At 51.7% G+C, this 104,647-nt stretch overlaps 4 protein-coding genes, 1 long non-coding RNA gene and 2 other non-coding genes across 13 annotated transcripts; 5 read left to right on the top strand and 2 right to left on the bottom strand.

Moving 5' to 3' along the window:
• The first annotated feature begins 11,579 nt into the window (after nucleotides 1–11,579).
• EEF2 (eukaryotic translation elongation factor 2) lies at nucleotides 11,580–20,475 on the top strand. Its single transcript, XM_043466200.1, has 15 exons — nucleotides 11,580–11,688; nucleotides 12,717–12,931; nucleotides 13,766–13,947; nucleotides 14,039–14,250; nucleotides 14,701–14,879; nucleotides 14,980–15,085; nucleotides 15,599–15,712; nucleotides 15,818–15,956; nucleotides 16,076–16,271; nucleotides 16,901–17,159; nucleotides 17,502–17,609; nucleotides 18,364–18,717; nucleotides 18,868–19,050; nucleotides 19,139–19,271; nucleotides 19,750–20,475. Exons 1-15 carry the CDS (start codon nucleotides 11,686–11,688, stop codon nucleotides 19,941–19,943), a joined length of 2,577 nt encoding a protein of 858 aa, XP_043322135.1. The 5' UTR covers nucleotides 11,580–11,685; the 3' UTR covers nucleotides 19,944–20,475.
• LOC122441133 lies at nucleotides 14,561–14,625 on the top strand. Its single transcript, XR_006269267.1, has one exon. It is a non-coding gene; the product is annotated as a small nucleolar RNA SNORD37 (small nucleolar RNA).
• Nucleotides 20,476–22,473: 1,998 nt separating the features above from the next.
• On the top strand, nucleotides 22,474–35,770 carry DAPK3 (death associated protein kinase 3). 3 transcript variants are annotated; one of them, XM_043466210.1, is made up of 9 exons: nucleotides 22,474–22,548; nucleotides 23,708–23,862; nucleotides 29,681–30,041; nucleotides 30,287–30,416; nucleotides 30,670–30,718; nucleotides 31,306–31,332; nucleotides 32,422–32,574; nucleotides 33,287–33,332; nucleotides 33,801–35,770. In XM_043466210.1, the coding sequence occupies exons 2-9, from the start codon at nucleotides 23,801–23,803 to the stop codon at nucleotides 34,335–34,337; spliced, it is 1,365 nt and encodes a 454-aa protein (XP_043322145.1). In that variant the 5' UTR covers nucleotides 22,474–22,548; nucleotides 23,708–23,800; the 3' UTR covers nucleotides 34,338–35,770. The 3 variants fall into 3 exon arrangements, with proteins under 3 accessions (XP_043322145.1, XP_043322143.1, XP_043322144.1); XM_043466208.1 differs by having other exon boundaries at nucleotides 22,539–22,695; XM_043466209.1 differs by lacking the exon at nucleotides 22,474–22,548 and adding an exon at nucleotides 22,586–22,716.
• A 10,697-nt stretch (nucleotides 35,771–46,467) lies between these two features.
• NMRK2 (nicotinamide riboside kinase 2) lies at nucleotides 46,468–50,933 on the bottom strand. Its single transcript, XM_043466199.1, has 7 exons — nucleotides 50,752–50,933; nucleotides 48,867–48,957; nucleotides 48,347–48,395; nucleotides 48,103–48,259; nucleotides 47,516–47,587; nucleotides 47,056–47,162; nucleotides 46,468–46,788 (listed from the first exon to the last, which is right to left on the bottom strand). The coding sequence occupies exons 1-7, from the start codon at nucleotides 50,775–50,777 to the stop codon at nucleotides 46,703–46,705; spliced, it is 588 nt and encodes a 195-aa protein (XP_043322134.1). The 5' UTR covers nucleotides 50,778–50,933; the 3' UTR covers nucleotides 46,468–46,702.
• Nucleotides 50,934–59,438: 8,505 nt separating this feature from the next.
• Nucleotides 59,439–99,833, bottom strand: ATCAY (ATCAY kinesin light chain interacting caytaxin). Of its 5 annotated transcripts, XM_043466194.1 has the most exons (14): nucleotides 85,887–86,115; nucleotides 85,533–85,769; nucleotides 85,024–85,178; nucleotides 82,211–82,269; nucleotides 77,494–77,715; nucleotides 75,789–75,974; nucleotides 75,285–75,387; nucleotides 73,364–73,495; nucleotides 72,374–72,460; nucleotides 70,478–70,576; nucleotides 69,753–69,788; nucleotides 66,107–66,178; nucleotides 64,741–64,773; nucleotides 59,439–62,425 (listed from the first exon to the last, which is right to left on the bottom strand). In XM_043466194.1, exons 4-14 carry the CDS (start codon nucleotides 82,245–82,247, stop codon nucleotides 62,416–62,418), a joined length of 1,017 nt encoding a protein of 338 aa, XP_043322129.1. In that variant the 5' UTR covers nucleotides 82,248–82,269; nucleotides 85,024–85,178; nucleotides 85,533–85,769; nucleotides 85,887–86,115; the 3' UTR covers nucleotides 59,439–62,415. The 5 variants fall into 5 exon arrangements, with proteins under 5 accessions (XP_043322129.1, XP_043322127.1, XP_043322128.1 ...); XM_043466192.1 differs by lacking the exons at nucleotides 85,024–85,178; nucleotides 85,533–85,769; nucleotides 85,887–86,115 and adding exons at nucleotides 96,750–96,867; nucleotides 99,173–99,833; XM_043466193.1 differs by lacking the exon at nucleotides 85,533–85,769.
• LOC122440226 lies at nucleotides 73,971–79,880 on the top strand. The gene is made up of 3 exons (XR_006269069.1): nucleotides 73,971–74,029; nucleotides 77,796–78,029; nucleotides 78,845–79,880. It is a non-coding gene; the product is annotated as an uncharacterized LOC122440226 (long non-coding RNA).
• Nucleotides 99,834–101,748: 1,915 nt separating the features above from the next.
• On the top strand, nucleotides 101,749–101,966 carry LOC122441126. The gene has a single exon (XR_006269261.1).
• The last annotated feature ends 2,681 nt before the right edge of the window (nucleotides 101,967–104,647 follow it).

Genomic DNA, 104,647 nt, shown 5'->3' with positions numbered 1-104,647 from the left:
TTGATATTTCTCCCAGCAATCTTGATTCCAGCCTGTGCTTCATCAAGCCCAGCGTTTCTCATGATATACTCTGCATATAAGTTAAATAAGCAGAGTGACAATATGCAGCCTTAAAGTGAAGTGAAGTCGCTTAGTCATGTCCAACTCGCAACCCCATGGATTGTAGCCTACCAGGCTGCTCTGTCCATGGGATTCTCCAGGCAAGAATACTGGAGTGGGTTGCCATTTCCTTCTCCATGGGATCTTCCCGACCCAGGGATTGAACCCAGGTCTCCTGCATTGCAGGCAGACCCTTTACCCTCTGAGCCACCAGGGAAGCCCTTGACCTTTTCCTATTTGGAACCAGTCTGTTGTTCCATGTCCAGTTCTAACTGTTGCCTCCTGACATGCATACAGATTACTCAAGATGCAGGTCAGGTGGTCTGGTATTCCCATCTTACACATTATACAGAATATTTGCTACCATCTGCCCCCAAAACTTCAACAGTGTTCCCTAATCCTATTTCACTTCCCTCCACAGCACTTCTCACTATTTGACATATCACATAGGAAAAGGGGGCGACAGAGGATGAGATGATTGGATGACATCAGCGACTCAATGGACATGAGTTTGAGCAAACTCCAGGAGACAGTGAAGGACAGGGAAGCCTGGCCTGTTTCAGTCCATGGGGTCACAAAGAGTCGGACACAACTTAGTGACTGAACAACAACAATATTTATTTACTGACCTCCCTGCCATCTCTTACTAAAATATAAGCCCCACTTAGACAAGGATGCTTATTCTTTGTCCCCAGCACCTCACTCAATGCCTGGAAGGCAGGAGGTGCTCATTAAGTGTGTGTTGGATGAATGAATACCATCTGCATTCTAAAAATTTAGACTGTGTTTATTGTTTAAATATATTGGGACTTTCCTGGTGGTCCAGTGGTTAAGATTCCGTGCACCCAATACAGGGGAACTAGGTTTGATCCCTGGTCAGGACTGCAAGGAGATCAAAACAGTCAGTCCTAAAGGAAATCAACCCTGAATATTCATTGGAAGGACTGATGCTGAAGCTGAAGCTCTAGTACTTTGGGCACCTGATGTGAAGAGCCAACTCACTGGAAAAGACCTTGATGCTGGGAAAGATTGAGGGCAGGAGAAGGGGGTGGCTGAGGATGAGATGGTTAGATAGTATCACCAATATTCAGTAGATATGAATTTGAGCAAGCACTGGGAGATAGTGGAGGACAGGGGAGCTTGGCATGCAGCAGTCCATGGGGTCGCAAAGAGTCAGACATGGCTTAGCGACTGAAGAACAACAGGGAACTAGATCCCACGTGCCTCAACTAGGACCCAGTGCAGCTAAATAAATAAACATTTAAAAAATCAAATATATAGTTTTTCTCAATCTCGACACTGTGGACACTGGAGCAAGATCATTGTCTGTGGGGCCGTCCTGGGCATTGTGGCCTGTGGAGCAGCCTCCTCAGCCCCCACCTACTTGATGCCAAGAGCCCCACCAGTTGTGACAACTACAAATGTCCCCAGACATGGCCTAGTATCCCCTGGGGGAAAAATTGCTCCAAGGTTTGATCCTGTGGTGTAGGGATCCTGTGCAAGGATTGTTACTATTGTTGTTCAGTCACTAAATCGCGTCAGACTTGGCTCTTTGCAACCCCATGGACTGCAGCATGCCAGGCTCCTCTGTCCTCCACTATCTTCCAGAGTTTGCTCAGATTCATGTCCACTGAGTTGGTGATACCATCCAACAATCTCATCCTCTGCCTCCCCCTTCTCCTTTTGTCTTCAATCTTTCCCAGCATCAGGGTCTTTTCCAGTGAGCTGGCTCTTGGAAGGCCAAGAGGGTGATGATTACACGTTCCATCTTACAAATGAGGCTTACATCAGACATGGGAAGTATCAGGGTTCTGCTCACTGGGGTCTTCACTCAGATGCTCCCTTACACCCTGGGGTAACCACACATCCCAGGGGTCTGGGATAAGTCTGATTTACAACCCTCCTGTAAACCAGGCGTTATCATTTTTATCCTGGTGTAAATAAATGAGTATCCCTTTTGCTTTCAAAACTGTCCTGGTTTGCACTTTGGTGAATGGATATATCCACTCAAACTGCAATCAGGCACCATGCATGACTCAGCAATCCCACTCCTAGGTGTGTACCCAGCAGAAACGCTGTCGGGACATGTGCTAGAATGTTCCATAACTGAGTTAGTCATAACCACCCCAAGCTGGAAACGACCCAAATCCCAACAGTGAAACAGATAAGGAAATTATGCTGGGGTCTCAGAAAGAGAACAGGTTAGGCAAAGTCCAGCCCTCCAAAACGTGGACAAAGCTTCATATGAATTTCAAGTGCAAGAAGCCAGATTCCAAAGAGGCCATGCTGCATGATTCAACATGTATGAAATTCAAAAATTTCCCCCCTCTCCAGATCTGACAGCATCTTAAAAAGCAGAGACATCACTTTGCTGACAAAGGCCCATATAGACAAAGCTATGGTTTTTCCAGTAGTCATGTATGGATGTGAGAATTGGACCATAAAGAGTTTGATCGCCAAAGAACTGATGCTTTGTAACTGCAGTGCTGGAGAAGACTCTTGAGAGTTCCTTGGACAGCAAGATCAAACCAGTCAATCCTAAAGGAAATCAACCCTGAATACTCACTAGAAGGACTGATGCTGAAGCTGAAACTCCAATACTTTGGCCACCTGATGTGATACATTCCATATCATTAGATCACTTCACCCCCCCATTTTATGCCACATTTCCATCAAAGATATTTTCCCAAATCAAAATCTGCCTGATTGTGTGTTTGTTGTTATTGTTGAAGTTGTGTCTGACTCCTTGAGACCCCATGGATGGTAGCCCGCCAGGCTCCTCTGTCCATGGGATTTCCCAGTCAAGAATATTGGAGTGGATTGCCATTTCCCTCTCTATGATTTTGGTATTTAAGTTAGTGGATTATTAAGGAAAGCAGATTCCCCTCCCTAATATGGGTGGGCCTCATCCAATCAGTTGCAGGCTAGACTTTGGCCACCTGATGGGAAGAACTGACTCATTGGCAAAGACCCTGATGCTGGGAAAGGTTGAGGGCAGGAGGAGAAGGGGGTGACAGAGGATGAGATGGTTGGATGGCATCACCAACTCGATGGACATAAGTTTGAGCAAACTCTGGGAGATAGTGAAGGACAGGGAAGCCTGACGTGCTACAGTCCATGGTGTCACAAAGAGAAGGACATGACTTAGCAACTCAGGAACAATCCCAGATCTGTGTGACTGGAGGACGTGATGGTGGGAATCTTTGGACAGCAGTGACCAGAAGAGATACAAGGGAATTTCTTGGGTTTCTGAGGGCTGGTCATTGTGTCCTTGATTTTCATATTGGGTTACTAGTGTGTGTTTTACTTTGTGAAGGGCATTGGATTTCATATATTTGATTTATGCCATGTATGTATATTGGTTAAACTTCAATCATAACTTCAGACAGAAAACAAATTTATGGGGACTTCCCTGGTGGTCCAGTCGCTAAGGCTCCGTGCTTCCAATGCAGAGGGCCTGGTTTCCGTCCCTGGTCAGGGAACTGGATCCCACATGAAGCAACTAAGGATCCCTCATGCCAGTGCAGCCAAATAAATAAATAAAAAGAAAGCAAACTTACAGTTATGAAAGGGGCAGGGAAGGGATAAATCGGGAATTTGGCGTTAACAGATCCACACGAGTATGTACAACATAGATGAACAACAAGGACCTACTGTAGAACACAGGGAACTCTATTCAGTATTTTTAATAACCTGGAGTGGAAGACAACCTTTAAAAGAACTCATATATACAATATATATATATACACATATATAACACATATATATATACTATGTATAAGGCTTCCCTAGAAGCTCAGCGGTCAAGGATTCACCTGCCAATTTAGGAGACGAGAGTTCAATCCCTGTGTCTGGAAGATCCTCTGGAGAAGGAAATGGCAACCCACTCCAGTATCCTTGCCTGGGAATTACAATGGACAGAGGAGCCTGGTGGGCTATAGTCCATGTGTGTTAGTTACTTGGTTGTATCTGACTCTTTGTGACCCTATGGACTCTAGCCCACCAGGGTCCTCTGTCCATTGGAATTCCCAGGCAAGGATACTGGAGTGGGTTGCCATTTCCTTCTGCAGGGGATCTTCTTGACCCAGGAATTGATCCCAGGTCTCCTGCATTGCAGGCAGACTCTAGTGACTGAGCCACCAGAGAAGACAGTCCATGGGGGTTGCAAAAGAATCAGTCACAACTTAGAGGCTAAACAACAACATAGTATCATATTTTATACTATATATATATATATATATATATATACACACACATAAATATGTATAACAGAGTCTAACACAACATTGTAAATCAACTATAATTTAAAAATTCAGTCACAACTTGGCAAATGTAAAGTGTTCTTATTTAGATGATAAATGATAGGGACATCCTTATCCTGTGGGGGCAGGAGAAGGTCTCAAACTGTGGTCCAGGGGCCATATCCCCCTCAGTGCCTGTGTTTGTATACCTCATGAGCTAAGAATGGTTTTTACATTTTTAAATGGTTAAGGAGGGGAATCAAAAGAAGAATCATAGTTCATGTCATGTGAAAGTGATATGAAATTGAAATTTTAGAACCCATAAATAAAGTTTTATTGGACCACAACCATGCCTATTTGAGTATGTGTCACCTGTTGATGCTTATGTACAGAGCTGAGTGGCTGTGACCAAAAAACCGTGTGGCTGGAAAGGCCAGACTGTTTTCTATTTGGTCCTTTTAGAAAAAGTTAGCCAACCTTTGTCTCAGAGTCATGTTTTGACTGGTCCTTCTAAAGCAGGACCGTCTGCTCTGTTCCCTCTCCCTAGAATGCCCTCTATACTATTTTTCTTTTCTTTTTTTTTTTTTAAAGTCTTATTTTTGTTCACTCTATTTTTAAGTTTTGTTTTTTTTTTTTTTTTTTTTTTAATTTTTGGCCACTCTGGGAAGCATGCAGGATCTTAGTCCCCACCCCCATCAAACCTTGCCACCCTTCCCCTTCCCTCCCTCAGAGTCCTAACCCCTAGACCACCAGAGCCCTGCCCGCTCCACTTTAGTTCAGTAGAGCTTTCTCATCTTTCAGAAGTCACCTCCACCAGGCAGCCCTCTGAGATTCCCCCAGGCTAGATCACCACCCTCTGTTCGATCCCCATTTCTCATTCTCCCTCCTTCCTGGCACAATTTGAAAATTTCCATTTGTGCAAATATCTGATTGGCTATTTCCTTCTCCAGAGGCTCAGCTCCCCAGAGGGCAGGGACATTTTTTCCCCCAACCGCAGGCTCCCAGGGCTTCCCTGGTGGCTCAGTTGGTAAGGTCCGCCTACAATGTGTGAGGCCTGGGGTCAGATCCCTGGGTTGGGAAGATCCCCTGGAGAAGGTAAAGGTCACCCACTCCAGTATTCCATGGGGGAGAATTCCATGGACTGTATAGTCCATGGGGTCGCAAAGAGTGGGACACTACTGAGCGACTTTCACTTTACTTCACTTCTTCGCAGGCTCCCAGGAAAATATCTGCTTAGATCCAAGAGCGCGAGCCTAGAGGGATGTCAGCGATTCCCGGCAAAAAGGTTGAGCCTGACTGCAAGCTGATGGGTGTGTTTGCAGGCTGAGAAGGGCGGGGCGGGTGGAAAGTCCCGCAGCCCCGGAGGTCCCAGGGGCCAGTTTACGAACAAAGAAATGCAAAACAGTTCAAGCAGGTCTCTAATTAAGTCCCTAAGGGCCCTCTGGAACCCTCAGGAAAGGCAGAGTCCAGAACAGACCCACCTTCGCTTACCCTCCAGGAGTCTCAGTTTTAACTTCTGTAAACTGGATCTGAACAGAACCTCCAGAAGGGGCCAAGCTCCTCCCTGAGACCTAGACACAGTTCAGTGATCCTAGGCACCAGCGCTGGCCCGCCCATTCCCACCATGCAGCCTGCCAGACCTCCGTATACTCAGCTGTCCAATCATTCCGAGAAGCGAGAAGCGATACACCCCTTCCTAAAGCTATTCCAGAAAATTCCATGCAACAGAATATCCCTGCTGCGTGTAGCTGAACTACCTAACCCTCAGCTGTTTGCAGTAATCCTGGACTCTGAGACAAAAGGAGAAATCGACAATAACTGGTCCTATCTTTAAAAAGTCGGATGCTGGGACTTCCCTGGTGGTGCAGTGTCTAAGATTGCTGCTGCTGCTGCTGCTAAGTCGCTTCAGTCATGTCCAACTGTGCGACCCCATAGACGGCAGCCCACCAGGCTCTGCCGTCCCTGGGATTCTCCAGGCGAGAGCACTGGAGTGGGTTGCCATTTCCTTCTCCAATGTGTGAAAGTAAAAAGTGAAAGTGAAGTCTCTCAGTCGTGTCCGACTCTTAGGGACCCCATGGACTGCAGCCTACCAGGCCCCTCCATCCATGGGGTTTTCCAGGCAAGAGTACTGGAGTGGGGTGCCATTGCCTTCTCCAACATACTCCCAATGTAGGGTGGTCAGGGAATTAGATCCCACATGCCCCAACTAAGAGTTTGTGTGTGCAACTAAAGAACCCTCATGCCACAACTAAAAAGACCCTACATACTGCAACAAAGATTGAAGATCCCGTGTGTGGCAACTCAGACCTGGTGCAGTCAAATACATAAATATTAAAAAATAAAAAGAAGAAGTTGGATACTTTCCTCATCATCATGGTCTGTTTTTGCATTTATTTGAATTTTTAAAAGTGATATTAAAATATAATCATCAGGGGGCTTCCCTGATGGTCCTGTGATTAAGATTCCATGCTTCTAATGCAGGGGACACAGGTTCGATCCTGGTTGGGGAACTGAGATCCCACCTGCTACACAGTATGGCCAAAAAAATTTTTTTTTTCTTAATTTAATCATCAGGGCCATTTCCTGGTGGCCCAGTAGTAAAGAATCCGCCTGCAAATGCAGGAGACGTCCATTCGATCCCTGGATCAGGAGGATCCCCTGGAGGAGGAAATGGCTACCCACTCCAGTATTCTTGTCTGGAGAATCTCACGGATAGGGGAGTCTGGTGGGCTATAGTCCATGGGGTCACAAAGAGTCGGACATGACCTAGAGACTAAACAACAATAACATCATCAGGGAGATTCCCTGGCAGGCCAGTTGGTTAAGACTCTGTACTTCAAATGTGGAGGAGCATGGGTTCAATCCCTGGTTGGGGAACAATAAGACCCCCACATGCAACATGGTGCAGTCAAAAATAATAATAATGACCATTGGGACTGAGTTTTTTGGAGCACCCACCTCCCGTTTAAATTTTGTGCCTCAAAATTTAAGAGAGTTCCTTGCTCTCTTCAATACAGCATGTAGTAAGTGTTAATAAGTGCTCCTAGAAGGAATGGTTGCAATATATAAAATCTAGTGTTTATTCCACAACGAGGGCTGTTTCAGTTTGCTGGGGCAGTCACAACAAAATGCCACAGACTGGGTGGCTTACACAGCAGAAATTTATCATCTCACAGTTGTGGAGGTCAGAAGTCCCAGATCGAGGTATGTTGGCAAGGTTGGTTTCTCCCAAGGCCTCCGTCCTTGGCTAGCAGACGGCTGCCTTCCTTCTGTGCCTCCACACAGTCTCCCTCTGGGCCTGTCTTTCCACAATCTCACCAATATGACTGCTGTCACATTAAGTTAGGACCTAAAGACCTCATTTTAACTTAATTGGCTCTTCCAAACCCTGTCTCCAAATAAAGTCACATTCTGAGATCTTGGGGTGTTAGGTCTTTAATATGTGAGTTGAGGAGCAGACACACTTTAGCCCATAAGAGGAGCAAACTCTTCAATGGGGCTTAATGTGCTAGGAGCTTTTTTTTGTTTTTTAATTTATTTATTTGGCTGTGTCCCATCTTAGTTGTAGTGTGTGGGATCTTTAGTTGTGGCACGTGAAATCTAGTTCCCTGACCAGGGGTGGAACCCATGTCCCTGCATTGGGAGCACAGAGTCTTAGCCACTGGACCACCAGGGAAGTCCCTAGGTGCTTTATTTATATTAACTTCTTTAAGGTTCACAAGATCCCCAAAATTCAACAGATTCTGTTATTATTCAACATTTTACATGAAGAAGAATTTGAGGCTCAGAGAAGTTATGTAACTTGCCCAAGATCACACAGACAGTGAGGGCTGAATCTAAATTCACAATATCTGTCTTAATGTCAGCCAAATCTGAAATCCGTCTAGAAAGTAGTAGTGGGGCAGAGTTGCTTCCTGACTAAACCATGCCTTTTTTACTGTGGCAAAATAGACATGACGTAAAATTGACCTTTTTAATCATTTTTGAGTGTGCAGTTTAGTGTGTTCAGTACATTCACATTGTTGTGCAGCCGCCTGCATCATCCATCTCCATGACTTTTCCATTTTTCCAAACTGAAACTCTGTCCCCTTTAAACACTGACTCCCGTCCCCCTCCCTCAGCTCCTGGCACCCACTACTTTGCTTTGTCTTTTTCATTTGACTCCTTTAAGGAGTATAGGTACAATTAAGGCTTCACAGGTGGCACAGTGGTAAAGAATCCACCTGGCAACTAGGCAGATAAGGGTTTGAACCCTGGGTGGGGAAGATCTCTGGAGAAGGAAATGGCAACCCACTCCAGTATTCTTGCCTGGAAAATCGCATAGACAGAGGAGCCTGGTGGGCTACAGTTCATGGGGTCGTGGACAAGACTTAGTGACTAAACAGTGACAATAGGTAGAATTATACAATATTTGTCCTTTTGCTTCCAGCTTATTTCACTGGACATAATGTTGTCTTATCTATGTTGTAGCCTGGGTCAGAATTTCCTTCCTTTTTAAGGTTGAGTAATATTCCATTTGGAGAAGGAAGTGGCAACCCACTCCAGTATTCTTGCCTGGAGAATCCCAGGGACGGAGGAGCCTGGTGGGCTGCCGTCTATGGGGCCGCACAGAGTCGGACACGACTGATGCGACTTAGCAGCAGCAGCAGCAATATTCCATTAAACTGTACATTTTTAAGTCACTTGGTTCCGCCCTTATTAGCTGTGTGACCTTGGGGAAGTTAATTCTCTGAGTCTCAGTTTGCTCCTGCATAAAATAGCCCACACAAAACCCGGGGTGTGGGGAAGCTTACATGAATGAATGAATTTAAAAGGTGGTGATGGGCATCAAATAAGCCCCTCAACAGCATCAAAGGCAGATGCAAGGGGCGTGCAGTGGCGGCCTTTGGTCAGCAGGGGCCGCTGCCAGGGCCTCCGGGGGGCCTTCCTGTCTTCCCCGCGCCGCAGCATGCGCATGCGCAGCAGAGCCTCCCTGCAGAGGTTATTTTTTTCTCTCGGTTCCTCCCCGCCCTTTACCCCCGCAGGTATTTATTACTGCAGACCCGGAGCCTGGCTGTGGCTGCTTTTTCTCTGTGCTGAAGCTCTGCTTCTCCCCCAGGCTTATGGGTCTGGTGAGGAGTTGTCTTCTGCCAACACCTGGCTCCATCCCTACAGCTTCGAGATGGAACTCCTCCCCAAGGGGGTTAGAGTGTAGAAAGAGCAGTCGCTCAGTCGTGTCCGACTCTTTGCGACCCCACGGACTGTAGCTGACCAGGCTCCTGCGTCCATGGGATTTTCCAGACAAGAATACTGGAGTGGGTTGCCATTTCCTTCGCCAGGGAATCTTCTGATCCAGGGATTGAACCCAGATCTCCCGCACTGCAGGCAGGCTCTTTACCATCTGAGCCACCAGGGAAGCCCTGTATGAGGAGGGATGTCTTAAATTTCGCCATCCTCCTCTCCCCAGCTTCTTTAACTTAGACTAAGTTAAAATTTCTCAATAAACGATTTATTCACTTAAGAGCAAATTCAACCCTATTAATGAAAACCTTTGCTTTTCATCTCTGAAATGTTCTATTTTGCAAGGAAGTGGTGGTCAAGTGCCTAAGACGGAGCCTAGCACACGTTGTATGCTGAGAGCACTTTAAACATTAAAAAAATTAAGATAAAACATTTATTAAGAATGGGAAGCTGGATACCCATCTGCTGAAAACGCGTCCCCCGAAGGGCGCATGCGCTTGCCTTGCAAGATTAATATAAAACGTTTCTGACACGAACACAGGCGCACGTGTTTGAACACCCGGAATTGAGCTAGGGCATTGACTTTAGCTGCCTGCAGCTCTGCGTCTCGGTCGTTCAATAGATATTTAGGGAGCAGCGCCTTACTGCCTCAGTTTCCTCCTGGGTTAAACGTGGGATAGTGATAGTAATCTTTGATTAAATGAAATCAGGGCTGTGACCAGGCTTTACAAAGCAAAATGCGTAAACCCTTTGTAGGGATAGGAGAAGACAATCTTATTTTAGACTCCATATCCGAACTTGCATAGTTTTTTACAGAGGCACAACTGTCTCTTCTCTTCCCAGCGCAGGGAAATCACTGCAGGCTCCCTTCTTTTGACAGAGTGAATTTAGAGGAAGATTTGTTGAAGGGGATTTATTTACGCTAATGAGATATGATTACCTGATGCAAGATATACTTATGAGCGCCTACTGTGTACCAGGCATTGAGCTGGGTTCTTTATAAAGAATAAAGATCCTGAATTAAATGCCAATTCTCTCGAGTCGAAGATCTGATATACAACGGTTTCTTAGGGTCATATCAGGACACGAATACAAAATAGTGTTCCTGCGCCTCCCCCTGGAGAGAAAATGAAGTAGAAAATGAGATTGCGCATGTAGAAAAGTGCCTAGCTCCCACGCTTGCGACGCAGCAAACCAGTCCCTGAAATGTGTTCTAATGTAACTAATTAGAAATAACTGAGGTGTATTGAGGACTGTGTCAGACTCGGTGCTAATCCCTCTACATGTATTTAGTGAATTTTACTCTCCCTCAAAGAAACAGTATTGATCATCCCATTGCGCAGATAAAGAAACTGAAGCATAGAAAAACCTGCATATCTAGTGTAAGAACACTTAAAGTGATGGAGCTGATAAGGTGTTTTATTTACTGTTTTATCCACAAAGCCTATAGCAATGCCTGGCGTAGTAGACGCTGAATTTGTGGGAAAAGTGGGCGATTAACATCTGCTTTTGAAAAAGTTTTTTTTTTTTTTTTTTTAAGAAATAATTATAAACAGGTGATTGCAGAAATAGTACAGAGGGCCCAAGTACTCTACTCCCAGTCCCGGACCTAGTACTGTCACTGTCATCTTACATCATATCAAACCTTAATCTTAGTACAATCCACAGAACCCATTCACATCATAATATCCTTTTCATAGAAGTGCTTGGCACTTTGCAAAATGACATAGTTGCTAAGATATGGTTAATAGTTTCAGCTAAAATGCCACCCTTCGCTTTTTGCACCTAAGTATTGCATCCTGGAGGCGTGCACCCAGCTCAAGGCAACCACGCCCCCGGGAAAATCCAAGCTTGGAATGCAGACCCTTGGTATTAAAGCAGCCGCGCCGCCGCCTAAGGGGTTACCCGGGTCGGGTGGTGGTGGTGGGGAGGGTGTTCCTGCGCTTGCGCGCGGCGTCGCTTCGCTCCGCCCCCGAAGCGCGGTCAGATGACCCGCCCAACCGGCGTCGGCCTATAAAGTCTCGGGTGTTGACGTCAGCGTTCTCTTCCGCCGTCGTCGCCGCCATCCTCGGCGCGACCTAGCTTCCTCGGATCTGCCTGGGAGAATCCACCGCCATCCGCCACCATGGTGAGCAACGCTGTTCAACCGGGGGCCTGAAACGGCAGCGAGGCCTCGGCAGGGCTGGCGCTGCCAAGCCTGGAAACCTGTGGCTTCCCTGACTGGGAGGAGACATGGCGCCGGCGGGGCCGGCGGGGCCGGGGCAGGTGAAGGGGCTGCCGCCATGTCTGCGCGCCGCACTGCTCGCCGACCTCCGCTTCCGGGGGCGCCGCCGCCTCGCGGGGTCTCGGGCCCGGCTGAAGCTGGGGCGGAGGCGGGGCGGGGGGGGCGGTATGATGATGTGGCAGACGCTGTAATGGCGGGCGCCGCAGCGCGAGCCGGGAGAGGGGAGCCGCCTTATGTAACTCGCGGGCCGGTAGTTTCAGTCCGATTTTCTGTCGGGAGCCGTGGGCGTCTTGGAAATGGCTGAAGGAGAGAAGAGTAAGACTTTTAGAAGCGTCCGCTCTTCTCCCGCTGTGTAATTTTGGCCTGGTCTCTTGTCTTTCGTGAACCTCCCAATTGTGAACACCTGATCCTAGAGCCACGAGGTGGAGGCTCGTGCCTGTTAGGGCTGCGCAACCCCTCCCCCCCACCGGGGGTGGCATATTTACGAATCAAAGGTGGGGTGGGTGGCTCTAACTGACCCCCACAACTCCAGAGAGGGGTGACCTTGGAGTTCGGAGAGTCCCTTTGGTTGGGAAGCCTCGGGGTATACCAGTGGCCACACAGCGGGACACTTGCGGTTCAGCCGAGAAACCCCAGTTTCTACGTAGTATAAAGGAAAATCTGTTGTCACTCTTTGGGACTTAGTCCCCAATTTCCGTTCTGAGTTGTCACTTTGGTGTGACAGCCAGGATCAGGCTTTTCAGGGACAGGATGAGTTGGACGTCTTTAAAGGGGTGTTAACAAAAAAGGGGGGATTTAGGTCGGAGTTGGCAGCACTGGGGACCAGCCCCTTTTGGCTAGGGCATTGCAACCTCTATTGATCAAAGTCTCTGCCAAGGGTCTTTCCTGGAGTGCTGGCCTGTCATGACCCTCCCCTCCCCCACCCTGCCCAGGTGAACTTCACAGTAGACCAGATCCGGGCCATCATGGACAAGAAGGCCAACATCCGGAACATGTCTGTCATTGCCCACGTGGACCATGGCAAGTCCACTCTGACGGACTCCCTGGTGTGCAAGGCGGGTATCATCGCCTCTGCCCGGGCTGGGGAGACCCGCTTCACTGACACCCGGAAGGACGAGCAGGAGCGTTGCATCACCATCAAGTCAACGTGAGCAAGTCCCCTGGTGTCATCTCCAAAGGGAAAGGGGTTGCTGCTTGCTCTGAGTCCTTGGTAGTGGGCAGGAAGGATAGACAGGCTTTTTCCCACAGGATTCTGGGGAGAGGAGCACTTTGGAGCTGGGCTTCTGAACTCGGAGGGATGATAGAGCTTCATCTAGTGGGATGGGCACCTTTGCCTCCAGGGGAAGAGGCACAGTGATGGGTGGTAGAGTTAAGGAGGTTGGAGGGGAAGGGAGCTGGGGGCTCTTGGCAATGTCTGGAAAAGTCTGAGGATGCTATTGGCATTCGGGGTCAATGCCAAAGTCCTGCTGTGCCTACGGCAGCCCCCTGTGAGTTTTCTGACCCCAGATGTCAGGGTGAGAACCTCCCCCACCCCAAAGAAAAAACAGTTGTCTTCATTTAGTTGTTTGTCCTTGGTCGTTGCTCTGAGACTCACTTCCCTGCAGGGCAGGGAAGGGTGAAAAGTAGCCTCTGGGATGTCTAGCTCCTGTGTAGTAGCTGCTTTTTGACAACAGATGTGTCGAGCCTGGGAGGACCCAGGTGGACTCTGGTGCCAGGGAAGTGGCTGTCCCTGGCAGAGGGTGCTGCAAAGGTAAATGTCCCCAGATGCGGTGGCTCTTGTGTGGAAAGTCTTTAAGTTCATCTCTAGGGATGAGTAATGCAGGGGGAGGGGACAGGTTGCAGCATCTGCCTGGCTTTTTATTGGATCCCAGCCTCAGGAATGAAGGGTGTCCATGTGACTCCCCCTTGGTGGGAACCTGATTGACCACAGGCCAGGCTAAGGTGTGGCTTCCACCTGGCTCACTTGTCCCTATCTTTTCAGGGCCATCTCCCTTTTCTATGAGCTTTCAGAGAACGACTTGAATTTCATCAAGCAGAGCAAGGATGGCTCTGGCTTCCTCATCAACCTCATTGACTCCCCTGGGCACGTCGACTTTTCTTCAGAGGTGACAGCCGCGCTCCGTGTCACTGATGGTGCCTTGGTGGTGGTCGACTGCGTGTCGGGTAAGCAGTGGGCACCCCTTAGGATGATTTGGAATCTGGGGCTGTCCCCTCTCTGGCTGCAAGAGCCGCCTCATCCCTTGCTGGTCTGCAGGTGTGTGTGTGCAGACAGAGACGGTGCTGCGCCAGGCCATCGCTGAGCGCATCAAGCCGGTGCTGATGATGAACAAGATGGACCGGGCCCTGCTTGAGCTGCAGCTGGAGCCTGAGGAGCTCTACCAAACCTTCCAGCGCATCGTGGAGAACGTCAATGTCATCATCTCCACCTATGGCGAGGGCGAGAGCGGCCCCATGGGCAACATCATGGTAGGACAGCCTGACTGCTGGGTTTAGGGGTACCTCCCTCTGCTGTGTTCCTAGTACCCCCTTCCACTTTTCCTGCGGGACAGACTGGAAGGGCTGTGGTCTTGGGCTGCCCCTGGGGAACTGCTTCTGAATCAGTGACTTCCTGGGGATTCTTGGGAGGTGGAGCTGGGGTTCCAAGGAACCTTAGAGTGACAGGAAAGCGGGACTTCTGTGGAGGTGAAGTAGTGGCTCCCCCTGCTTGCTGACAGGTGCATGGGGCAGTCCCTGTGGGATCTTTACACATACACCCCCTCTGGGGGTTGGGCACCTTGTACATGATGACTAAAATTTCTTCACTTTGACCTGATGGCTATTGAAGAAATCTAAGGTCTGAGGCGGGGGGTGCCCGGGGATTTTGTAACTGTGGTTTCTGTCCAACTATTCCAGCTAAACTGTCTCCTGTTCTTGCAGATCGACCCTGTCCTTGGTACTGTTGGCTTCGGGTCTGGTCTCCACGGTTGGGCCTTTACCCTGAAGCAGTTTGCAGAGATGTATGTGGCCAAGTTTGCCGCCAAGGGCGAGGGGCAACTGGGGCCTGCTGAGCGGGCCAAGAAGGTGGAGGACATGATGAAAAAGCTGTGGGGAGACCGGTGAGTGTTAGAGACACAGCTCAAGTGTCTAGGGGGGTCTTTCCCCCCCCTTCCCCACCACTGATTTCTCTAACTCTTGGGTTGGGTGTTCTCTGAACAGATACTTTGATCCAGCCACCGGCAAGTTCAGCAAGTCAGCCAACAGCCCTGATGGCAAGAAGCTGCCACGGACGTTCTGTCAGCTCATCCTGGACCCAATCTTCAAGGTGAGCCAGTGTAAGCTTGGTAGATACCCATTCCCAGAGTTGTCCTTGGGCTCCCCAGACAGTCTGGTACCCAGCCTGCTGCAACCAATGGCAAGATGCCACAAGGCAAGGCAGGGCCAGGCTGCATGGTCAGCTCCTGGAACAAGGATGAGACCACATGAGGTCAAAAGGCCCTCAGTTCAACCCTGGCTAGCAGGTCTCCGACACTCTTGGGCTGCATCTTGGGGTCAGTCAGCCTCCCTGACTGGACAGCAGGTGAGGTGTGGCAGAAAGGGCTGACTATTGTAAGCCAGTGAGTTTTCAGTGTGTGTGTGCCCACTTACATGGGGTGGGTTTTAAGTCTGTTGAGAGATTTCCTTGTTATTTGCTAGATTAACTCAGGCATTTGATGGTGAGTGAGGACTTTTTTTGCAGCTTTGGCCCTGCTCCATCCATGCCCTTCAGGCTCTAGGACGTAATTGCAGACTTCAAGTATGTTCTCAAACCCACTTTGCCATCTTTCTTGCATGTTAGGTGTTTGATGCAATCATGAACTTCAAGAAAGAGGAGACGGCAAAACTAATTGAAAAACTGGACATCAAGTTGGACAGTGAAGATAAGGACAAAGAGGGCAAACCACTTCTGAAGGTGAGCGGAGAGACTCTCCCGGGAGTCCCACTTTCTTGGAGCTGCTGGTGTCGGTTTTCTTTCTGGTCTCTTGCTGACGTTTCCCTCTCACATCCTCTACTCTAGGCTGTGATGCGCCGCTGGCTGCCTGCTGGGGACGCCCTGCTGCAGATGATCACCATCCACCTGCCTTCCCCTGTGACGGCCCAGAAGTACCGCTGTGAGCTCCTGTACGAGGGGCCCCCAGACGATGAGGCAGCCATGGGTATGTGGGGCCTGCCTGCAGTCTGGGGGCCTGATGGTGGACAGAGCCTCAGGAGTCTGGAAAGCTGAGCTGCCATGGAATCACGTTTTCCCCTTTGGGGGTTTCATTTCTCTTCTCAGGCATTAAAAGCTGTGATCCCAAAGGCCCTCTCATGATGTACATTTCCAAAATGGTGCCGACCTCTGACAAAGGTCGGTTCTATGCTTTCGGCCGGGTCTTCTCAGGGCTGGTGTCCACTGGACTGAAGGTCCGCATCATGGGACCCAACTATACTCCTGGGAAGAAGGAGGACCTGTACCTGAAGCCAATCCAGAGGTGAGGTACTCAGGGAGTTAGAGGGGGCCCCAACAGCCTCCTCCTCCTCCTCCATCCAGTGAAAGGGGAAGGGTGGGGTCATCTGAATGTAAGAGACCTGCCGGGGGGAGGGAAGCACCAGGAACTAGTACCCTTCCTCTAACTGAGGATTCTCAGTGTGACGCAGTCCTCAGCTGGGAAGCAGGTAGGAAATTAGAGTGATAGGATAGTTAAGGTACCTCGAGAGCAGGCCCTGATCCCAAAGACCTCAGCTGAGGGTGGTGCCCCCCAGTCACTGCTGCAGGTGTGGGACTCTCTGAGGCCCTGACTGCACTAGGATGCAGAGGCTTGCACAGGCACAGCAGCACGTTGCCTGGTCTTGGGGTGATAAGAGCCAGAACCCTCACTGAGATGTCACTGGGTTACTGGCCCCTGGTGAGCTGGCTCTGTCCCTCTAGACATGAAGATAGCCATAGGCTCAAAGGAGGGAACTTTGTGCTTCCACTGCAGGGGGCTTGGGTTCAATCGCTGGTACATGCAGTGTGGTACTACCAAAAAAACAAGGGAGGCTTGTCTGGTGACTTGGCGATGTGGCACACAAGTGCTAGTGTGTTGACACCATTTGTGTCGTTCCCCCCGCTCCCCCCCAGGACAATCCTGATGATGGGCCGTTATGTGGAGCCCATCGAGGATGTGCCTTGTGGCAACATTGTGGGCCTGGTGGGTGTGGACCAGTTCCTGGTGAAGACTGGCACCATCACCACCTTCGAGCATGCCCACAACATGCGAGTGATGAAGTTCAGTGTGAGCCCTGTTGTCAGGGTTGCTGTGGAGGCCAAGAACCCAGCCGACCTGCCCAAGCTGGTGGAAGGTCTGAAGCGGCTGGCCAAGTCGGACCCCATGGTGCAGGTGGGTGGCCCTTGGCCAGAGGTGACACCTGCCACGGTGGCTTGTTGACTTGTTGATGTGGTGTGACTGGGCTGACCTGGCAGAACTCCTTCCCATTTAAATGGTGGTTTTCCACCCAGGAATCCAACTTTGATACATTACCAGACAGGTTGGACCCTGAGGCCCTTTTTAGAAGGTTAATGTTGAAAACTAGTAAAATGGGCCCTGATACCTTCCCCCTAAACCCTGTGTTGGGAGTCCACCTTGTCCAGCTGGAGCTGGCTTTCCACGTGCCCCCTGGAATCCCTTGGGTTACTACATGGTCCTGGGGTCAGTGTTGGGCTGACGCTTTGCCTTCTGCAGTGCATCATCGAGGAGTCTGGGGAGCACATCATCGCAGGGGCTGGGGAGCTGCACTTGGAGATCTGCCTCAAGGATCTGGAGGAGGATCACGCCTGCATCCCCATCAAGGTGAGGCTGGCGCTGCCATGCAGTGACAGCTGGAGGCCTGCATCCCCTATACCAAGAGGGCTGATGGAGAGCACGACCTGGGTGGGCTCTGAGGGGCCCGCTGGTGGGGGTCGCTCGGTTCTGCTGCTTTCTGCCCCTTCTTACCAGATAATATGTGCTGTTGTGATATCAGCTGTTGAGATGCACAGGCAGGGTTGGAGTGTGAGGGGTCTCCTAACTTCTGCTAACATAAGTTTACAAAAAAAAAAAAACTTGTGAAAAGGGCAGACTCTTAAGTTTCTGTAGGTGGCCCACCACCCCCAGCTGGTGCACTCTGGTTTCCATTTTCTGCTTTTTCACAGAAATGAGCTCAGGTCTGTGTCTGCTTAGCCGAGGTTTTGGGTTTCTTTACATGCTGTTTTTCCTTGTTAAACCTCTCTAGTTATGGGAATGAGAGTTTCCATTCTTCAGGGAATTGACAGTTTTTTCATATTCTTTTTTGAATGAGGAAACTATACTGAAACGGGATCTTGCACTTGTATGTTTACCCTTTTCAATTAATACTGCACATACAGTTTTACCACAAGTGTTTGTTTAGCCAGCCCTGTTGGCAGTGGGCGTTTAGGGAGTAGCTGCACATTTGTTTACACGAAGTCAGGTGAAGCCTGCTCTGCTCTCTACCCTCTGCCAGTGTGAAGTGGGCATCATTAGGAAGATGCTTCTCTGGGGTGTCTGCCTCCTGGGGCAGACCTGACCCTGCACGTTCCTCTTCCAGAAATCTGACCCAGTTGTCTCATACCGGGAGACTGTCAGTGAGGAGTCGAACGTGCTCTGCCTGTCCAAGTCCCCCAACAAGCACAATAGGCTTTACATGAAGGCGCGGCCCTTCCCTGACGGCCTGGCTGAGGACATCGACAAGGGCGAGGTGTCCGCCCGCCAGGAGCTCAAGCAGCGGGCCCGCTACCTGGCTGAGAAGTACGAGTGGGACGTGGCCGAGGCCCGTAAGATCTGGTGCTTCGGCCCTGATGGCACAGGCCCCAACATCCTCACGGACATCACCAAGGGTGTGCAGTACCTCAATGAGATCAAGGACAGTGTGGTGGCTGGCTTCCAGTGGGCCACCAAGGAGGTGAGGGGGTGCTCAGGTACAGCACTGCAGGGCCAGGGAGCGGGTGAGGTGGGATTGTGTGTGGTCTTGGGAACAGACAGCTGTGGCCAGCCTGTCCCTCAGCTGCTGTGGAGGTGGGTTCTTAAGACGGTGGTCCTCCTTCTTCTTTAGGGGGCGCTGTGCGAGGAGAACATGCGGGGCGTGCGCTTTGATGTCCATGATGTGACGCTGCACGCTGATGCCATCCACCGTGGGGGTGGCCAGATCATCCCCACGGCTCGGCGCTGCCTGTATGCCAGTGTGCTGACTGCTCAGCCCCGGCTCATGGAGCCCATCTATCTTGTGGAGATCCAGGTAAGGGGGCTGGGCCGGGAACCTCCAGCTGCTGTTCTGGGTTCCATCCTGCCCAGCAGCCACTCAAGAGCTCTTTTTTGCCCGACAGTGTCCGGAACAAGTGGTTGGTGGCATCTACGGTGTCTTGAACAGGAAGCGGGGTCATGTCTTTGAGGAGACCCAGGTGGCCGGCACGCCTATGTTTGTTGTGAAGGCCTACCTTCCTGTCAATGAGTCCTTCGGTGAGTACCAGTCTGGTGTGGTCCTCAGATGTCCACTGCCTGCAGGATGGAGCCCAGCAGACATACAGCCGTGGCCCATCCTTTCTTATCATGATGGGAGCTGCCTGCTGCAGTTTTCTGCAGCACACTTGAGGAGGGGGTGACCTATTTCTCTCACATGTGGGTCTCAGGACTGTTGATTTAGTGGAGAGGCCTCAGCCTGTGGATCTCAGCACAGCCACAGAGCAGCTGTGTTGGAGATCTGGCTCATCCTCAGAAGGTGCAGATAGAGGCATGGGGCTCAGGAACGGCCAGCCCTGCCTCCCTCTTTAATCAGTAGCCCTTGAGGGAACCTTTGGGTGAGGCGTAGGGTAATGGGGTTAACATCTAACATGACTCTGGGACCCTCTGGTGTGAGTCTGTGTTTCTGGTCTCGGCCAGGGGACCGTGAGGCACATACCTGAGCTTCCCAGTGAGTACTTGTTTGCCCCTTCTGCAGGCTTCACTGCTGACCTGAGGTCCAACACAGGCGGCCAGGCCTTCCCCCAGTGTGTGTTTGACCACTGGCAGATCCTGCCCGGTGACCCCTTTGACAACACCAGCCGCCCCAGTCAAGTGGTGGCGGAGACGCGCAAGCGCAAAGGCCTGAAAGAAGGCATCCCAGCCCTGGACAACTTCCTGGACAAGTTGTAGGCGGCCTCTGCTCAGCCCGCCATCGGGTGGGACTTGGTGCGGCCCTCGCGCCCAGGGACAGTGACCACAGCAACAAGCCCCCACATTCTCCACGACACCTCGAGGCTGTCCAGACCCAGTAATGCTCTGCCTGACAGGTTTCTGGGGCCCACTTCGTGCCATCGCTCAACATGAACACTTGATGCCGTTTCTTTCGATATTTATTTCCAGATTTCAGGGGCAGCAGAAGTGCCCTTGCAGCAGGGACTTATCTGGCCGGTGGGGATGGGGGAGGGGATGGGACAACCAATACTTTTTTGTTGAGAGGGAAACATAATGTCAAAAAAAAGTTAAAAATAAACGCATTAAGAGGTTTATTTGGGTAAATGGCCCATAGAGGATTTTCCTCCAGAAAGGGGGAAGAAACAAGCGGGTAGATGTTCTCTTTGGACAGAAGCTAGAAGGCAGGAAACCCCTCCCACACAGTGTCACTGAGCACCTCCAGCTGTATTAGTGCCATTGGAATAATAAACTTGACATGGTGGAGACTGTGTGTGTGTGTGTGTGTGGTCTTTCTCCATCTGCTCAGGCTCCAGTGGACTCCCTGGGCCAGTGAGCAAGGCCACTGGTGATATTCCAGTACAGTGTCACCTCCACGTGACAGTCCAGGAGTCCATCTGTCACACAGCCAGCCAGTCAGACATCTGTGCCCCAGAAAGGGGCAGCCACTTTGCCCATGGGTCCTATAAGCATTAGAAATGAGAGCAGTGTGCCTCAAGAACTGAGTGTTTAAATATTGGGTTGGCAAGAAAGCTTATTTGGATTTTTCTGTAACATGTCAGGGAAAAAACCTGAAGGAACTTTTTGGCAAATCCAATGTTTACACAGTTGACACTGGTGGTGCAGTAGCAGGCAGTGCAGGCTTGGAAGATTGCCTGTGTGTTCACTTGACCCATCCAAACCATCCCTTGTGGTTACTTTTATGCTGTTTGTTGCTAAGTTGTGTGTCTGACTCTTGCAACCACATGGACTGTAGCCCCCCAGGCTCTTTGGTCCATGGGATTTCCCAGGCAAGAATACTGGAGTAGGTAGCCGTTTCCTTCTCCAGGGGGTCTTTTTGACCCAGGGATGGAACCTTAGTCTCCTGTGTAGCAGGCGGATTCCTTACCATTGAGCCTCCTGGTGTTAAGTATGAAGAGGGAGGAAGAGTAGAAACCTGGTGAATATTGCCTAGGATCAGGTGACCAAGGTCAACATCAGTGGTAGGTCCCCATGATGGTATGGGCACTACATGGTCTTAAAACTCATCCCTTCAGTTTAACTGAGAAAAACATCAAGACAAGTTCACATTGAGGGAACAGATCAATCTTCAAAACCCAGTCATCAAAACCCCTGTAAATGAGACTCAAAAAGCACAGAGGAATCTAAGGAGACAAATGTGACGTGATACTGGGACAAGAAAAGATGGGAGAGTCTAGTAGGGAGTGGTTAACAATGTGTCACTGTTGGTTCTTTAGTGGGGACAAATGTACCAGATTAATGAGAAAATAATAGGGAAAAGTGAATGAATGTGAGAGAAAGTGCTGCTTTAGCTGTGAAGTGTGCTTTGGGTTTAGTGGAGGAAGGTGGTCCCCAGGCAGGAGGAAAAGTTTTAGTGTCAGCGCTTAAGCGAGGATGAGGTGTGAGGCGAAGAAGGGAAGTCGTGAAGTGAAGTGGAATTGCATGAGGTTGGGACTATCACGACCAGAGGATGGCCTGTGTCAGACGGTATCTGAAGTGGTTCAGTGTGGGCTTTGGGTTCAGGCCTCTGTAGGAAGGAATCTCAGTTAATGCCTTTACTGGCTGTGTGACTCTGGGTGGGTTACTTTAATCTCTCTGGGTCTGTTTCCCTAAGTATAGAACTAGTAAAATATTTTACTTCACGTTGTTGATTGGTATGCAGATGGCTCAATCAATGCTAGTTCTTATGTATCTTAAGCCTAAAAGGAGTCAAAACAATCCTCAAGCATTTAATGGCAACACCTATCCTAGTTTGCATCTTTATGTATTTGCAATATGGCTAACAGCTTCCCAGGTAGCGCTGGTGGTAAAGAACCCACCTGCCAATGGAAGGTGACTTGAGGTTTGATCCTTGGGTCGGGAAGGTCCCCCGGAGAAGAAAATGGCAACCCACTCCAGTATTCTTGCCTGGAGTATCCCATGGACAGTGGGGACTGGCGAGCTATGCAGAATCGAACACAACTGAAGCAACTTAGCACCCCTAACATTTTACAGAGGAGAAAACTTCTGGGACTGAAGCAGCCCCAGGGTCCGCCTCAGGAGCTGTCATGAGAGAACTTGGGCATAGGATTCGCGTATTTCACGCCCAAGGAAGGCAGGAATAGGGATGCAGGACTTCAGCATCCTACTTCCCAGCTTCAGGACCCCGGTCAGAGGAGAAGGGGCGGGGCGGTTCAGGGACCGGAAGTCGGGAGGCCGACTTCCGTAAATTTGACCGACGTTCTTTACAGCCAATCAGCTGTGGGAGGCGAGCCTGTACTAAACGTGAGGCCTCATTTTGGTGAGGAGGGCCGGACGCCCGTGTGCGGGGGCCTGAAAGGAGGCGGTGGGCGGAAATTCACGAGCGGTGTGTGTGCTGACCAATGGGCAGTGGGATCCACCTCTCGGGGGCGGGCTCTGGCGGGCGCGGTGACGACGCAAAGGTCTGCGCGTCGCGGCGGCCGAGGCGGCGGTGCCTGAGGACGCGGCGCCCGCCAGCGCGGCTGAGGGACAGGTCCGCGGTGCGGGGCCGAGGGTGCGGAGCGGACTTGGTCCGAGGATGCCGGGGGAGGGGATCCTGGGGGACTTAGTAGGGGGGACGTTTGGGGACCCGTGGGATGACTGGACGGGAGAAGGATCTGGGCCGGGGCCTGTGAGGGGCGTGGCGGCCTCTGGGACGCTGGAGCCGGGACGTTAGTGGTTGGGGGAATCTTGGCGGCGTCTCTGAAGGAAGCCGTAGGGGTCTGCCTTGGAGCTTGTGAGAAGGTTGGGGGCGAAGGATGGAGGAGACTCAGATGTGACCCTTTGCGGGGTTCCGTTGAGGGTGTGGAGCTTGGGGCGGGGGCCTTTGAAACTTGAAAGTGGTGTCTTCGAGGAAGGGGGAGGAGGAAGTTAACTTTGCTAGGACGGCGGAGGTCAGAGGGAGCAAGAATGGGTTAGGGCCTTGGAGGAGCTTGGAAGCCATTGTCCAGTTCCTGGGAAATTCAGGAAGGCGGGGGTAAGAGATGGGGTAAGCCCAGCGCCACAGAGGGTCTTAGAGACCAGCCGAGGAGGGGAGGGCATGTGGGGGCAGTGGGTAAGAGGAGGAGGGGTTAAGCTTGCTGAGGGACAGGGAGATGGGAGTGTGTTGGGAATCTGGCAATCAGGGTGTCCTAGGGTTTGGGGTGTGAAGAGTGTGGGAGAACTTATAGGAATTTGGGGGCTGTGGATGAGATTGGGAGAAGCCTAGAAGGAAGAGGCAGAAAAAGACTGGGGTGTTGTGTGCAGAACCGCAGATCTATGGCTCCTGGGAGTTACGGGGGTGTAAGTGGCACAAGCTGGGCTAACACTGACCCTTGGGGCAGTGTGGTATCTAAATGAGATGACACATGAAAGTGCCCCGCCCACCAAATGCAAGTGCCTTCCACTGGGAAGGTGGAATTTCAGCATGGTGGATCTGAAACCTATTTGGGGGATGCTGATCGATCCTTTGACCCAGAAGTAATGACTGGCATCTCAGTCCTTTGCTATTTCTCTGTCTCCTCCAGAGTCACTGCGAGAGGACTCCGTGAGATACTATTCCCGGACCACTGACCAGGTTTGTACTGGAGTGGAAGACGCTGGAAGGCAGACCGACCACCATGTCAACATTCAGGCAGGAGGATGTGGAAGACCACTATGAGATGGGAGAGGAGCTGGGAAGGTGAGCAGTCACCTCTGATGGGGCCCCGAGGAGGGGAGACCCGATTCACTGTGAGGTCTTCTTGGGTATGTCCTCTCCTCCTGTCCTTTCTCCTGCTCTCCCCAAGCAGGGATTCGTCAGTATGCACTGTGGGATGAGTTTGGGCTTTGGAGGCAGCCAGTCTGGGCCTGGAATTCTTGTTCCGACATCCCCTGTGCACTTCCTTTGGGAATAAAAACATGATCAAGTCCAAACAGCACCTAATATAGTGCCTGGCCTATGGCATGAGAGCAGTAGATGTTGGTAAAGGTCTGTCTGTGTCTTTAAACCTCTCTTGTGGGAGGCGGTGGAGCCTCCCGGGCCTCCTGTCCCGGCCCACACCCTGGCCCATTGTTAGCATTCTTGTGGGAAAGAGCAGAGGTTTCCCAATCCAGCCGGGCAGCTGATTTCCTGCCAGGCCAGGCCTGGGAGCGTCCTCTGGGAGCTCTCCAGCCTCAGACCTGCCAGCCACCATCCTTTTTTCTGTCGAGCCTCAACCCTTATTTGGTGAGTTTGTTGCTGGCTGGCCTTCCCGGAGCCGCCTTGGCCGGCCCGATGATATCACCAGAAGGGAATGTAAATAACTGAGCTGTTCATCAGGCCTTTGCTGAGAGAGCCTGTGGGGCTCATTTGGGATTCTGAAGTCCCTCCTTTAGGAATTTCCTCTGGTAGAGCGGCAGGGAATGCAGACCATCTCCTCCACCCCCACAGAAATCTCAGACTCTATTATTGAAAATGTTAGGGCCTTCTGCTGAGAGTAGCTGGGCAATAGTCAGTAAAACTATCATATATGTTCTGTTTAACCCATTGATTTCACTCATAGGAGTTAATTCTGTGGGTATAGCATATACGTAGACCTAAGATCTAGGGATGGGGAGAGTCACTGTAAGGACTTTATGTGAGCAGAAGATGGGGTCTTTTCAGTGACCATCACAGCACCACTACCTTGTCAACAGTATATTATGCAGCCATTAAAAAGAGCATGGCAACTTATATAAAGACATTTTATTGAAATTCTCTAGTAGCTGTCAACTTTAATAATTTTATTATAATGTGTTTTATTTAACCTGTTAGGTCAAACTATTATCATTTTGGTTGTCATTCATTATAAAAATTATTATTATTTAAAAAACATTTATTTATTTGGCTGCTCCAGGTCTTAGTTGCAGCACTCGGGATTTTTTTTAGTTGTGGCATGCGAGATCTAGTTCCCTGACCAGGGATGGAATCCAGACCCCCTGGATTGGGAGCATGGAGTCTTGGCCACTGGACCACCAGGGAAGTTCCTATAAAAATTTTCAATGAAATAGTTTACCACCTGTTTTTGATGTGAAGCCTTTGAATTCGGGTGTGTCTTGTATGCTCACAGCACACTTCAGTTTGAATGGGCTGGACAGCTTCCGTGTGGCCAGTGGCTGTCATCATGGACAGTGCTGCTCTATGTAATGATCCAGAACATTCTTAGAGACACACGAGGTAAAGGATTAATGCCCCGGAACACAGTGCATACTGTACTGCAACTGTAGAACTTGTAGATGTTGTTTGGCCATCTGAGTCCTGGGCTGTTTTTTGTTACACTCCCATTCATCTGTGAAAGGCTCTACCAGGCAGGACCCTTATCATCCCCATTTTGTGGATGAAGAAACTGAGGCTCAGAGCAGGAAATCAGCTTGCCCAAGGCCATGTAGACTGAAGGTGGCCAGGCAGGACTCAGGCCTTGAGACTAAGCCCTGCTGATCGCAAAGCACAGGTGTGTTGGAGCCAGAGGTGGACATCTGGCTTCTGCTTTGAGTTAAGCCCAGCCTAGTTTCCTTGTCCTGGGAGTCATGGGCTGAATAAAATGGGAGTGAGTATTTTTGTGTGGATGTGTATGGAGGGTTCTCCCAAGTCAACTCACCTGGGCAATCTTGGGAGATGAATTAGTCTGCGGTTGGTCAGTGTGGACGTCAGCCTGGTTTCTGTGTCATGGAGTGTGTCTGCATTTGTCTCCTTGGGCTGCTGGAGGCTGGACGTCAAAGATCAAGGTGTCGCAGGCTTGGTTCCCTCTGAGGCCTTTCTCACTGGTGTGTAGATGCCCACTTTTCTCCCTGTGTCCTCACATGGTCTCCCTCTGTGCGCATTTGTGTCCTAACCTCCTCCTCTTATACGGACACCTAACCCTGTTGGTTTAGGATCCACCCCAGTGACCTCTGGCTTCGTTGGTGGCTCAGTGGTAAAGAATCTGCCTGCCAGGGCCGAAGATGCAGGTTTCATCCCTGGGTTGGGAAGATTCCCTGGAGGAGGAAATGGCGACCTGCTCCAGTATTGCCTGGAGAATCTCATGGACAAGAGGAGCCTGGCAGGCTACAGTTTATGGGGTTGCAGAGAGTCAGACACAACTGAGCAACTGAGCGCCAGTGACCTCATTTTTACTAAATTACCTCTTCAAAGGCCCTAAATCACAATAGTCAGATTTGGGGGTCATAGGGATTAGGATTTTGGGGGACACAGTTTAGCACTAATAGTGTCTTTGTTTCCTTTCCCATGAACTTTTTATTTTTAAAGAGAATATATTATTTATTTGGCTCTGCCAGGTCTTAGTTACAGTTGCAGCACGTGGGATCCTCGAACCTCATTGCAGCATGTGGGATCTAATTCTTAGACCAGGGCTCCCTGCGTTGGGAGTGCAGAGTCTTAGCCACTAGACGACCAGGAAGGTTTCACCTCCCCCCTGCCATGAACTCTTTGTTAGTTTTTTGGTTCATCTTAGAATAAAACTAGAGGGGAAGAAATCCTTGTATTTGAGAATTAGGACACACATTCAGGCCTAGAGTGTTCCTAATAGGCAGCAAACACTCGGCATTCGATGTCATTACTGTCAGAGTGTCATTGTGGGATGGGAGGTGGACCTGGAAGAATTTGCTTGGTTGATGTAGGCAGAGGGGAGAAGGAAAGACATTTCAGGAGTGAGGAGTGTTAGCTAAGATGTTGATGGGGGCAGGAGCACAACGTACCCAGGGGACTGTTGTGGTGGATTTAAGGGATTGGGGGGAGGCCTGATCAGGGACACTTGACATTTCTCATCTGACTGTGCTCTTGGCTTTTAAACTAGTGTACGAGTTTCCTGTTGCTGCTATAACAAATTACCACAATTGAGTGGCTGAGAAGAATACCCATGTTTTACGTCAAGGTCTGGGAGTCAGGAGTCTAAAATGAATCTGTTAGGCTGGTCCCTCCGGAGGCTCCTGCCTCTTCCAGCTTCTAGAGGCGCCGCATCCCTGGCTCGCGGCCCCTCCTTCCATCCTCACAGCCAACAGCGCAGCATCTCCCGTCTCTCTCTGCCTCTGACCCTCCTGCCTCCCTCTTATGAGGACCCTGTGATGACACTGGGACCACTGGGGAGTCCAGGGTCGTCCCCATCTCAGGGGCCTTAATTCTGTCTTCAGAGCCCCTCTGCCCCATGAGGTGACATGCCCATAGGTCCCGGGGATTCAGATGTGGACCATTATTTAGCTCACCTTGATTGGTGATAATTTGCACTTCCCACCTGCCTACGTTGACCTTACCTGCCTGAGTGGGCACAGAGCATGTCTGCAGCAGCCTGCTGTGGTGCCTTTGTGCCTTGATGCTCACGTGTAGAGCGGCTTTAGATGCTTGCCAGCTGCACCTGGTACTGAGTGTCCTAGTAAGGTCCGCTTACTGGGTTCCTTGGGTTTTCTGAAGACCCAACTGGCTGGGCAAAGAAACCCTCACTCATCTGTCTCTTGTTCTGCCTGTCCTGTCTGTGCTATCACCAGCTGAGGAGACCCCCCTGTCCCCAGGGCCCATCTCTGCTGCTCCTTCCTCTACACACTTGGTCCCATTTCTGTGAGTTGTCACATAGTCACCTTGTCTCCTTTCTCTTGACCCCTGGGGGTACCTGGTTGAGGTCTCTTGTGTGCCTTCTGTCTTAGACTTAGTCTTTACTTTCACGTGACCCAGTGACCCATAGCCAGTGGGCCACATCCAGCCCTCGCCTAGTTCAGTATGGTCCACTCATGAACGTAGGATGGTTTTTTACTTTTTTAAAGGGTTGTAAAAACACACACAAATTGTGACAGAGACCATATGGCCTGTAAAGCTTAAAATAATTATCCTCTGGCCTTTTTCACTCAACTCCTGAGTGAAAGCAAGTTAACATAGCTAAGTTCCTAGACAGCAAAAGAATTTGGACATTGGACAGCTCCCTGGAGGACAGTAAATAGTTTCTCTCTTTCTCTTCAAATAACGGCTGTCTTGAGATATAATTCACACACCATACTGTTTACTCTATTAAACTGTACAACTTTACGATCTTCCATATATTCGCAGTTTTACAACCATCACCATTAAATAATCTCAGAATGTTTTCATCATCCCAAAAGGAGCCCAGTCCCCATGGTCAGTCACCCTCATCACCTCCTCAGCCCCTGACAACCAGAAACCCACTCTCTGGGATGTATACACTGATTATACACTGAGTGTCCTTCGGCATCTGTTTCTCTCACTGAGCATCATACTCTCAGGGTCCATCCACATTGTAGCAAGTGTCAGGGCTTCACCCCTTTTCAGGACTGAGTGATGCTCCTGTGTGTGGAGGGACCACATTTTGTGTATGCTCTATCCCCTGATCGGCATTTATCTCTACCTTATGACTGCTGTGAATGATGGTGCTGTGAACATTTGTGTACAAGTTTTTGTAGAGTGGAATTCCTGGGTCTGAAGGTAATTCCATGTTTTGCCTTTTAAGGAACCTGCAGACAGTTTTCACCACAGCCTCCCCATCTGGCTTTCCCCCTAACCGTGCACCAGGCTTCCAGTTTCTCCATAGCCTCCCTCCTCTCTTGTTGTGAAAACGTGTGTGCTTCTTTCACTCTGAAGCTGTTTTGAACTCAGTGGCTTTTTATCTTTTCTTAGATTTTAAACTGTGATGAAATGTGCTGTGAGGAGTTGAATCATATAGAATCGTATCAAATATTAATAAAAAGAAAAAACCCCTCTTCACTGCCCTCAGTCCGGCTCTTCATAGATATCTGCTGCTCACAGCCGGGCATGTGTCCTTCAGACCTCTTACCCGTGGCAACCTCTTACATGTCAGCATACCTCTATATGTGGGATAACATGTACCTTTCTTTTTTTTGATTAATTAATTAATTTTTGTCTGAGCTGGGTCTTCGTTGCTGTTCAGGCTTTCTTTAGTTGTAGTGAGTTGGGGCTACTCTCTAATTGTGGTGCATAGGCTTTTCATTGCAGTGGCTTCTTTTGTTGAGGAGCACTGGCTCTAGGGCACCTGGGCTCAGTAGTTGTGGCACTTGAGCTTAGTTGCCCCATGGCACGTGAGATCTTCCCGGACCAGTAATTGAACCTCTGACCCCTGTATTGACAGGCGGATTCTCAACCACTGGACCATCAGGGAAATCCTGTACCTTTCTGTTTTACCCAGGATAACCTCATTCCTTGTGTTCCTCTGCTGCTGTCTTCACTGAGCAGGTCTTCATGGGGGTCTGTCCTCTCAGCGCCTAAAGAATCGTCTTTCAAGACTGCATAAAATTCCACCTGACTTGCCATGATAGGGTCCAGCTTCATTTTGGTAAACATGGAACCATTTTGGTTCTCTCACTGCTGCACACACTCTGGGCAGCCCCTGTGTTCAGTGCCAGTTTGTGCTCACGTGGAGCACTGCTGCCAGGGGTGCATTCTTGAGGTGGTTGGGACGCACTGTCCTGGGAAGTGGCCCAGGTCCCCAGAGTCCTGCGTCTCTCTCAGTGCCTGCTCCCTCCTCCCGTCCCTCCCGTCCCTGCAGTGGACAGTTTGCGATTGTGCGGAAATGCCGGCAGAAGGGCACCGGGAAGGAGTATGCAGCCAAGTTCATCAAGAAGCGCCGCCTGTCATCTAGCCGCCGGGGAGTGAGCCGAGAGGAGATCGAGCGGGAGGTGAACATCCTGCGGGAGATCCGGCACCCCAACATCATCACACTTCACGACATCTTTGAGAACAGGACGGATGTGGTGCTCATCCTTGAGCTGGTCTCAGGCGGCGAGCTCTTCGACTTCCTGGCCGAGAAGGAGTCGCTGACCGAGGACGAGGCCACCCAGTTCCTCAAGCAGATCCTGGACGGTGTCCACTATCTGCACTCTAAGCGCATTGCCCACTTTGACCTCAAGGTAGCCCACTGGGCCCGCAGCACAGAGTCAGGGAGGGGCCTGGCCAGCGTGGGTGAGGACGGGGCTGAGAGGGTCCACTTCCCTTCTCCCAGGGTGTCCCTGCTGGGGGCGTTGAGGAGATGGATGGCTCTGGGCTGTGTGGAGGGGTCAGCCTGCATACACCCCACATGCTGGGCCGGGCCAGTGCTGTTCCCTGAGACATGGGGCCAGCAGCAGCAGAGCCCCCTGCCTTCTCCCCCCACTAGCCAGAAAACATCATGCTCCTGGACAAGAATGTGCCCAATCCACGGATCAAGCTCATTGACTTCGGCATTGCCCACAAGATCGAGGCAGGGAACGAGTTCAAGAACATCTTTGGGACCCCAGAGTTTGTGGGTGAGGATCGGGTGGGCCTGGGGGCACTGGAGCATTTCCAGCTGGCTTAGGGGGAGGCAGGCCCCCCAGACCTCAGGTTTCCCATTGTGCCCTAGCGCTGAGCATCGAGGACTCAAGGCCTGGGGCAGTCACCACCTTGGCTTTCCCTGCCAAGAGCCGGCCCTGTCTGCGGGCTCTGCTACTCCTCTGGGCCGTGTCCAGGGTGCCCCCTTGGGCACATCCGGCACCTGACCCTGTCTCCCTGTCTCTGCAGCTCCTGAAATCGTCAACTATGAGCCCCTGGGTCTGGAGGCAGACATGTGGTGAGTGAGGGTGGTGGGTCCAGGGCCGCCTTTGTTGCTTCTCCTCAGGGAAACCTTCTGGTCTTGGAGCCATGGGGCAGGGGCAGCACAGACTGTTGTCTTAGGACAGGGGTTGCTGACCTCTCCAGGCCTGTGAGCTAGGAAGGGTTCTCAGATCTTTGAAGGGTTGTTAAAAACAGATGAATGTGTGACGGAGACTGTTTGTAGCCTGAAAAGCCTGAAACACTCACTGTCTCACCCATTACATTAATAGAAAGAGTTTGCCAGGTCTGCCCTCAGCCACGGAGGCCTCAAGAGGCTCCACATCTGCGTGGTCTGTGGTGCCTTTGTGCTGTGTCTACCCTGCCCACACCCCGGCCACTTTGAGTCTGGACAGGCAGCCATGGCCAGAGGTGCCTGTGTTCAGTCCTGAGACCCTTGGAGCAGAAGGCGGGACTTGGTGGAGGCTGTTCAGACCCTGGAGGGAGAGGGTCCCTGGGGCTGGACAGGCCTGCCCCCCACCTGGCTAGACAGTCTTGGACTCTGGGGGTTGGGATGCTGAGCCTGCGGCTGAGCTGACCCCATCTCTTCTATGTGTTCTCCTCCAGGAGCATTGGCGTCATCACCTATATCCTGTGAGTACTTGCCCTCCCAGGGCTTTGCTGGGTCAGGAGGAGGGTCGGGAGGCTTCTGTGCAGGGGTCACAAGTGGAATGCAGGACCCTCAGTGCGCTGACCTGTTGCAGTGCTCAGAGACTCAGGATGGATGGACAACTGCGTGAGAGTGTGCAGGAGAGAGTGTGTTCAGGAGACTTCCAAAGACAGGGCCTCACCGTGTGAAGTAACCACGCGAGGCTCTGGGCCGGGACTGTTGTCCCCTCGTCCTTGGGCTGGCAGCTCCTCGGTGTGGTGGAGTTAATCACAGGCCTTCGGAGATGGACTCAGCCTCCAGCCTCTCCACGGAGGTTGGAGGCAGGATGAAAGTTTATCCCTCTGACCCCACTGCTCTGCCCCAACTGGCAGCCCTCTCCTTAGGGCCTTTCCACAGTCACCTCATTGGTATCAACTCAAGTGTGGCTGGAAGGGGCTTGTCATGAGCAAGAAAAGACACTTCTTTTATCTCTATTCTCTGGAGTTGTTTTAGGAAATGAAACAAAGACCAAATATAGCAATAGATGCTCCTGCCTTGGGTTTTAGGAAGTTACAAGGGTTTTGTGTGCCTGCAGTTGGGAGTGAAAACCAGCTATACATATTTCTCACCTAAAAAGTCACAGCATCACACGCCCAGATCCGTGCAGGTTGGTGGTGTGGCTTCAGCGCAGCACGCTGGAAAGACACCTGACGTCTGCGGTGTCGGCCAGGACCCCCCAGCAACCCCCCCACCCCACCCCCAGTTAACCATTTTGCCTCTAACTGCTAAGGGCTTCAGGGAAGGGGCTTTGAGACCAAGCCCCTAAGACTAAGTTTATGGGGATACTTTGAGGTTTTGCAGAGATTTTGCTGACTCATTTCAGCACCCGTCACTGGCTGGGCAATGGATTTTCACTGCCTCTGGTTGGCGGCTGGGTGCATTTGTGCAGGGCGGCTGGGGGCCTAGCATCAGCCTTCCTTCCCATCTGCCCCCTCCATGGGCATAGCGGAGCTGGGTGCTGGCCTGGGCAGCAACCTGGTCATGGAGTGACCGCAGGCCCGTCTGCCCCCCTGAGCCTGGTGTCTGTCTCCTAGCCTGAGTGGCGCGTCCCCGTTCCTGGGTGAAACCAAGCAGGAGACCTTGACCAACATCTCGGCTGTGAACTACGACTTTGACGAGGAGTACTTCAGCAACACCAGCGAGCTGGCCAAAGACTTCATCCGCCGGCTACTTGTTAAAGACCCCAAGTAGGAGCACTGGGCCGGGCAGGGTGGGCCAGGCAAGTCCCCCAGAATGGGCACTGTGGCCGAGGACAAGTAACGTGTCTGTCTGAGATGCCACTCCTGTACCTGGGAGTCGGCCATGGCTCCTGTTCTGGGCGGAGATAGCACAGGGAGGCCTAGGCTGGCCCTCTTTCGAAGCTGCTGCTTACAAAGCTTTTCATTTGTTGCCAGTGTTTAGGATAGGAGGTTTCATATAAAATTCTAAATTAATGTTTGGTTTTTTCTCTAGAAAAAGCTAAATATGCTGGCAGCACAGAGCTTTCATTCACCCAGAGGTGCTTCCATGGGCTAGTCTTCCCCAGGCTCCTCCTCTGGGTGTCTCAGTTATGAGACCCCAACATTAGGTGTCAATGCTGTTAGCGGAAAACATGGAAACCCTGGAGTCCACATTCCCAAGCCCCTTGATGGGCTCCTTATGGCCAGCCAAACAGAGTGGGAGACCTTAATTGTGCCTCTACTGGTACGGTTATTTCAGGAACTTGCTGCTGGGCTGCACAGTGACTTCAGGGACCAGGTTTCAGGCTAGTGGCCCAGGGGAGATGCCCTGAGTCAGCCATAGGTGGGGCTGAGAGCCAGAGCCCAGCGAGGAGCACGTGGACCACCCTTTCCTGCTCTGTGTGGGGAGGACAGTGAAGGCGGCACACATGCAACTAACCAGTTCTGGGGGCTCTTCCAGGAGGAGAATGACCATCGCCCAGAGCCTGGAGCATTCCTGGATCAAGGTGAGGTGGTGGGGCTGCCCCCACATAGGCATGGCAGTTGGGACCAGCCCCCAGCATGGGCGAGGGTCCCCACGGGAGTGGGCCCAGATGCTGTGGGCATAGGGTGTATGTCAATGTAGTGTCAGAGTTGTCTCATTGAACTGTTGGCTGGAGTCCATGGCTCCTCTGCACACAGCAGGGTGCCCTCCCCAGAACTCAAAGTGTTCACCTCCAGGCCGAGGTCAGGCTTGGCAGCCTCAGTCAAGGGTCAGAGAGTGAATACTTTTGGCTCTGTGGTCTCTGGTGTTACCTTGTGGTCTGCCATCAAGTCTCAGCTCAACCAGTGGGAAAGCGCCAGGACCATGTGTAGTTAGATGGGCCAGGCTGTGGGCCAATATAACGTGAGCGGAGGGCCAGACATGGCCCTGGGGGGCTGCCCTGCTGGCCCTAGTCCAAGGTGCCCGTTCCTCCCCTCCTCTCCCACCGCAGGCCATCCGGCGGCGGAATGTGCGGCGGGAGGACAGCGGCCGGAAGCCAGAGCGGCGGCGCCTGAAGACGGCACGCCTCAAGGAATACACCATCAAGTCGCACTCGAGCATGCCCCCCAACAACACCTACATCAACTTCGAGCGCTTCTCCAAGGTGCTGGAGGAGGTGGCGGCGGCTGAGGAGGGCCTGCGCGGGCTGGAGCACAGCCGGCGCCTGTTCCATGAGGACCTAGAGGCGCTGACAGCCATCTACGAGGAGAAGGAGGCCTGGTACCGTGAGGAGAACGAGAGCCTAGGCCAGGACCTGCGGCGGCTGCGCCAGGAGCTGCACAAGACGGAGGCGTTACAGCGGCAGGCACAGGAGGAGGCCAAGGGTGCCCTGCTCGGGGCCAGTGGGCTCAAGCGCCGCTTTAGCCGCCTAGAGAACCGCTACGAGGCACTGGCCAAGCAAGTGGCCTCCGAGATGCGGTTCGTGCAGGATCTGGTGCGCGCCATGGAGCAGGAGAAGCTGCAGGAGGGGGAGTGCAGCCTCCGCTAGGGCCGCCCAGGATGCGGCATCCTCGGCCCTGGGAGGCCCTGTCACCCCGATGTGGCCCAGGAGCTGGAGGCAGGATGTACTCCATGGGGCCCTGGAATCCATGGCCTAGGGAGGGCTTGGCCCGGCTTTGCCCCAGAGGAGGTGGCTGGTCTTGGCCTTCTCTGCACCGCCCGAGTGCCCCCAGCCCAGCCCCTTCCTCCCTCTTGCAGCTTCACTCTGGGGGCATCCATGGCAACATCAGCTCAGGACCTCTGGGAGGGGGCAGCACATCCATGATGGAACTGGCCATGGTGGACACACATGCCTCACACCTGCCCAGGGTTGGGCTGGCAGCCTTCATGTTCGGAGCCTGGTCAGCAGCCTCAGGCTGTCCATGTGGTCCAAGTGTGTGGAATCTGGTGTGGGGGCATGGGGGGTGTCTGTGAATGGCATGGGGCTCAGAACTGAGGGGGAGCCTCTGCTCGACACCCTGGCTCCTCCACTCTGGAGAAGAGAAGCTACTCCTCCAGAGTCAGTGGTGGAAGGGCCTCTGATCCAGCTCTCCAGATCCTCCAGCCCCTCTTGGTGCCCCCAGCCCTTGAGGAGATGTCAGTCTGGGGGTTGTATTGGGGGTGGTGGTGGTGGGCACAGGGCCTGGGTGCAGTAAAGGAAGTATCTACAAGGCCGAATCTCCACTTCTTGCCGAGGCGGGCCTCCCGTGGGGAAGGGGGTGAAGAGCCTTGGGACCTCCCCTTCTCTCCAGTTCCCTGACAACGCTTAGAGCCTTCAGCAGGGTCCCAACCCCGCCTCATCCCCAGCCCCACCCCATCATACTCCCTTCGCCAGTGCTGCCTTTGCACCAGCAGCTCTCTAGTGGGCACCCTGGAGTAACTGCTCGGGGCCTTGTTTCCAGCATCGCCTGCCTGGGGAGCCCCAGGGTCCCTTCAGCCTGCCCCACCTTGCTGTGCTCCGTGCAGCTGCTGGAGAAGGCGCCCTTAAGTCGTCTCCGTGGCAGTGCTGCTCTGTGCCACTAGGTGCTGCCCTGCAGCGCGGTTCAGAGAATGTGCCCTAAGAACCAGGCTTCAGCAAAATCTGGGTCCCCAGCTGTGGCCATGCTGAGCTCCCATGGAGCTCCCTGCTGCCATTGTGTTAATCCAGGGGCCCTTATGCAGCCCCCCGCCCTTAGTCCGAGAGGAGTCCTCACAACAGAGGCCAGCCAAGGACACATGCAGGGAGGAGTGGGTGAGAAGGTGGGTGGCACTCCAGCCGTGGCCCCGGTGGGGCTCAGACCACAAGACCTGTGGGGCCGAGGAGGGCATTGGAGCCTGGCTGTGGGGCTGGCATAAAGGGGCGGGGCGGGCCCACTGTGTGCCTCTCACAGGCACCATTGTATGACACGCCTCTGAGCATGTGCCTGCTGCCAGCCTTAAGGAAATAAAACCTGCTTCCCTGGTTCCTGCTCTTCTCTGCTTGGCTGGGATGGGGGTGGTCTGCCTGGCAGTTAGCTGGCACCACGGCCTCTGTGGCCTCTTGTGTCTTCTTTCCTCTGTCGTTGCTGGCCCCCACAGCCCTGGGGGGTCTTGGAGGCTGCCCCTATTTTGGGGCTCAGCTGGGGATGTTTCTGAAGAGCTGGAGGCATCCAGGCAACTGGAGTTGGCTTGGAGGGGTTTCCTGTCCCTCTGCTTCTCCTGAGAGGCCGTCAGGTCACACGTGGGCCCCCTGCCTGCTCTGGGCCTGCGTGGAGGAGGTATCCTTGCCACTCCTGCCCCCAGTCACCCAGACTCTGGGTCTGGAATGTGGCTCCGAAGAGGGTCCTTCTGACCCACTTCCTCCTTCCCAGTGGCCTGGTCAGCATTCTGTTCCATGCATCTCCCTATTCCCCCTCTTTTAAACCAATTTTAGAAAAATTGAGAAGACTATGTAAAATTTATTTTTCATCCTTTTTTTATTTGGGGGTGTTCCTTTTTTTGTGGCCATGAAGCACAGCATAGGAGATCTTAGTTCCCCAATCAGGGATTGAACCCGTGTCCCCTGCAGTGGAAGCACAGGACCCTAACCATTGGACCACCAGGGAATTACCTGTCTTTGATCAACAACTTCCACTTTGAGAGTCTCAGTAGACTTCAGCCTGTGGCATGGTCGAACCCACTCAGGGTTCTCCAGTCGGTCCGTGATTGTCCTCCACGGCGGGCACCTGGTGTTAGCCCTTTGAGACAGGACTCTGAGCAGCACATCCCCCTGTGATTCATTGCAAAATGCAGTCAGCCGGTGGCAGGAAAGGGGCGCCCAGTGCGGGTGCCACCTGGAAAAGAAATGGGCTTTCATGCAGTGCTGGAGGGCCTCCAGACCCCAAGAGGGATGAGCCAGAGGCCCCCTGCAGGATCCGGGGCACCAGTGAATAGCATTCAGCTAGCCAACCTTTACCCAGTTAGGCTGTCAGGGAGATAACGGTCCCAGTCTTTCTGATTAAGGCTTCCGGATAGAATGCACAGCCCCCTTTGGACTCACACCTGCCCTTTCAGAATCCAGAGCACTTCTGTGCTGAGGGCAAATTCCCCAGCGTCTTCAGGGTCCTTGCTCTGGAGATGACCTCTACCCCCTGACCCAGGTCATCTTGAGTTGCTTTCTCAATCTGTTGGCCAACGGCACAGGGAACCACTGTGTGTTCACAAAGCACCTGCCAGTGTCTCTGTCCCCACAATCATTTACTAACAGCATTGACCCTTGGCAGAGCCTGCAGACCAACGTGCTGTGATTTACCTTGTCTGGCAGGCAGGCCCCCAAGGAGTCCCCACTCCTGCTCCCTACTCCCTTGAGAGCAGGCTGGCCTCCTGGCGGTTTCTGACGACAGGACGCTGTGGAGGTGCTGGAGGTCACGTTGGTGGGTAGGCTGCACAGACTGACGTCCAGCTGACTTCATCGCTGACTGACGTGGTGAGCTTTGTCCATGTGTTGGACAGGCCCATGTGGCAAGTAACAGCCAGCGGGCAGCAAAGCCCACCAACCGTATGAGGGGTCCTAGCCGTGGGTCCTTCCCCAGTCCAGCCTTCGAATAAAGCCCAGCCTGGGCTGGCACCTGGGTTGTAGCCTCTTGAGGGACCCTCAGCAGAGGACCCAGGTAGGCCAATCAAGACTCCTGGCCCACAACTGTGAGATGACAACACCTGTTGATTTAAGGCACTGGGTCTGTGGTAGCAGACTCACACCGATGAAGGCGCACAGTAACCCCCACCCCTCCCACTGGTTCACTGAGCAACTCAACTCTCACTTCCCCTCTTTGAGCACCCCGTCCCTCTGCCATGCACTCAGCCCCTTTTCTTCCAGCAGTGTGACTGGGGGGTGGGGAGGGTGCAAGCTAGTGCTGAGTGCTACAAGGAGCGTGCTCCCAGTAGGTCTGCAGAACCAGGGCTCCCTGTGTCTGGCTTTGTCTTCTTGCCTGCTTTTTGAGGGGCTTCCCTGGTGGCTCAGTGGTAAAGAATCTGCCTGCGATGCCGGAGAAGAGACATGGGTTCGATCCCTGGGTTGGGAAGATCCCCTGGAGGAGGAAATGACAACCCACTCCAGTTTTCTTGCCTGGAGAATCCCATGGACAGAGGAGCCTGGTGGACTAGTCCATAGTACTGAAAAGAGCTGGACACGACTGAAGAGGCTTAGCACACACCCATGCTGCTTCTTGAGCAGGGCAGGTGGGGGCGGGGAGGGGATGGGGAGTATAAACCATGGGAGTCATGAATCCCATCCCTTCAGCTGGTGGCCTCAGAATGGACCTGCCCAGCGGTTGGCTCATGTGTGTGAAGCTTGTTGCAAGGAAGCCATTGAAAGCCCGTGTTTATCTCAGAGCCAAGCTTGTGCAGAGGATGGCAAGTGAGGGAGGCTAGGGTTCTGCTGCTGGCTGCACCCTGAACTCCAGAGATCCCCTTCACCGCCTACCGCACCATGATGGCGATGGCTGCTCCCACCAGAGACGCTAGGAGAGGGGGCGGGAACTTCTGGTGCCCCGTGGAAACAAATTAAATCAGAGCAACTCAGAGTACACGAGAACTCAGGCCAGCAGAGTGGTCCCCGGGCAGGTCAAATTCTCCAAGTAGATGTCATGACACCAGCTGCAGAGAGAGATGCTGGCAGGCACAGGGGTCATGATTGTGCCTCTAGAGCCACACTGGGAGAGGGTCTGGGAGGGCTCCGATTTGGGGCCTTAGACAGAGACCAAGCTTTATTTGATTTAAGTCACGAAAGTCAGAAAAGGTCAGTGTTGTCGCCCCTTAGGTTCCAGTTGATCTGATGGTTTAGCCCTCAAGGGGGGTTTAAATTTGGCCAAACAGCTCAAGAGGGTGCTTCAGGGGATTTCCCTGGTGGTCCAGTGGTTAGGGTCCTGCACTTCCACTGCAAGGGGCCCAGGTTCAATCACTGGTCAGAGAACTAAGATCCTGTGTGCTGTAAGGTGCCCCCCAAAAAGGTAAAAATGTGAATAAAAAAGCGCTTCAGGCTAAACTTTACCCTTACTACCAGAACTGAGGTAGGTGTCTTTATGACTGATCTTTGCCATTGTTGCTTCTCTTGCTTGATAAACAGTCCTTCATCTCTGCATTCTTTTGGTTCCTAAGTGAAAGTGTTAGTCACTCAGTCATGTCCAACTCTTTGCCACCCCATGGACTGTAGCCCACTATATTCCTCTGTCCATGAAATTCTCTAGTCAAGAATACCGGAGTGGGTAGCCTTTCCCTTCTCTAGGGGATCTTCTGGACCCAGGGATCAAACCCAGGTCTCTCCCTTTTCGGACAGATTCTTTACTGTCTGAGCCAACAGGGAAGCCCTTTATTTCTTTAAGCTCGTTAATTATTGAGACCTGTTCTGGGATGAACATCATGGCCAGGCTTAGATCCTGAAACGACTAAGACCAGAAATGGCTTCTCTCATGTCAAGAAAGCAGTGCCTGGTTCTGTTTCTTCAGCCCCCCTACCCTATCTGCTTCCGTTGGCTCCCTCGGGCTGGGGTGGGTGCATCACTGGGGCGATTTCCAGCCCTGGGCTGAGCTTTCTCACTGTTCCCCGAATCTGGCCCATGGCTTCCATCTTTCAGGGGAGGGTTGACAGCTGGCCCTGCAGAGAAGTTCTCCAAAGGTCAGGAAGCTCCTGGCACTACCAGAGGCCAGCAGCGAAGGGTCAGGAGGGGCTGGATCTAGGGGAAGACAGGGGAGGGGTGGGGGCCTTGGGGATCCCCTTGAGGGGAGATGATTTCAAGGCCACCCCAGGACAAGGACTTAGCACAGGGGGATCCAGCAATGTCCTGTGGTTGCCCGCCCCATCCATGTACCTTCCTGCCTACCTGTTGGGCAGGGAGTTGAGGCAATGTGGACCCTCCAGGGTGGTGGGGTGGCAGGGTTCAGACCCCAGTGTGGACCAGGTGGGGCACGGACAGAACTGTGGGTTGTGGCTGGGCTGCTCACCTGGGGGCTCCTGGGTGAGTGACTTCTTTTTCTCCTTTTTTTTTTTTGCCATGTGTCTTGTGGGATCTTAGTTCACCATCCAGGGACTGAACTTGGGGCCACAGCAATGAGAGTGCAGAGTCCTAACCACTGGACTGCCAGGGAATTCCCAGTGACTTGTGTTTCAATCCCCTCCTTGTCACCCATTGGAGAGAGCAGGGGTCCCACTTGTAGGGTCAAGGGCGGCTAGACACAGGACGTCTGACATGGGCAGAGGAGTGGATGGTTCCTTATTAGTCATGTGGACTCACAGCTCTGGGAAGAAGGATGCCGCAGGCCCCTGGGGCACTTGGGGTGCACTTGGGCAGGGTGAACCAGGGGCTGTGGGGGGCAGGCTTTCGTGATGAGAGGACTAGGTAGGAGGGTGTTGCTGACTTGCTTGAATAATTCTGAGGGCTGGCGGGGCAGTGACAGCAGGAGCCCATTCGATCCCGCAGTCCCTTGAGAAGGCAGGTGTTGGGCCAGTGGACCTCATCAGGGGTGACTGGGGCCCTCCCGGTTTTCCCAGCACATGAGATTGGGCCTTTCTTTGCCCACACAGCATGTGGGGTCTTAGTTTCCTGACCAGGGATGGAACCCTCACTCCCTCTGCCATAGAAGCATGGAGTCTTAACCCCTGGACCACCAGGGAAGTCCTAGATTGGGCCTTAACTGAGGCCACCCACCAGCATCTCCATTAACCACACGCTATTTGCAAGATGAGTCAGCTGGGCCTAGGTTCACATGGCCCCTGACCTGGCTCTTGGCAGGCAGGGTACCTCTGGTGTGCCAGCTTTGTCCTTAGAGACAGTGGTGCCCAGAGTGGTGGCAGGGGATGGAGGAAGGGGTGTGTCGGGGCCCAGCACACCCTGGGCACCCCCTCACTAAGCGGGTAGTGTTAGATTGGGGGGCTTGGCCCAGACGTCACCAGCCCACGCCGGGTCCTGCCCGCCTCTTGGGGGGCAGAGGGCTGTCCGTCCATGCCACCTGCCCTGGCCCGGTGGCCACACGCCCACAGCTGCAGTGCTCCTGACCATACTCGGGCAAGAGGCGGCGGCCGCTATTAATAACCAGCGCGGCTGCCCGGGGCACAGGGTGGCCTATAAAGCCAGCCCCGCCAGCGTCAGGAGGCTCCTTCAGCCCCCGAGACCTTTAGCCCCCCCGTTGTACAGAGAGAAAAAGAAAAGTAAGTACTGAAACCATCCCCCTGTCCCTCTGCCCAGCCCCACTCGGTGGCCCGAAAAGTGAGACACAGAACAATGGTGAAAGACATACCCCACGCAAAGGACGTGTGAACACAGCCTCGCCTCGGGGGCACTTCACCGGCCCAGGCTGGAAGAGGGGGCAAGGGAGGGGGAAGGGAGGAGGAGGAGGAGGAGGGGCTGGGCCTTCTCCTCCTGGACTCTCCTTGTCCTGAGGGGACAGAGCCGGGGCCCCCTCCCTGGCCAATTGACCCCAGGATGCCTGCATCCTGCAGTTATGGCTAGGGTGCTGTCTCCCCTCAGGGAGCCCACGGCTTACCCCCTACCCACCCCCACCCCTAACTCCCCAGTGTCCTCCACCTCACCCCCGGCGCGTGTGTGTTCGTCGTTCAGTCGTGTCTGACTATTTGCAACCCCATGGACTGTAGTCCGCCAGGCTCCTCTGTCCATGGGATTCTCCAGGCAAGAATACTGGAATAGAGAGCCATTCCCTTCTCCAGGGTATCTTCCTGACCTAGGAATCGAACCCCAGTCTCCTGCGTTGCAGGCAGATTCTTTACCATCCGAGCCACTAGGGAAGCTGGTGGCTGAACCCCACTCCCCGGGGTTTTGTATTTTGAGAGTTCCCAGATGGGAGGACTTACAGGTGGGCCCTGTTTGTATGATGGCAAGCTGCCTCTGCACCCTCCGCCGCCCCCTGCCCTCCCTGGCTTTTCGAAGGCTGAGAGAAGCTTAAACCGGACAGGGTGGCCATGCGGGCATCTGGGTGGACTTGGGGGGCACTCCTGGGCCACCATGGAGGGCCTGTGGCTGCCTGTCTCTCCCAGTCAGCCTGCTCCTCGCTTAAGCACTGGCTGTCCCCCCACCCCGGGGTGTGCCCCAAGGACACCCCCTCAGCGGCCTGGCAGACAGGATGCCTGAGGTGGGGGCCACCTTCAGAGGCAACCACTCTGACCCTGATGGGACTCGGGTGGGGCGGGCAGAGTTATTGCTGATTAAGAGGGCCGGCTGAGTGCTACTTGATGTGAGTGGCAAGTGCTTGGGGTGGGGGCGTCCTGAAATAGAACGAGGAAGGTGGGGGGCAGGGGGCAGGGAGCAGGCTCTGCAGCCTCACGCCCACATCCTGGGCCTCTGCTGCTGTCTTCTTCCTCCCAGGGCTGTTAGGACATTCAGGAAGGGTCCCCCAGGCAGAGCTCTGGTGGGGTGACCGGCCAGAGGCTTGCCTGGGGACGCTTTGCATGGAAGGTCACCCGCCCATGTATATGTCTGCGGTGGGCTGGGGTGGGATAGGGTATCCCCAGAGGGACTTCCTAATCAGGGTGGCCTCAGAGAAGCCAGATTCCAGTGAGGGGCCCCCGGAATCCCTCCCATCCCCCTCAATCCCCAGCAATCCTGAGGACGCACATTGTTCCCCCTTGGAGGTGAGCTGCCTGGCGTCTGGGGCCCTGTAGGGATCCAAGAAGTGGGGTGGCAGGCAGGCCAGGCCAAGTTCCTGGGGGTGGGGGTGACTTGGCCCAGGAGGGTGTCAGCCACCGGATGAAGGGCACATGGGTGTGAGTGCATCACGTGGGTGTGTGTCAGGGTCTGCCCCATCCTGGGTGCTTAGCCTGGCCCACACAGCAAGTCCCACTCGGGGCACCCCAAGTTGGGGAGTGGAGGTTTGAGCCAGTTCTCTACCTTTAGTCCAGGTTGCCTCCCCTCGGCTCTGCTGACATGAGATTCGTAAAGAGAACTAATACATAAACGGTAGTACTGGTAGGGGAGTCTGCTCCAGCCCCATGATGGGGGCAGGTGGAGGATGAATGGCCACAGAAGGGACCTCAGAGGGAGAAGGTGGGGACACCAGGAGCTGGGAAGGGCTCCTCTGGGCCTGGGGTTGGGGGAGCCTGGTGGTGATGGGTCCTGCAGGACTGTGGGTACAGCCATGTCCCAAGCCCATCTGCCTGGCCTGGAACCCTGCCTGTCGCCTGAGGCCAAGGGATTCCTCCCTTGGGAGCCTCAGTTTCCTCATCTGGAAAACAAGACTAGGTTATTCTGGTTGCCAGAGTACAGGAGAGCTCTCCCAGACTCCCCAAGTACCAGACAGGTGTCCCACAGGTGAGGCGGGCCTCAGGCTCCATCACGGAGGGTGGCAAGACCTGCCACAGACCCAGCAGCAGTGGGCTTCCCAAGCCTAGGGCAGGAGGTGAGGCCCAGGGGGCACGTTACCTGCCCAGGGCCTCTCTCCAGGATGGGCTGAGGCAGCTGGGTTTTAGGGCTGCCCACTCACGCTCCAGGCTGCCTGGTCTTGGGGCCTCTCATCCTAGGGCCTGGCACTGACACAGGGGGTGCTTGGTGGACAAGGGAGGGGCGTGTTGGGTTAGTCTTGGGGTTCTGTCTGGGGAAGGCACAAGTTAGCCTGGCCGGGCCCACGATGAGCCCGGAGCCTTCCTGTGCTGGGGCTGATCTGCTGGGCCTGTCAGACAGTTGTAGAAGGACTGAGAGATTCTTCCAGGGGTTTGAGTGGGAGGGCCATCTGGGGCAAGTGTGAGCAGCCTGGCATACTTCCCCAGCTGGAGAAGGCCCTGGTGGGCATTTCCAGACGAGTTCAAATCTGAACTCTGCTGATCGACCATGGGCAGGTCCCTTTCCTCTCTGAGCCCTAGGGAAGCGGGTCACAGGATAACCCACCCCTTCACGTGGCTGGCCCCCATCAGGGGGCAGACTCTCAGTTTGCCTGGACCTGGGCTTCCCCAGCACGGGGAACCCTCGGTGCTGAAACACGGAAAGTTCTGTGCACACTGGGTCGAGATGGTCCCCCGCCCCCCACCTCTACTGTTTTCATAACGACCAAGGTGTCTGGTGACGGGGCAGGGCTCAGGCTGCCCCAGAGCCACCTCTCCCGTGTCCCTGTCCCCTCCTAGGTTATTTTGGGCCTGGTGACCGGTGGATCAGCGTCGCTGTGCTCCGTGCCTGTGGCAAAGGGCAGGGCTTGGCAGGCCCGCTGAAACTCCCTCCTGGCCCTGCCCCAGCTCCCTGCTGCCCTCCAGGACACAGTGACCGCTCCCCGGCCCTCTACCCCAGCCCTCGCATACACTGCAGTGTGGGCAGCCGCTGCAGGAGGTAACTGATTCCAGCTGTGCAGACTGGAGGGTCCGCTACAGCCACTCAGCTGGGCCACGTGGTGTGAAAGAAGCCACAGCTGACACACACGTGAATAAGCATGACTGCAGGCCAGAAAAGCCTTATTTATAGATGCTGAAATTTGAATACATGTGATATACGCATGTCACAAAATTTAATTCTCTTAAATTTTTTTCCTCACAACCATTTAAACATGTGAAGCCATTCTCAGCTTGAAAGATGTGCAAAAACCTACAGTGGGCTGGATTGGACCCAGGGGCCATCCTTTGCTGACCCAAGTACTACATACCCAGTAACTCTAACCCATTACACTGAGCACCTGACTTATTAGCAGGACAGTTTTGTGCTGTTAGCGAGTTATGAGTATTAACGCATTTTTAAAATCTTGTTCAGTCGCTAAGTCGTGTCCGACTCTCTGCAATTCCATGGACTGCAGCTTGCCAAGCTTCCCTTCTCCAAGAAGGGAGTCCTTCACCATCTCCAAGAGTTTGCTCAAACTCATGTCCATTGAGTCAATGATGCCATTTTTAAAAATAATATTTTTATGCTATTTTTCTTTTTGGTCATGCCAAGCCCTGTGACATATGGGACCCCTGACCAGGGATTAAACCCACTTCACCTGCACTGGAAGTGTGGAGTCCCAACCACTGGACCATCAGGGAAGTCCGACATTAATGCATTTTGTTATTAAAGTCACAAATGTCGAAAATTCCACTGAATAAAAGTCACATTGGGAAATTCCCTGATAGTCCATTTGGTAGGACTCGGTACTCTAACTGCAAGGAACCCAAGTTCAATCCTTATTTCGGAAAATAAGATCTCATAAGCAGTGTGGCATAGCCAAAAAATAAAGTTACTTTGGGTGATTTTTTTTCTTATCAAGACCTGGTGAATTTAAAAAAAAATATTTATGACATGCAGGATCTTAGTTCTCTGACCAGGACTTGAACCCACGCCCCCTGCAGTGGAAGCACAGTCTTCACCACTGGACCACCAGGGAAGTCCCTAGAAGACTTTATTTTTAAATTTGTATTTATGTATATATTTGGCTGTGTATATATTTGGCACGTGGGTTTTATTTCCCTGACCAGGGATCAAACCCAGGCCCCCTGCATTGGGTGCTCAGAGTCTCAGTCACTGGACCACCAGGGAAGTCCTCCAACTTCTCCTTGTATGGACACCAGTCATACTGGATTAAGACCCACCTTCATGACCCAGTCACATTCTGCGGTCCTAAGGGTCAGGGCTTCAACATATGAATGTGAGGGCACACGATTCAGCCCAGAATAGTGTCATTTGCTCTTTGGTTTTGATGATTTGAAGCGAGGAGACACTTAACAGGTTCAAATCCCGCTCAAATGTCTCAGGACTCGGTGTTCTGAGCCACTAGGTACACAGTTGCTCGACAGCCAGGGAGGGACGGACACCAGGCCCTCCTGACCCCGGACCTGTGGGCTCCTTCACCTTTGCTGCACTGCCCCTAGAAAGACTAAAAGTACGGGGACCAATCATCTCGGTTCTGAGAGATTTCTGGGAAAACAGGGCTTTCTGTGCTAACACTAGGAAAGTCCCCAGTACGTGGGGATGGCTGGTCACCTTCCTAGTGGCTGCACTGGGCCTGAGCTGAAGCCCCTGCCCCAGCTGGGCTGCCTTCCACCTGCTCAGCACTCTCTTCTTTGTCTCTTGCTCTCTGCTGGGTCGTGAGGCTGCAGGGGCAAAAGGCAGTGGTGAGCGCTATGCCGGGTGATCTCTGTTAGCAGGAAGACTGTGTTGAGAAGGGGCAGCATCCGAGCAGGAGGCTTCCGGCTGGGATACAGAAAGTGAGCGATTTCCCAGGAGCCTGGGACCCCAAACATGGGGCGGGGCAGAATTTACAGGACCGACCCACTGTGAACCAGCCCTTTCTGCGGATCTCCACAGGCCCGTCTGTGAAATGGGTATACACGATAAACTGAACCACCAGCCTTCTAGGGATGGCTCAGGAACACGGAGAGTGTCCTTAGGAGCCTCCTGGATCATGAGTAGTATCAGCTCCGATCACGGGGGAGGTGCCGGGGTGCAGTGAGGGTGGGGCTCAGCCAAGAGCCAGGGGCACCCTCAGGCTGGGCTGACCTCCCAGACGCTGCTCTGGGCCATGCTGCGCCATGTGTTGAAAGCTGGCAGGAAATTTCCCTTTTGAGGAAAATAGGCCCAAAGACCCTCAAGCAGCCACCCAGGGCCACGCTGCCGTGGGTCCACCAGGTGGAGACTGCCACTGCCCGGAGCTCTCAGCGTCACCCCCGGAGGTCACCAGTGCACTGAGCAGAAGGGCCGGGAGGGGCCCTCTCGGCACCTCAAACACAACAGGCTGGACCCCAACGACTAAAAAACAGATCAGGTTTATTTAATAAGTAAGCCGCCGTCGAGGTTACGGATGGATGCATCGTGGGCCCCAAGCTGCTGGGCTGTGAGCGGGGCGTCCACTCTCATATGTACAAGACTTCCCGACGGGAATGGTCATGCGGTGTCCGGCTGCAGCGCCACCCGCTGGCCGCGCTGTGGCCGGAGCTGTGTGTGGGTCCCTGCAGTGGGGGCTGGGCCCCTCCTCTTGGGCCTCGCTAGGAGCGGTTCAGGAGTGAGTTCTGAATGTCTTCCAGGACCTGGTGGAAAAGCTCCTCGCGGGGCTTCATGCCATCCAGGTACACTGCAGTTGGAAAGGCCGTAGTCAGAGGCCCATGGGGCTCAGCCAAGGGAGGGCCAGCTCCCTGGGGCTGCTGCCAGCCAGCTCACAGCAGGGCTGGCGGACTGCTGGGTCAGGAGGAAGCAGACCCGCAGAGTTAGGCAGCTGGGACAGGCCAGCCTCTGGGCCCCAAAGCAAGAGAGACTGCTGGCGAGACTCGAGGAAGGCCTTCCAGGTTTCCCACCAGGTCCCGGCGGGGAGAGGCCGGCCTCATCTCACTCAGGGACTTACCCACTTCCACACCGTTGGCCTCCATCTCCCGCTTATATTTCTGGTACATAGGCCACACGTGGCCATCGAAGAGGCCAGGGGGATCAGGGACCGCGTAGCTTCGCGTACTGGGGAGGGAGATGGGCAAGAATGAGCGACACGCAGGTCACCTGAGGGTGGTGCCAGCGCAGAGCTTGGGCTGCGGGAACTGGGTCAGGAACGGGGACCCCACGGAGTCAGGGGCCCCGTGTTGGGTGCTCCAACTTCCAGCATTTTTCCCAGTGGGCCTGGGAGATGCCCACAGCAGGGCAGGGGTGGGTCATGCTATCCGGACCCCAGGCTGTGGGCCTCTGGAACCCAGCACCGGCCACCCAAGTGCCTGCTGCCAAGCAGTCTGCAGCTTCAGGGTGGCTGTGTATCTGGCGGGCATAACCCATTTCCTGGTCCCCCCGGGGACGCAGACAGGGCCCCCCAGGCTCACCTTCTCCTCCACTTGCACTCTTCGTAGGGGACGGTCAGGAAGTACCTTCGGCTGTACAAGTCCAGTAGGGGCCTGGCAGGGGGGAGGATATGGTCAGCGCCCGTGGGCCAGAGCACACAACCCCAGAGCCTCCAGGGATGTTCCTGGGTGACAAAGGTTGGATGGGGAGAGGGGTCTGGGCTGATTAAGTTAGGGATGAGCGGGGGGACCAGCAGTGGCCAGTCTCCTGCTATGCCCACTGCACCCCCCTACTCTAAGGGTGGAGTCATCCCTCTCTCCCAATTCGGGGGCCCAGAGAGGTACAGTGTCTTGCCCAGGGCCACCCAGCAAGGTTGGGGATCCCGCCCAGCCTGCTCTGTCTGAGGAAGCTGAGGTACAAGACGGAAGACTCAGTTCCCCCAGGAGGTGTGGGTTTTTGCCCCAGACCCTTGGGTCCGACTCTGAGGCCTGCCCCCGCCCCACTACTCCCACTGCCCCGATCCCAAGCCTCCCACACCCCCAGGCCTTAGTGTTCTGTCTGTTGAAATAGAGACTCGGTGACCTAGGAGGGCCTGCATTGCCCGGGGCCGATATCCAGAAATGCTCACTTGTAGCTGTAAAGCAGGAAGCCTTCCAGAATGAGGATGTGGGTGTCTGAGGCATCCAGTCGGACGCTGACCCCGTGGGCGCGGGCAAACTTCCGGGGGCTGCTCACCCAGGCCTGCACGGTGCTCAGCATGGCCTCCATGTCCAGGGACTCCAGCACTGGGGGGTGGGAGACAGGGAGTTGGTGGGGTGGGGGCTGGGGGGTACTGTGGGCAGGGGCGCAGGGCTGCCGCCGTCGATTCTTACCGTCCCACTGTTTGAAGCCGTCCTCCCCAACTGCTATTTGGTCTTGGGGCTGAAACAGAGGAGCCCAAGCCGCGGGCTCAGTGCCCGCCTTCCCACCTCACCCCACCCTGGGGGAACAGCGCCCGGAGAGCCCCCTGTGAGGGTCCGGGGGCACCTGCTTGCCCCGTCCCCCTGCAGCTGAGAGTCACAGGCTCTGAGGTCCCAGGCAAGGCACTCAGAACCCCCTCCCCAACTTCATGACTACTGGTATCAGGAGTGGGGACCAGTTACATCCATAGTAAAGTTGCCCCTCACCCTCAAAGCAACGAGGGTGGGCTCAGAGCCCATTTTGCAGACAGGAAAGTGGAGGTGCAGAGGATAAAGGGCACCGCCCAGGTGACACATCCCCTGTGGGAATTGCAGTTTCCCCATCTGTGCCCTGAGAATGTGCCAGGCACATAGTAGGTGTCAGTAATTGAGAACGTCGTTGAGGCTCCTTCTCAGGCCGCCTCCCTCCCCTGCCCCTGGCCAGGGCAGCCACCTTGAAGAAGTCATCCTGGTGGATCACACAGCAGTTGGGCAGCGCCTTGAGGAGGTTGTTGGTCAGGGTAGTCTTGCCGCCGTTGGTCATGCTGTGGGCAGAGCATACTTGTGAGGTTGCCTGGGTCCCTTCTGTGGGCCTGTCTGGGTCTGAGGGGCCCCCAGGATCAGACTAAAACCTAAAGCACAAGGCTGTAGTGCTAAGAGGGTATTCATCTAAAGTTCTATTCATCTAAAGTCAGGGGATGAGATGGTTGGATAGCATCACTGACTCAGTGAACTGACTCAGATTGCTCGATGAGTTTGAGCAAACTCCGGAAGACAGTGAAGGACAAGGAAGGCTGGCATGCTGCAGTCCGTGGGGTTGAAAAGAACAGGACACAACCGAGTAGCTGACCAACAGCAACAGAAAGTCAGGGAAGGGGTTCTGAGTGGCCAACCTGGGCCTCCCCGCAGCCTGCTGCCCACTGCCCACTTGGGCCAGGCACAGGCCTGCACTTGCCGGTGGGGAGAAACAGAGAAAAGCGCAGAGGATGTGAAAACAAGCTGACAGGTTAACACGCAGTCTCAGCTGGGGTCATGGAAGCACTGCTTTCCGTGTTCGGACTCATTCAGTGTGACCGCAAACCCAGGAGGTGGGGCTGGGAGCTGGTCTTACAGACCAGGAAACTGAGGCCCACGTGTGACCTAACCTCTGCAGGCCTTTTAAAAAAAGCCAGACTATTAAAGCAAGTGCTAAGTGGAAAACTGCAAACCTGGGAAGAGGCAGTCACCTTAGGACAATGGGTGGGAATTCCCTGGTGGTTAGGACTCCATGCTTTCTCTGCTGAGGGCCTTAGTTTGATCCCTGGGTGGAGAACTAATATCCCACAAGCCATGTGGTGTGGCAAAAATAAAATAAAATCCTCAAAAAGCAATGGGCAAAGCAGGGTGACCTGCTCAATCTCATCTGCCCGGGCTATCTCTGGTTTTAGTGCCCAAAGTCCCAAATCCTGGGGATCCTTCAGTCCCAGGAAAAGCAGGACGATGGTCACCCTAAGGACTCTAGACTGGGGCCGTCGAAGGACACAGAAGGGTGCCTGTCAGGCCTTTCTGGACGTGAGTGTCCCTTTGACCTGGCTGTCCCTGCCCCAGGAATCAGGAGTGGAAAGCTGAGTGTGGAAGGAGGGAGTTGCAGCTTTTAAAAGAGCTGGTGGGAAAGGAGACCTCCATACATGAAGGGGAGCAGGTTAGAACATGCCTGAGGTTAATCTTAGTTGTTGCTGACAGGCTCACCATGCCCTCAGGGCCGGCTACAGAAAGGGGGGCCCTTGTCTCATTCTGTTAGGGATTTCAAGAGCGTAATGGAGCACTTAAGCAAACGCAGGGTGGACCCAGGGCAACCTCCCAGATTGGAGCTCCAAGCCAGCCTGGCTTCTGCTAAATGCTTCCCAGGCGTAGTCCTAAAAGGCCACAACCCCCAGGAAAGCAAGGTCCCTGCCTGAGGTCAGCAGAAGGAGCTTCTAGAGGCAGGTGCCACACAGTAGAGTACCACTCTGAGGCCCCCACCCCACTGGCCCAGGAGCCTCTGGGGTTGGCGTCTCCCCATCCCCACCCCCTAGCGCTTCACGGAAGACCTGCCTAAGCTTTATAAAGTCTTCTATCCCCAGGGAGTCTAGCCCAGTCTGGGTGCGGGGTGGGGAAGGGACTTACAGTGGGGAATTTCCCAATAGAGGGCAGAAACCCCCTCCCAGCACTTCGACCTTGGGCATCGGGTCCCTGCGACACCAGGCGCCAGGCAGCCCTCCATTCATTCCCCTGGCCTCCTGCCCAGGCCGCCGGCTCGGCCCGCACAGGGGCGCGCCCAGCCGGCCTCTCCCTCCTCCGCGCGCTCCCGGGCCGCTCACCCTCCAATGCCCACGATGTACTTCATCTCGGCGCGGAGGGGCGGCGGGGACCGCGGTTGGCAAGCTGACTCCTGACTCCCGGGTGCCCGGCTGGGCCCGACCCCGCAGTGCGTCCCGGCTTCATTGAGAAAACCCCGCGCCTTTATAGGCTGGGGCAGCCCGGAGGCCGCCCGGAGGGAGGCGGCCCACCGCCTATGGGGAGCGCGGCTGCGCGGTGAAGTGGGCGGGCGGGGTGGGGGTTGGGCGCTGCACCTGTTCCCTCTGGATGGAAATAGCTCCACGCTGCCTTTTGCCTAAATTAGTCACTGGTTGGCCAGGCAGGGGGGTGCGGGTGGATGTCACCCCGCTCCCTCTCCCCTCCTCCTACTCCTTCCCTCCTCCCCTTCCTGGCCAGGCTGCCCAGGGGACAGATAACGGGCCACACACTTTCCCTCCCTAAAAATATCCAGGCCGGTGTGTCCCCTCTCCTGACCCTGACATTAAGGCCGGTTCTGGTGGCTGAAGAAAGGAACTCATACCTCCCCCCTGGGCCCGGTCTCCAGCCACAGCAGCCGGCCAGCCAGCCGCAGGGGCTCCACACAGCAGGGGACTTCCTTTTCTAAGGGGGTTGCTGCCAAGATGGGCTTAAGGTCCAGAGCGGTGAATCCCAAGATAGCTTCGTTCAGGTGACCCTGGCCACGGGAAAATCTCAGCGTGACACCAGGGGCCCGTTCTATGGGCACCCACGTGAGGCCTGGCGTCATTGGGTTTAGCCTCTGGCCTCTCAGAAGCTGGCCGGGGTAGGGTTGGGGAGGCATGGGTCTGTGGATCCCCCGCCTACAACACACATACCTTACTGACCAGCTGGGAGTGTATCCCAGACCCTGACTCCCCACCAGAGGAGACCTTTTGCTTTCAGGACCCCCTTTCTTACTCTTGAGAACTACTGAGGATCCCAGGGAGCTTTGGTTTAAATGGATTACTGTTGGGTCTTCCCTGGTGGTCCAGTGGTTAAGACTCTGTCCTTCCAGTGAAGGGGGCATGAGTTTGATCCCTGGTCCGGGAGCTAGGATCTCGCAAGCCACTCGAGGTGTGGCTTCAGTAAAGAAATAAATAAATGGGTTATTGTCATGGATAATATTTACCACACTGTAACTTAAAACTGAGAAAGATTAAAGCCTTTTTAACTTTTAAAAATGATAAAACTACATGGTCACATAAATGTAATATACATATGTATTTATAATTTTGTTGATTTGGGGCTGCCTTTGTTGCTTTGCCTGGACTTTCTGTAGTTGCCGTGAGCAGCGGGGGCTACTCTTGGTTATGGTGTGTGGCTTCTCTTGTTTCAGAGCACAGGCTCTAGGCTCGCAGGCATCCGTAGTTGCAGCACATGGGCTCAGTAGTTGTGGCCTTTGGGCTCTGGAGTGCCTGGACTTCAGTCGTGGCGCACAGGCTTAGTTGCTCCAAGAAATGTGGGATCTTCCCAGACCAGGGAGGAACCTGTGTCCCTTCCACTGGCAGGTGGATTCTTATCTACTGAGTCATCAGGGAAGTCCACAAATATGATATTTTTAATGAAAAATAATAGTTTTTTAAAAATTCAGGGAGGGGGGCTAGATAAAATTTAAAACTTTTTTGTATTGAATGACATTATTAAGAAAGTGAAAAGACAATGCAGGGGATGGGAGAAAATATTTACAAGTCATACATATGGTAAGGGGTTATTAGAATATATAGAGAACTCTTAGAAGTCAGCAACAAAAAGACAAATGACCCAATTTAAAAATGGGCAGACTCTGAATAGACATTTCTTCAAAGAAGATATACTCATGGCCAACAAGCACATGAAAAGATGCTCGGCATCACTGATTACCAGGGAGATGCAAATGGAAACCACAGTGAGGGAATTCCTTGGTGGGCCAGTGGTCTGGACTCTGGGTTTCACTGCCAAGGGTGCGGGTCAACTGCAGGCCAGGGGACTAAGATGCTGCAACCCACAACCCAAAAAATGAATAAATAACCCACAGTGAGATACCACTCACACCCACTAGGATGGCCATAGTCAAAGAGATGGACTATGTGTATGTCAGTGAGGATGGACAGAGATGGCAGTCCTGTGTGTTGCTGGTGGGCATGGGAAATGGGGCAGTCTCTGTGGAAAACAGTTGGCAGTTTTTTGGACCCAATTTCACTTCAAAGTGTCAACCCAAGAGAAATGAAAACACACGTCTCCACAGATGCTTGTCCATGAATGTTTATAGCAACATGACTCATAGGAGCCAAAAGGTGGAAATAACTAAGTGTCTATTAGCAGATGAATGGATATACACACTGATCCATTCTCCCATGGACTATTATTCTGCTATGAGAAGGGGAGAAGCCCTGACACTCGCTACCACATGGATGGACCCTGAGGACACGACGCTCAGTAAGAGAAGCAGACACAGAAGGACACACAGGGTGTGACTCCACTGATGGGAAACATCCAGAACAGGCCGATCCACAGAGACGCCGTTCGTGGTTACCAGGGCCTGGGAGAGGGCAAATGAGGGGTGATTACTTGTAGGGTGTTCTTCTGAGGTGAGGAGAATGTTCTGGAATTATATAGAGGTGATATTTTCAGAGCACTGTGAATGCACTAAGTGTCACCTAATGGTATACTTTACAATAACGGTTAGCTGCATATTATGTGACTTTCGCCTCAGTTGACAACAACGAAAAAGCTGAGAACCTTTCCAGCTACAGTCAGAGAGATAGGACGCATTGCTACAGCAGGAGGGTCAGAAAGATAACCTGCTGCTGTCTGTGAAGATGGAGGAGGAACCATGAGCCAGGGATGTGGCGGCTCTAGAAGCCAGAAAAGGCAGGAGTCAGTTCTTCCCTGGAGCCTCCTGTGGGACCAGTCCTGCCCTCATCTTGATCTTAGCTCTATGAGACCTGTGTCCGACTCCTCACCTCCAGAACTGTCAGAGAATAAATTTATATTGTTTAAATAAAAAACTTTTTTTTAGGTTAAAGAGTGATATTCTCTCTGTGTGTGTTCAGTTGCCAAGTCGTGTCCGATTCTTTGCAACGCCATGAACTTCAGCATGCCAGGCCTTCCTGTCCTTCATTATTTCCCGGAGTTTGCCCAAGTTCATGTTCATTGAGTCAGTGATGCCATCCAACCACCTCATCCTCTGTCGCCCTCTTCTCCTCCTGTCTTCAATCTTTCCCAACATCAGTGTTTTTTCCAGTGAGTCAGCGCTTTACATCAGGTCGCCAAAGTATTGGAGCTTCAGCTTCAGCATCCGTCCTTCCAATGAGTATTCAGGGTTGATTTCCTTTAGGATGGATTGCGTTGATCTCCTTGCAGTCCAAGGGACTCTCAAAAGTCTTCTCCAGCACCAGAGTTCAAATGCATCAATTCTTCGGTGCTCTACCTTCTTTATGGCCCAATTCTCACATCTGTATGTAACTACTGGAAAAACCATTGCTTTGACTGTATGGACCTTTGTTGGCAAAGTGATGTCTTTGCTTTTTAACACTTTGCCTAGATTTGCCATAGTTTTCTTGCCAAAAAGCAATCGTCTTCTAATTTCATGATAGCAGTCACCATCCACAGTGATTTTAGGGCCCAAATCACTTTAATGTCTGGTTTAGAAGGATTCTCGCATCTGCTTGTGGTTCAGCCGGTTTCCATAGTTGTTTTGGTCGATATACAGGAGAAAGGGCTTCCCAGGTGGTGCTAGTGGTAAAGAATCTATCTGCCAATGCAGGAGCCATAAGAGACGTGGGTTCCGTCCCTGGGTTGGGAAGGTCCCCTGGAGGAGGGCATGGCAACCCACTCCAATCTTCTTGCCTGCAGAATCCCATGGACAGAGGAGCCTGGCAGGCTACAGTCCATTGGGTCACAAAGAGTCAGACATGACTGAAGTGACTTAGCATGTACTCACAGGAAGAAAAATCTAGCTTTACACACAGATAAAGGAGGATTTTTAGCCTGTTTTAGGTCATCATGGGTAGTTTTCTTTGTCCTACACCTGAACAGGATGGAAGGAGGTTTATGAAAGTGGACTGTTCTTTTTCACTCTCTGCTCCATTAAAGGTCATTGGTCTATCTTTGCACTTTGTTTCTTCGCTTGTTTTTGTTAAATGGTTTTTTAAATAACTTTATTTTGTTTATTTATTTTTGGCTGCGCTGGGTTTTCGCTGCTGTGTGGGCTTTTCTCTAATTGTGGAGAGTGGGAGCTACTCTCTAGTTGTGGTGCTGAGGCTTCTCATTGCGATGGTTTCTCTTGTTGGGGAGCACGGGCTCTAGGGCACACGGGCTTCAGTAGCTGTGGCTCGTGGGCTCTAGAGCACAGGCTTAATAATTGTGGTGCCCCTTTGCTGTGAAAGCATTGAGTCCTGACCATTGGACCACCAAGGAAAGAAAGTGAAAGTGTTAGATGCTCAGTCCTGACCGACTCCTTGCGACCCCATGGACTGTAGCCCACCAGGCTCCTCTGTCCATGGGATTTTCCAGGCAAGAATACTGGAGTGGGTAGCCATTTCCTTCTCCAGGGGATCTTCCCGACCCAGGAATGGAACCTAGGTCTTTTGCACTGGCAGGCAGATTCTTTACTGTCTAAGCCACCAGGGAAGTCACTTTGAATGGATCTTTTTTCCATATATGATTCTGACCTTGAAGACCCCCTGAAGGAGTCTCAGTGATCACCACCCTCACCCACTCTGGCCTACTCTTTAAGAATCCTTGGTTAAGAATTCTGCATTTGAATCCTGGTTCTGCCACCTGCCACATGGGGGAACTCAGGCCCCACCCTGGCCCCTCTGTGCCTCACTGTTCCCATCTGTAACAAGGGAGGCTGCTGGCTCCAACCAAAGGAGGGAGGATGTCTGTGGCTTTGGGCTCCCACCCCCAGGAGTACGAAGGGAGGATGCCCTGCCCTGCCCATTCTCTACCTGCCCCTCAGCTGCCAAAGTTGCTGTCATAGGGCCTTTGCACATGCCATTGTCTTTTCTGGGAACCACCCCTCCCCTTACCCAATCCTCCTCCCTCGGGCTAACTTTGACTAAGCCATCCTGCATCAGCTTGGACCTCCCCTCTTGCAGGAAGACTTTCTGGATCCCCACTGCCTCTCTCCACATCATGAGTTCCCCCCCGGGGCAGGCAGGGCCATGCATGTCTTGTTTTCTGATGTATCCCCAGTGCCTACCAAGGTCAGGTCCACTGATGGTAGCGTCCTTCCCTCCCTAAATAGTAGCAGAGGGAATGAATGAAACAGGAAGGGCCAAGAGATCTTTGAACCCAGCCAACGGCTTCCTAGGTGGTGCTAGTGATAAAGAACCCCCCTACCAATGCAGGAAACCTATGAGGCTCGGGTTTGATCCCTGGGTGAGGAAGATCCCCTGAAAGAGGAAATGGCAAACCACTCCAGTACTCTTGCCTGGGAAATCCCATGGACAGAGGAGCCTGGCAGGCTACAGTTCATGGGGTTACAAAGAGTTGGACAGGACTAAAACAACAGCATGCGAGTGTGCACGCTGGCTGAAACACAAGGGGATTTCAGCAAGAATCCTGCTAAGTTAGTGTAGCTAGAATACCCCCTTACCCTTCATGTCCCCTCCTGTGATCTTCCGTTCACTGACCCCACCTGCTCCTTGGCTGTGAACCTGCTTGCCTGTGCTATCTCGGGAGTGGAAACTGGCTCTATGCTCTCTCTGCCCTCCTGCAATGACTCCTGAGTACAATCTGCTTTTATGGCTTGAACTGTCGGGCACTGGTTTTTCTCTAAACCTGCCCTGTGTGACAGCTAGAGGGAGCTTTGTAAAAACCCAGATGGGGGCTTTCCTGGTGGCTCAGGGGTTGAGAATCTGCCTGTTAATGCTGGGGACGTGGGTTCAATCCCTGATCCAGGAAGATCCCGCATGTCTCGGAGCAACTAAGCCTGTGCCCTGCCACTACTGAGCTCTAGAGCCTGTGCTCTAGAGCCTGGGAGCCCAAACTACTGAGCCCATGTACTGCAACTTCTGAAGCACGCGTGTCCTAGAATCCACGCTCTGCAACAAGAGAAGCCACCACAATGAGAAACCACACCACAACTAGCGAGTAGCCCCTGCTCTCCTCAAGTAGAGGATCACCTGGACAGCAATCAAGACCCAGCACAGCTAAAACTAAATAAATAAAATAAAACTGGGGAAAAAAAAACAACACCCAGATTGGGGGCTGTCTTTCCTGTTTCATCACTCCTGTGCCAAACATTCCTCCCATTCTTATTTGTGTTTAAAAGAAGCACACTGGGACGTCCCTGGTGGTCCAGTGGCTAAGACAGGCTTCCAAAGCAGGGTGTGCTGGTTCAATCCTTGGTCAGGGAACTAAGATCACACATGTGCGGTGAGAACAAAAAATAAAAGTAACACACTATCCTCACCCCCAGGCCCTGCCTCTCTGGCCCCCCATGACCTCCCTCCGCTCCTATTTTACTGGGAGGACCAGCAGTGGCTAAGACACCTGCTGAGGGTCAACCAGTGGTGGGGACATAGTGACTGGTCTGGTTAAGAATTGTTTAACAGACTCATATGGCTGTTAGACTAGTGGCTTCAGGCAGGACTGACCTGCTTGAAGGTCAGAGGTCAGGAGAGGTCACTGGGGGCAGTGACCCTCCATTCAAACGTGGCCACCAGGGGCAGTGTCAAATGGCCAAGACAGGGGTCTTGTCCACTGCCCACCCCCTTTCCTCTCCATTCCAGCCCCTTCTGGCTGTGAGTTCCCTCTCTTAGCAGCGGGGCTGGACCCGTGACCCTGAGCTCCATCAGCTGCCCCATGGGCGGGGGAAAAGCCAACTCTCTGTGTCACCTCTGGCTCAGTTTCAGTGGCAAGAATTTCCCGGGAGCCTCGTTGTAGGGCATGCGGCCCAAACCATGGGTGACAGTGACATTCCCTGGCAGGGCCCTGCTGGGAGGCCTCTGGGTCGGCTCACCCTGGCACACGGGCTCCCAATACAGACCTGCCTGTCCCTAAAGAGCCCAAGGTCGTTGAAAGTGACCATCCCATGCCATCCTGCGAGATTCCACTGATGGGAAACATCCAGAACAGACCAATCCATAGACACAGAGAGTGGGTTCCTAGTTGTCAGGGGCTGGGGAGTGCCTGCTGACGGGAACAGGGTCTCCTTTGGGAGTGATGGAATATTCTGGACCCAGACAGAATATTCTGGGTATTCTGTACAACAGAATGTGCTAAATGTGAATGTGCTAAATGCCATTAATGATAAATTTTAAAAATAACTCATTAGGCCCTGTTTAGCTCTGGCTTTGCAGTAACACCCAGCTGTAGCCAGTCCAGCCTCAGGCCTTCTCTGTCTGCACTCCTCCAGCCAGTCTTCATTTTTCTGCTCCTGTCTCACCCAACTCTGTCCAGCCTCCAAGCCTTGGCCCTTGCCAGATACCTCTTGGCCTGCCCAAAGGCCTGGCTAACTGTTTCTTCTCTCTGTGATCTCTAACCAGAGAAGACTCTTCCTCCAGGGAGCCTTCCTGGATTTTCCTCCTGATCCCTAGTGAGGCCCTGGTTCCGTGTGTCAAACTCCCTCACCGGGCTGGGAGCAACCTTGAGAGGTGCGTGGTCCCTGAGGATCCCCAGTACAATATTGTGAATGTGCTAAATGCCATTATTCAGTGAATAAATGAATGAATGAATGAGGTTCACAGGAACCCCCTTAAGATACTCAAAAGACTCAGTGGGGTGGCAGAAAGGGGTGGGCCCGTCACCTCCAGACACAGCACCCCATGGTCGCAGCACCAGTTCTGCCATCTTCAGCTCCTCCTCCTCACCACTCTCATGCCAACCGGCTCCCTCTGCCTGAGGCCCCCTCCCAGTCCCCGTGAAGATACCTTCTCTGTGAAGGGCACCTCGCTGGATGTCACAGGGGTGGGATGGCAGAGACAGGTGGGTTGGCATCTGTTGACTCCTGCCATCAACCTGATGGAGACTTTGTGTGAACACATGCATCCTGGTATCCTGCCACCAGCAGGTCTCAAAATTGTGGGTGTGGGTAACGGGAGGACTCCTCTTGTACCTGGCATGGGAGGGCTGACTCTCATCCTTTGAGGGGGAACAGTCTCCTAAGATCCTATAGCCAGCAAAGGGTGTGGGTCTCCAGTCATGCAATGGGATGGCCGGAGGGACGAAGCACAGGGTCACGTCTCAGACCCACCCTTGAGTGTCCGTGTGACCCCGGGTGAGCCACGCCCCCTCTCTGTGCCTCAGTCTCCCCATCTGTGGTGCCAGAGGGGGCATGCAAGCTCTGCCCCCTTCCCCATTCCTCGCTTGGGTTGGGAAGATCCCCTGGAGAAGGAAATGGCTACCCACTCCAGTATTCTTCCCTGGAGAATTCCATGGACAGAGGAGCCCGGTGGGCTACAGTCCACGGGGTCATAAAGGGCTGGACACAACTGAAGCGACTTAACACAAACACACACGTTTGTTTCCAGGGAAGACTGGGGGCAGGAAGGGAACTTGAATCACAGAGGGGCAGAGCCAGGAGGCCTTAGGAAGAACCCAGGTGGGCTTCCCATTCTGGTGACAGGAGCCAGAAGCAAGACAGGCCATGACTTAAGGTCACGCAAGTCACTGTGCCCCATCCCAGCGTGTGAAATCTGCTCTCTCTGCACCCTGCCCAAGACCAGTGCCACATCCCATGCACGTGGACAGAAGTCACAAACCTCCCTTCTCACCGATGCTTTATTTTCCATAAAAATCCCCCAAAGCCCGTGGAACTGATGTCTTTACATCATGACAGTAATCATAATGAATTGTTTTAAAAAACCACAAAGCTGGCTGTTGGGACAATGGGCGTGTGAACTACGACCTTGGGTCGGGGGGGTACTTAGGGCGCACCCCGTGTGTCACAGAGGAAAACCCAACGTCCCTTCATAAGGAGGGCTTAGTGTCCATTGTATTTCAGCCAAAACTGCCCCATGAATAGAAATCTTCCACAAAGCCCATTTCAGAGGGTATGGCTAGGCTCCCGCCTGGATATGGTGGCCCCATCTGGAGCTGTGCCTCGGAACCTCACGCAGCTGTGGAGAGGTGGCCGGCCTGGAGACCACCTCCCTGGGGGGCTCTCTCTCTACTCTGGAGGGGGCTGCATGGCTGGGTTGGGGTCCTTGGTTCCACTTGCCTGCTGTTTGTGGCTGCTGGTGGTCCTGAGGGGTGGCAGGTGGGCCACAGTGAGCTGGGAGGCGGGGTGGGGGTCCGTGTTGAAATTTCTTGTTCGACCAGAATCTTTAGGCCACAAACTCCTTGAGGGCGGGATGGTCTGCCCCTCTCGTCCCTCTGTGGCCTCTGCACACGTGTTTTTGCGCACATGGTCAGTTGTGTTCGACTCTTTGTGATCCCACGGACTGTAGCCCGCCAGGCTCCTCTGCCCATGGGATTCTCCAGGCAAGAATACTGGAGTGAATTACCATTTCCTCCTCCAGGGGATCTTCCCAACCCAGGGATCGAACCTGCGTCATCTGTGTTGGCAGGCAGATTCTTTACCACTGAACCACTTTGGAAGCCATCTTGGCTCTGCAAGCTCTCAGTAGCTGTCAGGTTGGGTGGAATTCATGGGTTCCTATCCCCAGCTCCTTTCTCACTGTCATTGAAGCACTGTTTCTAGGAGTTACTGCGTATACTGTACTGTGGATTTGTGGGCCTTGCAGGCCACATGTCCATCTCATCAGCAGAGCAGAACCAGTCACTTGAACCCGGAGTTCGACACGGCCCTGCAGATGCCGAGGCACCTTTCATAAAAGGAGGCACTCCGGGCAGGGGAGGGGCCTGAGTGGACCCAGGATGGGGGGGACTTTCGGTGGGGGGCTGGGAGTGGGGGAGAGCAGCCTGCTTTGGGCTCCAGGTAACTCATCTGAGCCAGAAACACGGATCCTGTCCTTTATTTGACATTCGGGAAACAGAGCAAAAATACAAATTAAAAAATCCCACCAGACACCCAAAGGCCCCAGGCTTGCAGGAGCAGTGCTGGGTTCCAGAAGACAGAGGCCCAAGGCCCTGCATCTTCCAAGATGGGAGCCACTGGTAGGACAATTCCCTGCCATGCGGAAAGCCTTGTTGTCCCTTTGCCTCAGTGCTGAGAGCTACTGGCTCCCTCCCGTCATCAGGGTAACCCTAGATGCACCCCCTTGATGCCAAGAATCTCCTACTGGGAGATGATTGGGGTAGGGGGTCGATCAAACTTGGATAACGCCAGCCAAGAAGCCAGCCACAGAGGCCAGACATTGCCCCTGCTTGACTTCTGCCCAAATTTGTGGAAACAGAGGGCTTCCCTGGTGACTCAGATGGTAAAGAATCTGCCTGCCATGCAGGAGACCAGGGTTTGATACCTGAGTCAGGAAAATCCCCTGGAGAGGGAAATGGCAACCCACTCCACTATTCTTGCCTGGAGAATCCCATGGACAGAGAAACCTGGTGGGTTACAGTCCATGGGTCAATGGGGTCGCAAAGAATCGGACACAGGTGAACTACTCACACTTTTCATGGAAACAGAAACTCTCAGGGTCATAGGGGATCGCAGGGGACGACTCTGTGCAAGCACTGCTCATCCTTTTCTTGAATGCCTCGAGAGACAGGGAACTCACTCCCTCTAGAGCCCACCTGACTGGCCTTTAGAGCACATTAGAAAAGTCTTTTTTTTTCTTTCCTCCCTAAGGAAATCTGTCTCCTTTTAATGCAGGTGACCATAGCATCCAGACCACTGCGATTTATTTTTCCCAGTGACATTTGTAACACTCAAAAGTCCAGTACCCTGTGTCTTCTTTCTTATCCGTCAGTATTTCTGCGATGAGCTTATCTTGAAAGCTGGTTTCTCAGCCTCTGCTCCCAGTGGAAACCCAAGGGGGCACATCCCAACTCCATGCTAGGGGGAGGGATTGGGGAAGTGAGGAGGCTCATTCTCTCAGTAGGAGGTATTGGTTGGGATTGCCCTGTGGCATGGCCTCTGCTTTCAAGGGGCTGAAGAATGTTCTAGACTGGGGGTGGGGGGCAGATTTGCAACTGTAGGGCAAGGATGATTATCAGTGGCCCTCACTGGTGCCATGGGCTCTGATGTTCCCCAAGGAGGTGGGAGTTATAGGAGGCGAGGGGGCTGGTTTAAAGGAAAAGCTGTGAGTTCCAAGGTCAGGCAGTTCCCCCAGGACGTGGTGCTGCTGGGGGTGGTGCTGACCTTCCAGGCCCGATGCCCAGGACTGCAGGGACTGTTCTGGGAGGAAAGGCACGAGGAAGAATCCAGACCCAGCCAGGGAGTCGGTGGGCATCTGTGGCTCCAACCTGGACCAGGTGACAAGCAAGAGAAGGGTCTTGACCAGGAGTCTGTGCAGTGGGATGGGGTCTCTGAGGCCACCAAGAGGCATGGGCCATGCTCAATGCTTCCCCTTCTTCTTGGCCATGAGCTCATGAGTGTGGAAGGGTGGAGAATTGGGTCCTTTTTCAGACGCATTAATACTGCATCATTTTTTAAAAAAGTGTTTTCAAGAAGCTAGAAAGGATGTTGGGTTTCAGAAATGGATGGGGGAGACGGGCACCCCACCGGAGATTGGGACTCGGGATGAGGTGAGGATGAGATCCAGGGCAGCAGGGCATCCAACAGAGGTTTCTTGACATCTGAGATCTTCTTTCGTGTCCTCCTCTGTGCTCACGTCACTTCAGGACATGCTGGAGAGGGAGAGACATGGTCAAGTTACCGTGATTAGATTTAGAGAAAGTGGAAAGTGTTCCATGTGTGTGGAATTCAAAATAATGATCTAATCTGGCTTTGGCATGCCCTCAATAGCAAGAGTGGCACCAACCTTGCAAAGTCTGCCACCTGCCATCCACCTTCCAGATGTGGTTCTGAAAGGCACCTCTCTCTTGGTGCCCCAGCCAAAGAGCAGGCCCCAGGGCAGGTGCCCTCAATCAGACTGGGTCAGGTTTCAATTCACCCATCTATTCACCATCCTTCCATCCACTTATCCAACTCACTATTCATCCTTCCATCCACTTATCCAACCAACCATCTATCCATCCACACTCATCCATTCATCCATCCACCCATCCATCCATCCACTTACCCAACTCACCATTCACCCCTCCATCCACTTATCCAACCAACCATCCATCCATCCATCCATCCACTCATTCATTCATCCATCTAACCAACCATCCATCCATCATCCATCCATTCATCCCTCCATCCACTTATCCAACTCACCATTCATCCCTCCATCCACTTATCCAACCAACCATCTGTCTATCCACACACCCATCCATCCAACCATCCATTTATCCATCCACCCATCTACACATTCATCCATTTGTCCATCCATCCATCCACCCAACTAACCATCCATCCATCCACACACTCATCCATTCATCCATCTAACCAACCGTCCATCCATCATCCATCCATGCACTTGTCCAACCAACCATCCATCTATCCACACACCCATCCATCCATCCAACCATCCATTTATCCACCCAACTATCCATCCACATCCATCCAAGCAACTATCCATCCATCCATCCATCCATCCATCCATCCATCCACACACCCATTCAACCCTCCATCCATTGACTTATCCATCACCCATATACCCATCTGTCCATTGGACCCATCTATCTGTTTATCCACCCACCCATATACTTGTCCATCTACCTATCCATCCATCTATACACCCATCTGTCCATCTATCCACTGCTCCCAACCATTCTTTCTATTATGTATTTAATCATTCAAAAAGTGCTTGTTTTTTAATTATCTCTGCCTGAGGATCCCCGGGGGAGGGGGGGCCTAATTCTGCTGTTTGTTGTATCTGACTTTTTTCATGGTGAATGATTTCCTTTTGTGTTTTGTGTCTGTGGACGGGGACTGATTTTCAGAACACATGGATTGAGATGGTCTTGTTGGAAATGCATTGAGAACCTCCCTCTATTCAGTCTCCAGGGAAGTACTGGTTTAAGACCATTTTTGATGTTTATTTCTCAGCTTGGGGCTTCTTGGGTCACATGGATAGTACTAAGACATGTGGCTGGCCCATGTTACAGATCTGTAGCAGAGAATGTGGTCAAGGATTAACCCTGCACATTCCAAAGAAAAGTCTGGCCCTTTCCCAGCCCCTCGGAGGCCACCTCCATGACCTTGGAATGTCCTTCTTGATAAGAGTATCTCTGTTTGCCTGGGACCTTGGGTCATGCTGGATAGTCTATGCTGACTATTGGCCATGTGGTATCAGCTCAACCTCTGCAAGGGCTAGAGAGATGAAGGTCAGCCACATGTACAGTCCACTGCGCATATGACTGACCTCCAATAAACACCCTGGACACCAGGGCTCCTGGCGAGCAGCACAGTTTGGAGACACTTGGTGTGCGCCACCACACTTGGCTGCTGGGAGAATAAAGGGCTGTCCCCACGAGTCCCCTGGGAGACAACAGCTGGGAACTCGCACCTGTCTCTCTTTGCCCAGCCCCATACAGCCCTTCCTATTGCTGATTTTGATCTGTATCCACCCGTCCACTGTGATAAACCATAACTATGAGCAGATCTGCTTTGCTGAGTCCCGGGAGTCCTTCTAGCAAACCATGGACCCTGAGGGTGGTCCCCAGGACCCGTGACACACAGGGAGGCTTTTTCTGGCATCTAGAGCCGGGCAGACACACTGAGATAGGTTGTGGGCAGGCATCGCACCCTTCAGCTGAGTTAAATCCCAAGTTTCAGGGGTCCTGGCTATGGGTGAATGTTTCAGCCAGGGTCCTCAGTCTGGGACTTCCCATCAATGGCACCCCCTGGAGTTGGGCAGGGACCAGCTGCTCACTCAACCCCAGAGGAGGCCCTGTTGTCAGGGTAACCATGATCTCCCTGCCTCCCTGGTGCACCTTCCTCCCTCCACCACCAAGTCATGGGGTACTCATCCAGGCTAGGTTCCATTTAGAATGTTTCCAAACAAACATGCCAAGAATAACCCCTCCCCTCTCCCCCCCGGCTTCCCACGCACCTCGTTTCCTGATCTTCTGTGGCCAGAGCAGACCTGTGGGGAAAGGAAGGAATCCCAGCATTAGTTGCCTGTTTGGGGAGCCTTGGCATTTGGCTGTGAGCCCTATGAGGGCCAACACGGCTGCATCCTGATCTGGCACAAAATAAGCGTCAGCGTGTGTCTGCTGTGTGACAAATGAGCCAGGACAGGCAGTCACGAGGACGGCCAAGCCCCCTGGCTGCCACAAAGTGAAACCACCAGTGCTGCTGCAGGTCCACGCACCTGGAAGGTGGAACCCATCCACCAGGACCTGCCCAAAGGCCAGCCAGAACCTCCATCTGAGAGCAGATCCTGGTCTCTCAGGCACATCATTTGCCCCTGGTCCCTGTGCTTGGCCTGTGATAGATGCAGGGTGGGAGGAGGGGGAGGGAACAGTCCCAAGATATAGCCACTGCCCTCAAAGAGCCCAAGGACAGGAGAAAGGGGAAAACAAGCAGCAAAGGCAGGAGGTAGATGGCACAGAAAGAGACAGGGAAGGAGGGAGGGGGCTTCTAGAGACCCAGGAGGGGGCCATGCCATCTGTCTACACATCCCAGGGTGAGGTACTAAAGGACTTTTATAATAACAGAGAGTCACTGGATTAAAGACAAATGAGGAGGGGGATGGGAATGGAAGCAACTGCTCAGTGGGGTACAGGGTCTCCCTCTGGGCGGAAAGAATGTTTGGGAGAGAGCTGCTGGTTGCCCTAAACTGTTGTTGTTCAGTTGCCCAGTCATGTCTGACTTTTTGCAACCCCATGGACTGCAGCACACTAGGCCTCCCTGTCCTTCACCATCTCCGCGAGTTTGGTCAAACTCATGTCCATTGAGTCGGTGAGGCCCTCCAACCATTTCCTCCTCTGTTGCCCTCTTCTTCTTTAGCCTTCAATCTTTCCCAGCATCCAGGTCTTTTCAAATGAGTCAGCTCTTTGAATCAGGTGCCCAATTATTGGAGCTTCGGCTTCAGCATCAGTCCTTTCAATGAATATTCAGGGTTGATTGCCTTTAGGATGGACTGGTTTGATCTCCGTGCAGTCCAACGGACTCTAAAGAGATGTACTAAATTCACATTAAAATGGTTTGATGGAGCAGGTCTCATGGTGGACTTTTTTTTTTTTTTTTTTTTGCTTCACTACGAAGCATACAGGATCTTAGTTTCCAGACCAGGGATCGAACCTGCGCCCCATGTAGTGGAAGTGCGGAGTCTTAACCACTGGATCAGCAAGGAGGTCCCCAGGTGGTCTTATTTCAGCACCATAGTGACCTCAGATCACCTTCATCTGATGCTCTTTGGGCTCTCAAGCTCCTGGCAGGTGTGAGCTCTTGCCCACGGCCACCTGGATGCTTACCTGTCTTCCGCCAGCCCCGCCTCCGCCTTCTCTTCAGACCTGGGCAGGACAGACTCCGGCTGCGGCCTTGCGCTGGGAACAGAAAGAGGTGAGCAGGGGTGACCAGCTGGCCGAGTGGGCTGAGGGGCTCTTGGCTCCCACTGCCCCTCCATCTGGGCTGCCGTGACCCGACAGCAATCTGGAAAGGGTTTGCGTGCCCTGGAAAGCGCCGGGGCCCAGAGGGTGGAGCAAGTGATGGGATGGTCAGGAATTCATGAAGGTGAAGGCCGTGGGGAGAAAGAAAGAAAAAAAAAATGAGAAAAAAATATAGACAGAGAGATTAAAAAAAGCAGAACAATAATGAAGAATAAAAGATAACAATCCCTGGAGGGTAAAACCAGACCCCAACAGCAAAGTGAGATAAGAAAAAGAAAAAAAAATATATATATATATAATAAGAAAAATATAAATAAGAGTGATCAGACTAATAACAAAGATTAGAAAATAATAATATAAGAAACCACAATCACAGAAAACTAATCAAACTGATTACATGAACCACAGCCTTGTCTAACTCAATGAAACTATGAGCCATGCTGTGCAGGGCCAGGCAAGACGGACAGGTCATGGTGGAGAGTTCTGACAAAACATGGTCCACTGGAGAAGGAAATGGCAAACCACTTCAGTATTCTTGCCTTGAGAACCCCATGAACAATATGAAAGGGCAAAAAGATATGGCGCTGAAAGATAAACTCCCCAGGTTGGTAGGTGCCCAATATGCTACTGGAGAAGAGTGGAGAAATAACTCCAGAAACAATGAAGAGATGGAGCCAAAGCAAAAACAACCCCCAGCTGTGGATGTGACTGGTGATGGAAATAAAGTCCAATGCTGTAAAGAACAGTATTGTATACGAACCTGGAATGTTAGGTTCATGAATCAAGGTAAATTGGAAGTGGTCAAACAGGAGATGGCCAGAGTGAACATAGACATCTTAGGAATCAGTGAACTAAAATGGACTGGAACGGGCAAATTTAACTCAGATAACCATTATATTTACTACTGTGGGCAAGAATCCCTTAGAAGAAATGGAGTAGCCCTCATAGTCAACAGAAGAGTCCCAAATGCAGTTCTTGGGTGTAATCTCAAAAATGACAGAATGATCTCTGTTCATTTCCAAGGCAAAACTTTCAATATCACAGTAATCCAAGTCCATGCCCCAACCAGTAATGCTGAAGAAGCTGAAGTTGAATGGTTCTATGAAGACCTACAAGACCTTCTAGAGCTAACACCCAAAAGAGATGTCCTTTTCATTTTGGGGACAGGAATGCAAAAGTAGGAAGTCAAGAGATACCTGGAGTAACAGGCAAGTTTGGTCTTGGAGTACAAAATGAAGCAGGGCAAAGGCTAATTGAGTTTTTCCAAGAGAACACACTGGTCATACCAAACACCCTCTTCCAACAACACAAGAGATGAGGCTACACGTGGACATTACCAGATGGTCAATACCGGAATCAGATTGATTATATTCTTTGCAGCCAAAGATGGAGACGCTCTATACAGTCAGCAAAATCAAAACCTGGAGCTGACTGTGGCTCAGATCATGAACTCGTTATTGCAAAATTCAGACTTAAATTGAAGAAAGTAGGGAAACCACTAGGCTATTCAGATATGGCCTAAATCAAATCCCTTACAATTATACAGTGGAAGAGACAAATAGACTCAGGGATTAGATCTGATAGACAGAGTGCCTGAAGAACTATGGATGGAGGTTCGTGACATTGTACAGGAGGCAGTGATCAATACCATCACCCCAAAAAATAAATGCAAAAAGGCAAAATGGTTGCCTGAGGAGGACTTGCAAATAGCTGTGAAGAAGAGAAGTTAAAGGCAAAGGAGAAAAGGAAAGATATACCCATCTGAATGCAGGGTTCCAAAGAATAGCAAGGAGAGATAAGAAAGCCTTCCTCAGTGATCAATGCAAAGAAATAGAGGAAAACAACAGAATGGGAAAGACTAGAGATCTCTTCAAGAAAATTAGAGATACCTAGGGAATACTTCATGCAAAGATCGGTGCAATGAAGGACAGAAATGGTATGGACCTAACAGAAGCAAAAGATGGCAAGAAAAGGTGGCAAGAATACATAGAAGAACAATACAAAAAGGATCTTCATGACCCATGGCTTTACTGTGCAGAGGATAAGGCCCAGGCCCCCAGGAGGCTCCCCAGGGCCCTGGGCAGGGGAACACCAGATGGATTCCCCTCTCTTCCACACCCGGAGGGACCCCTGCTCTGTCTCCCCTCTCCCTTGCACCCGCAGGACCTACATGGGCAGACGGTGCCCTTGGGGGTGTCCCTGGAGGACAGAGGGGGTCCCAGAGACTGGAGGGGGCCCAGAGGGAGGCGGGCCCTGGAGGATGGAGGGAGCCCTGGGAAGGAGGAGGGAACCAGAGGATGGGGGGGTTCCCAGATGGTGGAGGGCTTTGGAAGGGAGAAGGAGGGGGCATGCAGAGGATGGGGACCCTAAAGGGTGGAGGGTTTCCTGGATGGTGGAGGGCTTGGCCTGGAGGGAGGAGAGAGCCCTTGAGGGCAAGAGGGGAACCCTGCGGAGCAGAGGGCCCAGTCCAGAGGACAGATTGGGGTCCCCAGAGGGGTGAGGGGTCTCCAGAGGTGTAACAGGAGGGAAAGGGGCAGGGAAAGGGAAATTTTTGAAAGAATGACATAACCCAAGGACACAACATAAACCAATAAGAATCAAATAGGTCCAAGATGGGAGACAAATGAACTCTGATTAGACCTTGATCCTCGATCTGCAAGCTAAACGACACACCCAGAGGCACCACGACAGTTCCAAGGCACTGTCAAAAGACCAAGGAGTGGGCAGTTGCCCAATTCCTGGAAATCTCCACCCTTTTCCCCAAAATAGTTGGAATAATCCTCCTACTCGTTAGCCTATGAAATTACCCACCCTATAAAAACTAACCACACCACATTCCACGGCCGCGCGCACCCTCTGCAAAGGCCCACACTCTGTGGACTGCACTTCTCCCTGCATCTGAATAAAGCCACCTCTTACCTATCACTTTGTCTCTCACTAAATTCTGCGGTGAGACATCAAGAACCCGAGTTTCATTAGGTCCTGAAACAAAGCACTGTGGGTTTTGGCTGGGTTTGAGTCCCAATCCGACATAAATGGTTTCAGAGGGAGGAGGAAACTGGAAAGCAGGGAGCGGAGGGGGACCTGGGGGGTGAGCCCCGGCGGGTGGATGAGGCCGGGAGAGTGAAGCTGCTGCTGAAGGGTGGAGGGCTCAACCTGGGGGCCTTAGGAGGTTCCCCAGGGCCAAGCCCCCACTGTCATCAGCATCATTAGAAGGACTCTACCGAGCCCACTATTTTTGCCCAGTGGGTTACACTGGTCCTAATTCCTCATGATAACTCACAGGATGGCTGTGAATTTTTCACTTGCCTAATGTTACGCTGAGACTGAGCAGGGGAGCCTGGATTCCAGCCTGGGTCTGACTCCAGTCCCTCTAGAGAAGGCAGGGCTTTGAACCACATGTGTGCGTGACATGGGTCCCAAGTGAGTTGAAGCTTCCGGCTTCCCCCAGCCGTAACCCAGCTCAGAGCCAGCCCCAACCCGGCCAGAACACGGGCCGCTCTGCACAGACCTTTCTCTCCTGGCCTTCAGCCGTTCCTCCTCGTACCTGGAAGAGAGAAAAAGGAGAAAGCTTAAGAGGTAGCCTGGGAATTCCCTCCCCTCTGGGAACAGGAAAGCAGTCTCACTGTCACATCTGAACACAGGCCAGGCTTCAGAGCAGACAGGATAGCCTGCAGCTACTTTACAAAGCCCCACCTCACCCCATCCCAGGGCAGGGATAGCTGTTTTACTGGCATATTCCAGTGCCTGGTGTCGCTGCAACTCAGCAGACATTTCTAGCGTCTGCCCTAAACAAAGCCAGGATAAAGCAATTAATTATTAATGTGGCTTTGTCTACAGACGCCCCACCCCCCCACAAAGGGCCAGAGAGTCAATATTTTCGGCTTTTCAGACCAGTCTCTGTGGCAACCCCTTGATTCTGTTGTAGCTCGAAAGCAGCCATGGATGGTTTGTAAATGGACAAGTATAGCTGTGTGCCAATAAAACTTTATTTACAAAGACAAGCCAGGGGCCAGGACTCACTGGCCCCTCCGCCTGCACTAGAGGGGCCAGGTCCACTGTGTTCTGTCATTTCACAGGTGCCTGTTCACTCTGTTTCCCTCTGTCCTGCTCTCCCACTCAGGTCTGGTTCTCTGGCAGCTTGACCGGGTGAAGCATGGGTGGTTGGGAGATGAGCAACCCTGGGGATGATGGGGATGGAGGTGGGGTGGTGCTCCCACGGCACAAGACACTCACTGTAGCACGCAGTCTGGGATCTGCACGTGCTCCATGGGGATGAGCTGCTCCAGATCTTCCAAGCTGTGCACATACTGGATCTTGTTGATGAACTTGACGCTGGTGGGAGAAGGAGGGACACGTCTGAAAGCAAGCCCTTGGGGTGGTGACTCAGGGTCAGAGGGAGTGAAGGCAGCCAGGGATGCACACGCAGCCCTATGCCAGGATGCCCCAGCACACTCACCCAACCTCCCTCTCAGCCCACGCCAGACCTTACCCCCTGCCCCTAGTGCAGGTACAGAGCAGAACCTGGGGTCTCTGCCTGCAAGAAGGGAGGGCTCCTGAGCCGTGTGTCTGAAACCAGTCCCCACTGAGCAGAGTTGTTGTTCAGTTACTCAGTTGTATCTGACTCTTTGCGATCCCATGGACTGCAGCACACCAGGCCTCCCTGTCCTTCATTATCTCCCTGAGTTTGCTCAAACTCACATCCGCTGAGTCAGTGATACCATCCAACCATCTCATCCTCTGTCGCCCTCTTCTCCTCCTGCCTTCAGTCTTTCCCAGCATCAGGGTCTTTTCCAGTGAGTCGGCTCTTTCCAGCAGGTGGCCAAACTATTGGAGCTTCAGCTTCAGCATCGGTCCTTCCAGTGAACATTCAGGGTTGATTTCCTTTAGGACTGACTGGTTTGATCTCCTTGCAGTCCAAGGGATTCTCAAGAATCTTCTCCGGCACAACTTGAAGGCATCAATTATTCGGTGCTCAGCCTTCTTTTTGGTCCAACTCACATCCGTACACGACTACTGAAAAAACCATAGCTTTGACTATACGGACTTTTGAGCAGAGAGGGAAAGAAGGAAGAAAGCAGAGAGGAACGAGGTGCTATTAATACCAGACTCCAGGCTCCATCTTCCCCAGGAGGTGCTCCTCTGTCAATCTCCCCACAATCGTCACTGTCTGGTGGCACCAGTAGTCACTTGGGCATGAGACAGGTGCATGTGGGGACTGCTGATTCATCCTCCATTCTTCCAGGGTGAATGGCTTCTTCCCGTCCAAATCCAGCTCTGGCCACCGGCTACTACTGACGTGACTGGTCACCAGCTTGGGGCTTTGAACTTGTGATTTTTTTAAAAAAATTACCTTAAATCTAATTTTGGTACAATGTCATATAAACTCCTTTTGAAGGTCAAATCAGTTTTTCTAACAATGAGTTACATTCTCTAAGGCTAAGAGAAAGTAACTGTACAATAAGTCATAAAATAATCAAATAGGGACTTCTCTGGTGGTCCAGTGGATAGGGCTCCGAGCTTCCACTGCAAGGGGCCTGGGTTCGATCCCTGGTTGGGGAACTAAGATCCTACATGCTGAGAAGCATGGCCAAAAAGTAAAATAATAAAAAATAAAAAGAGGAACTAAAGAGCCTCTTGGTCAAGGTGAAAGAGGAGACTGAAAAACCTGGCTTGAAGCTCAACATTAAAAAAAACTAAGATCATGGCATCTGGTCCCATTGCTTCATTGCAAACAGAAGGGGAAAAAGTGGAAGCTGTGACAGATTTTATTTTCTTGGGCACCAAAATCACTGCGAATGATAATTGCAGCCATGAAATTAAAAGACGCTTGCTCCTTGTAAGGAAAGCTATGACAAAAATCTAGACAGTGTGTTAGAAAACAGAGACATCACTTTGCCGACAAAGGTCCAAATAGTGGCCATATCACACGGTATGAGGGATCTTAGTTCCCCCACCATGGATGGAACCCAAGTCCCCCTGCACTGGAAGCACAGAATCTTAACCACTGGACTGCCAGGGAAGTCCAATTTTAAACTGCGTAAAGCAACAATATAGACTCCCTAGACAGGAGTTGGAAAATGCTGATTGAAAAAAAAAAAAAAGACATCCAGACTCAGATCATGATCTCACCTGATGAAAGGGCGGGAGATGGCCAGAACGGTGCGGATGAACCAGGACGGGTGGACGATGATTAAGGACTTCAGGTTTTTCCGAAGTCTGTGTGGGGAGGCAGAGAGAGCAATATGGGCTCCCTGGGGGAAAAGCCCTGGGGAGGGAGCAGCTAACGGGTGTCACCCACTCTGTGAGCCCAGGTGGTGCTCTGGGGAGAAGACTGAGTCTTGGTTAAGCTAAGCCCACCCCCTCCACCCCTTGCAGAGTCTGCAGGTGGCAGACTGGCCCCGGAACCCGGCTCCCTCTTTAGATTCTGAGCATCTGACTGTGTGGCCATGTGCATGTGTGTGTAAGTCACTTCAGTCGTGTCCAGCTCTTTGTGACTCCATGGACTGTAGTCCACTAGGCTCCTCTGTCCATGAAATTCTCCAGGCAAGAATATTGGATGGGGCTGCCATGCCCTCCTCCAGGGGATCTTCCCGACCCAGGGATTGAACCCACATCTTTTACATCTCCTGCATTGGCAGGTAGGTTCTTTACCACTAGCGCCACCTGGGAAGCCCTTGCGGGGCCACATCACCTCTCATTCCTGAAAGATTTTCTAGGGCCCCCAGTTCTAAGCACCTGTTATGGGCATGTTGAACTGCAGCCCTCTTTGTCTGGGAACAGGATCACTGCAGGGGTCATTAGCTAAGGTGAGATCATATCCCAGCAGGGCCTTCCCCCTAATCCGCAATCACTGGGGTGTCCTTATAAAAGGGGGCATTTGCATATAGGCGTGCACAGGGGCTGTTCTCCCTCACAGCTCCAGAAGGAACCGACCTTGCAGACAACTTGACCAAGGACTTCTAGCTTCCAGAACTAGGGGACGACACACTTCTGCTGTTTAAGCCACCCATTCTGGCGCTTTGTTATGGCCGCGCCAGCCTCGCCCTTTCAGAGTCGGAGGGACTTCAGTGCTCGGGTCCCGGGGCACACTGAGGCCGTCCCCCAGCCCCATCCGCTCACCTCCTGTCGATCATCTGGTAGCACTTTTTCAGCCAGCCAATGCCTGGCATCCTCCGCCGGGGCGTGGCGCCGTTCAGGTACACGATCATGTAATCTTCCGCCACGAGGAGCTCCAGGCTGCTGATGACGTACCTGGTCACGGGGCACAGAGGACCGGGGACCCGGCAAGACTGGCTCAGAGTCAGGAAGCCCAGTTCCCCGGGACTAAGCCCTGTGGCCCCGTTCTTTCTCTTTCCACCTGCCCTGGCTGTGTCACACCTGTTTAGGTGTCGTTGGCTGTCCTGGCATGCTTAGCCGGATAGCAGAGGAGGGGAGCAGAGGACTCCCAAACACCCCCCAAGTCTGGGTCAGTGGGCACAATGATTGTAGTAGTTACTATCTTACTGAGGAGTTTTGTTTGTTTGTTTGTTTTTTAAATTGAGTTCCTTGGACTGCAAGGAGATGAAACCAGTCGATCCTAAAAGGAAATCAACCCTGAACATCATTGGAAGGACTGATGCTGAAGCTGAAGCTCCAGTACTTTGGCAACCTGATGGGAAGAGCCCACTCATTGGAGAATACCCTGATGCTGGGAAAGATTGAACCACAGAGGATGAGATGGTTGGAGGGCATCACCAACTCAATGGACATGAATTTGAGCAAACTCCAGGAGACAGCGGAGAACAGGTAAGCCTGGCGCCCTGCAGTCCATGGAGTTGCAAAGAGTTGGACACAACTTAGCAACTAAACAACAATTTTTTTGAGTGTTTACTAAGTGCCAAGTGATTTATCCTCTTGAACTCATCTAATGTCTCCATTAATTCTGGAATGTAAGTTTCAACAGCCCCAAATGCCCTAGGGGGACAGGTACCCACAAACAGTGGTCCACTGCACCTGACTTTAGGGACCTGGGGTCCATCCCAGCTGTGTCTCCCCCTAAGTGATTTCCAAGAATCCTCTCCTCTTTCAGCCTCCACTTCCCCATCTGTAAATTAGGGAGACTGGGCTCCCTGGTAAGTCAGGCCACTTTCTGATCTGACCGTCCATGGGTACTTCCTCTTCCTCTGGCCCACCTGGCACCCTCACCCCCTTGAGGAAGAAGGAAACCTTCATAATAATGAAAATTGGAGTGGTAACGATTTGCTCAGCTCTTACTGTCATCTGCCAGTATTTTTTATTTTTATTTTTTGCCACACCAGGAGGCATATGGGATCTTAGTTCTCCGACCAGGAATCAGACCCATGGCCCTGCATTAAGAACCCGAGGAAGGTGTGGTCTTAACCACTGGACACCAGTGGAGTCCCACCAGATGCTTTATGCTTAATTATCTGTCTCCATCCTAGCAAAACTGTACCTGTGTGTCCTTGGGCAAGTGACTTAACCTCTCTGTGCCTCAAGCACTGCAGCCACAGAATGGGAGGCAACTGTAACTACCCCACAGGGTCTTGTTGGGGATGGAACATGTTCTCACGTACAAAGCCCTTAGCATTGTGGCTACCACAGTGGGCATGCATGCTCAGTCACTTTAGTCGAGTCTGATTCTGTGTGACCCTATGGACTGGGGCCTGCCAGGCTGCTCTATCCATGGGATTTTCCGGCAAGAATACTGGAGTGGGTTGCCATGTCCTCCTCCAGGAGATCTTGCCAACCCAGGGATCAAACCCAGGTCTCTTGTGTCTCCTGCATTGGCGGGTGGATTCTTTCCTGCTGAGCCACTGGGGAAGCCCACCCCATACATGCTCCATAAATGCTAGTGATGATGACAACAGCACCAGTGAGGCCCAGCAGGCGAGCAGAGGACTCAGATGCAGGTCTGCCCGTGGTCCAGCCCTTCCCTGGTGCCGGGCAGAACCACCCAATGTGGTCCTTGATGCCTGTCCTGCCCACTGGCTGGGAACCTCAGACCTGTGGGCAGCTGGGATGGAGCAGCCAGGTCACTTACAGGAAGAGGTTCTCCATGATGTAGTGGTAGTCGGGGGAGCTGCTGTCCGGGAGGAAGCAGGCGGCAAAGACGATAATGGCGTTGAGACCTTCGCCGTAGTACCCTGCGGAGAGGCAGCTGGTGAGCAGCCCTGCACAGGGCCGGGCAGAGCCCTCTCCCAGTTCTGAGTTGCCCTGCGCTCTGCCCCATGCGTGTGTCTCATAGCTGGCCGGCCCCCTCCCACCCACTGCCCATACTCAGAGGACATAGCTCTGAGCCCCAGCAGCCTGGCTACAGAAGCCAGAAAACACCTTCCATGGGGGGGTGCCAGCCACCGTCATGGGCACCTCTGGTGTGCCCCCAGGCGTCTAAGCCTTGCCCCCATGTGAGTTTTATCCCTGCACACCTAGACACTACAGCTTAACATCTCCCTGGCTCAGAAGAAGAGACCGAGGTTCAGAGAGGACTGCTGCTGGGCCCTTCAGTTGTTGGAGCCGGGAAGGGGCCCTCGGGGCATGGTCTCACCTCCGTGGGTCACCACCCTCATGTAGGGCCGGATCATGTGTAGATCGATCCGGTGTTCCTGTTCCCCAATGATCACCGTCCTCCACAGACGCCCGTTGGCTGCGCTGCCATCCTCCGCCGAACCGTCCCCAAACAGATCCGCGCTGTCCCCGGGCATGTTCTTGGCGGCGGCCACGGGGGTGTCATCTGGAGCAGGGCAGCAGGGAGGGTGAGCAGGAGGGACGCCTGAATCTGGACATCTCGTCCCAGCCTCCCTCTCTGGGCTGCCTTGGCCACCCGTGGCCACAGAGCCTCTTACTCTCCTCCCCAGGCCAGAGGAAGACCACTCATCTCACCCTTTTACTGGGTAGAGCCCCTTTCTTGATGTGTGACCTTGCACACATTTTTCCCCTCTCTGGGCTTCTCGGGGGTTCTTAACCACTCTTGAAATTATCTGTCTCTTGCCTATCTGTCATCCTGCAATCTTCCCACCTCAGAAAATAGCCTGACTGTTTTCCCAGCTGCTCAGGCCCCAAACCCAGCTACCATCTTAGACCTCTTTCCCCTTCATATTTCACATCCACCCAACAAATGCTGTGCCTCTGCTTCCATCCACATGGACACCACCATTGCTACCTTTTTGAAAAGTACTTATGTGGTTGTGCCCTCTTAGTTGCAGCATGCAGGATCTTTAGTTGCAGCATGCAGAATCTAGTTTCCTGACCAGGGATCGAACCTGGGCCCCCTGCATTGGGAGCATGGGGTCTTAGCCACTGGACCACCAGGAAATTCCCTGTTGCTATCTTTCTGACCTGTGTTCTTGCCTTGGAATATCAGCTCCAGTAGTACCCACCCAGCGAGGCCAGTCCCGACAACCCTGCAGAAGAACCCTCCCCACCCTAGGAAGCCTGGTTCAGGGTGTCTTGGGCTGGGCACTGTGGACATTTAGGGCCAGTCACTGTCTGTAGGGGGCGTCCCGGGCACTACAGAGTGTGGAGCAGCATCCCTGAACCCACCCCCTCGATGCCAGGATCCCCACAGTTGTGACAACCACAGATGCCCCCAAATGTGGCCCAGTGTCCCGTGGGAGGGTTGAATTGCCTGAGTGAGCCCCCCTGCCCTCTCCCATCACCTATTTCTCCCACAGCACCAGCGACCAGTGCAATTACCTTGTATCCATTTGTTCTGTTACCCAGAGCCCGGCTTCCTGACTGCCCTGAGAGCAGGCAGGCACCATGTTTTCCCGACGGGTCCCTGCCCTCTCTACCCTACCCCCACACGGCAATCAAGACCCTCTCCACAGACACCTGTGGAATCAGGGGGCGGCCCCTCCTTCTGGTCTTGATCACCTTTGATCAAGTGAATTGGGTGAAAGACACATCTCCCAGCAAAGTCCACAAGTCCACAAGAAAATGCACGTGGAGTCCCAGGGCCTGTTTTGGGAGTCTTGGGTTGGAAGCCCCACTCCAGGACTTCCCTGGTGAGCCAGTGGTTAAGACTCCATGCTTCCAATGCAGGGGGAACAAGTTCCCTCCCTGGTCTGGGAACTAAAATGCTACACAGCGTGGCCAAAAAAGAACCCCCAAAAACAACAAAAGAAGCCCTGCCCACCTTGAACCTCTGGGGAGGGAGGAGGGGGGACTCTGGCAAGATGGCCCCAGAAGCCGAGAGGAGCACTGGGGTCCAATTTGGGGGTCGGGTAGATATGGTGAGTGACCAACCTTACCTTCCCACTCCAGCTCATTGCCGTTCCCCAGGAACTCCAGTGAGTCGGTCTCATCAGGGGTCTCGATGTCATCCACGTTGATGTCCAGGTCATCGGGGGTGTCCAGGAAGTCATCTGACAGCAGGGAGCCCTCACTCTGGTCCAGGGAAATGTTGATCTCAGGGGCCACCAGTGTCTTTCGCTTACGATGAGCCCCGTTGAAGTTCAGCGTGTTGGGAGGGGCTGTGGGGGAAAGGGAAAACGGAAAGTCAAAGCAAAACCAAATCAGTTGCTTGTTTTTTCTTCCCCTTCTCCTATTCCAGACCCTACAGAGATCTGCTCTGCCCTGCCGTGGGGAGTGCTTAGAAATCAGACAACATCCTTTCACAGCAGCGGTTAATGGAACCATCCAGCTAGGAGGTCAAGGGCAGACACTTGGACATTGGACAGTCCTGGGTTCAGAGCCTGACCTTGCTACCCACCAGCTCTGTGACCCTGCAGTCCCACTTTGCTCTGAGCTTGATTCAGTTTTACCACCTGCAAAATGGGACTCACAGGTGAGTCGAGTCAAGGTCAAATGATGACATGGAGATTAGACCCCAGGCAGCCTGGTCTCCAGATCAAGCTCCAGCCCTGCCAGCATCTGCGCCTTTTTTTCCTTCTGGCTAAGGCTGAAGGAGAATGTCCGAGTTCTGCTTTTTGCCTTTCTGGGATGTGTGACTCTAACGGTTAACTTTTAGGGATCACATAACACAGGCCAGGCCCTCTGCCAAGCCCTAGCCCACGTTTTCATGTTCCGACTTCTCTAGACAGATATGTGTGCTCAGTCATGTCTGACTGTTTTCCACCCCATGGACTGTGGCCTGCCAGGCTCCTCTATCCATGGGATTCTCCAGGCAAGAATACTGAAGTGGGTTGCCCTGCCCTCCTCCAGGGGATCTTCCCGACCCAGGGATCGAATCTGTGTCTCTGGTGTCTCCTGGATCTCCTGCATTGGCAGGGGGATTCTTTACTGCTGAGTCAGTTGCAGCCTTGCTACTGCCCCATTGGACAGATGAGTAAACTGAGGTACAGGGAGGCAGGATCTTCCCACGTCACTCTGAAGCCATGGGGGTGGATATTCCCCATGGTTTGGACCACTTCCTCCTAAAGACTCTTAGCCTGGACTCTGGTCTCCTTATAAAAGGTGGTTTCACCTCCTGGGCTGCCCTCAAGGGGTTAAAACCATCTAACATCCCTTAGAGCAGAGCTAACCCCTCAGGCTTATGGGGTGTACAAGGGGAGGAGAGCCACCCCCTCCCCCAAAGGCAGCTCTGGGAAAAGAGGCTGACCTTCCAGAGACCCCAGAAATTCTCCCTGTTTCATTACACAGCCTTTGAAGACAAAATCAATAAACCAGTAGGAGAGTCCCTCACCAACTCAACGGACATGAGTCTGAGCAAACCCCAGAAGATCGTGAAGGACAGGGGATCCTGGTGTGCTGCAGTCCATGGAGTCGCAGAGAGTTGGACAGGACTGAGCGACTGAACAACATCAAGGAGAATCTCACCCCTCTTTTATATTGGATGACATTCATAGATCCATAATTAAATGGACCACATGTTTCTTAAAGTATTTATTTTTATTTATGTATTTGACTGTGCTGGGTCTTACTTGCAGCATGTGGGATCTAGTTCCCTGACCAGGGATCAAACCTGTGTCCCCTGCATTGGGAGCTTGGAGTCAGCCACTGAACCACCAGGGAAATCCTTGGATTACCTTTTTTTTTTTCATTTTGAATCTCATTTCTTTTTTTTCACTTTGAATCTCTCGATCCCTAAGCAACAGGTCAGACTGCTTCAAGAGACACTGCGGGATAGAAATATGCATTTTGGCAGAACATTATAAAGACACAAGTTACAGACCTCCCTGGTGGTCTAGTGGTTAGGAATCTGCCTGCTAATTCAGAAGACACAGGTTTAATCCTTGACCTGGGAAGATCCCACATGCCTCAGATCAACTAAGCCGGAGCACCACAATTACTGAGCCTGCACTCTAGAGCCTGTGCTCTGCAACGAGAGAAGCCCCTGCCATGAAAAGCCTGCATACTGCAAACAGAGAGGAGCCCCCGCTTGCTGCAGCTAGAGAGAGCCCTCGCACAGCAATGAAGGCCTAGCACAGCCAAAAATAAAGAAATAAATAAAGTGAAAAAGAAAAGTAATAAAAAACCCCATAAGTCACATTTACCGAGTGTCTGCTATGTGTGAGGCACTGGCATAATTTCCTGCTCTCACCATGACTTTGTGTGGTGGGAAATATTACCCATTTTACAGATGGGGACGTTGAGGCAGGGAGCTTCCCAGGGATATGACCCCAGTCCTCTCAATTTACCCTGCGTTTTTCACGGGAAGTGTGTTGGGAGCAGTGAATCAGGCATGCTTGATTTAAAATACTGCTTAACCTGGTGGTCCAGTGCTTAAGAATCTGTCTTTCAGTGCAGGGAATTTTGTTTGATTCTGGCTTCCCTGGTGGCTCAGATGGTAAAGAACCTGCCCACAATGCAGGAGACCCAGGTTCAATCCCTGGGTCAGGAAGATCCCCTGGAGAAGGGCATGGCAACCCACCCCAGCATTCTTGCCTGGATAATTCCACAGACAGAGGTGCCTGGTGGGCTGCAGTCCATGGGGTCACAAAGAGCTGGACATGACTGAGTGACTATTTTCATTCATTCATTCTTCCAGGAACTAAGATCCCACATGCCATGGAACAAATAAGCCTGTGCACCACACCTAAGACCCAACCCACCCAAAGAAATAAATATGTTAAAAAGAATACTGCTGCTTTTGCTGGTGGGATCAGGTTGTGGATCCCAGCATGGTGACTGCAAGACTGAAAGTGCAGGGAACCTTCGAGGCAGTAATGTCAGCACGTGGACCCGGAGGAAAGGGCGCTGAACCAAAGAGGATGATTCTTCAGCCTTAAAAAGTAATGGAATTTGCCTTTAAAAAAATCCAGTGGAATTTGCCCTGCCAAATTTCAGACTCATTGGGACTCGTGACCCCTTCATCCTTCCAATTTCTCCCATTTGCAGTGGGAATATCTATTCTGTGCCTGTCTCACCTTTGTACTTTGGAAGCAGAGAAATAGCTTGATTTTGTAGGTTCACAGTTGGAGAGGAATTTTGCCCCAGGATGAATCATACCTGAGTTCTCTGCCCTGACACCCCCATACCTTGAACACTTCAACTGATTAAATGTGACCCACCCACACAATGACAGGCAATCTGCTTTATTCAAAGTGCATGAATTTAAATATAAATCTCATTTAGAAAACACCCTCAATGGAAGTATCTAGAATCATGTTTGATCATGTAGCTGGCTACCATGGGCCAATCAAGTGAATCTATACATTTAACGATCACATCCCCCATCTCAAGTTTCTTTAAAAAATTTTTTTTAATTAATTAATTAATTTATTTGCTTATTTATTTTTGCCTGCACTGGGTCTTGTTGCTGCATGCAGGCTTTCTCTAGTTGCAGCAAGCAGGGGCTACTCTCCAGTTGCGGTGTGCAGGCTTCTCACTGAGGTGGCTTCTCTTGCTGCTGAGCACGGACTCTAGAGTGTGGGCTAGGTAGTTGGGGAGCATGGGTTTAGTTGCTCCACAGCATGTGGGATCTTCCCGGATCAGGGATTGAACCCTTGTCTCCTGCATTGGCAGGTGGATTCTTTACCACTGAGCCACCAGGGAGGTCCCTCAAGTTCCTTAACTTAATCCTGTCTGCAAAATTGCTTTTGCCACCTGAGGGAACATTCGTGGCTTCCTAGAATTAGAATCTGAATACCTTTGGGGGCCATCATTGAGGCGGTCACACCTAGGAAGTGAGGTACTGTTACCACACACCCCTCGTTTTACGGAAGTGGGAAGTGGAGGCCCAGAGGGGAGAAGGGAGTCACCCAAGGTCACCCTGTAGGGATGTGACAACACTGGGGAGAGAATATATGCTCAGGTGGGAAAAATGGCTGGTACTCTAGGGTGACCAGCCATTCAGATCCATAAAGTTTGATCCCAGAGAACTGGGACAACTTGATCCCCCTACCTGGCTCATGGGCATAGTATGCTATGGGGGTAGGCAGAGTTGGTACTCGCTGCTGTGTGACCTCAGGGATGTGGCTGTCCCTCTCTGAGCAGTCCTTCCCCTCTAGGGTGGGCTCTGTGATGGGCTGCATGGGGGAGATGCAGGCAGAGTGGGAACTCTCAGCAGGACTCTGCCAGGAGATGACATCGAGGAGAACATGTGTTTGACGTAGGCCATCTGGCTGCCCTAGACCTCCTGTTTTCAAAGTCTAGGCCTTTGGGTCCTCAGACCCATGAGCCCTCTTGAGTGCTCAGGGCAGGAGAGCCCCCTGATTTTATGCCTGGCATTCCCCTGAGCACTTTACATAAATCATCTCATTTAATCCTTGTATACCCCTTCTGTGGAAGGCTCACTACCTGCATTTAGTACATAAGGAATTGGAGGCGCACAGAGGCTGAGCCTCCAGTTCAAGGACACACAGCAACACCACACACTGACTTCACGATGGTGCCCACACACACCTCTGGGTCACCACCACAGTTGCTTCTCCCTACAGGCCTTGGAGCTGAACAACCCCCTTTTGTGACATTCCACCCAGGAGGCATGGCCTCTGACATTTCTACAGTTACAGTCCTGGGCAGAGCCCAGATCGTGTGCCCGTTTCTGCACACATGGAAACTTACAGGACGTGTCTTCTGTGGGGCTGCCAAGCAAGTCCATCCCCGTCTCTTCCGGGAGTGGCCTGCAGACCCAGCCGGGAGTGGACACCAGCCACCAGCCAACACAAGTCCAGCCGCAGAAGCGTGGAGTTCAGACAGAATGATAGCAACAGAATCTGTTTAGTTTTGGGAAATCATTGGGAGAAAATACATCTGTTCATGAGCATAGAAAATCACACACCATCAGTGCCAGAGGGCCTTCATCAGGACATCAAACGAATATTAAGCCTTTTTTTAATACTTTTTTTTTGATGTGGATCATTTGTTGGGCTTTCCTAGTGACTCAGATAGTAAAGAATGAGCCTGCAATGCGAGAGACCTGGGTTTGATCCTTGAGTCAGGAAGATCCCCTGGAAGAAGGCATGGAAACCCACTCCAGTATTCTTGCCTGGAGAATATCATGGATAGAGGAGCCTGGTAGGCTGCAGTCCATGGGGGGGTCAAAGAGTCAGACATGACTGAAGCCTCTAACATATACACATATTGAATTTGTTACAATATTGCTCCTTTTTGTTTTTTTAAATCCCCCCCCCCCACATGTGGGATCTTAGCTCTCCCACTAGGGATAGAACACTTGCCCCCTGCATTGGAAGGTGAACCAGGAAGTCCCATAAACCTTTTTTTTTTTGGATAGTAAAAGCTGGGGCCCAGAGAAAAGGAGGGTCTCATCTATATTATATTTGGAATATAAGCAGCATTCTTCACGGGCTGACCCCACAGGGGTCTCCGATGAGCCAGAAATTGTCCAATAGACAAAGCAGACAACTGAGAGAGCTCTCCATGGCCCATGCTCGACAGGCCTGACCAACAAAACATATCATGAAGTATCGGCTGGTGATTCAAAGTACAAAATAAAACGTCCACGAGTCCATACAGAAGTAAGCAAGTGACTGAATAAACATGGGGAGAAGAGACAAATTTTTCTTGCACAGAAGAATTTCAAATAATGTATGTAAATTCTCTATCCCCAAGAAGATGGAGAGTAACTTCTCTGTAAGCACGAGTTGGGCACGGTGACTTCCTTCCAAAGGGGACAGTATGGGAAGAAGGGAGGCGTGACTCTACAGTGGAGACAGCTGACCAGCACGACCTCAGCCCGGGGATGCAGGTCAACACCAAGAGAGAGTCATGCTGATGACAGGCACCCCAAGATGATGGATGAGACGGCCCCTCACCTGTGTCCTCCAAACCACACCCAGCGCCCCAGTGTCACCGTGAGAAAAACACCAGATAAACTCCCATAGAGGGAAGTTCTACAAAATCTCTGACCCCAGTCCTCCTCAAAGCTGTCAAGGGCATCAACAACAAGGAAAGTCTGTGATGGACCTCCCTGGAGGTCCAGTGGTTAAGACTTCACCTACCAATGCAGGGGGCGAGGGTTCGATCCCTGGTCAGGGGAGCTAAGATCCCACATGCCTCCTGGCTAGAAAACCAGAACTTAAAACAGAAGCAGTGTTGTAACAAATTCAATAAAGAATTTAAAAATGGTCTATATCAAAAATTTTTTTTCTTTTTTAAAGTCTGAGAAACAGTCACAGCCCAGAGAAACCTAAGGAGACATCATGACTAAATGTTACATGGGATCTTGGGTGGGATCCTAGGAAAGAAAAAGAATATTAGGAGAAAATTACTATGGATATCACAATAAATTGTGGACTTTGGTTAATAATGACGTATCAATACCAGTCTATTAATTGTAATATAAGTATCAGTCTCATGTAAGATGTTAATTATAGGAGGGGTGTGTTTGGAAGTTTTCTGTAATATTCTTGCAACTTTTCTGTAAATCTAAAGCTACTAAAAAGTAAAATTTTAAGAAGAGAAAGGCAGCCAGCTATGCATCTGTGCCCCTTTGATTGGTGGAGCACAAATTTGCAAAATAAGACCTGCTTTTCCTGGCAATGCCCAGCCTGTCTTTTGGACCACAGCTCACTCTGCCTGATTCTGACCCACGTGCTCCGGCTCCTTTGCTCCCCAGGGAAATTCTCAGGCAGAAGGGTTTGCAGAGTGCACAGGGCTGTCAGAGGCTCCAGTGCAGGGCCTGCTGACTCAGGGAGGCACTGCAGCGGTAATTCATCTCTACAACTCAGCAGTGCCAGCTCAGCTAAACGGGGAGTTGTTTTGACGGAGGACAGTAGGGTTTTTTTTTTTTTTCTTTTCGAATTGTGCTGCAGAAGACTCTTGAGTCCCTTGTCAATCCTAGAGGAAATCAACCCTGAATATTCATTGGAAGGACTGATGCTGAAGCTGAAGCTCCAATACTTTGGCCGGCGAAGAGCCGGCTCATTGGAAAAGACCCTGATGCTGGGAAAGATTGAGGGCAAGAGGAGGAGGGGGCGACAGAGGAGGAGATGGTTGGATGGCATCATCAACTCAGTGGACATGAGCTTGAGCAAACTCTGGGAGAAAGTGAAGGACAGCCTGGTGTGCTGCAGTCCATGGGGTTGCAAAGAGTCAGACACGACTTAGTGGCTGAACAACAACAAGTACACATTTATTCCATTGCCTCTGTTCTTCGTAGGGCATGAGCTGGCACCCTCTGCAAGATGGAATCTAATCATGCTTCTTCCTCCACACCCTTCCCCCACCCCGCCCACCCTTCTCCCATTCACCATCCTTTGAATGTTCTTTGAGTAACCACTATCTTCCAGGAGTATTGGTGGGTCTTGGAGGTAAAGGATGACATGGGTGACGCCCTGCTCTCATGGAGGTCAAAAGTCACAACTATGCAGAGGTGCAAAGGAAATGAAGACACATATCCATGCAAAAACTCATACCTGAATGCTTACAGCAGCGTGATCACAATGGAGACAACCCAAATGTCTATCAAGTGATGAATGGATAAACAAAACATGGTCCATCCACAGATTGGAATATTATTCAGCTTCGAAAAGGAGAGAAGTGCTGACACCGACTACCATGTGGAGGGACCCTGAGGACAGGATGCTCGGTGAGAGAAGCCAGATGCAGAAGGACACACAGGGTGTGATTCCATTTATATGAGACGTTGAGAACAGGCAAATCCACAGACACAGAGAGTGGGTTTGTGGTTGCCAGGGGAATGGGGAGTGACTGCTAATGGGAATGGTTTCCTTTTGGGGTGATGGTATGTTTTAGAACTAAATAGAGTTGATGGTTGCACAACAGATGAGTTGTGCATTTAAGATGGCTATTTTTACATTATGGAAATTTCACCTCCATTTAAAAAAGCAAAAAACAAGGTTCAGATTAAGTCAGAAGGTTTTAAAGAGGCATCTTTCTTTCAGGTTGAGATAAGACAACTCACATGCCCGTTTGATGAACACGTTGCTCTGTCCCTCTGGTCTGTAGCTGACACCCATGCTCTGAACATGGGGAGGGCAGCTGGTAATTCACGAATACGTCCAGGGTTCCAGAGGACAGGAGGCACACTGCCTCCTTGCAAGGTTACCCGAAATTGTGCTCCCAAATTGCAGACTGGCAGCTGATGAACCGCCGCTAGCTCTGTCCTGCCCACACAGCATTTCACAACATTTAAAACTCACTGTCAAATCAGAGATGAGACACAAAAAGTCTAGATTTCAGTCTTTTCTTGAATCAGATCTGCCATCCTTGTATGGTAACCACCACCAGGAGCTGACTGTCCGCCACCCCTGCTCACCTGGATGTTGGAATTTCCTTCTAGTTCCTTTTCTCATTGACTCTGCCTTCTCTGCACCCGTCAGTTTGAGGCTGAAGTCCTGTTGTGCTAGAATCAGCTAGAACCGTCATTTACCCCAAGGCAGGACACTCCCTGTGTTGAAATATTGCCATCTTGGTGAAATGCATCACCTTATTTGCTCCTCACAGCATGCCTACCAGGCAGGGAGAAGACTGTTTCACAGAGGAGGAAGCCAAGGTTAAACCAGGGAGAGCGGGGAGGGCTGAACCGTTTATAGTGGCTGAGCTGAGCCCAGTCACTGCCCACTACTGCCCCCTTGTGCCCAGTCTGCACATGTCCACCAGCCCCTCAGGTCCACAGTGCTACAGCTTTCAAGGCCAAGTGTGGCTCAGTTCCTAAATTGCATCTGACTCTTTGGAACCTTATGGGCTGCAGCACGCCAGGCTTCCCTATCCTTCACCGGCTCCTGGAGCTTGCTCAAACTCATGTCCATCGAGTTGGTGATGCCTTCCAACCATCTCACCTTCTTCTCTTCCTGCCCTCAATCTTTCCCAGCATCAGGGTCTTTTCCAATGAGTCAGCTCTTCACATCACAGGGCCATAGTACTGGGGTTAATTCCCCAAGCATCAGAAAGATCTCCGCTTCTGCAGACCTGAAACCCCTTCACGAACTCCAAGTGGATCCAGATGGCTGGACCCATGTAGCACCTGCTTTCTGTCTGTGTTGGGAAACCCACGTGAAAAGTGGGGTCCCCCGGCTCTACCAGGTGTACGGTGTGGCTTTATCCTTCTGGCGTGGGTTGGCTTGCATCCCCTCAAAACGTAACTCAGGTCTGAACTCCCAGTACCTAGGAATGTGACCTATTTGGAATAGTTGCAGACATTGTTAAGATGAAGTCATACGAGACTCACTGGTGGGCTCCTAAGAAGAGGGAAGTTTGGACACATGCACAGAGAAGAGGGCCATGGGAAGATGGAGGCAGACACAAAATCAAAACTACAATGAGGTACCACCTCACACTGGTCCAAATGGCCATCATCAAAAAGTCTGCAAACAATACATGCTGGAGAAGGTGTGGAGGAAAGGGCACCCTCCTACACTGTTGGTGAGAATGTAAATTGGTGTAGTCACTATGAGAACGGTATGGCAGTTCCTTCAAAAACTAAAAATAGAGTCACCCTGTGATCCGGCAATCCTACTCCTGGGCATATCTCCAGAGAAAACCAAAATTCGAAAAGATATATACCCCCTTATGTTCACTGCAGCACTGTTTACAGTGGCTAAGACATGGAAGCAACCTAAATGCCCACTGAGGGATGAGTGGATGAAGAAGATGTGGGACATATAGACCACGGAATATTACAGCCATGAAAAGAACAAAATGATGCCATTCGCAGCAACAAGGATATACCTTGAGATTGCCATACTGAGTGAAGTAAGTCAGGCAGAGAAAGACAAATATCATGATATTGCTTATATGTGGAATCTAAAAAAATGGTACAAATGAACTTATTTACAAAACAGAAAGAGTTACAGATGTAGAAAATAAACTTATGGTTACCAGAGAGTGAGTAGGGGGATAAATAGAAAGATTAAGATGGACATATACACACTTTGTTGCTGTTGTTTGGTCCCTAAGGCAAGTCTGACTTTTGCGACTCCATGGACTGCAGCACACCAGGCCTCCCTGTCCCTCACTATCTCCAGGGGTTTGCCCAAGTTCATGTCCATTGAACCAGTGATGCTATCCAACCATACACACTACTTTACATAAAATAGATAACTAATAAGGACCTATTGTATAGCACAGGCAACCCTACTCAGTGCTCTGTAATGACCTATATGGGAACAGAATCCAAAAAAGAGTGGCTACATGTATATGTATATAACTGACTCACTTTGCTGTATGCCTGAAACTACACAATGTTGGGAACCAACTATACGCCAAAATTTTTTAAAAAACTAAAAAATAAAACACAAGCTTAAAAAAAACAGATGGAGGCAAGGAGTGATGCATCTACAAGCCAAAGAACAAGGATGGCCAACCACCACCCGAAGCAGGAAGAGGCAGCGAGGATCCTTCCCTAGCACCTTCAGAGGGAGCATGGCCCTGCTGACACCTTGATTTTGGATGTTTAGCCTCCAGAACTGTGAGAGAAAATGTCTCCTGTTTTAAGCCAGCTTGTGGTACTTTATTAAAGCACTATCCAAATTTCCCTCATGGGAATTCCTTCTGGACATGACGTCTGTGAACCCTCCAACCTGACACCTATGATCTAACCAGGCTCACTTACATACTGCAGTCCCTACCATGCGAAGGTCCTCTCTGCCCCAATGCCTTTGCACATCCTGCCCCCACTGACTAGAGGGGCCACTTCCTGCTTTCTTTGCCCAGTGAAATTGCCTAGCTTTTGAGGCTGGGTCAGTGTCCTCCAGAAGACCCTGTCTGAATCTGACCTCCACCTCACCCCTGCATTCTGCCTCTTCCTCTCTTGCTTTGGTGAGTCACAGGCCTGGCCCTGGAAGAAGCAGCCCTCAGCAAGGGTCTGTTGAAGGAAAGATTAAGTCAGGGCACATTTTGCAAGTGGCGGGGAAAGGCCAAAATCAAGAAATACCTGTCACTCAGAATCAGCTGATATTGCAATAGTTCTGGCTTCAGAGGTGGCCCCTAGACCTAGTTCTATGCTCAGGTCCTAGACTCTGTCTTAATGTTACTCATGGTGTGAAAGAAAGGAATTGGGAATAAACTGTGGGCCCCAGGACCTTTGAATATGCCTCCTGCTTCCCAAGGGGCTTCCCAGGTGGCTCAGTGGTGAAAGAATCTGCCTGCCAATGCAGGAGACACAGGTTTGATCCCTGGTTTGGGAAGATCGCCAGAAAAGGGGATGGCAACCCACTCCAGTATTATTGCCTGGAAAATCCCATGGACCGAGGAGCCTGGTGGATTATAGTCCACGGGGTCACAAAGAGTCGGACACGGCTGAGCACTGCTTCCCAAACAGTGCTCCAGGGCTTCGATGGCCTTCAGATTGGCCACGCTGCCTCAGTTGCCCCTCCAGGGCTTCTCAGCTTCTGCTTCTGCCTGATCCACAGCCACCTCTGATGCAGGGTAACAGCAAAAACTCTTTATGAGCATTAAGTAGGCTTTTCAGAGGCTCAAAGCTGGACTAGCAGCTCCAGGGCTTATAATAGGACTCTTGCAAACCTAAGTCAAGGGAACTGCAGAGAGGCCTTCAAAAATTATAAGCAACTTTGGTGGTTTCAGACACTCAGATAAATCTACCCTCTTCTGCACTTTCTGACACCTTTTTCCACTTATGTTGTTCTGGTCTCCCCCAGCACCATCACCTCTTGGCTGGATCAGAAAGCCTTGTGGAGGAACTTCCCTGGTGGTCCAGTGACTAACACTCCACACTCCCAGTGCAGGAGGCCTGTGTTCAATCCCTGGTCAGGGAATTAGATCCCACATGCCGCAACTACAGATCTAACCACAACTAAGACCTAGCAAGGTAAAGAAATACTTTTAAAAAAGAAAGCCTGGGGTTGAGAGCAGAATCACAGACCTCCCAGCCCTCGCTCCCCATCCCCCACTTCACCCCGGCCAGTCACGCTGGCTCAGCAGATGCAAACAGGATGTTCTGGACCTAAAGGTGTTCTCCCAATGCCCAATATGACTGTGTTTGGAGACAGGGTCTTTAGGAGGCAACTGAGATTGAAGGAGGTCAAAAGTGTGTAGCCCTGGGACCTCTCTGGTGGTCCAGTGGTTGGGAATCCACCCTTCCACTGCAGGAGGTGGGGGTTTGATCCCTGGTTGGGGAACTAAGATCCCACATGAGCAGTCCAAAAAAAAAAATGTGTGGGGCCCTGATCCCTTAGGACTGTGGCCTTACAAGAGGAGGGAGATCCACAAGAAAGCTCTCTTTCCACCACTGAGAACAGAGGAAACGCCATGTTGCAAGAAGCCAGGAAGAGAGCCCTCACCAGAAGCCAGCCCTGCTGGCACCATGATCTCAGACACCCAGCCTCCAGAGCTGTGCAAGAATAAACACCTGCTGTTGAAGCTGCCCTGTGTGCCGTATTCTGTTGTGACAGCCCAGCATCACTGGAGAGCAGGAAAGAGAAACAGCAGAGTGGGTGGGGGACAGTGGACGCTCAGGGCGCCCCATCACTTCCTGCCCTAAGCCCACGGCTCCGGCCTGACAGTTTTTAGGACTGCTGAGCTGGACAACATGAAATCTCTGCTGTGTGTGTGTTGAGCTAGGAGAGGAAGCATGCTTGGCCTACCCTCTGCAGGGATGGGTACATACAGACAGAGACTGAGCATAGGTAGACAGACAGATAACAGACAGACAGACAGACACAGAGACAGAGAGAGGAGGGGAAGAGGGAACAATAAAGGAAGTATCAATAAAATCTTAAGAGTCAGCAAATCTGGGTAAAAGTTTACAGATATTGCTTACACCATTCTTATAATTTTTATTTTCTAAGCTTGGGACTATGTCAGAATAAAAAGTTACAAGGGAGAGGGACAAATCGGGAGATTGGAATTGACATATACAAACTGTGTGTGCTTCAGTTGTGTCCTACTCTTTGCGACTGTAGCCCACCAGGCTTCTCTGTCCATGGGATTCTCCAAACAAGAATACTGGATCGGGGGACTCCCCTGGTGGCCCAGTGGTTAACACTTCACCTCCCAGTGCGGGTGTTCGGGTTCGATCCCTCATCGGGGAGCCAAGATCCCACATGCCTTGTGGCCAAAAAACCAAAACATAAAATAGAAGCAATATCATAACAAATTCAATAAAGACTTTGGGAATTAAAAAAAAAAAAAAAGAATACTGGATTGGGTTGCCATGCCCTCCTCTGAGGGATCTTCCCAACCCAGGGATTGAATCCGTGTCTCCTGCATTGCAGGCAGATTTTTTTTTTTTTTTTTTTGCCACTGAGCCACTGGGAAAGCCCATACGCGTACCGTATATAAAATAAGTAACTGATAAGGACCTACTGTATAGCACAGGGAACTGTCTTCAGTGCTCTGTAATGACCCCCATGGGAACAGAACGTATAGAGTGAATATATGTATACACAGAACTGACTCACGTTGCTGCATAGCAGATACTAACACAACATTGTTAATCGACTGTTTGTTGTTGTTCAGTTGCTAAGTCATTTTGACTCTGCGAGCCCGTCAACTGCTGCACGCCAGGCTTCCCTGTCCTTCACTATCCTCCGGAGTTTGCTCAAACTCATGTCCATTGGGTCGATGATGCCATCCAACCATCTCATCCTCGGTTGGTTGGCATCATTGACTACACTCTAATAAAGGAAAGGAAAAAAAATTACAAACACAATGAAGAGCTCGGATGCTGCAAGACCTAGCACAGCCCCCCGAAAAAGAAAAAAAATTTACAAACAAAACCCCCAGGCTGAGACACCTAATCCTGCACCCACCTCCTTAGCTGTGAGATGCTAGCCAAACCCTTCCCCACCTAGGTCCTCAGTTTCCCCATCCAACTTTCCTTCAGTCCCTCAATCTGCTTCCACTGGCCCCAGGGCCTTTGCACATGCTGCTCTCTTTGCTTGGAATGCTTGATTGCTACCCTCTGCCTCTTTTCCCTGTTCCCCCCTCATCATCCTTCACAGCTCAAGGTCAACTCCTTCTCTAACCTCCCCAACTCAGTCAGAACCCACCCAGGCTTGCTCCAGGTGCCAAGAACCAGCTTCAATTTTCCATTGGCTGGTGAGGTTATAAGGGACTGCCTGTCTCTGCCCTAGTCTTCCAGTACCCCATGAGGGCAGCTCTCCTGTTTGCCAGGTGTCCCCAGCGTCTCACCCACAGCCTGGCACAGTTGGTGCACATCGCTAGAATGAATGGATGGGCAAAGGAGGCAGTGAATGGGTCATCTCCAGGCAGCCCTCAGCTATAGCCCATGGGAATCTGCAGAAGTGCGGAAAGACATCGCAGAAAACAGGCACAGTTTGCATGCCCGGACACACCCGGGGGAAGCTGGGAGAGGCCCCAGGAAGGGATCGCTGTGCTGGAAGGAATAGAATCAGGGGTTGTCTGACTCAGACAGAGGTGCTTATGTTGGGCTGCATCTGGACGCTGTATAAGGAGCTTTACTCACTCCTCCGGAGGACAGTGCCTCAACGAAGGCATGTTCCCGACCCGGGGCTGCACAGCCAGCCACTATCCTGTGAACACTGAACCACTGAATGGGGGAGAGGAGCCCTTTGCAGCTGGGGAAACTCACTTGAAATTCACACGTGCAGCTGCAGTCAGCCCCACTTTGTCTCAAGAAGGCTTGGGAGAGGAGGGTCTCTTTTATGAGGGGTGGGGGCTGGGTAAAAGGAACCAGAGTGAAGGAGATACAAGCTGATAACAATGATGCTGGGACTTCCCTGGGGGTCCAGTGGTGAGGACCTCGCCTCCCAATGCAGGGTCTGAGGGTTCAATCCCTGCGGTTGGGGAGTTACACTCCCACCGGCCTTATAATCAAAAAACCAAAACATAAAACAGAAGTAATATTGTAACAAATTCAATAAAGACTTTAAAATGGTCCATACCAAAAACAACTTAAAAAAAAAAAAAGAATAATGTTGAGACTTCCCTCATGGTCTAGTGGTTAGGACTCTGAGCTTCCACTGCAGGGGGTGCGTGGTTGGGGAACTAAGATCCGGTCTACCTCTGAGGTGCAGTCAAAAGATAAATACATAAAAAAGAAGGAAAAGAAAAATGATGCTGCAGGCAGCATCAAATTCTCAAACCACTTTGTGAACCAGGAATGACTGTCCCTATTCTACAGGTAGGAAAACTGAGGAACAAAGATGCTCAAAGAGCTGTCCCAGGTGGCCGCACAAGCCCATCAGAGAATTGGAATCTGAACCCACTGGCGTCTGGTTCCACAGCTTGTGCCCCCTTGTTTCCGCTGTGTTGCTTGAAATAAAACTAGAGTGAGCAAGGTGAGTTTTGTGCTGTCATCAGAGAATTTTTTTTTTTTAAATGTCCAGGAAGGTTTGGAGTTTGCCTCCTGGGGAGGCGGGGTTGAATCAGAAGGTTTTTGAAGTCTGGACCTGGGAATGCTTTGGTCTCAGTGGAGGTCAGAGTTCATGGGGCCACAGGGTGAGCGATGCTGAGACTGGTTGGAGATGTTTCTAAACTCCCAGAGCGTTTGGTGCTGGAAGGAACCCACTGAGATCACCCCATCTAATTCCACCTTTTCCGTGGGACAAAACAGACCTTCCACAGATGAGGGACAGCTCCTCAAGGTGGCTGGCTCTTGCCCACTCTGGGGCATTTCTAGCCATGGGAGGAGTCCCTGCCAAAACTTTTGTACACACTGATATATTTAAAATGGAAAACCAACAAGGACTCACTGTATAGCACAGGCAACTCTGCTCAATATTATGTAGCAGTCTGGATGGGAGGGGAGTTGGGGGGAAAACAGATACATGAATATGTACGGCTAAGTCCCTCCACCGTTCACCTGAAACTGTCATAACATTGTTAATCAGCTATACCCCAATACAAAATAAAAAGTTAGAAAAATGATCTTTAATTCACCCTAACTGCCAGGTATCATGAGATCCCTTTCCTTTAAAAAAATTTTTTATTTTATTTTTTGGCCAAACTGCACAGCATGTGGGATCTTAGTTCCCTGAGCAGGGATCAAACCTGCATTCCCTTCATTGGAAGTGCAGTCTTAACCACTGGACCACCAGGATGTCCCATGAAAGCCCTTTCTACGCATCCAGGCAACAGTGCTCCTTGTATTGAGTTGAAGAGACAGAATTTCATGGGGGAATGTAGAACAAAGAACATTCTAACGGTGAATGAATAGGAGCTTGACTACAATGAAGTTGCCGTGTCCTTCTCAAACTAAGTCTTCCTGAAGACAATGGTACTGGGCAGACAAGAGATTCTTGTTTATTCTGATGTGGGGCATCTATTGCTTTAAGAACCACAAGGGGAACTTCCCTGGTGGTCCAGTGGCTAAGACTCTGAGCTCCCAATGCAGGGGGCCTAGGTTCAATCCCTGGTCAGGGAACTAGATCCCATATGATGCAACTAAGAGTTTGAATGCCGCAACTAAAGATCCTGCATGCCAAAACTAAGACCCAGGGCAGCTAAAAAAATAAATAAAATAAATATTAAAAAAGAAGAAGAAGAAGAAGAACCACAAGGATTTGGGTGAAAAGGACTAGACTGCCAAGAAGACCAAGATTCTCAAATAAGGGGGTGATGCCCTTAACATCACAGCTTCTCCTGGGATAGGTCGACAGGAAACTCTAGACCTCCCCCATCAGCCTGTTCTACTTTTAAAAGGATGGGAGTATAAACTATGCACATACGGGGCCATTTGAGTCCAAAGAGCCTAGATTAGACTCAAACCTTTCATGCCTGTCCCTCAGCCTAGTTCTGCCCTCAGCACCCTTACCCACTGAGACTTTCTGGAGCTGGAACTCCTACCCAAGTTCTCTTTTCCAGGGTGAATGTGCCCCGTCTCGTTGACCTTCCTTCCCAGATGGTTATGCAACTAACTCTTGGGCATCATCTCCCTGGGATAAAAGTGGGAGGGAGGGACTTGCATTAAAGTGGGAGGGAGGGACTTCTCTGGCAATCCAGCAGTTAAGAATCTGTCCTGCAATGCTGGGGACATGGGTTCGATCCTTGGTCGGGGAACTAAGATCCCAGTGCCTTGGGGCAACCAAGTCCACGTGCCGCAACTAGAGAGTCTATGTGCCGAAGCTAAGACTCCATGCAGCCAAATAAATAAATATTTTTTAAAAAGTGGGAGGGAGGGACTTCCCTGGTGGTTCAGTGGTTAAGAATCCACACTGCAGTCAAAGGGACATGGGTTCAATCCATGGTTGGGGAACTAAGACCCTGCAAGCATGGCCAAGAAAAAAAAAGTGGGAAGGAGATGAGCAGTTGAATCAGGGGGCGCCTGTGATGATGATATTTCCTTTTACTGAACGCCTTGCTGGAGGAGAAAACAGAGACAAGTACCTCAGCCGTACACGGCTCCCTTCTTATGATTTTTCATTCCTACTAATGACTGTCATCCATTCACTGAGTGCCATCCATATCTACTGAGCGCCAACTGTATGCCTGTGATTGCACCAAAGGCCCCTGCTCTCCTGGGACCCATCGTGGAGAACAGATTGTAAACAAGTGTATGGAATAGTCAGCATATTAGATTGTATGAGTCTCCTGTGGCTGCCGTAACAAACTGTTCCAAATTTAGTGGCTTCAAACAGCACAGATGTATTCTCTTATGAATCTAGACACCAGAAGTAAGTCTGAAATCAGTTTCAAGGGGCTGGTTTTTCCTGGAGAAACCAGTGCAGTGCTAGCATCCCTGGCCAGGTGGTCTCTTCCTCCCATGACTCCAAGTTGTTACTGTCATCATCACTGCTCCTACACCTGTAGACAAACCTTCCTTTTTTTTTTGACTGTGCCCTGAGGCATGTAGGGTCTTACTTCCCCAACCAGGGATTGAACCTGCACTCCCTTAACTGGAAGCTTGGGGTCTTAACCATTGGACAGCCAGGGACGTCTCCTGCCATCCTCTTATACCAGGGGTCCTCAAACTCTGGGAGCTAATGCCTAATGATCTGAGGTGGAGCTGATGCAATAATAATAGAAATAAAGTGCACAATATATGTAATGCACTTGAATCATCCCAAACCCATCCCCTTGCCCCCACCCCAGGTCTGTGGAAAAACTGTCTTCCATGAAACTGGTCCCTGGTGCCAAACAGGTTGGGGACCACTGTCTTATACAGAATCCTGTGATTACATTCAAGACCTCCCCCTTAATAATCCAGGATAGTCATCTCCCCATTTAGAGATCCTTAACTTAACCATATTTGCAAAGTGCCTTTTGCCACATTAACGAACATTCTCCAGGGAGGGATCAGGACATGGATATGTTGGGAGGGCTGTTATTTAGGAAGGAAACAATTTAAGAACTGGGGGAGGTTGTGAGATTAAGCAAGACCAAAAGAAAAAAAGAAAAAAAAAAAAAAGAACTGGGGGAGGTGGGTAATGAAAGGGCTAGGAGGTCCTCTCTAAGAAGGCGGCCAGTGGGTGGAGATCTGAAGGAGGTGGGGGAGGCAGGTATCTGGGGAAGAGCATTCCTGGCAGAGGGAACAGCCAGTGCAAAGTCAGAACATCAGAGCCAGCCCAGCACAGAAGGAACAGGAAGGGAGCAGCAGGCGCTGGAGGACACGAAGGGTGGAGAGTGGCAGGAGCAAGTGGAGGTTGAAAGCCAGATTTCCCAAGGAATGAACATTTGACCCAGGGATTTTAAGCAGGGATATGAGACAGTCCATCTGGCTGCTGCAGATAAAAACACACTATTACCTGGATTCTTGGGAACCCAGGTAAGAAGATTGTAACAGCCCATGCAAGTGTCAGTTGCTCAATCATGTCCACCTCTTTGCGACCCCATGGACTGTAGCCCCCCAGGCTCCTCAGTCCATGGAATTCTCCAGACAAGAATACTGGAGTGGGTAGCCATTTCCTACTCCAGGGGATCTTCCTGATCCAGGAATCGAACCTGGGTCTCCTGCACTGCAGGCAGATTCTTTACCATCTGAGCCACCAGGGAAGCCCAATAGTCCATTAGATGGTTTTCTTCATAGAAGAATGTTTAGAATTCTTACAAGAGTGTGGGTATGGGAGCTATTTTAGTACTTTGGCAGAGGTGGGCAAGGAGAGGTGGGAAATCCATCTTCAGTCAGCAAATACCAATTATGAACTTGGCCGGGTCAACTGGGGTGTCTGCACCACACTTGGGAGAAGGGTCGGGCCGGGCCACTCCCTCCACGGCTGACATGCAGATGGGGGAGCCGTACCTGGGCAGAGCTTCGTCCTGCCATTCTTCCTTCACGTCCACGTTCTCCATCCGGAGTGTGGCTTCGGTGGTCCCCATGAGAGCTGGGAAGAGGTGCCGACTTGAAGTAAGGGTGAATCCTGAAGGAGAGCCATGGATGGAGGGTTTACTAGACAATCATCCTAATCGCATCCCACCTATGCACAGAACTTCAGAGATCCATCTGCAAAGAGCACTTGTGTCTGTCATCTTACTGAATCACTGCCTGAACCCATGAGGCTCCTCCACGTCACAGGTGAGAAAACAGAGACATAGAAAGCTGAAAATCCATGTGGGTGGGTCGGGAATTTGAACCCAAAAGAGGGGCTGAGCCTCCAGTTATAAGCTACCTCCCAATGAAGCTCTGAAATCCACCCTTCCTATGGTTCACCTGCCCTCCCTTACCTTGGACTTCAACTAGGAAGCCACAAATGCAATTAAAGTCATTTATACTAAAGTGCTAATGACTGATATAATTAAGTTTCCTTGCCAGGACTGACATTCAGACAGGACCTGGTTAACCCTAAACCACCTCTATCTGCTCTGGCCCACCTCCCCTGCCCCTCTATCTGCTACTCCCATGCCCCCAAGAAGAAGCAAGTCCTGACAACCTGACCCTAGGACTAAAAAATACAGTGAGAAAGTGCCTGAGGTTGGAAATCAGGATCGTAATTTCTCACCAACCACAAAATGCCAGTTTTGTCTTTAACGGTTGTGAGGAACCAGTTGGGGGCACGGGGTGGGGTTAGCACTCTAGATGGCGGCTTAAGTGCTGGGCTGTCTGGGAATGTGGTCAGAACTGCTGAGTGAGACTGAACTTGGGGCCTGAACAGATGTCCCCTGCCTCAGTTTCCCTGTCTATCAATGAAAGACTTGATCCAGAAATAACCTCTAACATCCCTTTTGGAATTACACCCAAGATCTTATGACTTAACGAATAGCTCAGGTTCTGTGCTTTTAAGCCTGTGGTTCTCAGTTGGGAGTGATGCAACCTCCCCCCTCACCAGTCACTTGGTAATCTTTGGAGCCATGTTTTTAGTTGTCATATGGGGTGGGAGTGGGGCGCTACTGACATCAAGTGGGTGGAGAACAGTGATGCTGCTCAATGCCTTACAGTGTCCAGGATGGTCCCCCCTTAATCAAAAATGATCTGGCCCCAAACGTCCGTAGAGCTGAGATTAAGTTGTCATCTTCACTTGCCAGCACCTAAGGTCCCGCCTCCAGCCCTCCCCCCTCCCCCACGCCGCAGCGGCCCCTCTAAAGCTGGTGGGTGGCTCTCCATTTGGGTGTGTCTTCCAAAGCCCCTCGCTGGACGGAAACTCCTGTGGATGGTGGGTCTGCCTTTGGGATTGGGGCTCAGAGGGAGGACTCAGAGGGGGCAGGGTGAGGCCCAGGTAGGAGAGAGGGGGTGTCTGAAATGTGACCCTCCCCCGTTCAGTGAGAGTTTCTCACTCGATTTTGTCACTGCCCTGGATGTCGTCACTCATTCATGGAGGAGGGACAGTAAGACGCAGTACGGAAGAGGGGCGGGGGGAGAAGAGAGATCTCTTCCTGATGCTATGGGCAACCGCCACCCAGAACCTTACCGCAAGGGAAAGTTCGCGTCAGTAGAAATTCATTTTCTTTATGAAGGGAGTGGTCTTTGCGTCTGTCTTCCTTCTCCGGAGATGAGTGTGGTCTCAGCCCCCCGAAAAGGGCCACCCCCCTTCCCCACCCACAGCCGAGCCTGGAGCCTCACATGTCTGCCCCACGATCCTCTAAATGCCGGGATATGGGTGGGTCCCGCTGGGCCCTGGACACTCCCGCCCTCTGGTCCCCACTTCACATTCAAGGACCATCGAATAAGGAGGCAGTGAGAGGAAGCTGAGAATCGGTCCTTTCTGCCGTGGTGCTGAATTATCAGCCCCTCGCATACAAGTTCAGACACAGGAGGAGGCATCTCTTGTCTGTAACCATCTCCCTTCCTCCCCACCCCATAAGGCAAGCCTTTACGTGCACTTCTGTCAAATCCTTTTTCCAAATCCGCTCACGGCGTTATAAATAGGAAACACACAGAGTTGAGACTTGTACATTTTGGTCTCGCAGGAAGCGTCCCAGAGAGGGGCTGAGGGTTTGAGCCGCCTAATCTCCCAACACAGCCTGGAAATGGTGCAATCCTCTGCCTTCCAGGTGAACGGTGCGCACGCGAGGTCAACCTTGTGGGTGTGTATGTGTGTGTGTGTGTGCGCGCGCGCGCGGCGGATGGTTTTCTCCGCGTGGGGAAAAAATGGAGGTGTTGCCATTCCAAGAATCGCCAAGTACCCCGGCTCTCTGCTCCCACCCGCCCATCTGCCAGAAGCAGGGTTTGCAGCCCCAGAAACATGGGGGACGATCTTCCTCAACAGGGCGGGGAGAAAGTGGACTCACCTCCGTGCGAGTACCGGCTACCTCCGCGGCCTCTCCCGGGTGAGCGCAAACAAAGACGAGTCCCGGGCGCCTGCAGAGCGCGGTCCCTGGGCCTTCAGAGCATCCGAAGAAGATGCTCTCAGGGCGAACTCTGCATCCAAGGAAGGTCACCCAGAGCAACGCGGCGGGCGCAGACGGGCGCTTTTTGTCCAGGGATGGTGGGGCGGCGGGCGGGGAAGGCTTGCAGTTAGCGGTCGACTCCCCCTTGCTCGGCCGCGGCTGCGTCTCGGGTCATCGTTGTCTCAGCTTGTGCCTCCCGAGGTATTTCCTTCTCGCCAGCTCGTAGCTGGCAGAGGCTCGGCTTCCTTTAAGACAGTCAATTATGCTGCTTTTGTGTGCAGGGTGGGTGGGTGGGGGCAGGGCTGACCAAAAAGCACAGCCCCCTGGCAGAATCGGTGCTCTCCATTGGCTGAGAGGGGAGCAGTGCTAAGAGCTTCACTGGGGGCAGAAGCGGAAATGATTCCTGATGGCGCATCACAGATTTAAAAACAAAAACAAGGAACAAATAAATAAATAAATGGCAGCGATGGCCTCATTCCTTGGAATATGAGAGAAAGAATAATAACCTCCTGTACCCACTTCGTGGGTCCCTCAGCTGGCCACTTCCTATGACCCATGTGCCGAAGACCAAGCTGGGTGCTGGGGAGGCAGGATTCTTAGACACACGCGCTCGGGGCCACCGAGGGAAAGGCGCCCCCTGCGGATGTGCGTGCGGTAGCCCCGCCCTGAAAGACGGTGCAATAGAGTTAAGAGCGCACTCTCTGAAATCAGACCATAATCGGTTTGAACACTGGCTCAGCCAAGAGCTGGGGGACTCAATTGGGTAAGTGATCGTACCTGTTGGGCCTCGGTTTCCTCATCTGCGAAAAGGAAACGTTAGGCCTCTGGCGTTTCAGCATTTAATGAGGTGATCCGGGCTGGGTGCTTGGCACATACCACAGCATGAGAATTCTGTGCGTGTTTCTGATTTTATGTTTAGACTGGTAGCAGGTTGAGTGGTGCCTTCCGCCCCCCGGTAAAAGATACCTCCATGTTTTAGCCCCTGGAACTTGCGAATGTAACCTTATTTGGGAAAAAAGGGTCTTTGCAGGTGGAATTAAGTTAAAGATCTCCAGATGAGATCATCCTGGATTAAAGATGAGCCCTAAATCCCACGACAAGTAACTTCATGAGAGAAGAGAAGGAGGGGGGGACACCATGTGAGATGGAGGCAGAGATCAGGGTGAGGCATCTACAAGCCAGGGGACATGAAGGATGGCTGGCGGTCTCTAGAAGCTGGGGAGAGCACCCAGTGGATTCTCCTCACAGACCCCAGAAGGGGCCAACCTTGCCACTATATTCAGACTTCTGGCCTCCAAAATTGGGAGAGAAAAAAATTTCTGGGACTCCCCTGGCAGTCTGGTTAAGACTCCATGCTTCCATTGCAGGGGGCTTGGATTCAATCCCTGGTCAGGGAACTAAGATTGCACATGCCATGCAGCACGATAAAAAACAAACAAACAATTTTTCTATGTTTTGAGCCTCCTAGTATGGTACTTTGTTATGGAAGCCACAAGAAACTTAATACATAACCCCAAGCAGGGTTAGATACCTGTTGTTCTCACCTGTGCCTCTCAATCACTGTGGTGGTTTTTCACTTGTTCTATGAACACATCATGCTCATTCCCACCACAGGGCCTTTGCACAAACTGTTCCCTCTGCCAGGAATGCCCTTCTCCCAGATGTTTGCATTATTCAGGTGTCAGCTCAGAGAGGCCTTCCCTGATCACCCTTCACCTTTACCTCTTACTCCACCATCCTTCATCCCGTTACCTAGTCTGATTTGTTTTTCAGTATATATATATATACATATATATATTTTATCACTGTGGTAAAATACACGTCAGCTTCCCAGGTGGCCCAGCAGTAAAGGGTCCACCTGCAAATGCAGGAGATATAGAGAACACTGGTTTGATCCTTGGCTCAGGAAGACCCCCTGGAAAAGGGCATGGCAACCCACTCCAGTATTCTTGTCTGGAAAGTTCCATAGACAGAGGAGCCTGGCAGGCTGCAGTCCATCAGGTCACAAAGTTACGACATGACTGAGCACATGCATGCAAGTACAAAGGATGCATCACATAAAATTTACCACTTTAGCCATTTGAAAGTGTATGGTTCAGTGACATTAAGTACATTCATGATGTTGTGCCACCATAACCACTATCTAGTTCCAGAACTTTTCATCGCCCTAAATCCCATACCCATTAAGCAGTCCTTTAAGTCCTCCTTCGCAGCCCCTGGCAACCACGAATCCACTTTCTGTCTCTGTGGATTTGCCTGCTCAGGATATTTCACATCAATGGGATAACCTACTATGCCATCTTCTGTATCCGGCTTCTCTCACTGAGCAGCATTTTTCCAGGATCATCTGCATCGTGGTGTGTGTCAGCGCTTCATTCCTCTTTTTGGCTGAATCATATATTTCATTGTATGTGTGCATGTGCCATTTTTCTTTTTGTTTATTCATCCACCAGTAGATAAACAAAAGTATTTCTACATTTTGTCTGTTGTGGGTGTACATGGATTTATTTGAATCCCTGTTTTCAGTGAACTTGAGTGTATACCTGGGAGTGGCATTGCTGAATGATATGCTAATTCTATGTTTAAGACTGATGCATTTATTGTCTATCAACCAATAGGAAGAGAAACTTTGGCAGTCAGATATTGTTTAACAGATGAAGTGGTTTCTGTTGGACACTTAAGTACTGCTACAAATTAAAAAAAAAAAAAAGACTGATGCATTTGGTTTTTAAATTTTTGAGTGTGTGGAATGTGGGATCTTAGTTTCCTGGCCAGGGATCAAATTCATATCCACTCATTGCAAGGCAGTTTCTTAACTACTGGACCACAAGGTAAGTCCCCAAAATACAGATGATTTTAAACAGTGGGTTTTGTGTGTGTGTGTGTGTGACTATGTCACATGGCATGTGGGATCTTAGTTACCCCACTAGGGATTGAACCCATGGCCCCTGAATTGGAAGCACAGAGTCTTAATTAACCACTGGACTGCCAAGGAAGTCCTTTTTTTTCCCCCCATAACACAATTGTTTGAAATTATTTATTTGTTTCTTTGTTTATTCCCTCCACTTATTGGAATAGAAATTTCAAGGGAAAAGAGACTTGGTTTCTTTTATACACTGTAATGGACCATGGCAGGTACACCCGGCACAAAGGAGATATTGGGAAAGGCAGGTAGACACCACAGATGCAGGCTCCCTTTGTGGTCTCAGACAACACTCTATTCACGTGGCCACCCCTCTTACTGGTTCGGTGGCTGTGACCTTCTGAGCCAAAGGCATAAAGACAACCACCCCACAGCAGCGGAGAGCCCAGAGCCTCTGGAACAAAGTCTGGATTCTGCACTTCCCAGCTGGAGGCAGTGGAGCTCTGGGGAGAGACACTGAGTCGGGAATCCAGATTAGCTCTAGTGCTGGGCACTGGGGTCCAAAACATGAAAAAGACTTTGCTTTCAGAGAACTCCTACTCGGAGAAGCAAATGGGCAGGGGAGTGTGGGCTGACTTAGAGTCCCCGGTGGCACAGTGGTAAAGAATCCACCTGCCAAATGCAGGAGATGAAGGTTCGATCCGTGGGTCGGGAAGATCCCCTGGAGAAGGAAATGGCAACCCGCTCCAGTATTCTTGCCTGCAAAACTCCATGGATAGAGGAACCTGGCAGGCTATGGTCCACGGGGTCACAAAAGAGTCAGACACGACTTAGTGACTAAACAACAGCAAAAAGACATCTTTGGAGTAGAGTGGCTTTGTGGGGCATGGGGAGATTTCTCAGAGTTGGGCAGGGGAGGTGATTAAGTGAGTTGGGCCCTGAGGAGTAAGTAGGACTTGGATGGATGAAGAAGAAGAAGAAAAGCATTTATTTGCGACAGGACTTCTGTAAAGCAGCGGCCCCTCCTTCCTGGGAGCGTGCCGGGAGCTGTCCGTGGTGCTGCCGCCGCCGCCGCTAAGCCGCTTGCGCGAAACAAGTTTGGCCCTTGTCAGGTTTATTTTTAATTGTGGTTAAAATATAGCGAGAGAGCGTCCCTGGTGGTTCAGATGGCAAAGAATCTGCTTGCAATGCAGGAGACTCGGGTTTGATCCCTGGGTCAGGAAGATCCCCTGGAGAAGGGAATGGCAACTCACTTCAGTAGTCTTGCCTGGAGAATCTCATGGAACTAAAATCTACCATCTAATAATGTTTAAAGCTAGTGGAGGTGATGAAATTCCAGCTGAGCTGTTTCAAATCCTAAAAGATGATGCTGTGAAAGTGCTGCACTCAATATGCCTGCAAATTTGGAAAACTCAGCAGTGGCCACAGGACTGGAAAAGGTCAGTTTTCATTCCAGTCCCAAAGAAAGGAAATGCCAAAGAATGCTCAAACTACCACACAGTTGCACTCATCTCACACGGTGGTAGAGTATGCTCAAAATTCTCCATGCCAGGCTTCAACAGTACGTGAACCATGAACTTACGTGAACCATGAACTTCCAGATGTTCGAGCTGGTTTTAGTTAAAGGCAGAGGAACCAGAAATCAAATTGCTAACATCCACTGGATTATTGAAAAAGCAAGAGAGCTCCAGAATAACATCTATTTCTGCTTTATTGACTATTTTAAAGCCTTTGTGTGGATCACCACAAACTGTGGAAAATTCTTAAAGAGATGGGAATACCAGACCACCTCATCTGCCTCCTGAGAAATCTGTATGCACGTCAAGAAACAACAGTTAGAACTGGACATGGAACAACAGACTGGTTCCAAGTCAGGAAAGGAGTACATCAAGCCTGAATATTGTCACCCTGCTTATTTAACTTATATGCGAAATTTAATATCATGCGAAATGCTGGGCTGGATGAAGCACAAGCTGGAATCGAGATTGCCGAGAGAAATATCAATAACCTCAGATATGCAGATGACACCACCCTTATGGCAGAAAGTGAAGAAGAACTAAAGAGCCTCTTGATGAAAGTGAAAGAGGAGAGTGAAAAGCCTGGGTTAAAACTCAACATTCAGGAAACTAAGATCATGGCATCCAGTCCCATCACTTCATGACAAGTAGACAGGGAAACAATGGAAACAGTGACAGACTTTATTTTTTGGAGCTCCAAAATCACTGCAGATAGTGACTGCAGCCTTGAAATTAAGATGCTTACTCCTTGGAAGAAAAGCTATGACCAAGCTAGACAGCATATTAGAAAGCAGAGACATTACTTTGCCATCAAAGGTCCGTCTAGTCAAAGCTATAGTTTTTCCAGTAGTCATGTATGGATGTGAGAGTTGGGCCATAAAGAAATCTGAGCACCGAAGAATTGATGCTTTTGAACTGTGGTGTTGGAGAAGACTCTTGAGAGTCCCTTGGACTGCAAGGAAATCAAACCAGTCTATCCTAAAGGAAATCAGTCCT

Source organism: Cervus canadensis, chromosome 4 (assembly GCF_019320065.1).
Source record: "Cervus canadensis isolate Bull #8, Minnesota chromosome 4, ASM1932006v1, whole genome shotgun sequence".
In the NCBI taxonomy this organism is placed as follows: domain Eukaryota; kingdom Metazoa; phylum Chordata; class Mammalia; order Artiodactyla; family Cervidae; genus Cervus; species Cervus canadensis.
The sequence above is the reverse complement of the archived record's forward strand: the minus strand, read 5'-3'. Positions and strand labels throughout refer to the sequence as shown.

What these genes read in the sequence shown, in the direction of transcription:
- EEF2 (XM_043466200.1), top strand. An exon ending in AGTCGGACCCCATGGTGCAG is followed by an intron (nt 17,160 to 17,501) that starts GTGGGTGGCCCT and finishes TGCCTTCTGCAG; the next exon opens with TGCATCATCGAGGAGTCTGG. An exon ending in TCTATCTTGTGGAGATCCAG is followed by an intron (nt 19,051 to 19,138) that starts GTAAGGGGGCTG and finishes TTTGCCCGACAG; the next exon opens with TGTCCGGAACAAGTGGTTGG.
- DAPK3 (XM_043466210.1), top strand. Translation starts at nt 23,801, where the DNA reads ATGTCAACATTCAGGCAGGAGGATGTGGAAGACCACTATGAGATGGGA. An exon ending in TGGGACCCCAGAGTTTGTGG is followed by an intron (nt 30,417 to 30,669) that starts GTGAGGATCGGG and finishes CTGTCTCTGCAG; the next exon opens with CTCCTGAAATCGTCAACTAT. An exon ending in TGGAGCATTCCTGGATCAAG is followed by an intron (nt 33,333 to 33,800) that starts GTGAGGTGGTGG and finishes CTCCCACCGCAG; the next exon opens with GCCATCCGGCGGCGGAATGT.
- NMRK2 (XM_043466199.1), bottom strand. Translation starts at nt 50,777, where the DNA reads ATGAAGTACATCGTGGGCATTGGAGG. An exon ending in ACCAGGATGACTTCTTCAAG is followed by an intron (nt 48,396 to 48,866) that starts GTGGCTGCCCTG and finishes CCTCTGTTTCAG; the next exon opens with CCCCAAGACCAAATAGCAGT. An exon ending in CGGCTTCAAACAGTGGGACG is followed by an intron (nt 48,260 to 48,346) that starts GTAAGAATCGAC and finishes CCCACCCCCCAG; the next exon opens with TGCTGGAGTCCCTGGACATG.
- ATCAY (XM_043466192.1), bottom strand. Translation starts at nt 96,826, where the DNA reads ATGGGGACCACCGAAGCCACACTCCGGATGGAGAACGTGGACGTGAAG. An exon ending in ATCATGGAGAACCTCTTCCT is followed by an intron (nt 73,496 to 75,284) that starts GTAAGTGACCTG and finishes CCCCGTGACCAG; the next exon opens with GTACGTCATCAGCAGCCTGG. An exon ending in TACCAGATGATCGACAGGAG is followed by an intron (nt 72,461 to 73,363) that starts GTGAGCGGATGG and finishes CTCCCCACACAG; the next exon opens with ACTTCGGAAAAACCTGAAGT.